The 144,179-nt window shown below is 41.6% G+C and overlaps 3 protein-coding genes across 4 annotated transcripts; all 3 read left to right on the top strand.

Moving 5' to 3' along the window:
- Nucleotides 1-12,831: 12,831 nt before the first annotated feature.
- On the top strand, nt 12,832-59,118 carry LOC143718624 (uncharacterized). Of its 2 annotated transcripts, XM_077209646.1 has the most exons (4): nt 12,832-12,899; nt 13,398-13,630; nt 35,300-35,452; nt 57,942-59,118. In XM_077209646.1, the coding sequence occupies exons 2-4, from the start codon at nt 13,459-13,461 to the stop codon at nt 58,613-58,615; spliced, it is 999 nt and encodes a 332-aa protein (XP_077065761.1). In that variant the 5' UTR covers nt 12,832-12,899; nt 13,398-13,458; the 3' UTR covers nt 58,616-59,118. The 2 variants fall into 2 exon arrangements, with proteins under 2 accessions (XP_077065761.1, XP_077065762.1); XM_077209647.1 differs by lacking the exons at nt 12,832-12,899; nt 35,300-35,452 and having other exon boundaries at nt 13,402-13,630.
- Nucleotides 59,119-83,517: 24,399 nt separating this feature from the next.
- Nucleotides 83,518-84,686, top strand: LOC143718639 (G2/M phase-specific E3 ubiquitin-protein ligase-like). The gene is made up of 5 exons (XM_077209668.1): nt 83,518-83,736; nt 83,822-83,921; nt 84,010-84,172; nt 84,282-84,388; nt 84,481-84,686. Exons 2-5 carry the CDS (start codon nt 83,824-83,826, stop codon nt 84,647-84,649), a joined length of 537 nt encoding a protein of 178 aa, XP_077065783.1. The 5' UTR covers nt 83,518-83,736; nt 83,822-83,823; the 3' UTR covers nt 84,650-84,686.
- A 37,957-nt stretch (nt 84,687-122,643) lies between these two features.
- On the top strand, nt 122,644-136,166 carry LOC143718618 (uncharacterized). Its single transcript, XM_077209640.1, has 8 exons — nt 122,644-122,878; nt 131,105-131,307; nt 131,466-131,562; nt 132,382-132,517; nt 133,054-133,359; nt 134,028-134,187; nt 135,462-135,615; nt 136,067-136,166. The coding sequence occupies exons 2-8, from the start codon at nt 131,109-131,111 to the stop codon at nt 136,101-136,103; spliced, it is 1,089 nt and encodes a 362-aa protein (XP_077065755.1). The 5' UTR covers nt 122,644-122,878; nt 131,105-131,108; the 3' UTR covers nt 136,104-136,166.
- Nucleotides 136,167-144,179: the final 8,013 nt, after the last annotated feature.

The raw sequence follows: 144,179 nt of genomic DNA on the forward strand, positions 1-144,179 counted from the left end.
CTACAGCACAGTTATTCTTTGTGAAAATTTCACTAACTAACTTTGAAATATACTGAGATGACGATGTACAAATAAAATGAAGCTGTTCCACCAAGTCATCAACACATTTGCCAGATACGTTATAGACGCTTTCCAATTTTAACAAGAAAGAACCAATATTTCTCTCTATTTCATTTATAGTAGCTTGCCCAACACGGTCCCTTTTACAATCTAACTCTAAAGTGGTGTCTATGTCAACATGACCATGTGATTCCAACACTGGAAAGCAGATTTCATTGTTAGTCAAATCTTGGTGTTTTGCAATCACATTGGTCTTAAAAGCTTTCCATGAATAGGACTTGTGCTTTCTACTTCTGTGTGTCGCATAAGTACCATATATGTTTGTCTTGAAATCACATCCATCAAAAGCACAATCTATGGTTTCATGTCTTTTCAAGTGGGAATTAATATGTTGGAAATAGTCTTGTGTATTAGGATAAAGTGAGTCACAAATTGTACATCTGAAAGATTGCTCAACTTCACGCTCTTCAGTTTCTTGCAAATTGTGGGATCTATACAAGTGTGTACGCAGGCCACCCCATGTCTTAAAGGAGCATGGACAGTCTAAATGAAGACACGGTATTGTATACCCATGAGCAAAGGTACCATGTTTCAGTCGATAGTGCTTCAGAAGTGTCCCTTTTGATGAGTCCACAAATGTGCAGAGCTTACATTGCCATCCAATAAGGTGCCACCTAAAAAAGGGATGATAAATAGTGTTAACTTAGGGTGCTAACAGAGTGATTTAATGCTACTTACTTTCATGTAAATACTTTTTGGACTGATATATTTTATCATAAAGATCAGTAAAAAATAACCACAACTTACTTATTGATGTCAGTAATGACATCTACTTCAAACTATAGTTCTAATAGTTACAATCATATGTATTTATTCTATCATGTGGAACTACCTCCTGCCATTATTTATTTGATCAAATATACAATATAATCTCTGTGTGCATTCCATTTTGGTGTAACACACACACACACTGAACATACTTTTATTTAGTAAAAGTATGTGGCCGTCGGTGGCTATTCCACCAGTGTATATATGTGTGTAAATGTTAGTTTCTGTTTGAGCACTTAGGCTCAGTGTATGAATGGTGAATGTGATGTAGTATAAAAGCGCTTTGAGTGGTCGAAAAGATAAATACGGAGCATTTACATTTATTTTCTATTTATTTTTATCTGTCGGTACCCAATCCATACATCCTGCCTGATCGACTGAACATGTGCAACTATCAACAGAGATGGCTCACTTGTTAGCTACTTCCATCAGCTCAGGAAAAAAAACAATGATTGTAATTCAGAATATTACTGATTAAAACTTTAGTTTTAATGTCTTCTGGACGCAGTCTAATGAGGTATATAATATGACGTATATGTATTTCACATCTATAATCATGTGTATACTGAATTATTTACAATATTTTGTACTACTAGGCTAGAACTGATAGGAAGGGGCCTACAAAGCAAAGCAGTTGGGGGGGGAAACCATAGATATGATAAAATATGTAAACTACATATTATATATTGTGTAGTGAATATGTAAATGAGACAAATCTGATATTATTTTAATCTCCAATCTGTTGTTTAACAGTTGATATAGTTCTTTAATGCTTCGTTAACTAGCTGAAGACAGAAGCAGGTTTTAAACCCCAGTTGTGCAGTTGGGGATGTTGTAACACTACGTTACAATGTGCCCCTATTAGAAATATGCTATTAGAATTCATAAAAGTCTAGAATATATTGAGAAAACATGAGAAACATGTAAATAAAGACTGAGAGTCAATGTTCAGAAATTATTATTTTGGTTTGAACTATGCTGTATAGATGTGTTTTTCGGTGTGTTTGTTGTCAAACTCAAAAATTAGTTTATTTTTAATTATTAAAAAATCCTATTATTTTATATGAAAAAGTTAATAATTGTATTTTATTAAGAAAATATTTTGGTTTGACTTGTATATTTTTTTGATTAGATCAGATAGCATTTTAAGCTGTCATATGGTGATGTTACAATGTACCCCACCAATGGGGCATGTTGTCACATTTCACTTCCATTCTTTCGGGGTAAATCAAGAAAAAAGTATACACTGTATTAAAAAACAAAACCACATAATTGTACTAGACATGTGGGAAATTAATGTGGGAAAAAATAAATACTCTAAACCCTAAGTAGATTTACACAAACTGAGAAAGTCAAAAATCGTTACGTTGTGCCCTGCTCTCCCCTAAACCAAATGAATGTGTTGGGATTCTCGATTTAATGCTTCACATTAATTCTCCTGGAACTGTACCTGTCGTTCTGTGATTCAGCTTCTTCAATTGTGTTGGTGCTGTAAAACAAATTAAATATGATCAATAAATTCAACTTCTTGAACTCTAGCCATCATTATCTGTTCCTCAATGTTTTACAATCACGATGCCTGCTTTAAAGTTTGAAGACTGTGTGGCAGGAGACACACTGGCTGCGTGGCGTGAGAGTGGCGTTTCTGTTGTGTTGCGGCTGCGTCGCGTTTTCTGTGTCTTTGCACACCAGAAACGTGTCTGACGCGGCGCTGCTGCTGCTAGGTGATGTACAGGGAGGACGTATTGTGGAAGCCCTATACTTCATGTTAAGCATAAATATAAAGCCTACTGATAAAGACAATTGACAGAAAAATAGACTACAGAATATTTCGTTCTGTATTGACAGGTGCAATATTTGAAAATTGATCATTATTTATTTTTAAATTATATTTATATCTGAATTTGTCAAAACCTAGACGTTCAACCATCAAAATGTAATTTATTAATATGTATTCGTGTACAAAATAACATAAACATATTTCCCTATTCTATTTTGCCTGGAAACGCTTCCAACACTTGCATGTCGCGTGAAAAATAGGCGTCAGTTCTATTTCTAGCATGCACGCGTTTTCCGGTCGGCTCGGGCCGCGCCTGAGAAGTGCGTGTCACCAAGGCAGTCTGCAACCTGTTAACATGGGAGCCGAAATAAAAACGGACACGCCACGCAGCCAGTGTGTCTCCGCTCTCCGTGAGAGTGCGCGCGCGCGACCGGCTCTCTTTCTCTCTATGCTCGTGCCCTGTCACGAGCGCAGGAGTCAATCATCGATCAAATAAGGCTTTGTCGGTGGCCCAAAAAAAAAAAATCAATGGAGGAAAAGCCTCATTTCATCTTCTCTCTTATTCAGCCTTTTCGCGCGGTAGTCAGCTCCCTGTCACGTGACAACGTAGGGCGAAAGTGAGTGGGAGTGATTGACAGCTAATATTAACCGATCTAAAATCTTCTTTAGAGTTAAGAACGTAAGGATTAAAAACAGGTCGCACTAGAACCATTATTTGCACTCGCACAAACGCTCCCAAATATATTGTTAGGTCGCACAAATTTCAGAGGCGAGCAAAATGGTCGCAATTTCGAGCCTTACTGTGGATAAAGCAAATGGAAATAACGTTACACTTCCAACTGGAGTAAAACATCTTTTCACTTGCTGTGAAAAAAGTCGAGATAGTTTTCACAGCGCCTTATCCAATATAAAACATATATGGTTAACGTTAGTTAGTTGGTTAGTATTTTTAAAGTTAACGTAGACTAACCATGTTCCGTACACTTTTCGCCTATCATCGCACGTCAGCGACCACTCCTCCGTTTCTGAGAGCAAGACTAGCATGTTTGTGTGATCATTCTCCGGGGGAATACCCATTGATTGGTCCACACTTTGATTGATGTCTTTTGGACCAATCGTTTTTGGGAAAAGTACCTCCTCCGCCTGTGTACGGAAGATGATAAGCGTTAACGATGTTCCGTACAGGCTTATAATGGTGTTCCGTACAGAGCGCATCATTTAATTTCAACCGCGAAAATGGACATTTAACTGATCAAGAAAACATCATCTAAATTAATAAGAAAGGTGAGTACATTTTCATTTGATTAAAATGTTAGTTAATTGCTGCTTTAATAAGCTAGAGGACCATGCAAGTTTAGGCATGATTGTGTCGTGATATTAATTATGGCATGCTCAACCAAGTTAAGCATGAATCCACGATTTCAACCTAGAAAATGGACATTTTAACTGATCAACTGATCAAGAAAACATCATTTAAATGAATAAGAAAGGTGACTACCTTTTCATTTGATTAAAATGTTAGTTAATTGCTGCTTTAATAAGCTAGAGGACCATGCAAGTTTAGGCATGATTGTGTCGGGATATTAATTACGGCATGCTCAACCAAGTTAAGCATGAATCCACGTGAAGCGTTAGTGAATAACCTCTTTCTGAAGACAAAGGACAACAATTTGTATTGATTTTAAAAAACAAATTATGATTAACTTATCCAATAAAAAAACAAATGATTGTGTGTGTTAAACGTTAGAACTATTTACATTTAACAAACTGATTAAAACAAATACCAGAACTAAACATTAAACATTTTCTGTGTGCACTATTTGGGGGGGGTGTATAACGTGTGTGTTTTTTTTTATGTTGACAGACAACATTTATGGCAAACCCAGTCAGTGTCTGGCACTTCCTCCACCCCTGCGCACTCCAAGTGGAACCACAAATGGCGCAAATCACACTGGACCCATTCATCTATTGTGTCATCTCCTGAGCCAGGTGGAACCACTCCTCTGCAGAGAGCGCAGTGTTCTCCGTCCTCTACAGTCCGAGGAGTGACCTTTTTTAGCCTCTTGGCCTCCTGGGCTCGACTTTTTTCCTCCCTCTTCTTTGCCATCTCTTCATTACGTTTTCTTTTCTTGTCTTCCTTTTCTTTCTCCACAGCTTCTTTTTCTACCAGCAGGTCGAAATACTGGTCGCTGGTGATTACACGGGCTGGCAGCGGAATGAGTCGCCTCACTTTGGCCTTCCTCTCCAGGGCGGGGCTCATGAGGACGTTGGCCAGACTTTCAGGGATTACACCTGCTGCCACCAGGTAATTTTTAGGGGTCACTCTTTTGCAGGTGGGGCAAGGTGTTTGAGTGGCTGAAGGAGTGTCGTGAGTGCTTGATGGTGTGGCTGAAGGAGTGGCGTGAGTGCTGGATGGTGTGGCTGAAGGAGTGGCGTGAGTGCTTGATGGTGTGGCTGAAGGAGTGGCTTGAGTGCTTGATGGTGTGGCTGAAGGAGTGGCGTGAGTTCTGGATGGTGTGGCTGAAGGAATGGCGTGAGTGCTTGATGGTGTGGCTGAAGGAGTGGCATGAGTGCTTGATGGTGTGGCTGAAGGAGTGGCGTGAGTGCTGGATGGTGTGGCTGAAGGAGTGTCGTGAGTGCTTGATGGTGTGGCTGAAGGAGTGGCGTGAGTGCTTGATGGTGTGGCTGAAGGAGTGGCCTGAGTGCTTGATGGTGTGGCTGAAGGAGTGGCGTGAGTGCTGGATGGTGTGGCTGAAGGAGTGGCGTGAGTGCTGGATGGTGTGGCTGAAGGAGTGGCGTGAGTGCTGGATGGGAGCAGTCTCACCACCTAAGAAAGTAAAGCATTTGTAAGACTCATTAGCAAACTTAAAAAAGAAAAGCATGGGTGAATTACCATTGTATTCATGTTAAAATTACCTGGGTTGTGTCCACAGCACCCCTGGACAAAGGAAATATTCCAGCTTTGCGGAACCCAGCCTTGATGGTTTGGGCTGTCACAACAGTGGGGTAAACGCTCTTGAGGAGAGAAGAGAACTGCTTCTTCCCTACCACAAGATCCCCTCTTACCAGACCCAGCCTGGAAGCCATGGTAGAGAAGGCCGTCTTCAGCGGGTTGAAGACCGCGATATCCAAGGGCTGAAGGATATGTGTTGTGTGGGCTGCTGGTAGGCAAATAATTTCGACCTTATTCTCCCTACAGTACATGATAACATTTTTTGAAATGTGTGTCTCATGTTGATCCAAGATTAATATTAGTGGTCTCTCCTCAGGTGCGTATTGGATAAAATGGTGTAGCCATTTTAAGAATAGCTCAGAATCCATATATCCTTTATCCTGGATTCCATAGAGAGCGTTGGGGGGCCCATCCAGCCTATATGCATAGCTTGGAAGGCAGCCAGGGTAAATTATGAAGGGTGGAATGCTGTCCCCGGCTGCATTCACTCAGCAGTGGACTGTGATGTGCTCCCGGGTTGTGTTCTGCTGCTGTTATATGTGTTTCCTCCCAGTCTGACACAGGACCTTTTCCCGGGAACGTGGCTTGTCCCCAAAGCCCGTTTCGTCACAGCTGTAGATGAGGTGTGGCTTTTCATCCAATCCATGCATCAGATAGAGGGCCTCATATATTTGAAAAAAAACCTCAATGGCCTCTGGTGTAGCACCATGGACTCTGGCTCTGTCCAGGGAGTCTGCCGTCTGTGAGGTCAGTTCCAGATTGCGGGCCTTAAACCTGGACCACCAGACATCACTTGGCCCCTTCTCTAAGTTGACAGTGGTGCTGTCTGTTCTGCCACTCTCCTTGATGATCCCAGTTGCAAGAATTTTTACCAGGGATCTCGTCACTGGGAAGCCATGATCAGCCATCCAAAAAATAAAAGAAATTAGGGCCTCTTCCTCTGCGGGTGTCAGGGCCGAATTAGGATGAGGGTTGTGTAAATATTTTTTTTGTTTGTAGTCTTGTAGAGTGGTGTGGGGAATGCCATATTTTTTTGCAGTGGCCCTCAAGCTGGCTCCTGCTCTCACTTCCTCTACTGCCTGTACTAAGAGCTCCTTCGCATACATCGTTTTCTTTCCTGACATCTTGGGTTTCACTTTTTTGTTTAACTTTCCTTTTAGAATGATTATATGTTAACATTTTTTATAACTTAAAATTATATATTACAAATTATATATTACAACTGTGTAAATAAAAAAATGTATAAACAATCATTTGATGTTTGAAATCTTTTTAAATATGTGTGAATATCCTATTATTGTGTTAACATTAAGTTAACTTAATGTTAAATAACATGTCAGATTTTATGAAAAGTTGGCTATGAAATAACATCACAGTCGATTGGGTTAATGTTTAATTTGTTAAATTCGGTTCCTTGCCACTGTTGCCTTTGGCTTGCTCAGTTGGGGATATTCAAATTAAATGACCCATCATACCACGGATCAGCTCTACCAAACTTGGATGTCTTTTTCCAGTAATAAACAAACACTGTTAAGTTGTTTTGATTGATACTGTGAAGCAGCTTTGATACAATCTGTATTGTGAAAACTAAGCTAATAGCCAAACTTGGAGACCTGGGCATCAACACCTCCATGTGCAACTGGATTTTGGACTTTTTGACCAACAGACCCCAGAATGTTCGATCTGGCTCCACCTGCTCCACGTCCATTACACTCAACACTGGTGTACCACAGGGCTGTGTGCTAAGCCCGTTTCTCTACTCCCTCTTCACCTCCGACTGCAAGCCTGTGTACGGATCTAATTCCATCGTCAAGTTTGCGGACGACACTACGGTGATTGGTCTCATCAGCAACAACGATGAGACTGCCTATAGGGAGGAGATCAAGCACCTGGCCACATGGTGCACTGAAAATAACCAGCTCCTCAACACCACCAAAACGAAGGAGCTCATCGTGGACTTCAGAAAAGAGTCAAGAGGCACACATGACACCATCCACATCAATGGAATGGCTGTTGAGCGTGTCTCCAGTTTCAAGTTCTTGGGAATCCACATCTCGGCGGACATGTCCTGGACAACCAACACCTCCTGCCTGGTCAGGAAGGCTCACCAGCGCCTTTTCTTCCTGAGGACACTGAGGAAGTATCAGCTTTCCTCGACTTTCCTGGTGAACTTCTATCGCTGTGCAATAGAAAGCATCCTGACCAACTGTGCTACAGTGTGGTATGGGAGCTGTTCTGTTGCAGAGCGCAAGGCACTGCAGCGGATGGTGAAAACCGCCCAGCACATCACTGGGACTCAACTACCTGCCATCGAGCACATCCAGAGGAAACGCTGTCTGCACCGAGCTCAGGACTCCTCTCACCCAGCCCACAGACTGTTTTCTCTACTGCCCTCCGGCAGGCGTTTCAGTTGCCTCCGGACCAGGACCAGCAGACTAAAGAACAGCTTTTTCCCCAGAGCTGTCTCTTTACTGAACTCTAACCCTCACTGATCCCACTCCCCTCTTATACTGATAATCTCTCCTCTCCCTCCTCACACCTAACTCCATTTTGTTATTGGTTATTTGTTATTTGCAATGCTATAATGTTAATTTGCACTGCTGACTATTATCATAGTAACAACTGTTTACAAATGCATCTTGCACTACTCACCTGACTAGAATATCAATTTGCACTGCCGACTGTTTATTTACAGTACCAATTGTTTACATATACATTGCAATACCGTACTTTAACTGTAATATGCAATTACTTTCCATTGCACTTTTACTCGGATAGCTTCTGTCCAACTTAATTTGCACTACTTTAAATCCATTGTTATAATGCTCATTTAGCCTTACTTATTACATATATCTATCTGAAAATCCTGTTTATAGTAATAACCATCTGTTTATTATGCTCACATTCTGTATATTATCACATTCTATATATATCACATTAGTATACTAAGCTTACATTCTGTTTATAGTAATAGCCATCTGTATATATATTCATAGGACACATTCACCTGTAAACTCTGTTTATAGTAATAATCATCTGTATATTATGTTCATTGTAAATATCTGTAAAAATTCTGTTTATAGTTATAGCCATCTGTACATTATATTCAGTACATATCTAGCTATATTTATTCAGTACATATCCATGTACTGCACTTACGGAACCATTGTATATCCTGCACTTGCTGCTATTGCACTTCTGGTTAGACCCAAACTGCATTTCGTTGCCTTGTACCTGTACTTGTGTAATGACAATAAAGTTGAATCTAATCTAATCTAATCTAATCTAAAAGCGCTAACGTTATATAAATATATTTGACTTGACTTGACTTAAATAATGTTAAAATATTCAATTCATGTAACAAGTTATGTTAACATTAACTTAATTGACCCTTTATGAATATAAACATCACTGCACGCAGGATGATGGGCAAACAGCGTCTGTGCTGACAGACGTGCTGCCTTTCTGCTGTCTCAGAGTGGCGCCAAACAGTCATCGCCCGCAATCGGTTAAAAATTACCATTTCAAAGCACTTAGTCAACAAAAAGGTCATATATTGAACAATTTCTGGTAACATTATATTCATTTCATAAAGACTAATACTTTGAAAATCATAAATTAAATCGAAGTGTACATTTTCGCTGCTCTAGTTGTCTCCCCACCCAAGCAACTGTCTGAAGTGTTAGCTTGCCCACCGGCCATTTTTAAATGCAGTGGGCGCACCTTGCAAACTTACTGAAAAATCACAGGAACAAACGGCTGGGGTGTCTCTATCTTGATTGGAGATGAAAGAGAAATAAACGAAGACGACACAGATATATATAATGTGTATGACCTGGAAGTATTTATTCAGTGATTGGCAGTAAAAGTTCATCTGTACAGAACATCGTTGCTGTACGGAACATGGTTAGTCTACGTTAGTTGGTCGTGACTCGTGCTACTGTTATCGTAATCCTCTCGACGACTAACGGTAACAGTAACCAAATACGAAAGCATGGCTACGACAGTACTCACAAAATTGCTCCATAAAGTGTTAATGCACAAGACAGGATTAATATTTCATTAACTCTTACTAGCTGGACACTTACCACGGTTTGTAGTCTCCCAGCCAGGTGCTGCTTATATCAGTGTTTCTCCTTCTTACTGCAGGCTGCCACTTGTTGCCAAGGCATAGAGGCAGATTTCCCATGAGGCTGCACGATTAGTGTCAATTTGGCGCGTAACTTACTCAACTTCTTAAGTAGTTGATTAAGTTGAAATAATATTAAGTTGGAATGAGTAATAATTGTAGTTCTTGAAACTAATCAGCAGAATTAATCCATTCTCAAATATTTTGATTGAAATTTACCAAACATATTAACAATACCTAAAAAATGTAATTTGTTAGGAAAATACTAATTTTATTTTGTGAAATAAACCTAAATGATAATTGTAAATTGAACACAAAATTAACTGTTGAATTTCTAGGCATTTATTTTGATATGCACAACTCAAACAATCACTTAAGTGATATTCAGAGATTTTATTAAATTAGTAGCTATTTATTACTATGATATTTACTAAGCCTGTGAATCATTTTTTAGAGTGTTCACACCTATTGTAAGTCATGGAAATCGGTCATCTTGTGAGATGGATTTGACTATGGAAGAGTTGGATATAATTATCCAGAAAGCCCCCCTCAATAAAAGCCCTGGTCCAGATGGACTGCCTTTTGAATTTTATAGGACCTTTTGGCTAGACATAAATAAGCTTGTTTTGGAAGTTTTCAAAGACTGTGTTAAAAAAGGTGAATTAACTGAGTCCATGAAGCAGGGCTTGATCACTTTAATCCCGAAGCCTAACAAAGATTCTTCATATTTAGATAATTGGCGCCCAATTACCTTACTTAATTCGGATTATAAATGGTTAGCTTCCCTTTATGCAAATAGATTGAAACCATGCTTAGAAGAAATTGTCTCTGTTTCCCAATCTGGCTTTACGAAAGGTAGGCATATAGCAAATAACGGCTTGTTTTAGATATTTTAGATTATAATGAATTGATCAACGATAGTGCAACCATTTTGTTTTTAGATTTTTATAAGGTCTTTGATACGGTCGAGCATGAGTTCATCTTTGAATCTTTGCGCAAATTTGGTTTTGGCCCTTCCTTTATTAGAATAGTTCAGACTTTTTACAAAACTATTAACAGCAATGTGTCTTTTGTGAATGGTGTTTCTCCCCGGTTTACGATTAGCAGGGGCATCAGACAAGGGTGTCCTTTTTCACCATTTTTGTTTTTATTAGTCACAGAGTTTCTTAATATTTTTATTACTCGCTGTGTAGATGTTCAGGGTATTGTTGTAGCTGAACATACTTTTCTAATTAGTCAACTGGCGGATGACACCTGTCTGTTTTCAGAAGATGAGAAACAGGTGCTTGTTATTTTGGAAGCTTTAAAATCATTTTCTAATGCTTCTGGTCTCACTGTTAATCGAAATAAAAGTGAAATTATACCTATTCACAGTATTGAAAAATGTCATATAGAAGGTATTGAGGTTGGATATTTAGGCATTTTAATAAGTAAATCACCCAAAAATAGAATTTTAGATAATTTTTCACAACGGACAAAAAAATTAAAGAATATCTTCCATTGCTGGGTACAAAGAAACTTAACTATCTATGGTCGTGTCTTGATATCTAAAGCTGAAGGCATTTCTAGGATTGTTTACCAAGCTTTGTCCCTATATGTCAATCCGAAAACTTGCTCATCTATCGACTCTATACTATTTAAATTCTGGTGGAAAAATAAAACTGAATATGTTGAAAGGAAGACTCTGATAAGAAATACTTTGGAGGGAGGTGTGAATGCTTTGGACTTCAGTTCTCTCAATCAGGTTTTCAAGATCGGCTGGATTAAACGCTGCCTGAATGCTGATTCTAGTTTGTTATGGTTTCACATACCTAAATTTATCTTTGAAAAATGTGGGGGGTGAAATTTTTTATTGTCTTGCGATTTTAAATGTAACAAACTTCCGTTCAAGCTTGCTAATTTTCATAAGCAAGCCTTGGAGGCCTGTAAGCTTGCTTTTTGCAACAATTTTTCCCCCTCATAGGTGTATTATATGGATTAATGAGAATGTGCTGCTTGGAAAAAAATCTATCTTTATTAAGGATTGGGTTGACAAAGGTGTTATTTTTGTTTTGGATTTGTTTAAGAAGGATGGCAGCTTTTATTCCTTTAATGAATTTATCAACCTTTTTGGAGTGAATTCCTCACCTAAAGTTTATAACTGGATTATTAATTCTATTTCTCCTAAACTTTTGCATTTGATTAGGTCATACTGTAGCTACAGAGCATCCATTTGTGAAATGCCCCAGTTATCTATTGGGGGTTTGGAGCTTTCCAATGGCAAATGTAACAATTTTTGGATTAGAAGATTTCTTATTAGGAAGTTCAGCTGTCATCCCAAAGCTTTTTTCAAATGGAAATTAAATTATCCTTCTCTTTCTACCATTAATATATGGACTGGCATTAATAGGTTTCTGTTACCTAACAAGTGGAAAGAGCTTCACTTTAAAATTCTACATAATTACTATCCCTGTAACTCTCTTCTTTCTAAATTTAAGTTGGACGTCTCTTCACACTGCATATTCTGTAATTCTAATGTTGTAACAATACCACATTTGTTTTTTGAATGTGATTATGCAAAGAGTTCTGGAAAAAAGTAGCCTGGCTTATTTTTCCAGCTTATTACAAACTCTTTACTTTTGAGGTTGTGAATGTGTTGTTTTTGATTTGGGACTCGGCGTCAAAGGAGATGGATGATAGATTAAAACTGCTTACTTTATGAGGTGAATTTCATCTTCATAAATGTAAAGTAACTGATTCCAAGCCCAACTTTAGACTTTTTTGTGCTGATTTAAAATTATTGTATGACTTTCTTTGTTTATCAGCTAATAAGAAAGCTGCTATAACTACTTTGTTGCTCAAAGAAATTATGCTTTCATTGAAAATTGGCTCCTGATTTTCTGAAGATTATTATTTATTTATGTATTTCCAATGTTATTTATTTCTAATTACTTGTATTCATTCTGTGTATTTGCCTTGCTTACTTTGAGTATACTGTTATTTTTATTTATTTATTGATGTATCCCCTGTGCTTTTTGTTCAATAAAAAAAAAAGCACTTTTGTGTTTTTAGACAGCAGCGTGTGAACAGGACTTTTAATTTGGTCTCCAACTGTGACGTAATAAGGCTGCGCCGCGCTCCTGCATCTGTTGTGATTCGGCTGAAGAAAGGTTTGTGTTTTAAGATGTTTAACGCGATAGAAAGCGTTTAATCGTCTTCAAAGGGTTACAAGCGACGCCCGATGAACTAGGCATCATTAAATTTAACATTGCATTGCTTTATCTAACATTTATTAATGTCGTGTGAGTAAAGTAACAATGAAAACTCACTCAATTCGGTCGCTGCCGAGCAGTGAATTAAATACTTTTTCCAAATGATTCAGTGATTCGAAGCGTTATATTTCTATTTATCTCTAAGTTATATCTATTTCTACAAATCATTAAATACTTAAACTGCCTAATATATTAAGTGTCTTTATAATTTGCATTCTTTTATTATTTTGTAGTGCTAATTTCGCGTGATTTTGTTGTTGTCTGATTTAAGTACATTAACTCTGACTGACTCCCTTACTAGTTTGTTGAACTACTGAACTAGAGCTGATTGAGATGCACACAGAGATTTAGTTTGGATTTATTTTTCTTTCTGTTAATTATTCTCATTTTAAACAGGACAAATACACAGAAAAACTTCTGGTGAAGTGACAGGTCCACGTGACTTACTATTATAAAGATGGCGTTTATTAAAGAGGAGAGTGAAGACGTGAAGATTGAAGAAACATTTAGCATGAAACAAGAAGATACTAATGAACAAACAATGATGCCGTTTATTAAAGAGGAGAGTGAAGACATGAAGATTGAAGAAACATTCAGAGTAAAACAAGAAGAAACTGAGGAACAAACAGGTTAGTTTCATTCTCAAAGCTGAACTCAACTGATCCCTATTAAAATGTCCAGCTCTACAGAAATAAATTATATTTCTAAGGGGTGCGCCAATCCGATACTCGGTATCATTTTTTGCCAGATAGGTTATCGGTCAGACGAGACTGATCCAGATCCGATTTTTTATAGGGTTTCCCAGCAAGGTGCTCTCCTTGAAGTTTATTTCACATGTCAGTTTTTATACATTTTTTATTTGTATATTCAAACATTCAAAACCTCAATCTCAATATTATTACCCAAGTCCTGCCTCTGTATAGTATTGTTATATTTTGCATTGACGATTAATCAATTAAATATTTATCATCTTATATTCTGGATTATTGGATGTTTTTAAATGAACATCTACTGTATTTCCCCGGCGTTGAAATCAGGCTCATGATTGTCAGGAAACATGAATCCTGGCTCCATTTCAATATCTATTGACCACTGGATCTTTTGTAAATTGTAGGGAACACTATATTGAGTCCAACCTTTAGTTTAGACTGGTAATCGTAAAATCTCGTCTTGTTAACCGAATGACAAAATTCATGACTGGAAAAATAGTCTGCAGGTGCATTTTGAAATGTTGTAACTAATCATCTTGTAATGAATGTATTTCAGTTCTATTTTATAAGTATGAATGTGTCTCTTCAGACCTTACTGTACATGATTTATGAGCTTTCAGAACTTCTGATTGAGGCTGTGTGTGAACTCCTAATTTAACTCTATCCACAAATTGAACAGAAATAAAAAAAGACTAAGCAAAAACTGTTATTTAATTTTTTTGTATTTATACTTAAGTGCAAACAGTAACAGCAACCGTCATCAAAGTAATCTCTTGATATTTAAAGTGCAAACAGAGACCAGAGCCACAACTACACAGTCCAGAGATAGGTTTGATATTGGGAGGCAGACTATTATATGTAGCCTAATTTGCGTGCATCAGGGAGCTCATGTTTTACTTTCAGGTTCGTGATCGTGGGTACTCCATGTATAGGGAGCAGCGGTGCTGAGCGCACATTCTACAAGATAAAACATTTATAAGACGATTGGGCTTTGTTGGGTAATGAATCCTCCGCCATCTTCACGCGATCAGTGAACTGATTCCTGCTGCACTGTGTGCGACTCCAACTCGTGCTGGATGAGCAGAGCAGGCATTTACAATGGTTTTTGTTTTTATAAAAACCACAAAACGACAGTGGAGGCAGGTGATTTGAACGTAGCGGTGGAATATTTTATGCTAATTTCACCCTCACGCACCGTCATGGCATTATCATGAGACAGCTTTTCACTCGACGAGAATTCTCGTCACACCGCTACTGAATAGGGAATGAAACTGCATAGCAATGACGGGTGGCGCTGATTGTCTTAAAGGTTGTATCAGTGATTTCAGGCCCAAAAATAAATGTCTAATCTTTCCTAACGATCCGCTAGCTGCTCGCCCCATAAGCATGCCGTCCAAAAACCGCGTCTCTGTAGGCAGCGTAGGCTCTGAGATCTGCACACAAAAACAAATGTGTACAACCACCACTCAAAACCAAAATAAAGTGTTCCAACCAATCACTGACAGGGGCGGGTGTTGTGAGGTTTTGCGCTCGTGCACGGCTGGATGCGAAATCGGAGCAACACCCGCCCCTGTCAGTGATTGGTTGGAACACTGTTTATTTTGGTTTTGAGTGGTGGTTGTACCCATTTGTTTTTGTGTGCAGATCTCAGAGCCTACGCTGCCTACAGAGACGCGGTTTTTGGACGGCATGCTTATGTGGCGAGCAGCTAGCGGATCGTTAGGAAAGATTAGACATTTATTTTTGGGCCAGAAATCACTGATACAACCTTTAAGCTTTATAGAATCACGGTAATTAATCTGCTGATGGGGCGGGCACCACCTCAGCGGGGCTACATAACTTACTCTTAATCTAGTAAACGGGCCCTCTCCTCTTCAGATTTTCTACTGAAGAAGCCCCCTTCCGGCAACGAACGCAGCGTCTTGTTCCCTATTCAGAGAACATGGGTTACGCAAGTAACCGGAGATGTTCTTTCATAGTTTCACTCAATGATGCAGGCCACTCGATGCTGAGCTCTTCTTTGTAGCACACGCTAGCACATCCACTAGAGTAGGCCACAGAAGGCCGCTAGGTGGGAGAGCGTAGTCCTAAAATCCTTTGAATCGGACAACGTTGTGAATAATACATCTTCCATTCCAAAGGAAACAGTGTCGTATGCACTCAAAAAAATAAGCTGTTGAACCAACTTAATTAAATTAAGGAAAACATTTTCCACAAAATTGAATTACATTTTTCCAACAAAATCTAATTTGTTTGAAATGATTTGTTATAATCTTGCTGTATGAACTTAAATTAATTTAGTCAAGACTACTTAAATAATTGTCATTCCTACTAGATAAAGTTTTGTCAAGTTAACTAGATTTAATTTTTGTCCTGCCTAAATTCGCCAACATTATAATTTTAGCTAATTTGACTCTACAGTTACCTGGGTTCCCACGGGTCATGGGATTTCCAGACATTGAAAGTCAGGGAATTTTATAAATATTTTTGTCCAAGTCATGGAATATGAGGGAATTTAGTTTGTTGCTTTAAATTTTAGTTTCCATTTATCAAAATGTAATTTTTCTATACCGATTTTTTTTTTTTATCGCGCTGTTTCACACATCTTTCTGTATTGTTGTACTTAGGCTATTTTGAGCGCCCTATTTATTCCCTTCCCGCTCAATTGGAAATCACTTAGTTAACAGGTACGGGTGACAGCATTCGACTAAGGCAAACATGCCAGGAAAATGTAAATTTCAAGAGCTTTGGCTACAAAATGAACAATTTAAAGACTGGGTGTTAAAAGTAGACGACAGAAAAGCTAAATGTAAAGTTTGTAAAACTACTATTGAGCTATCAAATATGGGTGAGGGTGCACTTCGCAGCCACGCAAACAGCAAGAAGCACGCTACTCGTATGAAGCCGACAGGAGCATCATCTTCGGCCCAAGTGACCATCAGTGCTCTACTGCAGCCTCCCCATATAGCTCCAAGAGAACCGCAATCAGCTAATGAAGCCCCAGCAGTGATGGCAGTGTGAGACACAGTGGAGCACGTCTCGGCTTAACACCACCAAAGACCCTGGAGGCTGAAATCTTGTGGTGCCTTAAACTTACTGAGTCCCACTGGTCATACAAGTCATCAGAACAAAGTGGTATGTAGCTATAATGTTAGCTAGCTAACTGTTAATTATAATTAAAGATTATTTTTGTGTAACGTGTATTTTTGTGTAAGTGTAACGTTTAGCCTAGGTTAGGCAGCATAAGTGATCGCTGACAAAATTGAAAATGTTGCTAATTAGTTTGCAAGCTAATTACTGTTAACTCTTGACAAATTCTTAGCCTATGCAACCGGTATTTAGCCATGTATGTAAACTCATATATTTGTGTAAATGAATCGTTATTTAATGTTTTAATCAATGTTGTATTAATGATACAACAGGCCTTTGAAATTAAATGAGGCAATTCAATCTAGCTTCCAGTCCAGCTTTGTTTGGGAATTTAGCACCGTGTCCTAAACAGATGCGACGTGACAACACGCGATAAAATACATTTTACATGTTAATCATTTGACCTAACCTGCCGCGACATGACAAAAGATTCTCTTTTTTTAAAATGGTTTCTATATTTCTGGGATTTTGCAGCTGATAGTTCAGCCCATACAGAGGGAACAAGGACATTAAGCAACAAATACTTGTCATTGTGCATTTTAGTTTGAACGTTCTTGTTTCCTTTAATTTCTTTTCAAAATCTGAAGTAAATTGTCCATTGTTGCTCTCATAGTGGCAATCAAAGTCTCACAAAATGATATTCAAGCTCAGACCATTTTAAGCTCAAACAAGTGCATTTCATTACAAAGATTGTATCAGTCATTGATTATGTGTTTTGAATAATGTTTAATGGTTTATTTTTGTTTAATTCCGTTTGGTTTTCGTGTTTAGCTGCGAACAGAGACCACACACGGTTATGATTGGCTGTGATTTATGATTGATTTTGTCGTCTTGTAGCTTTGTCACGTCTGGTTAGGACAAGGTAAGCTAAAAACTAATAATAATAATTATAAAAGGGTCACGGTAAGTGGCAGTAGTACATAATTTTAAAGTTGATCATGCGCAGCCCTTACCTTCATTAATTTACCATGGTAGAATTAATAAATCAATATATGCACATTAGATAATCTACCAACATTACTTCTGAAGGACAAATATTATGGGTTTTCCAGGACTTAAATAATTAATATTTATCAAATAATTATTTCAGACCTACACTACCAGTCAAAAGTTTTCGGACAGTAAGATTTTTAAGAGTTCTTGTCTTAGGACAACTTTGATGCACTTTTTTGATCCACTTCAAATGTTGAATACTGTATATTCAAACAGAAACAGTTATTTTAAATAGTAAAAATATTTCAAAATTGTACTGTTTTTGCTGTACTTTGGATCAAATAAATGCAGGCTTAGGGAGTGTCTTTTTAAAAAACATAAAAAGATCTTACTGTCCAAAACTTTTGACTTTGTAGTTTAAATAATCATCATAACCATTTTACAGAAATAGCCTAGAAAGAACAACATTTTAATGAAAACATCAGTTTTTTCAACTTTACACTCATAGCTTTGATCTTAATACATCACATCCAGTCGGTTGGTTGCATTTGGTGTAGTCATTCAAGTTCAAATATTAATGTATCCACGGCTCAAATCAGATCTGAAAATTCCACATCTGCAGATGGTTGGTACCTCACGCAGCCCCCTTGTGACTCTCCATAGGAAATGAATGACTTCTGATCTATCGGACATCGTTTGTCATGTGAAAAGGCAGCTTAGTTTGCGGTATTCTAGTCGTGGTGTAGTATAATACTGTGTATTAAGCCGCACTAACTTTAGACCTAGTATACAATTAGGATTATAATGGTTCAATATTACATTTGAATTTATTCATTGGGTTGTGGTTTTAAATTCATATTATGAGTAGGCTATATTTGGGGCATATATGGTAAATTACAGTGTTGCAGTTTTTTTTCTTTTTCTTTTATAGGGTCTTTGTTCAAAAGAATGTTCCCGGATAGTGACATTGCCAGCAGCTTTCAATGTGGAGAGACTAAATCATCTTATTTGACTGTTTTTGGCATAGCACCATATTGCACGTCACTTCTGATGGACAGAATAAGGTCTCTTAAGGATGGATATGCTTTTCTTTTTGATGAAAGCTTGAATCGGAAGACCCAAACAAAGCAGATGGACATTAATTTAAGATTTTGGGACAATAATGCTGTAGTTACACGCTACTTCACTTCTGAATTCATGGGCCATGCCACAGCAGAGGATATGGTGGAGGTCTTCCACAAGTCGACAGAGGGTTTGAATTACAAAGGTCTTGTACAGCTTTCAATGGATGGACCTAATGTCAATTTTAAATTCCAAGACCTTATACAAACTGAACTTGAACGAGATGTCAATACCGTGTTACTAAAATGGGTAGCTGTGGCCTACAAATTTTGCACGGGGCATTTAAAAAAGGTGCAGATGCCTCAAATTGGAATGTAGACCAGTTCTTAAGTAATGCTTATTGGCTACTGAAAGATTCCCCTGCCCGAAGAGAGGATTATGTTAAAGCTGTTGGACAAATATCTCCTCTTATGCCACTCAAATTCTGTAAAACAAGATGGGTAGAGAATGTCCCAGTTACAGAGAGAATGATCAACATATTGACAGATTTGAAGAAACATGTGAATACAAATTCCACCACTCTGGAACTAAATCCTATACCACTGTAAAAGAAGGTTGCAGAGACCCACTGTTGCCTGCAAAGTTGGCCTTTCACTTGTCATTTTCAAAAGAGGTTGCACCTTTCTTGAATCTATATCAAACAGACATACCTATGATTCCTTTTCTGGCTGCTGATCTTTCTTATGTTATCAGGTCAGTTATGGATTGTTTTACCAAGCATGATGTGATGGCTAATGCAAACACAGTATCAAAACTGATGTCAGTAGTTGTCACAGACAAAACCAATCTCATTCATGCAAATAAAGTTGATGTGGGGTTCTCTGCAGACAAAATGCTGAAGGAACTGGTGTCTTCACAGAAGATTAGTGAGAAGAGAGAGTTGGAGTTCAGGATGGATTGCAGAAAGTGCTTAATGACGCTTGCAGGGAAATTACAAGAAAAATCTCCACTAAAGTACACTCTTGTGCGCAACATGGATTGCCTAGATCCAAGGAGGATGGCAAGCAATAAAGATTCATCATGCAGCAACAAGTTTAAAAGCATCCTTAAACTGCTCACTGAGACCAAACGAGTAGATGAAAATGGTTGCGATGATATTCTCAAACGGTACAGGAAGTTCATCAATGAGACTGTGCCCAAGAGAATGGCAGATTTCAGACTTCAATCCTGTCACAGGTCGGGTAGATACACTACTCTATGAAACAATGGCAGGAGAAAAACTGTACGAAAAACTATGGAATGTTGTGGCACTCCTCCTAATGCTCTCACATGGAAATGCAACAGTGGAGCGAGGTTTTTCGGTCAATAGACAAAACGAGGTTGAAAACATGAAGGAAAGCACTTACAGTGCACAGCATCTTGTGTGTGATCATTTGAGGTCAGTGGGGGGAATTGATAACTTTATGGTAAATAAGGCCTTACTTCAGTCTGCATCCTCAGCAAGACAGCGATACATCTTTCATCTTGAGGAACAGAAAAAACTTAAAGGAGCAAAAAAACTAAACATGAAAAGGAAAACTCTCTGATGAGATTGATGAGCTGAAGAAAAAGAGAGCACGCCTCCAGAACGATGCCTCAGCCATGGAGCAATCTGCTGATGGCCTTGCATTAAAGGCAGAAAGTGTAGGCAATCTTACATTCATTGCTCAGTCAAACAGTCTAAGACAGTCTGCAAAAACTAAATGTGAAGAAATAAAAAGACTGAATGATGAACTCGATGACAAACAGAAAATCCTTCAGAGCATTTAACCCATGAAAGAGTAGAAACCATAAATGTATTTCTTTAGAAATTGTACAGAAAAATATCAATGCATTTAACGTGTAAAAAAAAAGAAGAAAAAAGAAAAGTTATGTTTGTGTGTTTAACTTGTAAGAATTATACTAAAAAACATCTGTGAACAAGTAAATAAAGTTTGAAATTGGTTGGATTTAAAACACTGTCTGTAGCTGTTTTTTGTCTGCTCGGTGCTCCGCAAAACAGCGGCCTGTTTTGCCGTTCATTATAGGTCATGGAAATTCATCTTTTTAGTCAGTGAAAGTCAGGGAAAAGTTAGGGAATTTGACGTTTGGTTTAGAGTGGGAACCCTGCAGTTACTTCCAATGATAGAAGCTGCTAGCACTCAATTTAATTAAATCAACTTTTTACATATTAATATTAGATATGAGTTATGCAGGTGTAGTGTATACTGAGTGTCCACAGCCTAAACACAGTCATCACTCTTCTGCATAATGGTAACCACAAAATTCAAAAACATTAAAGAAAGTCTTCTAAGTGTCTAACATAACTGAACATTAAACACTAACATTACCTAACAACATCTTTCCATTTACTGAAAAACACATAAAATAACACTTTAATCCCTAAATTTACCCTCCTAATGCAGTCCCTTGCAAAGCATGCTGGGAACTACAGATCCACTGCCCAGTTAGTTGTCAACAAAAATGATTCATGTAGTTTTCACACAAATTAAGTAAAATTCAGTTTAAAATATTAGGTTGATTGAACACAATTAAATTAAGTTGTGACAAGCAAAAGTAACACGATTGTTTAATATTTTATTTTAATTAAATTTAACAAGAGGCAAAAATTATTTTTTTGAGTGTGCCTCTGGACTGGGGCTTAAATAATCGTAGAGAAAATTCCACCTGCAAATTAGCGTGGCACAAGTGTTCAGACGAGAGAGCTCGACATCCGATCACGATTTATGACAGCGCCATAAATAGTCTAGCGTGCATGTGACAGGCCGAGGCATTTGACACCCTTAATGTGTTGGTTGTCGTTTGCTATGTCAATTAAGCGAGAGTATGGCGGTTGGCAGTGATGAAGATCCATTGCGTTTCACCTAGGGGAGAACGAAGCAAGTTCGACTAAATGCGGTCGCTGAAGCACAACAATGAAAATATCCAAATAAATAGCTTAACTAGCATGGGCCAGATAAACCGCTTCTGAAGAAGAACATCTGAGGTGTGATTCTATGGGTGATTCTCACGAAAGCTTGGTTTTAAAAATTTCAAACATGAAAATTAAAAAATGCTTGAATTAACAAAAAAAATTCAGACATTAGAAACAAAGTCTGGAGAATTTGTGAACATTAATTCAAAAACATTTACTTCCAATTTAAGACCTTTTTGAGCATAATTTCCAAAACAAGTCCTAAAAAATCGAATTACCGTAACAGTCTGAAAACATCAACACTATTTATTTAATAAAATAAATTTCACATTTTTAAAAATGGATTATTAACAGTCATGCACTACTTAGAAATCTGAAATATTTATTTTTAAATTAACATTATTTACATTTTTTGTTTAATTTCTCTCATTACCGCAACACCTTCCACAATTTACAACCTTTTTGTATATATATTTTAATGAAACCTGACTCATTTTCAAAATGTGACAAACCTGAAAGAACATAATGTGTAGATACTGTACATGCATTTAAAAGCAAACTACACATTTTATATTAATTAAATTAACATTTAATGATCATCTGTTGCGTTAATGAAACAGGTTTTGGAATTGAGGTTGATTATTTCTGTAAAATCTATCTAGATTTGGTTCACAGGAGTTTGAGCATCACCATGGTACATTGATAAGAATGAAGAAGGGACAAAGGATTCCGTTTAAGCCATTTATTGCCACTGTTCACACATGAGGAGCAACGTGAGATGATGAGGCTTGACGGTTATGTTTTTTTTATCACGCACAACCATGGATAGTATCTGAATCACAGAGACTGAGGGTCCTCACATGTGGTTTGTGTTGCTGCCAGGCAGAACAAAGGAATGGGTGGGGCTTATAAAGTGAACCATTGATTAGGAGGAAGTGAGATCAGGTGAGATTGGGTGGGTCCTTGCCATGGAAACAAGCAGAGGGCTACTGAATAGTATGACTCTATTCTACAGCCGCCCCCAAATCCCATAGGGATTTGCTCTCCCAAGAGTCATACTAAGAGGAGTGATCTGGAGGATCATCGGGGATGGCAGGGAGTTTAATCAGTCGAGAAACTGGGCGGACATAAGATCTGTTCCCTACCATTACTTCCGCCGTCCTGACCTGACCATCCTTACTTGGAAAAACCTTTGTCATGCAACCAACAGTCCAAAGGGCCCTAGGCAATTGTGGGTCCATGATCATAACCACTGTATTAAGCTGCAAATTCTCTTTGTGTGTTTGCCACTTTTGTCTGCATTGAAGATGGGGGAGGTAGCGCTTAATAAAATGGGCCCAAAAGTGATCTGCCAACACCTGGCTATGACGCCACTGCCGGCGACTAAGGAGGTCAGAGCTCGGATAGGAGACCAAAGGCAGGGAGGAATCTCGCCGCCCCATCAGAAGAAGATTTGGGGTAACTGGGTCAGGATCGGCAATGTCCGAGGATGCGTAGCCAAGAGGCTTAGAGTTAAGGATGTTTTCAACTTCTATCAACAAAGTGTGCAGGACTTCTACTGTCACCAACTGGGCGCCTAGGGAGCTCTGCAGGGCCTGTTTGACAGAACGAATCTCTCTTTCCCATATTCCTCCAAAATGAGGGGCATAGGGAGGGTTGAAATGGAATTGAATCCTTTGTTGATGGAGTTGGACTTGCAGGGATGGACTGAGTGCTATGAAGGCCTCCCTAAGTTCCCTCTCTCCTCCCTTAAAGTTAGTACCCTGGTCCGACCAGATTTCGAAGGGAGTGCCCCTACGGGCTGTAAAACGGCGTAGGGCCAGGAGGAAAGAATCTGTATCGAGACTACAGAGGAGGTCCAAGTGCACACAGCGAGTCGTTAGACACTTAAATATAATGCCCCACCGCTTCTCGGTCCGACGTCCAAGCTTGACATTATAAGGTCCAAAACAATCCATCCCCGTTGAGTAGAAGGCGGGCTTGTACAACTGGAGACGAGCTATAGGAAGGTCTGCCATCCTGGGGACAACGGGCCTTGCACGCCACCGTTGGCACTGGGCACAACCACGTTGATATTTCCGTATTGCCTCTCTCCCTCTCAAAATCCAGAACCGCCTGCGGAGCTCTGCAAATACTCTCTCTGGGCCAGGATGTTTCAGTCTTTCATCATATTCCTGGATGAGCAGCTTAGACACTGGATGCTTGGGATCGAGGACAATGGGATGAATGGCGTTAGGTTCCTGTTCAACCTGCCGTAACCTGCCTCCGACCCGAATAAGACCTGTGTCCGTACAAACTTCGGGTGCAAGGGTGAGTAGGCGACTAGTTGACAATAGGGGTTTTTTGGCCTTGATATAGGTGAGGTCTTCTCCAAAGCTATCCATCTGTGCCTGTCTCAGAATTTCTGTCTCTACCTGAAGATAATCTGCTGGAGTTGAGGTTACCTGAGCGTTTGGGGGGTGCTTCAACTGGACAGAAGCATCAAGGAGGGCTTGATAAGTTCCATAAAGGCTGAAGTCTGAGACCGACCTGATAGTGCCAACTGCTCCACAAAAGGAAGGTTTAATTTCAAGGTGATGTTGATCTCCATTGTTGGAGCCATCAGGGGGTTGAGGCCAGGTACCAGGGGGTTGAGAAAGGAAATGAGGGCCTTGGCTCCACCGGTTGGGCCGTTGGAGCTCTCCAAGGGCTTTACCCCTCGTAAGGTCATCAGCTGGATTATCGGCTGTATTGACGTACCTCCAGTCTTGGCAGTTAGTAAGTTCTTGTATCTCAGACACTCTAGTACCAACGAAGACCTTAAAGCGGCATGAATCGGTCCGCAACCAAGTAAGTACAGTGGTTGAATCTGACCAAAGGATGGTACGTCTGATAGGGAGAGCCAGTTCTGTTCTGAGAAAGTCACAAAGACGGGAACCAACTAATGCAGCACAGAGCTCTAATCTAGGAATGGACTGCTGTTTCTTTGGTGCCACACGAGATTTAGCAAGCAAGAAGGCTACTTGAACTTGGTTCCCACCCTCCGACCGAAGGTATGCCACTGCACCATAAGCAGATTCCGATGCATCACAAAATATGTGAAGATCTTGTGTAGAGGGCAGTGGGGCACTGATAGACGTATAACATCGAGGCATGGTTACTGTCGGGAGAATTGACAGTTCATCACTCCAGGAGTTCCAAGCAGAAAGTAGGTCACAGGGTAATAAGGGATCATCCCAATCCCGTCGCTTGTCCCACAGCCGCTGGACTAGGACCTTTGCCCTGGTCGTATAAGGGATAAGGTACCCTAAGGGGTCATAGAGGCTGGCAAGGACATGGTAAATGTACCGCATTGTTATGGTGGATGATTCTGTTGCCTGGCCTCTGTAACCGAGACGATCTGTCTGGCAATTCCACAGCAGCCCAAGAGTACATTCCGTTGAGGGCATAGTATCTCTAGAGAGCCAGAACTCACTATTTTTAGATCTTGCTTCTGGTGGTAAGTGACTGATGACCATCGGGTCATTACTGGCCCACTGTCGAATGTTAAAGCCTCCAGTATACAAAATTGACCTCAACTGATCGAGAGTCTGACGGGCCATAGCAACTGTGGGGTAGCTTTGAAGGCAGTTATCAACGTAGAATCCCCTCTCTACTGAATGGCGCACCGAGTCATTCGGCTGAGTATGATTTTCGATGTGCCTTTGAAGGGCAAAGATAGCACAACAGGGGCTACAAGTAGTCCCAAAGGGAAGGACTTGCCATTCGTAGATGGTTGGAGGGGCATCCTTCCTCTTGTCCCGCCAAAGAAAACGAAGGAGGGGCTTGTCTTTGGTCAAAAGCTGGACTTGATGAAACATGCCCTGTATGTCGCCACTAATGGCGACAGCATGTTCTCGAAAACGGAGTAAGACTCCAAGGAGGGAAGGCCCCAGTGTAGGTCCAGGTAGTAAGATCTTGTTCAAGTTTTGGCCTCTGTAGTCAAACGAACAGTCAAAAACAAGGCGATTCTTATCATTATGTGTCACCATGTGATGGGGTATATACCAGGCCTCAGCTGAGCCTTCAGCTTCCTCTGTGGTAATCATTTTAACATGACCTGCCTGTTCAAGTTTGGAGACCTCAGTGTTATAGGCTGCTGCTTTCTTAGGATCCTTCGCCAACTTGGATTCAATGGCACGCAGTCGGGCCATGGTGGCCTGTGGAGGGGCCTTTAAGGGGGGCGCATCTGGGATCCTCAAGAGGGGTGTCGCATAGCGATAGACTCCATCCACTAGAACTCTCTTTGTGGCTACCTCAAGCAAATTCACTGCCTGATTGTCCAGCTTGGACCGAGTGGCTGCCTTTTCATTTCGACTGGGAATTGTGTCCAATTGCCAGAGCCTTTCCACATTTTGATACAACTCATCACATCGAGAGGCAATGGAGGTATGGAAGCATGTAGCAACAGAAGGGAGAGATTCAATCTCCCCCGTTGGACCTTGCAATGTCCAGCCCAGACGAGTCTTAACAGCTGCTGGTGCTCCTGATGGACCGAATCGAACTGGGGCAATAGGTGAAATCAAGTGGTTATGGTCTGAACCAATTAAAAGTAGTGGGGTGACCTTATGCATTGGTGTCAATGGCAGTCCATATAAGTGTCTATATTTCCGTTGAAGGGAAAGAACAGGGTGTGTGTGCTCCGACAAGGCAAGTCGATCAGCAGTAAAGGCATGGTTAATATCGAGTTCACCAGAACTTGAAGCAGAGCTCACCTTGAAGGAAACGGTAGCCCCCTGGAGGATCTCCACTCCTTGTCTCACAGTTCTGAGCGCTAAATCCTCTGGTTCTCCATCAAGCTGTAGGCTGTGAGCTGCTGATTGCAAAAGGATAGTTCTTTCTGAACCATCATCCAGGAGGGCGAACGTCTCCATAGTGCGTCTGCCATTTCGCAAGATGACTTTAACCAGCTTCAAAAGGACTTGACCAGTATGACTTGGGCGATCTAGGTACAGGGTGTGAGCTGTGGAATTAACAAGGTAGGAATTTGTATCAGGTTTCTTGTTAATTTCGCAGAGTATTTGTAGATGTCTCCGCTTACATATATTACAGTCTCTGTTTAGTGTGCACTTAGCTGCAACATGTGGTCGGGCACAGCGCCAACACCTCCTATTTTCCTTGATCCATCCTATAACTTGTTGTTTGCTGAGGGCCTTAAAATCAGCACAGTGACTTATGTGATGACTTGAAGAGCTACAGTAGGCACACGAAGACCTTAAAGGCATTTGGGGATCCCCACGCTCACTGATGCCGTTTGCTCCGTGGAGTATAGTTGTAGTTGCTTGAGTAGAAGCAAATGGTCGGTGTACTCGAGAGGGATTTGGACCTGTGTAATCCCGCCTGGGTTGACAACGGGACTCTACTTGCAGCCATTCAGAGAGGTCGATGAGGGCATAGTTGGCATCTACTTGGTTCCTGTGCATATGGCGTTTAAAGCGGCTAACCTGTTCGTTCGGGAGTTTCTCCAATAGCCTGTCTACATGTGAGCCACAGAGGAGTTCAGCAGTGCCTTGGCTAGCCATAGTTCTTAACAGCCCAACTAGTGCTTGGACTCGCAGGGCAAAGACATCTAGGGCATGGCCATCTCCGGGGCGTACAGGAGGAAGGGCCATGATGTTCCTCAGTTCTTTAAGTACCAACTGGCGTGGTTGGCCATAGCGTTCATCTAGTGCCCTTAAGGCTTCGGTGAATGGCTGGGGCGCATATGAATAGGCTAAAGCCAAACGTCTGGCCTGGTCCACCTTCAGATGGTCGAGAAGAATGTGATACTTAAATTCCTCAGTTTCATGTGGATCCAGTAGGTTGGTCAGTGCCATTCGCAACATTCTATATTGCACCTCATCCTCTCTGGTAAGGTCAGGAAACTTAGGAGGTTCAACTGGTCTGTAACGCCTATGCCTGTCAGCAGGGGGTGCTGCAGCTCCTCCGAGAGAATACATGGGTCTGGACTGTAGAGGAACAGGAGGTAGAGGAGGTGCCAGCTGATGCCGGGCTAGTTGATGCAAGAGGTCTGATTGATGGACTGAAGGAGAAGGGCGATTTTGTGAGTAAAGGGGGCGTGAAACTACCTGAGTAAGCCCTGATACTTCATTTCCTCTTCGAGGGTTTCTGGGCGGAGCCATAGCTAAGGCTGTAGGTTCATGGCAAAGAGCTGGCGGTGGTGGGGGTGACCCCACTGTCATCTGATTTCGTTCATGTGAGTGATCGTCTTGTTGACTGGTTGCAGAGGAATAGCTGCCTTCTGGGCTTGAAGCTTCATGTCTCTCCATGAGACGCTGCAACATCCTTCCTTGCTGCTTCACCATTGTCACGGTTTCAAGTAACTGTTTAACTATGTCAGCTTGGCTCAGTTCTGGAGTGCCGTCTTGCTGTCTGGTGGCAAATGTAGATGGAAATGGTCTGGTGACGGGGGTAGGAGGTGGTGGAGTCTCACTAGGATTAATATAGCGTATTCTGTTTTCAGAGTGCTCAGGATTCTCTTCCTCATCATCTACTTGAAGTTCTTCCTGTTGACCCTCATGTGGAACATGTGTGCAATCTGGGTTGGTAACTCTATTCTCATAGCCAACTTCATAGTCCTCCAGGCGCTTGGGTGGACGAATCTTGCGTCGAGGATTAAGTGCTCCATGGGTTAGAGGTGAGTTCCCTTCAGCCATGACAATGCTCAGGCTCCGGCTCGAAGGACCACTTGTAAAATCTATCTAGATTTGGTTCACAGGAGTTTGAGCATCACCATGGTACATTGATAAGAATGAAGAAGGGACAAAGGATTCCGTTTAAGCCATTTATTGCCACTGTTCACACATGAGGAGCAACGTGAGATGATGAGGCTTGACGGTTATGTTTTTTTTATCACGCACAACCATGGATAGTATCTGAATCACAGAGACTGAGGGTCCTCACATGTGGTTTGTGTTGCTGCCAGGCAGAACAAAGGAATGGGTGGGGCTTATAAAGTGAACCATTGATTAGGAGGAAGTGAGATCAGGTGAGATTGGGTGGGTCCTTGCCATGGAAACAAGCAGAGGGCTACTGAATAGTATGACTCTATTCTACAATTTCTGTAATGATAATAAGTTTACTATGTCTAGATTTAATGTAGAAAAATGTGTAATATCTGCAAAGTCATGGATTCAATTTCAAATCGTTTTTATTTTGTAGTGCCTCAATACATAACATTAGCAACAACAACAAAAAATACAAAAATAAATAACTTTAATATTCGTAAACAATAACTTATAACTTTAATATTTGTCAAAGTGTTTCAGAGAGGGAAAAACCTCTTCATTCTTCAACCTCTTCATAACTAGTAGTGATGGAAAGTCCGGTTCTTTTCCGTGAACCGGTTCTTTCGGACAGTTCGTTTCAATGAACCGGTTCAAAAAAGGTTCACCAGTTCTTTTTCGTCCTCACGTAATGGCGTCAATTCTATCATCCCGGCGGATACAAAATATAAGGTTCTTACTTTTACGTTTTGCAAACGAACCCTGTAGCCTACAGGCGATGTGCAAACGCAGATGTTTTACATGTCTTAAAGATATAAAGTGCATAAATGGTCTTCATCATTTTATTTGTTACTAAATAAACTTACATTTCGCCGAATTCGGCCCCTCATTTAAGTCCTCGTTTCACTCATCAGCACATCTTCAGTTGGCCGAAAGAAAGTTGTGTTTAGAGACGGTGCTATCAAGCATGCGCAGTATCTCCAGCTCATCGGTTCTCCGTATCAAATGTGTGCGAAAGAAACAGTTCTCGGTTCTGCACTGGTGATTCAAGAACTGCAACAACCAGATCTTGACTCGAGAACCGTAGCATAGGCCTGTGTGTGCTGAGCAGAGAAATGCTGAAACCTGAATATACAGTGCGACAAAACAAAAAAATCGATGCATGTCTCCAGTATGTTTAATACGTTATGTTTTAACGCATTATAAACATTTGCTAAGCAGTGCACCATTAAAACCTTGGCAAGAGTTTACATCAAAGTTTTATATCAAGTTACTTAGAAATTAAATGAGCTGTTCCTGAAAATATTATGTTAGTATAATAATAAATGAAAATAGTTTAAATTTATAATAGTACAGTAATAATTAAGTAATTATGTGATCAACATGTTTCCAACATGTTTTATTTTGTTACCCTTAGCCTACTGATGTTCAATTAAATACTTAAGAAACGTACATTTCGTCCCTCAGAAAAATTGCACGCATGCTCAGCTCATCAACTCATCAGTTCTCATTATGTCGAACGTGTCCGAAAGAAACAGTTCTCGGTTTTGTCAAGTCAAGTCAAGTCATCCTCATTTATATAGCGCTTTTAACAATGTAGATTGTTTCAAAGCAGCTTTACAGAGATAAACATATACTTTAAGGTAACAGAGATTGGTTTGGTTTTATAGTGGCTCTTGAAAAATGTTTTTTCCAGCTAAAGTTAGTTTTGATTGTACTGGTGATCCAAGAACCGCTGTATACCCGTGCGTTCGGTAGTATGCGCATGCGCAGGATCAGCTGCTCATGCTGCTCATCACTTCTCTCAGCACAACATGTCTCCGTTCGGTGAACTGTTAGAGTTACTGGGGTAAAATATACTCTGGGATATTGGTTTATTTCGAGTCGGAGGGACTGTCAGGCATGTCTGAAAGTGAGTAACTTTAGTAACTTGTGGATCAGCCCTGACGCAAGACGCGAACTGTTCCGAACGATTCGGTCCGATTTAATGTACTGGTTCGACCGGTTCACTAAAACGAACCGGTTCAAAAGAACGATTCGTTCACGGCCATCGCTAATAACTAGGTAAATGCCTACTGTTGGAAACATTTGTCAATGTATACATCTGGCTGCACAGAATAGATGATTAGGTGATATATGAGAGGAAAGTATTGCCAAAAAAGAAGAGGAGAAAGTATTTACAACATAAAGTTAGTTTTTACTGAATCTTTCTTTTTAACGAATGTAGAGGGAATAGTACAGCTGCTCTTAAATATGGAGAAACATGAAATAACATACAAGCATCCACTACATTACATGAGCTTGGCATTTACAATCACTTATTTTGGTTTGGATAAATGGTCTAATTCTTAGGATAAGGAGAAAAAGAAAAGCAAATTCATTGCACAAATGTAATTGTGCCATGTGTTGATACTCTGTTTGACCTCAAGGATTAGACAGGAACTCATAGAAGCAAAATAAGTGTGTTATGCCGTGCATAAATGCATAAAGTCAGATTCTCTCTAAGAGTGGATTGGTGTGTCAACAGTTCAATTGCCACAGCTCAATAATAAAAAAATTGTAACAAAAACATTAAAACAGGAATAAACGTGCCTATATCTCTCAGGCAACACACAGAAGTGTCGAGCTGAGGATGTTGCAGGGTGAGGCTCTGGAGTAATGACTTTTATGCCATCAAAGTAGAACCAGACTTTATCTCCATCATATTTTATGGACTGAATGTAGAATTTATTTGGTCCAGCACAACTCATTGTGTCCACCTCATATTGGCCATCTACAATCTAGAAGGTAAAAAATAAATAAAAATGTAAGGATTTTTCATCAACAAAACCACATCAATAGCACCAAATATTTCTTTATACCTGTGTGATTATGCCAGGGAACAGTTATCCATCATACTGTACAAGGACCCACTTTCCTACATCCAGAACTGACTCTGCATTCTCCCTTTCTGGCTCCACATTGTTTCGGAAGTCAAACTCTTTTGGACTGAAACAGCCACAGGCAAAATCACAAAAGCAGGACACTTCTCTGGTGTTGATGAGGCCTGGTTTTGTTGATGTTAGCTTTAGGAGAAAAGAGTAATTTTAGATGGATTAAAACTCATATATTAAATACAGACGTACTAATATCAAATGACAGAATGTGTATGTTTAACATATCTTTTAAACTTAAACCTCTCTCTTTTAGAGTTTGCAGGAGATTACCTCAATGAACCCAAATAACTGTTTCTTTTTAGTTGCATCCATACTCAGAGCATGTACAGTAATTAACTACATTTCAGTACTCCGTTTACTTTAGTTCTCCTATTTACAGTTTAAAGGATAATTCATCCAGCAACCGAACATACAAATATTTGTGTCTCTTTTTAGGAATAGTTACGTTAGCCTGTTTGCATTTTGTTTGAAAATGTTGTTCAATATGTTTACTCACCTGATGAATTCTCATTGTCCCAGGTACTGTCTTCAGATCTGGTGGTACTAACTTTTTTTCACTACTTCCTCTGTTATCTTAAAGAGCCTTACAGATGAATTCAGATTTAGCTGCTCAATAAGAGTATCAGCATCTGGTATGCTGGTACCATAGGACACAATTCAGCCAGGTTTTTCAAGGCACCACCCAGTTCATCAGAAGCACCCTTTCCATGGGACGCCTCTGTGAAATTCCATGTTACATGATTAAATCCTCGCATAAATGGCACTGTCGAAGCTAGATAAAAGTTTTTGTTCCGGTACTGAGATGTGGGCCCATCTGAAGTGAAGTGGATGTTTCTTGCATTTGGATGTTCCTCTCGTATGCTCCTCAGTACCGGCTCAAGGTGAGCCCATGTGGCTATGGCATTGTGCTGAAGACAGCCTGAAAGCGATGCAAAGGACTGCACCTTCTCCCCACTGAGATTAATAACTCCAGTATGGAGGGTTACCTGCTGGTTGCCATCTCCAAAGTGAGTTTCTTTTATTTCTCTGGTAGATTTACAAGCGTAGTTCTCACTGTAGTCAACATGAACTACTACTTCATTCTGGCTAAGGGACTCTCTCTATTTTCTCATTCTTTCATACTGATGCTTGATATTGTAAATGTGTCTTGAGAAGTTTGAGAGGTGGTCCTGTGTAAGTTCTACAAGCTTTTCGATGGAGGTATGTCTCTTCTCAAGAAAAACATTCCTCACTTCCTTCCCTTCAGTGGACCCATCTGTAATCCACTCCTCCCATTATATGATGTTTCCTTTCAGTGAAGGATTCAGTGTTGTGGGAAATGTCTTATTCTTGCAATTGCTGCATGTCCTGTACATGCAGGACATTTCATTGTCACACACATACTGGCCTTCAGACAATCAGCACCGCCTCGAGGGGCGTTCCCGCTGCGTAATCGCTACACAGCACTGAGTTTCGCATTTCAAACTCGCACTTTCGCACCTATGAAAGAGAATGCAATTAATCTTGGTCATCGTTGCAAAGTTATCATCCATGCTGTTTTCAAGATTAACTTTTATAGAAAAGTTAATTTAATTTGTCAAAGAAAGACCTACACTAGAGCTTAATTTAGAGCAGAAAGCCAAATCTTTTGAAACCATTTTAACCCCAGCAATTGCAAGCGATATGACAGCATCAATCAAGGTGCTAAAGCTTTACTGCTGGAAATGTTTGCTGTTTGGGTAAGTTATTTCAAATCTAATAGGTAAAGTGTCAATTGATTTTATTCTGACAGCACTGTTTTATATATTAAGCTTTATTTGAGAAAACCTCATTTCGCAGGATTACTGATCAATCTGTAAAATTAATTAACTCAGCGGCCACAAATTGTGTGATGCAATTATTTGTAATGAGAATTTGCATTTTGTTTTATTTTGGTGAGAACTCTTATGTTGCATTTCTCATCAAAGGTAACTTATACGGTACTAAAAAAGGGGACACATTAAGCTAGGCTGATATTAGGCTGAGTTTACTTTTCCCTGACGAGGGAATGGGGTGAGAGGGCCAAGGTTCAAGAGTCACGGTTCGCTACTGGATTCTCACCTGGGAAGACAACCCTCATATAATAAGCAAAATATAAGTAATGAAGGTCTAAGGCACATTGAGCACACTGATCTGAACATAGAGACTTAAACAGTCACACACTTTTGTGCCATTTCTGCAAACAGATCCTGTACAACTCAACAATCAACCATACCTAAACATTGTAGCATGATGAATGTTACAATTTAAGAAGATTCAGACCAGTGTAAACTTTAATATCATATTATCTTATTAAACATAATTCACTCACTCATTTTGTACGACATTTGGGTGTATTGAAAAGCCTGAATTGCCTGTGAATATACTGTATCATATTCAACTTTTCACTTGATTTCACATTTTTTAGTTTGGCAATATAATTTTTGTGATGTGTTCATGTTTTGTTGTTATTGTGAACGTACACAAATAAAAGTAGATCCTTTACAGTATCAAATTTAAAAATATTACTCATATCCAATTTTTTTGTTTTTTACCGCTCTTAAAAAATTTGATTTCCCTCCAACTCTTCTGCTGAAGGTTTTTGAGATGTGTCCTAAAGAAGGAGAAGATTTTTTAACAATATTGAGAAGTTCTGAGATTATGCAACACTACTTCAAGTAGCTTAGTAACAGGCTTGTGCAAAATTCAGAATTTCAGAATTGGCCTTCATTCAAATCATGAATTGGAATTTGAATTGAATTGACTCCGCCCCACAGGAAATTGAATTTGAATTTGAATTGGAATGACAGGAAGTGGAATTAAATTCATGGCAATTCAAAGAAATTCTACACAGTCACACATAGGGTGACCACCATCAAACAAACCAAATGTGGGACGATGTGGGACATGTTACCAACACTAAAACATAACCTGAAACTGTTATATAATGTCCATTTAACTTAATAAAAACATTTGTATTCTGCATTTCAGCTGATAAAAATACTTTATTATTTAGTCCCTTCCAGACAACACAATTACATCACCAATGTAACATAACATGTCTTTATTTTACTTGCCATTTAAATTCAACATCACTGAGCAAGGCAGCAGGCATCATGCAGATCACTGTTTCTGACACAGTTCTGACTAAGTCCAACTAAAATCCAAGAAAATAAATAATGAGCAAATAAAATATAAAACGACATGAAATTAGTTTATTGACAGCCTTATATATTAAGAATATATTACACCAAACACTTTCATATTTTTAGAAAGGATGTGAATTAAAACAACTACAGCAGGCAATAAATTAATAAATTCTGTTAAATTAAAATTTTAATTAACCGAATTATCCATTTGTTTTCTGACAGGGAACACAAGGAACGAATCACCGCTCAACATTTTGTCCTGCAAAGTTTAGTTCCAACCCCGCTCTGACAAAATAAATAAGGGTCTTTCACACCGGAGGAACATTTTCATAGTTCCTGTAACTATTGGTGGAAAGTACCTGCTTCATGGTGTGTTGTCACTGCAGAAACTGGGAACAATTTTAGCTATATGAACGTGTTTAGGGGAGACTAAATTAGCTCATATTTCAGAGTAGAGTGTAACCCAACACAATAGGAACTACCAGTGACGCAAATGTACGCTGATTGGCTGAACGTGTGCAAAACACTGGCACTCGCCATTTTTAAATAACCATGTAAACAGTTGATTGCGTATAGGAGTTTTGATGTTTACGTGTCTAAATGTTTCGATGTCTGTTGCTTCGTGGCATTAAACTGGGATTAATTTATGTATTTTTTCACCTTAGACCTGATGTCGTTGAAAGAGGAGAGTCAAGATCTGAATGAAATGGAAGAGAAAGATCATTACAAGACACATCAGGATTCCAAAAATCCGACTGAAAAAAAAATTATTTGGTCACAGACGGAAAAAACTACCTCACGAAAAAATTCAACAAACAGTAAGTTGAAACGTTCAGGAAATAAATACAAAAAAGCAATAGGACATTGAATAAATTAAATGTAAAAAAAAAACATTGCATAGTCTTCACTGTATGAACTAAATATACATTGATTCTTATTAAAGTTAATGTTATTCAGTGAAGAGCCGTGAATGATTATCTTGTTTTCTCTTGTCTTATTTACATAGTGACAGCAGTCTAGTACCTGCTGCTCTCTGTTATTTAAAGACCAAATGCACAGACCTGATACACTTACAAGCAATCCTCCTGTTCACCAAAGACATAACTGAATGTGTTTAAAGGGAAAGTTCACCCAAAAATTAATTATGATTTACTCACCCATGATTTACTAGGTGTATATACATGTCTAGGTGTATATGACATTCTTCTTTCAGACGAATACAATCGGAGTTATTTAAAAAAATCTCCTGCCTCTTCCAAGCTTTATAATGGCATTTTCCATTTTGAAGTCCATAAAAGTGCATCTATCCATGATAAAAGGGCTCCACACGGCTCCGGGGGGTTAATAAAGGCCTTTAATACTAAATTCTGTGAAGGCCTTTAAGTGAAAAGTGAAGCGACGCATTCGTGTAAGAAAAATATCCATATTTTCAACTTTACAAGCTGTAATCTCTAACTTCTGCTAACTGTCGCACACTCACGAGAGACGAGGCGCTCTAGCGTATATAGGACGCTCCGGTGAGAATATGCTAGTTCTTGCAAGAACTAAGTTTGTTGACAATGAAGGAAATCCATGTGAAGAATTGAATTTTGAGCTACACTCTTTCTTTTATTAGTCTGAAAATTGTTTTCGTGTTTATATCCGGGTTGCTTCAACAAAGCAAAAGTCTTATGATTATATGCTTCGACATCAAAGGGAGGTGCCTCATTAACATTTCACTAGTTCCCTGTAGATGTTTGTGCGACTGTTGCAGCATCAATCTTTCGTGAGAGAAAACCATAGACTAAAAAAATGGATGTAGTGTCTGTGACGTCACCCGTAGGTTTCTGAAGAGCATTTTTGAAGCTTAATGTGGGCGAAGCCGGCCGTCGCAATCTTGGCAGCATGTCACCGCGCATCACTCCCGGATAATGGGCAAAAAGGCGGGACGTGGGTGGAGCTGAGGTGCCTGGTTGCTGAAACCACGCCCACTTAGCTTGACGTGATCGAGTTAGCTCGGGCTTAGAAGTTAATGCTATATGCTACTGGCAGTAGCAAGTCTGCGACTACATAGGGCCTTGCGTTAAAGTGACAGTTGGTGATGTAAAGCCAATATATACTAAATATTATAATAGTTAAAAGAGATAGCTAAAAGTGAGACTGTGTATTGTGAATCTGTACTATTCTGCTAGTTGAACGATGCATTATGCACTAACTTACAATATTACTCTGAGCGTTTGTCACAGTGATTTGTCAGTCACTCTTTTTTTTATAGTCTATGGTCAGTCAGCATGGCATCGCTCGTCAAGTTCGTAGAGAGCTTTATTCAGTCCATTTTAAATTCTGATTTTGGCCGCCTTTCAACTGGGTCAGATCATAGATATTACCTATAAAGTTCAAGTAAATGCCAGGGTTCCTGCGGATCCTTAAAATCTTAAATTAGATTTTTTAAATTTAAGGCCATAAGTCTTAGTCTTATTTTTACTAATGAAAGGTCTTACATATTCGATGGCAATTTGACTTAGACATATCTAAATGTTTTCCAAATTAAACCTATCTAATTAGCGTACTTTTTTTATTTATTATTCGTTCTTTGTAGATTTGCTTGTTCACGTGACATTTCGTGTCACATTCGCGCCACGTGAAACAGCAGGAGAGAAGAAAGTTGATTAATTTCAGTTCAACTGTAAGCTCATTCTTTATGTGCGTAGTGGTGTGCGATGTGTATTATCTATTATGATATTGTAATCATTGGCACAGCGAGCTGACATCGCTTTTGTCTCTCATGCTTGCTTTCACTGCGTGATGTGTCAGTGCAGTTATAGGTATGTCCCTAAATTAGTTTTTGTCTTATATTTATATCATATTATGTTGTTATTTTACAATATCACATCAGCAAGAGGGCCGTTTTCCCATGCACAGCAAATGTGATATTTATTTTATTTAACAGTTTTATATAACGTCGTAAAATACATAATAGGTCTAAGGCATTTGAGTGCCTTAAGGGACAAAAATGTCTGCTCTAAACACTTTCACAGAGTTAAATATTTTAACCAACATCAGTCCTGAAAATAACTACCAAATATTTATTTAATTTTCAGAATTTTAACCCCTTAAGTGCCATTTGTTTACATGATGCCACTGTTTTTATTGATGGAAAAAACATAAAAAAATGAAAAACAATTGTGTACTACATGAAAGGTGGAGTTCTTGGGAGGGAATTCTCACAGCCTGGTATATGTCCCTGATTAGCAACAACACTGATTTTTATGCAGTTTTATTTTTCGTGTTATGTTAGATTTTTTTTAAAAAATCACACTTAGTGTGTTAAGGACCAAAAATGATCACATATTAAACACTGCCTAAAATATTATATATTATTATTATTTTCCACTTTTACTGAGTTAAATATTTTAACCAGCATCACTACCAAATATTTATTTAATTTCAGGATTTTAACCCTTTAAATTCCAGTTTTTGTCAGATTTTTAAAAAAAATCTCACAGCGCTTTAAGAACCAATTTAATCATATTTAAACCCATTAAAATATACATTTTTGAACCCACTGTCATATCATAAAATCATAATTTCTATTTTTACTTTTTTTCACCAGTTGGTACCATTTTTCATATAATTCACATACAGCAAACAGTATGTGTCAGTCTACTAGGTGACTATAACCTGTGCCTGTCTCCATACACATCAAAATTTGCTCTAGAAAGAAAGCAAAACTACAAGATCACCATGAACATGAATTTTAATTTTTCTAAATTCTATAAACATATCAATAACTTCAAAACAAAACGGGGTCATTGTTCAGCTCATTTGCAGGAGCTGCAGAATTGCAATGCATGCTCCTTACAGATTTAAATGCCACATTTTGAGCAGGTGGTGGAGATTTTTCTTTTTTTGTCAGTGCAGAAACTGCTCCCCCTTCTCCTCTTGTCATGGGCGTCTGCAGCCCCACTTGCCTCTGAATTTTCTGTTCTCCGCTGTGATTGCACCATGGCTGCTGCGGCTGGTGTGCGAAGGCACTCTCTCCTCTCCATCTGGGGATACACCAGCATCCTCCCCAGCTACTCCAGGAACATCCTCCTTTTGAAGGTTTTGTCCTGGTTCCAGGAAGGGTCAACAGCCACCTACAGTGTGTTTGGTGCACAGCAAAAGGACATTTCCCCCCCATTTTGGCACATACGACCCGCTGTGGTCTTCCTGAACGCGAACTCGGAGGATCTGGGTGCTCGCACTCTGGTTTGGGGGAGGTGTGGAGGAAGCTCTGGTTTGTTCCTCCGGATCGTTCCAACCAGAGCAATTTTTTTCTTCAGCCTATCTGCCAACGCATAAGAGGTGAAGAAATTGTCTGTGGTAACAGTGTGTCCCTCCAGCCTGTCAGTCATGTCCCTACATCCCTCTGTCCCTGGTTTACCTCAGGACCGCATCCTGCGGATTTTCCGGCATAAATCTGCATTTTCCATGCATAAGACGTGGAAACATTACTCGTGACCCAGATCTTGATTCCAGATTTTGCTGGTTTGCTTGGCATACTGCCGGAATCTGCAGCGGCCTGAAGCCGACCAGCTGCTCGTCTACACAGACGTCCACCCCGGGGTTAAAGAGAATGGGGTGCAACCACTTATCCCAGATCGGCCTGAGCGCCTCCAGCTTGTCATCCCGGTAATGTCCAGGTCGGGTCAGCCTGTCGTCAAATCTTACATTTGAACTGAACTTCTGGAAATTGCGGTGGGGCATGGTGGCCCTGAAGATGGGCCGGCCTGTGTGATCATCCCACAGGCTCCGGGTGGACTCATTTCTGGACTTGTAGACTCCAGCCAGAATCTGTCTGGGACCGTCTCCCCTGGAGATTTGTTCTGTCCTCAGTTAATCTTACCATCTCCTCCGTGAACAGTAGCTGGCATGCGACCTGGGGTCCACGATGCAACCTGTTGTGGTAGAAAAGTGTACATATTGACAGATGAATAAGCTACGCTCAGTTTATTAAATAGCCTATGTCTCAGTTTATTAAATACGCTCAGTTTATTAAATAGCCTACGTCTCAGTTTATTAAATACGCTCAGTTTATTAAATGTCTCTTGCAAACTATGAAGGGACAATGAATTCAATACACTGACATGGCAATGCTAGACTGATACTTTGTTTGCACAGTCCTACCGTAATTTTGTGAATATATAATAAACTTGAGAACAGTTGTGAAAAACAAATAATTGCTGATACTTTACCTCACAGTGTTATTCGGCTATCCAATGCCGAGCTTCCAGAGACGCGTAAGATGAAACTTCACGAGACCGGCGAGATGCCTCCACAGGGTGGGAGATACGCGGCGTTATTGACAGCTTTGACACCAAATGGATATACGTGAAAATCAGATGACATGATTTCACAACTTTTCATTGGTCTTTAGATAATGTGACGCATCCTGAACACGGAAATGAACCTGGACATTCTATCCGTCGAAAAATCTCAAAATCGGCAAAATGGACATACGCGGTTTTCATCGGACAGCGACGATATATATATATATATATATATATATATATATATATATTTTACAATTAGAAATTGTAACCAATTACTGATACTGATAACTGATAACCACTGATAATCCGCTGGTGAATAGGGCCGAACCGACTATCTCTCGCCTCGGCCTCATCCTCCCGTCGCGCCGACATCATCGGCAGTGTGTGACCACCGTGCGAGCATCCATTCCGGCTGTAGCGGTGACAGTTGAGTGTAGCAACGGCAGCTTTCCCACGAGTGGGCGTGGTTTCAGCGCAGCCAGCGGACACGCCCCCAGCGTTTGAGAGCAGAGACTACTGCTAATTTTTTCAAGATTTTGATAGCTTATTTTATGTACTTGCCGGCTTTTTTATCATTCAAATTTGGCTGGGTGGCTAATAACACATTTTTTCTGTGGTGTGACAAACTTAGAACACATACTTAATTTGACTTTACAGGGACATTAAAAAGCCTTAAATTTGACTTTTAAAAAGTGTGCAGATTAAAAAGTGTGCACCCTGAATGCGCTAGAAATACGTGCTCATTCAAACATATGCATTTATTGCATGGACGGAGAAAGCACCGACACTAGCAGGATTTCATCTGACGGTACATAAGCATATATAGTCTATATGTTCCGTGAGAGCAACAGTACCGCAAAACAAGTATAGCCTCTAAAAAACAACTAATATATACAGGTGCTGGTCATATAATTAGAATATCATCAAAAAGTGAAATTTGGATATTATATTCATTCATCACACACAGACTGATATATTTTAAGTGTTCATTCCTTTTAATTTTGATGAATATAACTGACAACTAATGAAAAACCCAAAATCAGTATCTTAGAAATTTGAATGTTGTGAAAAGGTTCAATATTGAAGACACCTGGTGCCACACTCTAATCAGCTAATTAACTCAAAACACCTGCAAAGGCCTTTAAATGGTCTCTGTCTAGTTCTGTAGGCTACAGAATCATGGGGAAGACTTCTGACTTGACAGCTGTCCAAAAGACGACGATTGACATCTTGCACAAGGATGGCAAGACACAAAAGGTCATTGCAAAAGAGGCTGGTTGTTCACATAGCTCTGTGTCCAAGCACATTAATAGAGAGGCAAAGGGAAGGAAAATGTGGTAGAAAAGTGTACAAGCAATAGGGATAACCGCACCCTGGAGAGGATTGTGAAACAAAACCCATACAAAAATGTGGGGGAGATTCACAAAGAGTGGACTGCAGCTGGAGTCAGTGCTTCAAGAACCACCACGCACAGACGTATGCTAGACATGGGTTTCAGCTGTCGCATTCCTTGTCAAGCCACTCTTGAACAAGACACAGCGTCAGAAGCGTCTCGCCTGGGCTAAAGACAAAAAGGACTGGACTGCTGCTGAGTAGTCCAAAGTTATGTTCTCTGATGAAAGTCAATTTTGAATTTCCTTTGGAAATTAAGGTCCCAGAGTCTAGAGGAAGAGAGGAGAGGCACAGAATCCACGTTGCTTGAAGTCCAGTGTAAAGTTTCCAGTCAGTAATGGTTTGGGGTGCCATGTCATCTGCTGGTGTTGGTCTACTGTGTTTTCTGAGGTCCAAGGTCAATACAGCTGTCTACCAGGAAGTTTTAGAGCACTTCATGCTGCTGACCAACTTTATGGAGATGCAGATTTAATTTTTCAACAGGACTTGGCGCCTGCACACAGTGCCAAAGGTACCAAAAGGTACCTGTTCTTAATTGGCCAGCAAACTGGCCTGACCTTAACCCTATAGAGAATCTATGGGGTATTTTGAAGAGGAAGATGCGATACGCCAGACCCAACAATGCAGAAGAGCTGAAGGCCACTATCAGAACAACCTGGGCTCTCATAACACCTATGCAGTGCCACAGACTGATCGACTCCATGCCATGCCGCATTGCTGCAGTAATTCAGGCAAAAGGAGCCCCAACTAAGTATTGAGTGCTGTACATGCTCATACTTTTCATGTTCATACTTTTCAGTTGGCCAACATTTCTAAAAATCCTTTTTTTGTATTGGTCTTAAGTAATATTCTAATTTTCGGAGATACTGAATTTGGGATTTTCATTAGTTGTCAGTTTTAATCATCACAATTAAATGAAATAAACATTTGAAATATATCAGTCTGTGTGTAATGAATGAATATAATATCCAAATTTAACTTTTTGAATGGAATTACTGAAATCATATTTTTGATGATATTCTAATTATATGACCAGCACCTGTGTGCGTATGGGTGTGTGTATGTATGTGTGTATGTCGTTTTTTAAATCAGAAAACTCCAAAAAAACATGAAATTGTCAGACATCCATTAGTGCATGTTCACAGAGAAATCCAACTGAAATACAGCGCTGGTTGTTCTCTCGAACAATACTCGACAACGACTGAATCCAAAGGCGTGGGCGAAGTAATGGGTGTATTAAATTGTATGAATAAATCCAGAAAAAAAGCACAAACACAGCAGAGATGGCAAGTTCAGCAGCTGGAATTAGCTGAGGTGAAGTGACGGCTAACAGCAGATAAACAGCTAGTAGTGATAAAAGTGGCAATCCACCTGTCACTCAAGTGGCCACACCCTTAATTATGCTGAACTTTAAGGCTTAATATAATTTAAACGGATGAGTTATAATAAAATGCACCCCCCTCACAGTTTTCATGAAGGGCAAATTTAGGTTGTAAACATATTTTTTTCTGCTTTAAAGTTGGGCATTTTAACATGGGGCATATATGGAATTGACTCCCTTTTGGAGCTGGTCTCTAGCGGCTAGTCGATAAATTGCAGTTAAATTCACTTCAAAAGAGTGACGGGGAGGTTGCCGCTTGGAGAAAACTACCAATGAGCTACAAATTAAGTGTGTTGTAATATAGTTTATTTTAAAATAACCCAGTTGTTTTTTGGTCCACTTACACTTTTCGATAACATCTCTCAGACAAGTTCAACATGATTACGCAATGTGTGGCGCATCACTAGTGCAGATAAGACCCGTATTCTTCGGATGGTATTGTGTAAAGCCTTTGAAGCTACATTGAAACTGAAATTTGGACCTTCAAACCATTGTACCCTGGTTGTACCCCAAAGACCGGAAGAGGACTAAAAAAAGAACCAGGTTCTTTCACAAGTGTTTTGACATATAGTTCACTTAAAGTGAACCAGAAAGGGAACCAGCCGAATGTGACCTCAGTCCTTTTGGTGATTACAATTTAGTGGACCCAGAAGAGAACCCGTTTTTTTTTTTTTTTTTGTCCTCTTCAGCATTGAATATCATACCCTTTGTTGTTCACACCACAACTCCTTCCAATGCTTGTTTTACATTTCCTAATTAAAACTTATTTTCATTAAGATATTTCTTCTACTCTTTGGTTAACCATGGCTTATAATCTAGATAAAGATTGGTTCAGAGATGGCAGGGCTTGAGACCCACCAAGATGGAGCCTGATGGCCCTGGGGGAAGAAGCTGCTCCTAAGGCTCTCAGTTATGGCCATCAGAATACGGAAGCACCTACCAGATGGCAACAGGATGAAAAGAGTTACCAGAGTGGTTGGAGTCCTTGATGAGTTTAGCAGCTCTGCTTTTGCAGCGTTTGAGGTATATCTCCTGCAGAGACAGGAGAGCAGACCCTGAGATGCGCTCTGTTAATCGCAGAACTCTCTGCAGGGCTTGAGTGGAGCTGTTTCCATACCACACAGCAATGCACTGAGTTAGTACACTTTCTATGGCCCTTGAATAGAAAGTTTTCAGGATTGCTGGTGAAACCCTTAATTTTCTTAGCTGTTGCAGATGTTACAGTATTTGCCTGGCTTTATTCACCTGAGTTTGAATGTGTGAATTCCAAGTCGGGTACTCAGAGATGTTTACTCCAAGGTACATGTACCTGCTCACCCTTTCCACATAGGTCCCACTGATCATGAGAGGGGTGCAAGTCCGCTGCGGTCTCTTCCTGAAGTCCACAATCAGCTCTTTGGTTTTGATTACATTCAGAGAGAGACGGCTGTCCTGGCACCATGATGTTAGTTTTTCCACCTCGTCCAAGTATGCAGTCTCATTATTGTTGAAAATGAGGCCCAGAACCACAGTCTCAGCAAATTTGATTTATAGAAGTGAAGCTGTGAGTGGACACAATGTGTGTAGAGAGAGTTTAGCACGGGACTCAGGACACAGCCCTGTGGAGCTCTGACAAATACTCAAAAATCTCTCAAATACCTTCATGACTATTGATGTGAGAGCAACTGGACGATAGTCATTTAGGCAAGAGGGTTTATTGTTCTTAGGCACAGGGATAATATTAGATTTTTTAAAGGAGCTGGGAACCACAGAGCTAGCAAGGGACTCATTGAAAATGGAAGTGAACAAACTGGCTAGCAGATCAGCGCAGCCAGGACCTCAGAACGCAACCTGAGATACCATCCGGCCCAGCTGCTTTCCTGACGTTCACACACTTTAAGGTCCCTCGAGACAGTGATTGCATGATCATCACTGCTCTGTCTGATTCTTTCTGACGCACTGATCGGCATAGTCGTGCTGCCGTGATTGCATTCAAAGCAGGCGTAGAAAGAGTTTAACTGGTCAGCCAGCAACAGATCTGCTCTCACCTCTACAGAGGATTTAATTCCAAAGGCAAAGATGGTCCTCAGTCCCTGCCACATGGGTCGGGAATTAACTCATTTAGTTGAAAATGAGACTCTACACATTCTCAGAGTTTGGGAGCTCTTACGGCGCTTTGGAGAGCATAGAACGATGCTTTGCAATCGCTCATGTTCCCCACAAGTTGTATGTGGCAGTGCGTTTGTTCACCACAGCACGGATTGTTCTCTCCACCCACAGTTTCTGATTTGAGAAAGACCTTATTGTTATTGTTTCTGTAGCTTTCTCGGTTAACGTGTTTACAAAGCTTAATTCTACATCCGTGAACTCGCTGACGTCAGATGAACTCGACGGAACATGTCCCAGTCGATGTCATCAAGGGCCGGCTGTTGCAAGGTTTCTGAATGGGAGGACCAGCGTGTCACTACTTCGCAAGGGAGGTTCTTGAATGAGCCTCTGTTTATATTCTGGTGTGACCTGCCTGAGGTTGGCTTTGTTAAAGTCCCCCGTGATGATAAAAGCAGTATTCAATGTATGTTTATGTAGCAGCTGAGTACATCATGAAGCTTAGACAAAGCCAAACCGGTGTCTGCCTGTGGTGCTATGTAAATAGCATTAATGATAATCGATGAAAACTCCCGGGGCAGATAGAATGGGCGGCAAATAAATGGATAAATGTTCCAGATGAGGCGAGCAGAAGCACGGCAGAATGGAGATGTTCCTGGGATCACACCATTTCTTGTTAATCATGAAACACACTCCTTTACCGGCCTCTTCTGTTCTATCCCTCCGTAAAACAGAGAAGTTATCAGACGTCTCAATTTTCTTTCTCTTACTTAGAACTGAGACTCACAACGGAAAAGAAACTAAGTTAAGTTTTGCTGTAAAGTTTGTCAATGATTCGACTGCAAAGCCGCTTCCAACCTCAAAGACTTTTCATCCAACCGCCAACACACCACGTGATTGGCCCCACCAGACATACAATACAATATTTATTTATAAGGCACATTTAAAAACAACCAAGGCTGACCAAAGTGCCGTAGAGAACAGAATAAAAATAATAATAATAAGACCACCAATAAAGGAACACACATCAATAGATAAACAATAATCGTACCAAAATCAGGCAGTATTAAAAGCCAAAGAAAATAAATATGTCTTTAAAGAAGATTTGAAGGAGGAAACAGAAGGAGCTAATCTAATGTGGAGAGGTAGACTGTTCCAAAGTTTTGGGCCCGCTGTTGCAAAAGCGCGATCACCTCGTGTTTTTAAGTCTAGATCTAGGCACGATGAGTAGACAGTGATCGCTAGATCTCAGACTTCTAGAGAGAATGTACAGGCGAAGTAGATCAGTCAGGTACTGAGGGGCCAATTTGTTGAATGCCTTATAAACAAATAATAACAATTATTTCTAAATAATTGATTAATTTAAAATCAATTCTAAATTTGACAGGTAACCAGTGCAGTGTGGATAAATAGGGGTGATCGACTCATACTTACGGGTCCCAGTGAGGAGTCTAGTAGTTGCGTTTTGCACTTGCTGTAGACGGGAGAGCGAAGACTGAGACATTAATAAAAATTGAGTTACAATAGTCTAATCGCGATATAACAAAAGCATGGATCACTGTTTGGAAGTTACTCTGGGTTAAATACTGTTTCACTTTAGAGAGTTGGTGAAGATGAAAGAAGCATGATCTTACAACAGTACTAATCTGTTTATCAAATTTTAGGTTATGATCAAACAGAAAGCCCAGATTTCTAGAGCATTGAGTTTCATATGGGGCAAGATGACCACGGTCAACATCAAGCACATAGTTTTCCCTGGGCCCAAATAGAATTTTGGTTTTATTTCGATTTAAATTTAGGAAATTACTTTACAGCCAAAGCTTAAGTTCATTTAAACAGGCCATTGTTTGAACAGGGTTGTAAATCATTTTTATCGTTATGTTTTAAAGGAAAGTAGTATCATCAGCGTATAGATGAAAGGATACTCCGTATTTATTAAAAATGAAAGCCAGAGGTAACACTTACAGGTTAAACAATACTGGGCCGAGGATTGATCCCTGTGGGACTACACAATTTAGAGGTAGATTAGAGGAGGACTGATGACCTATACGAACACTAAAACATCTGTTGGTCAGATAATCCAGTTATCCAGTAAACTAATGAAGACATCAAACCAGGCATGACGAGACCGCCAGCCAAACAACAAACCTGAACACCAAAAAAAGTAAAACTCCTTATCGAGCAAAGGAAGCCTCCTGACTCTTAGCCGAACATGTGTATTGTTATATTTAATAACCCTGCCTAAGAAATGACAGAATGGTTAAATTGATTGATGGTTCGTCATGTCTTTTAAGTGCATATATTGCTGGAACTTGGGATTTCATCATCCCACTTAAAACTCATTCTTTCCTCACTTTCTTTCCTTCTGCAACTTGTATGAATGTGTGTGTGGGTGTGTTTGTGTTAGATATTAGTTTTATGTGTTAGAATAATCAAAGTCTTGTTTGTATTAAGAGAAGTGTTCTTGTGTAATGTGCTTATGATTTTAATGTCTTAAACTCCTGATCTCCTGAAGTTATTTTGCTAATAAATAGTTTTTTCATAGGTTTGGATATTTATATCCGCTGCAGAGCTGATAGTTACGGCCCGTTCAAATAAACGCGAATCCCTTATAAATTAATAATTCCCTTTTGAGCTAAATTGACCTGTTTGACCCTTACACTTTATTTTACCTTTCTGTTGTGTCACTTTCATTTGTCCCTCCTTTTATATGGATAGAACATGTCCGTCTAGCATTGTAGGTGTTACCAAGGAGTGCCAATGCTCTTCTAGTGACAATAAAAATTACTGAGAGTAAATCCTCACATTTTCCTGTTATCTCTGTAAAGCTGCTTTGAAACAATCTGTATTGTAAAAAGCGCTATATAAATAAATGTGATTTGACTATAAAGTATTAAGATAGGACTGTTAAACAAGTAAGCTAAGGAAGACGGACAGTAGTGGTGAGTGCTCAGGCTCTGGCATTTTCAGCACTGTCAATATAAAAGTCCAACCAGAGAGGCAGGACTTTTGTGAAGGCCTACATTACTTCCAAGTTCATATTGTTGGTGCAAATGCAACCTGGAAACCCTTCGAGAACTGAGTTTAGCACCCCTGGGGCCTATACCATGAAGCCGGTTTAGGTGGCTAGCAAGGTATGTTTCAGTTTAGTTTGCGCCAACCCTGGGTTTTAGGCAAGTCAAGCCACCTTCATTTATATAACGCTTTTAACAATATGTACTATTTCAAAGCATCTTTACAGTGATAATAGGAAATTAAAGTAACAGATTGATTTGGCTTTAAAGCAGCTCTAGAATAAGCTCTAGAATAAAGTTATTGTCCAGCTAAAGTTAGTTTTGATTGATTCATTTCCGTCACAACGATCATTAGTTATTAACTTAGGGGCAGCTAACACAACACCGTTCTAGCAGAAAACCTTTAATGCGATCTGGCCACTCATTTGCATAAAACAGTGTCTGGTGGGTCTGAGAATTTTTTTTATCGCTTCCGCGTAGCAACGTGAATCGGAATTATCCCGACAACATTTTGTCAGTACAGAGGTAAAGGGAAGGAGGCCTTCACAGGAGAGGGACTGGTTGACACTTCAGGACTGCGTTGTCGTCGTGTCCAGGTGCAGGTCCTTCATCAGATCCGGATATGGCCTGGATCTGGCAGACTGCGGTAAACTTTGGGATAAACAGGGAGACTAATATTAGCGTAGACGCCATCCTTCTTATGATGTACAAAGTACATCCGGATTTATGGGAAATGTTCCCGGTTCCGGCTGAAATAAACTATGTAGCCTAACAATGAATTATAGAAGTCTATAATGTTATGTGTATGCTAATCCAAAGAGATGTGTTTTTCAGTCTAGATTTGAATGGAAATGGAAATTGTTTTATTTGAAACAGGGACAATGCATAAATAAACATTAAACTTGTTAAACGAAAGAATATGTATTGGGCCAGGTTGTAGCAACAATTGCAAATTGTTCCACCTGTAGTCCCTGGGCAGGTATGACAAATTTAATAACGATTTTAAAATAGTAATTTCACAGGATTATGAATAGAGTGATGTCCATCATAATTACAAACATACAGGTTAGCAAAACAAACGGGGAGGCCATCAGCCCATTTACTCTTTCACCCCACCCCAACAAACACATAAACAATTTAGCAGCATCTTAAAGCGGCACTATGCAGAATTTCCGTTTTTGTCAAACAGCGACCCCTAGAGTCGCTGTAGAGTACTTGTGTTTAACGTTACTGTCGTAACAACTCACAGAGAGCGTGACAGTCTATGATCTACACTCACGGCCTCTGCACTTTATAATAATAAAGTAGCCTACCGGAGCCTAAATGGCAGATGACATCAATAAAGTTACATCATGTACGTCGCAGTATTTTATAACAATGTCCGTTATTATGATGTTGTTAGACATGATTATTGCAATTTATCATAATAGTTTGCAAATTCCGCTCATTTACACTATTTACAACTTGTAGGCTTATTTATGTCCTGATAATTATGTGAGATATTGACAACTGTTCTCATGATTCAATTCAATTCAATTCAAATTTATTTGTATAGCGCTTTTCACAATACACATTGTCTCAAAGCAGCTTTACAGAAATTGCATTTCGGAAATGTACATAGAAAAATACAGTTAGTTAATCAAGTATTAATTTATGGCATAACATATCGCCGGCGTCGAGTCGTCTCTTCACAGGCGTCGAGTCGTCTCTTCACAGGCGTTGGGGGATCTGAAGTCTCCGTGAGAGGCTGGATACAAACTGGAGCTGACGAACGCTATTTACCTCGGGACTAGCGTCCCGAGATAACAGCAGAAAGGCAGATGGGAAATAATTAGCATAGCTGATGTTCATAATGTTAATGCATTCGAACTGATTCAGCAGTAGTATCAAAGGTTAAGCATTAAGTGAATGCTTGGTTAAAGAGATGCGTCTTTAATCTAGTTTTAAACAGGGACAGCGAGTCTGAGTCTCGTACAATATCAGGAAGGCTATTCCAGAGTTTAGGAGCTAAATGCGAGAACGCCCTCCCTCCTTTAGTGGACTTAGATATCCTAGGAATGACCAGAAGCCTCGAATTTAGTGATCTTAAAGAGCGCGATGGATTGTATGGCGATAGAAGGTCTGTTAAATACACAGGAGCTAAACCATTTAGGGCTTTATAGGTCAGTAGGAATACTTTGTAATTGATACGGAACTTGATAGGTAACCAGTGTAGAGATGATAAAATAGGTGTTATATGATCATATTTCCTTGATCTAGTAAGAACTCTAGCAGCTGCATTTTGCACTAACTGTAGCTTGTTGATTGAGGAGGCAGGACAGCCAGCTAATAAAGCATTACAGTAATCTAGTCTCGAGGTCATGAATGCATGAACTAACTTTTCTGCATCAGAAACAGATAGCATTTTGCGTAGCTTAGCAATGTTTCTAAGGTGGAAAAAGGCTGTTCTTGTAATATATGAAATATGATTTTCGAAGGTCAAGTTGCGGTCTAGTATAACACCCAGGTCTTTTACTGTAGTGGATAAAGTAACAGGACATCCTTCTAAATTAAAGTTGTATTGTAAGGGATTTTGTGGGTAGTTTTTTGGACCAATAAGTAATACCTCCGTTTTATCTGAATTTAATAGCAGGAAATTACACGTCATCCAGCATTTTATATCATTTAGACACTCTGTCAATTTAGATAAGTTAGTGTTTTCATCTGGTCGTGATGAGATATATAATTGAGTGTCATCAGCATAACAGTGGAAATTAATTCCATGTTTTCTTATAATATTACCAAGTGGCAGCATATATATTGAGAATAGCAGAGGGCCTAACACCGATCCTTGCGGCACTCCATAGTCTACTGACGTTATCTTTGATTTTTCCCCATTTAAACAGACAAAATGGTAACGGTCTGATAAGTACGATCTAAACAAGCTTAATGCCTGTCCCTGAACACCAGTGTAGTTTTGTAGTCGATCCAAGAGTATTTTATGATCGATAGTATCGAACGCAGCACTAAGATCGAGTAGAACTAGTATTGAGATACAGCCTTGGTCAGAAGCTAAAAGTAAATCATTTGTAATTTTAACTAGCGCAGTTTCTGTGCTATGATGCGGTCTGAATCCCGACTGGAATTTTTCATAGATATCATTTTCTTGTAAGAAAGAGCACAATTGAGCGGACACAATTTTTTCTAGTATTTTAGACATAAATGGAAGATTTGAGATGGGTCTGTAATTTGCTAAGTTATTTGGATCTAATTGCGGTTTCTTAATGAGAGGTTTTATTACTGCCAGCTTGAATATTTTTGGAACATGACCTAAAAATAAAGACGAGTTAATAATATTAAGAAGAGGCTCTTCGACCACAGGTAACACTTCTTTCAGTAGTTTAGTGGGTATTGGATCTAATAAACATGTTGTTGGTTTAGATGCAATGATAAGTTTATTTAGCTCTTCCTGTCCTATAGTTGTAAAACGGTGTAGTTGTTCTAGAGGGGCCATAATTGAGGCTGAATCATAAGACATCATAGAGGATTGTATATTTACAATTGTGTTTCGGATGCTTTCTATTTTCTCATTGAAGTAATTCATAAAATCATTACTACTATATTGTAATGGAATATTTTGCTCTGGTGATGTTTGTTTATTTGTTAGTCTAGCCACGGTGTTGAATAAAAACCTTGGATTATTTTGGTTATTTTCTATTAGTTTGCGGAGATGCTCAGCCCTGGCTGCTTTTAGAGCCTTTTTATAACGTGACATACTGTCTTTCCACGCGATTCTAAAGACCTCTAAATTAGTTTGTTTCCATTTACGCTCTAAGTTACGAGTTTCTCTCTTGATTGCATGCGTAGCACTGTTGTACCATGGTGCTTTAGTTTTCTCTCTAACCTTTTTTAATCTAATTGGTGCAACAATATCTAGTGTACTAGAGAACATGTTGCTCAAACTGCTAGTCATTTCCTCTAGTTCATCTGTTTGTTTGGGTGCACTGCGCAGCTGAGATAGATCAGGTAAGCTATTTGAGAATCTATCTATAGTGGTTGGAAGGATTGTTCTGCCTGGTCTATAACGTGGCGCAACATGACAAATTTCAGCAGTACGTATTATACAAGTTACCATGTAATGATCAGTGAGATCATCACTTTGCGGTATAATATTTATATCAGTTGGATTGGTTCCATATGATATAATTAAATCTAGTGTATGATTTAGACGATGAGTGGGACCACTGACGTTTTGCGTGACCCCAAAGGAGTTTAATAAATCTGTAAACGCAGTCCCTAACGCATCATTTGTATTATCTACGTGTATGTTAAAGTCTCCAACAATTATTGCTTTATCGACATTGACCAATAGATCTGAGAGAAAGTATGCAAACTCTTTTAGGAAGTCAGCATAGGGCCCTGGAGGTCTATATAGGGTAGCCAAGGCTAGAGATAATATGGATTTGTTTCTTGCATCTAAGAGCGTAACATTTAGCACAAGTACTTCAAACGAATTAAACCTGTGACCTGTTTTCTGAGTAACATTAAGAATATCTCTATAGATTGTTGCAACACCGCCACCACGACCGATCAGACGGGGCTCATGCTTATAACAGTATCCTGGCGGAGTAGACTCATTTAGACCGAAATAATCATTTGGTTTAAGCCAGGTTTCAGTAAGGCAAAGTACATCGAAACTATTATCTGTGACCATTTCATTTACAATAACCGCCTTAGGTGTGAGCGATCTAATGTTTAGAAGACCTAGCTTTAGAAATTGTTTTTGTTCACTGATATTTAGATTTTCTGGTTTAATTACAATAAGATTTTTGCTAGATCCTACACTAGATTTATTGTTTGGCCTCACTAAGCGAGGAATAGACACAGTTTCTATATAATGTTCTACACTACTTATATCAATTAAGTTGGGACAGCAAAGACTGTGATTTGGACTTTGACTTACTAGTCATATGGTGTGTAACGTCTTGGAGATGTTGTCCGACAGAACAGCCGCTCCGATTCTGCTGGGGTGCAGGCCATCAGCGCGGTAGAGCCTAGGTCGCTCCCAGAACAGATTCCAATTATTTACAAAGAGCAGTTTCTGTTCATTACACCATGACATTAACCATTCATTTAGAGCAAATAATCTACTGAACCTTTCTTGTCCTAGTCGGTACGTGGGAAGCGGTCCAGACACGATGATCGTTGCTTCAGGCGATGTGCTGCGAACCGTCTCGATCAGGCTTCTGTAGTCCTTCTTCAGAACCTCCGTCTGCCGCAGCCTGATGTCGTTCGTCCCCGCGTGTAGGACCACAGCTCCGACGCGCTCGTCACCGTTCAGGATCTCGGGAATCTGTGCAGCGACATCAAGAACACGAGCACCAGGAAAGCAGTGAGTGCGCACCTTACGCTTACCTGAGGTAGCACGGACATGACGGACCATGGAAGTGCCGATGATCACGGCGGTGTCACGTTCCGGCTCGCGAAGAGGGGAGAAGCGGTTCCGGGTGGAGATCTCGAAGACCGGGAGGGGCGGGGAAGTCCTTGGTCTGGTCCTGGCTCGTGTCTTCCGCTGTGGGATCACCCAGGGTCCATGGTGTTGCCTCGGTGCCGGAGTGAATGAAGGCAGAGATGATCGCGTCCTTCTGGGCAGAGAAACGCACGGAGTAGACGAAGTCGGAGTCAAAAAGTTACTAACCACTGACTTGTGAGCATCGGCGCGTGATGTTTCAAGCGTTGATCGCCGATCTCGCAGCTCGGCTTGCTTCACCAGCAGAACGCGGATCTGTTTCTCCACCGACTCCAGCTCCAATCGTACCGAAACCAGCTCGAATGTGTCCTCACCTGCACTCAGAGGTAACGTTAGACACACATCCGATATGTTCGCCATTATAACAGATGAACAGTAAATTAGTAGTGATACTACCAATATCACTACTAATTTAGGACTGAAATGATGGATATAACCCGTATCCTTTCAGTCAAACGGGTGTAAAATGAGAGGGTCGATAGGCGCGAGGCCACGCGTGAAATGCTAGCGGGCTAAAGGCTAGTAGCCGAGATTCGGAAAGTTGGATCTAAGTAGCGATATCAAAGCAATCCGATTGTTTTTTTATAAGGAATAGTGTCGAGGATAAGTTCACATGATATAAAAATAGAAAGTGCTTGTTTATAAATGAGTGGTAAAGAAGAAAATCAGGGATTAATGAATCAATTCGACGGAGCTCCAAACACAAACACAGATCGCACGCGCATGATAACCGCAGGAATCAACTTTAACAGTGAAAGCCTGAGCGAGTGGCACTCTTGTCCGGTTCCTCGCACTGTCAGATTCTCGTTACCTTTTTCTAGACTCTTCCGACCGCACTTTCTTCATTTTGTTCTCCATTCTGAAAATGCAGGTCCGATATTTACTCGTGTCGGACTCCTCGCTCGGTCAGTCTGCCGTTTCCACTTTCTCTGTTCCTCTGACAATGCTTTCCTAGCTTTCTGCTTCTTATATGCCGGTTTAGCCATGACGATAGTTGTTCTTATAGCTAGCCGGATCCTGGATGGGGGTGTGTAATGTGTGCAGTGCCGTAAAGCAATTCGTTACATCACGAGAGCTGAAATCACGCGATACTTCCTGCCGGTCCGCCGGCCCAAAGTTGCAAGTGCGGTTTTTCCACTCACAGGCACCAGAGGGGGGCGAGACGACCACCATTCAACCCGAAAAGAGTCATATAACCATTCCAATAACTCTGAAGCTGTTCAGTTAAGCTAAAAAAAACTGCATAGTGCTGCTTTAAGCATATTAGAGCACAATCTAACTCTAGACACTCATTCAAACACAACACACACAGATACATTATCTTAACGATGTGTGCAAACTTGCTTACTTAGCAACCAACTCTTTAAGCATGAAAAAGTGTGCAAATATGTACTGTGGGAAAGGTATTCCACTGTCTCATGGCCATACATGAGCTTCCAAATTCCCAAATTTACGTTGTGGGAGGCTACACTCCCGCCTGTGACACTTCTAGTTGTTCGCACTGTTTTTTCGTAGTAAATGGAGTTCGAAGTTTCAAAATTTTTGTTACAAACTTTTTCAGAGACAACTGACAGACTGTGTCTGCTTCCCGGACAATGTTAAGAAGATTGTTCCAAAGTTTTGGTGCTAAATAGGAAAAGGATCTACCGCCAGCAGTCGATTTTGATATTCTAGGTATTATCAACTGGCCAGAATTTTGAGATCGCAATAGACGTGAAGGACTATAATGCGTTAAGAGCTCGCTCAAGTACAGGGGAGCTAAACCATTTAGTGCTTTGTTAGTAATCAGCAATATTTTAAAATGTATAAAATGTTTAATAGGGAGCCAATGCAGTGTTGATAGAACCGGGCTAATATGGTCATACTTCCTGGTTCTGGTAAGAACTCTAGTGGCTGCATTTTGGACCAGCTGTAGTTTATGTAGGCACCATGAAAGTGGTTTGGCTTTTAGCAGTGTTCATCGCCAAGGTAACTTGCGCTCCACGGCTAACCTGGTCGGCAGGTTAATTACATACATACACAATTTTAGTTTATCAATTATTATTACACAGTTTAAATGAATAAATATATAAAGGTAATAAAATACGCTTTAGAATTCATAGATAAAGCTATAAAATGACTACATGTGAGCTTAAATGTCCAATTCTTTCTATGCCTCAACTGTACGCTAATTTCACAACTTGTACTTGCACTGATATAGCAAGACTTTTTCTTTTAGTTGTCCTATTTCATAGACAGCTATTTTCTTCGTGCTGTGTAAATTCAGAATATTTTTCAATCTTGTAATATTCTGCAGAAGAGAGAAGTGAATCGCGCTGCTCCTCTGGCGAGAAATGAATCGCAGTTTCACTCTTTCTCAGCATGTGATTGACTGTTCGCTACTGATGGCACAGCCAAACACCTAAACTCAGGATTGACCACCTGAGTTGACGTAGAAAGTTGATGATCAGCATCATGGTACCAACAAAGCCTGGTTGGATTGGTTTGGTTTTGTCAACTTGAAACTAATCCTGTAACCCTGAGTTTTTTTCAACTACCATCATGGTACAGGCCCCTGGTGTATACGATCTAACATACATGTTATTAGTTTTAATCGGTCCCTCCAGGATTTCACGATGTTGCGATCACAACAATTAACGCAACTTCAACAAATCCCCGTGAATTCAGAGCGACTTGCAATTTTGACCAATTACCGCAACTTTCAAGCAACTTTGACCAATCATTGTGGTCTCCTGCAAAGCGTCGTCCACTTTCCTCACACTGCAGCTCACTCTCCTCACACAACGGGCGACTCACTCTCCTCACACAACGGGCGACACACTCTTTTTTACAAAATAGGTAAAAGTAAAACACATTTCAAAGTTACATGCAACATTGTTTTGCAGCTAGGCTCGCATTATAACGTGTGTTACCAAGTGAGCACATTTGTCTCTGAAGTAAAGGCTGGACTACAATAGAGCAGATGGTGAACAGTGTTTTCTCTGGGACATGGTAAGTCCCTTTCGGGTGGACTTTGGGCTTTTTCACTTTATAAACCTATAACATGCACAAAAAAGATATATAACAATAAAAAGAAAATTCCCGCTCCTCCGTGAGAGTTACGAGACCGGTGCTTCTCACACGTGTCGCTCATCAGTAATCACTTGCGTCGTTCTCCCGCGGACCTCAGTTTCGTCCTGCTCGCCACAGTAAACATAATGAATGGCGACTGTAGAACGAAAAAGCCGAATCCCGGATATTTTTGGCGATCTCGAAATCCCGGACAAACTTGTCACGGAGACTCACTAGTAGATAGTCTTGTTGTTTAACTGCGCTCTCTTACCGGTAGGGCGTAGCTTGGGAATGGCAAATTCAAAAATAATTTCACATTTCTACTACATACAGTTTTTTTTACAATTGCTATGAATTTTTTTTCAAGACGTTTAACAAATTTCCTAAACTCTTAACGCACCGACACACCTACAACACACAATTGGCTAAACAGTTAATTTCATGCTCAAAATCACACATTGTAAGCTAAACTCCAACACTAATTTTCAAAATACAATAATACACTAGCAACAATACACTATGTCTACCATAACACTGCAAACATGTCTCAAAATCAAATAAGTTTTCAAAACACTGGCATATGTTCTCATCCAACAGGAAGATTTAGTCAATCATAGCACAATGTCATAAAAACACGAACATCAGATGGAATTACAGAAACTGCATTATTGTATATGTGTCAGGTCTGCCCTTATACAACAGACAGTATATTGTGTTGATCATAGATTGTGTTTTGCACTGCAGTTTCTTTTGAAGCCTCTCTACAGTTTTGTTGGGTTTAGGTCTTTTGCTGCAGAAATTCAATAAAAAAAGACCCATCTCAGAGTGCTTTATAGAATGTACAGTTACTGTAATGAAAAAACGAAGACAGAGACAGAATTGCTGCAATGAATAAAATAAATAAAAATAAATTTATATATTTGCATAATTCAATCAGCTGTTTCTCAGTAACAATAGAATAAAATACAGGGGATACATTTGTGTATAAACAGCTGTTTACCTTGACTTAAGCCTGGGTTAGGTTTAGAACATGGTGTTATCTGTTCTGACATACAGTGTTAAAGCATTGGTAAATTTGCCAGTAAAAATCCATTGTTTTGGTCTCGTTTGAGCTTGTGTGTAAAAGTTCAAGCATTTTAAATTTGTGTTAATTGTATGCATTTTGTGTTAAAGCAACAAGAAATGTTTTACTAGTATAGCTTACACAGACTGATGTAGTGCTAACTGTGTTAAGAGTTTAGGAAATTTGGTAAAAGTATTGAAAAAATTGTCATAGCGATTGTAAAAAACTGTAAATGACCCATTTTAAATACACATTCATCTTTACAGAGGTGAAGTATCCCTAAAAATCTATCTACCTTTGCCGTTTTAACCTATAAAAACAAATGCCAAAGAACAGCACAACTTTCATCGTAACTTTTTAGAAAAGTGGCCGCAACATCAGGCATTTTAGGCCGCAACAATCACAAAAAAGGCCCGCGAAATCCTGGAGGGACTGTTTAATGTTTTACCTGTCTAAATTTTTGTGCTTTGTGGCATTAAACTGGGATTATTTTTTCTGTCTTTTTTTTTTTGCCTCAGACCTGATGCTGTTGAAAGAGGAGGGTCAAAATCTGAATGCAATGAAAGAGAAGGATCAGTACAAGACACATCATGATTTCTTAACTGAAGAAAAGTCGTTGAATTGCTCACAGGCTGAAACAACTTCCTCACGAAAAACGGCTCAAAAGACAGGGACTATAGGTAATTTCACCTGCCACCTGTGTGGACTAAGTTTCAAAAAGCAGGGAAATCTTGACGTCCACATGAGAGTTCACAATAGAATTCCGAAGCTTTACCCCTGCCAACAGTGTGGAGTAATTTTCAATCAACAAGGAAACCTTAAAGTCCATATGAGAATTCACACTGGAGAGAAGCCTTACACCTGCTCTCAGTGTGGAAAGAGTTTCAGGCAAAAAGGAAACCTTAACAACCACATGAGACTTCACACTGCAGAGAGCCCTTACAGCTGCCAACAGTGTGGAAAGAGTTTCAGGCAAAAAGGAACCCTTAAAAACCACATGAAAGTTCACAGTGGAGCGAAGCCTTACACCTGCCAACAGTGTGGAATGAGTTTTACTCGGAAAGGAAACCTTTCAAAACACACGATCATTCACAAAGAAAAGAGTCCTTTGACATGCCACCGGTGTGGAAATACTTTTAAACAACATGGAAACCTTAAAGTCCACATGAAAATTCATTCTGGGGAAAAGTAGAATAAAGTAAACATTTGTACGTTAGTGTTTATACAAATGCAAGTATGCCACACCAACACTTTACGTACTGTTATGCTCATGAGATTTATAACATTATTTGTAACAGCAAGATCTATAAATGATATGAAACATGTTTATGTGTGATGAATAGTTTAGGCTTGAGATTAGGGGATGCAGAAAGCTTTGTTCAATGATTTATTCATGTGTTTACTGCAGTGTAAGTGCTGATTGTTGAAGGGTACAGACAGTTGTCTTCTCGGACACACATGGACTATTTAACTGCTATGCACCTGATGTGAGCTTCAGTGGAAGGTAAAACCGGTTCACATTATAAACCACTGCAATCCTCTGACTGAAAGTCATTAATAAATGTTTATTCGCTTGAAAACAAATAAATTACTCTTCTTTAAAACCCTGTTTTAACATACTTGCATGTTTGTGCTTTTGAACACAGACCTGCTTAAAACTTTGATGCATCAATAAATTATATACTGATGATTTACCATTGGTTTGATAATTTTTTGTTCATTATTAACCGTTGATTGAGATAATGCTAAAACAAGTTTGACATACATATCAAGTGATTAATAATATATCAATTAGGCCTAATAACTTAACCATCTACTAATGATCTACTAATGACCAACCTGAACGCATTTTGCGTAGCGGATACGCATTTTGAACTCAAAGTACGGTGGTACGATTTGTCACTCTAAACTACGCAAAAACCTGGTGACGCTTCAGTGCACGCAAAGTCCTCAAATCAAGCAAAAGCAAAAGAAGCGGAGTTCGACCAATCATAGCGCTGGGGTCATTTCCCAAATGGCTAGCGGGGATGATTGACAGATGCGTAAGGCCTATCATTAAAAAGAGACTGAAAATCGACAGCAATAAAGAATCCCACTCGATCCTCTTACGCTCCCGCGGCCTGACGTCTGACTGAGTTCATAAGTGAGGACAGGACAGTAGTCACAGCACTTCTGACTCCTGAAGGTAAACGGGCTGGGGTGGATGTGGAAAGTTGAAATATTGTTTTTAGTTAACTTAATCTGGATTCGATGATCACACGGGAGTGATCGCATGGATTATTTTAAAATACTCCGTCATTCATGGTCACTCAGATAAGAGGAAAACATTCAGCCATGCAAATTATAAAATGCTTAAGTATTGATGAACAATAAATAATAAAATTAAAATCGCTATGGCTTAGTGATTATGAAAGTTCTGTAATTTGTGGATTACTGATAAGCGTGAGTCTGGAAAAACGGCGTTTATGTATTCATTCTCAGTGTTGAGAAACGTAGCCTGCGTCTGTTTATTGTGTTACTGTTACTTTATTGTGTTAATAATAACTAAAGTACCTACTTATGTTACATAATTATTTTGTATGAACACTAGCGCATTAGTTACTTATGGATTAAAAAGTACCGTTCTATCAGTTGCTGTGTGAGCTCCCAATACCCATGTAGAAATAAATTAATTCTGATTTAGTTTGCAATAGGTTAATTAAAAAATCATATTAAAAATAGCTATTTTAAAGTAACACATTACCATCCACTTTGTATTTAAGGCAAGCATAATCTCCCAAATCGCCATTATCATTAACAAAAGGTGTCGCTGACACCAGATGACAGGAACGTTAATAAAATGACATCAATTTATAGCAGTGTTTTCTCAACCCTGCTCCTGAAAGACCCCAAGACACATAAGGTAATGAAAAAGTACTTTAATTTGAAAAATCAAACAAATGCTTCAGTTAAATGTGCTGTGCAACAACAATAGAATAAAACATGTGTAAACAAGTGCAAACAAAAAGTAAACGAATGCAAACAAAGAGTAAACGAGTGTAAAGTGCTGTGTTAAAAGCACTAGTGGCTGGATCATGGCACAGGGTCGCGGCGACTACTCAACAACGCCTGCACCAGCTGACTGAGTGTGCCGAGGAAGGCCAGATTGAAGCTAGCAGACTGCTCCATGTGTCGCCGAGTTATTTCAGCCTCATGCCGCCTTGCCTCGCAGGCATCCTCCAGCATAATTTCGAAGCGCTGGTCACGACGGTCCTCCATCCTCTCCAGCCACTCCTGCTGCCTCTCATCAGCTGCCTGCATCTCAACCAGGGCCGCAACAACATCCTGTTGCCCCCTTTTCCTCTTGCCTGGAATGCAAAAGAGACAGGAATGTTGGTTGTTTAGCGAGGCATTTTTATCCTTGTGATTTGAGCCAACCAATATAAGGGGGACACATCTACAGTACTACAATACAATGTCCAGATTATACTGTATATGATCTGTATAACAATGGTAATAATATATATGTTCAGTGTGTAACTTTTCACTCTGGTGTTCATGTCTTACCGATGGTTATACGCTGAGGTTCACTCGAAGTTGATGGAGCAGATTCTGGTGGTGGTGTCGGTGTTGATGTCCTGGCAGGCGAACTTGGGCTTTCAAGAGTGGACATCTCGTCAAGTCCCTCTATTTCCTCCTGACAGCTAGGATCCTCAACTGAAAAGTTACACAAGTCACGCTAATTACACAAACTGCAACAATACGGTTCGAGATAAATACAGAATATACAACGTAGTAGGACTGAGTGGGAAGTCAATTATAGCAGTAAACAGTAACAAAACATTTTTACTTCGTCAATGTACATAGCTACATTTTTCAAGTATCTATAATTTTATCAGAGTAGCTTTTACTGCACTACATTCCAAAGCATAATATTGTACTTTTTACCCCACAACAATGCTGTACTGTTTAAGGCTTAAACAGTACAGCAATGTTGCGGTGTAAAAAGTACAATATTTTTAAACTTTAAGCCCATTGAAATGTGGACATTTTTTCACATCTCACTCTGATATTTCATAATTTTCAGACTGAGCTCTTACCTTAAGCTCTATCATTAGACCCATCTTTCTTTAATATCTATTTAGTAGAACATGTTTAGTAGTATAGTAAATAGTAGTTAAATGGTTATATTTGATTAGGGTATCTGTACAAGTAACGTTACTGGACACGCACGTAAGTTACTCCGCTCACCACTGGCTAATAAACTAGCGTTTTGCTAGCTTGCAAATTATTTGTTGATACCACACTGGCTGGCAAACAAACAAACAACAGGTTTGCTCAAAAGTTGTGCATTGAAAGTAAGCTTTCCCGCTTTCGTTGTATACTTTATTTCACAACTAAAAGTTATAAGAACTTACCGGCAGGCTCCATCATCAACTCCAGCAACGAGGTGGCCGTATCGATGCCTCCTTCTCTTCCCAAACTCGCCAGTCTGTGTCCGTAGATTGCGTCCATCATTTCTAACCACTTCCAATTTTTTCTGTGAACACCACTCCGGCTGTTGTGGTCTTTCACCTTACGGTAGTCACTCCGCAGTTTCTTGCTTTTAATTCGGCACTGCTCGGACGTCCGGTGGAAACCCTCGGCAGCCATTCTCTCAGAAACATGCTGAAAAACCTTTTCGTTTCTCACCATGCCATCGAGTTCCCTTTGCACCCTTTCTTCACCAATGATACCCAGGAAGGTCTGCACCTCCTGGGTCGACCACGGTAATGTTAAGCTGTGCGGCGACATTATTTTGCAACTGTGTTTGTGTTTTAAAAATGGCGCCTCTTGCCTTGTCGACGTTCCCCTTGTAGCACGCGCAAGTGACGATTCTCTGTCAACCAATTAACGTTCTGTAGTGAGTCTAGCTCCACGCTTTAGTACCGTACCACTGTGCTAGGTACCCCAACGAAAGGGTACCCAAAGAAGTGGTACGGTACGGTTCGGCTTTTTGGTACCATTCACAACTTTTGACAGTGGAAACGCAAATAATTGCGTACCGTACCGAACTGTACCGTACCGGTCCGCTCAGTGGAAACGAGCCATTAGACTAGTTGACCAGCACACATTTTATGCAATGCAATACTAATCATGAATAAAAAATGGTTTTGAGCAGTATTGAAATTTTGGACTTTCACTGCAATAGCTAAATTACTAGCAAAATTTTAAAACTTTAGAAGTCAAAACTATAATTATGCAGATAGGCATGTGTTTGTGTGTGATGTCTCAAAAAATATAACAGTTGTTTGTAACTTCTTGAAACATAAAAAAATAATTTGATAACCTTTTATATATTCTTTCTAATGGTCATCATCTCAAGCATGAATAATTACAAAATAAATCAATAACTTGCATTACTTTTTCTGGGTTCTATTTTAATTATTTTTTTTCATAATTTGTAAGGTTTTCTGTCAAATGAGACCATGCACTTAAAAAAATATTGCAGAACAATGAGCCCTAAGTATACTCAAGAGATTTAGGAAGTATGAAGAATTCCTATCAGATTACAGAGACTTTATTAGTGACATCCTAAAGACATGCAGAGAAGTACCAGAATTGGAGCTCGACATGAAAAGAAAATCAGAGTGGTATTTGATTGTGCCGCCTCATTTCAATGTACTTTACTGAATTCAGAATTGTTGCGGGATCAAGATCTCATGAATACCCTCTTAGGTGTAATCCTCCAGTTTTAAATCTAAATCCTCCAGTTTTTACCCTACAGAGCCCATAGCTGTGATGGCAGATATTGAGGGTATGTTTCGCCAAGACAAGTTTCCAAAAAATTTTTAATCTGAGATTCTTGTGCTGGCCTAATGGTCATATCTAATGAAGATTTATCCAAATTTCGTAATAACTTTTACGTGGATGATTGCCTTAAGTCAATCTCGGATAAAAGATAAGCTGTCATGTTGGTGAAAGAGCTTAGTGCAGTATGTGCTACTGGTGGATTTAGGCTCACCAAATTAGTGAGCAACTGCCGCACTGCATTAACCTCAATCCCTGAGGAGGAGGAATGATCTAAAGAAGTGAGACATCTTGATAAGCTGATCAAGATAAGCACCAACTAAGACGTAGCTTTACAGTAACCTATGCTTTTCCATCCATTTATGCTTCTTTCCAAATGGTGATGTGAATCTCCTTCCGTCTGGTGTTAATAGCTGCAGTGTATTTGCACACACTGCTTCAGTGGCCAGCTGAGCATACCGCAGTTTCTTCCTCTCATATGCCTCATCTACAGCATCCTCCCATGGCACTGTTAACTCTATCAGTTGAACAATGTGTGCTGATCCAGACCACAAAACAATATCTGGTCGGAGGTTGGTGGTGGCAATCTCAGGTGGAAAAATAAGCCGTTGATCAAGATCAGCCAGCATTTTCCAGTCCCTAGCAAATTCCAGTTGTCCTGAGCGAGAATTGGTTTTAACACCTTTTCTTGGTGGTTGCTCGCCTGGGCGGAGGAATATTGTCTTCTGTGTGTAATGTTTTGCTAGAACATGTGGCAACTTGTTGGTCATGTTAGGCTTGTCTTCCAATGCCAAAGCCAAACATCGGAGTACTTGGTCATGGCGCCAAGTAAACCGACCTTGGCTAAGAGCCACCTTACATCCTGTCAAAATGTGCCAGGTTAATGTGGCAGGTGATGAACACAAAGGACAAGAGGGATCCTCTCCTACCCAGAGGTTTAGGTTCTGTGGTGATGGGAGAACATCATATGTTGACCTGATAAGGAAACTGATCCTACTCTCTTCCATTGACCAAAGGTCTTGCCAGCCCATCTTGTGTTGTTCCACACTCTCCCATCTCATCCACTCTCCCTGCTTGGCCCGGGAAATGGCCTTTATACACCTCATCCTCTCCTCCTGCTTTCGCACCTCGTTTACTACGAGCTCGGGAGTTCCACGAGGCAGCGTGGAACTCCCAACCATTTCCTGATATATGAACTTATTAACGCTTCCAGCTTATCCACTGTTGTCAAAGAAACCTCGTACACAGTCAGTGGCCACAGCAACCTCGGCAGTAGACCAAACTGAAAGCAACAGAGTTTTAGTTTCCCTGGTAGAGCGCAGCTGTTTATGCTCTTCAACCCTTCCACTGCTTGTTGTCTAACTTCTCCCACTCGAACTGTGTCCTTTAGATCCCCATCGTACCATCTCCCAAGACTCTTCACTGGCTTCTCAGAAACTGTTGGTATTGCCTCACCATTAATGAAGAATGTTTTATCTACCACCTTGCCTTTAATTATCGAGATGCTCCTTGATTTAGAGGGCTTAAATTGCATTCGTGCCCATTCAATATAATTGGTTAACTTGCCCCTATAACCGATTAGTGCAGGCTACTGTTGTAGTCATGGTTGTCATGTCATCCATGTATGCTCTGATTGGCGGTAGTCGCATCCCAGAAGCCAAGCGCTCTCCTCCTACTACCCATTTTGATGCCCTAATGATTACTTCCATTGCCATGGTAAAAGCCAGTGGAGAAATTGTGCATCCTGCCATTATTCCAACCTCTAAGCATTGCCATGTAGTGCTAAATTCTAGAGTTGAGAAACTAAATTACAAATCTCCAAAATAGGCTTTCACTGTCAAGGACACGTTCAGGAAAAAGGACCCAAATGCAATCTGCGAGACAACAGTTCTTTTAATGAAAATAATGCAAGCTACGTAGAGTAGCAAAAACAGAAAGTCTCTCGTAGCAGATAATCAGAAGAACAGAAAGTCTCTTGTAGTCGAATCAAACTGAGGAGTGATCCCACAATGATACTCAGCGTCCCGCAGCAGAAACACAAATCAGGGCTCGTGGTCCGTCTGTCGCCCTCAGATACAGAGAAGCTGGGTAGAGAAAGACTTCAGTAATTTCCAGCACTGGCAGGGCACAGGTTGCAAACATACGTCACCAGGACATGACAAGACAAGACAAGATGCGAACAGGTAAGCTCTGAAACACGCGTTAACATAGTCAATAATCTGGCAGAGAGAAGGGGAAAAAGAGAACTAGAAGTAGGAAAGCTAATTAGGAAGAAAGTGATAACAGGTGGAAATGGAGAAAGAGTAATGGAAAGGCTGATGGCAATCAGCTGGTGGAGAATGAATGAGCGTGATAGTAAGTGAGTGTGTCTAAGCGAGGTGTGTGTGTATGAAGGGAGCGCGTGTGAGAATGGATACAGAAAACAAAAAGAACACAAGAGGGAGACAGAGACAGAAGAGAACACCGGGATCATGACAGTACCCCCTCCTCAACGAGCGCCCCCTGGCGCTCCCGAGGGTAGAGGCTGGCGAGTGCGGTAGAAGTCCTCGATAAGCGAGCGGTCCAAGACATTCCGTGAAGGAATCCAGCTTCTCTCCTCCGGCCCGTATCCCTCCCAGTCGACAAGGTACTGGTGACCACGACCTCGCGGACGGACATCAAGTAATTTACGTACGCGATATACAGGACCTTCCTCCACCTGAGCAGGAGGGGAAGCCTGGCGAGGTGGGGGGCGGACGACGGGCTTGACGCACGAAACATGAAACACTGGATGGACGCGCCGGAGGTTAGGAGGCAATCTAAGTCTAACCGCGACAGGACTGATTATCTTAGAGATAGAATATGGCCCAATAAATTTAGGGGCCAACTTGCGGGACGCGAATCGTAAAGGAAGATTGCGAGAGGAAAGCCAAACCCTTTGACCGCAGATGTATCTCGGACTCTTAATACGATGACGATTAGCGGCACGGCGAGTAAGAGAACGAGTATGGCATAGAGCAGACCTCACCCCTCTCCAGGTTCTTTTACAACTCCGAATAAATGCCGCGACAGACGGAACATTAGTCTCCGCCTCCTGAGAAGGAAACAGAGGTGGCTGGTACCCAAGACAACCGTGAAACGGAGATAAGCCGGTGGCGGAGGGCGGAGAAGAATTATAGGCATATTCGGCCCACGGAAGTTGATGAACCCACGAGGAAGGATTACGAAATGCGAGACTGCGGAGAATACGACCAACAATCTGATTAGTTCGTTCGGCCTGACCGTTGGTCTGTGGGTGAAAACCAGAAGATAGACTGGGTGACGCACCGATCTGACGGCAAAACTCCTTCCAAAATAACGACGCAAACTGAGGTCCGCGATCAGACACGACATCCGAGGGAAGTCCGTGAAGCTTGAAAACATGACTAACGACGGCTTGAGCGGTCTCCTTAGCGGATGGGAGTTTGGGAAGAGGAATGAAGTGAGCGGCTTTAGAAAAGCGATCAACTACAGTGAGGATTACAGTGTTGCCTTTGGACTCCGGTAGTCCGGTAATGAAGTCGAGCGCGATATGTGACCACGGGCGAGATGGAATAGACAGGGGTCTAAGCAGACCAGCCGGTGGCAAATTACTAGACTCAGTCTGGGCACAGATAGAACAGGCGGCCACAAATCGACGGATATCGCGCTCGCGGGTAGGCCACCAGAATCTCTGACGGATGACAGCAATGGTTCCCCTAACTCCAGGATGGGCGAACAACTTGGAGGAGTGACCCCATTGCATGACAGCCAAGCGAGTGGGGACAGGAACAAAGAGTAGGTCTCGCGGACATTGGCGAGGAGTGACGACCCGAGATAAAGCCCGTTTAACCAAGCGTTCGATTCCCCAGATGCAAGAACCAACGATGCAGCCTTGAGGAAGAATCTCCTTTCTCACAGGAGTTCCCACGGGGGAATCGAACTGACGCGAGAGAGCGTCGGGCTTAAGGTTCTTGGAACCAGGGCGATACGAAATAGAAAAATCAAAGCGATCAAAAAACAGGGACCAACGAGCCTGGCGAGCGTTAAGTCGTTTAGCAGACCGTATGTACTCGAGGTTTTTATGATCGGTCCAGACCACGAATGGGACAGGAGAGCCCTCGAGCCAATGACACCACTCCCCCAAGGCTAAACGAATGGCCAGAAGTTCTCGATTACCGACGTCATAATTTCGCTCGGGAAGAGAAAGACGGTGAGAGTAGAAAGCGCTCGGGTGAACCTTATCATCAGAAGATGACCGTTGCAACAGAATGGCCCCAACGCCCACCTCTGACGCGTCGACCTCCACGATGAATTGTCTGGAGGGATCGGGAGTAACTAGAATAGGAGCAGACGTAAACAAGGTCTTTAAACGATCGAAAGCGGACTGGGCTGAGTGCGACCATTCAAAACGGGACTTGACAGACGTGAGAGCGGTGAGAGGAGCGGCGACCTGACTAAAGTTGCGGATAAACCTCCGATAAAAATTCGCAAAACCCAAAAAGCGCTGTAAAGCGACTCGTGAGTCGGGAACCGGCCAATCGGTGACAGCCTGAACCTTAGCGAGGTCCATGCTGACTCCGTCAGCAGAAATGACGGACCCTAAAAACGTGACCGACTTGGCATGAAAGGTACATTTCTCGGCCTTAACGAAAAGGCGATTCTCCAACAAACGTTGGAGTACACGACGTACGTGTTGAACGTGAACCTGGAGAGATGGGGAGAAAATTAATATGTCATCTAGATAGACAAAAACAAAGACATTCAACATGTCTCTCAAAACATCATTTACTAGGGCTTGAAAGACTGAAGGGGCATTGACGAGGCCGAACGGTAAAACCTTATATTCAGAGTGCCCGAGGGGGGTGTTAAACGCGGTTTTCCATTCATCTCCCTCTCGTATACGCACCAAATGATACGCGTTCCGCAGATCCAGTTTAGTGAAAATCTTTGCCCCCTGAAGGATCTCGAAAGCTGATGACATAAGGGGAAGAGGGTAGCGGTTCTTGACCGTTATGTCATTTAGCCCACGATAATCTATACAAGGGCGCAAAGAGCCGTCTTTCTTCTGTACAAAAAAGAAACCTGCGCCCGCAGGAGAGGACGACGAAACAATTGTACCTGCAACGAGGGACTCTGAGAGATATTTCTCCATGGCTTCGCGCTCGGGCGCTGACAATGAATACAGCCTGCCCCGCGGCGGAGTCGTGCCAGGTTGGAGGTCGATACAACAGTCGTACGGGCGATGGGGAGGAAGGGAAGCGGCACGTGATCGACTAAAAACCGCCCGCAAATCGAGATACTCCTCCGGAACACCCGACAGATCACCAGGATCCTCCTGAAACACAGAAACAGAAGAGACAGGGGGAACAGCAGACACTAAACACTTAACATTACAATCTCCACGAGAGAATGGACCCCTTGCCCCAATCAATATGTGGACTGTGTTCAACGAGCCAGGGATGGCCCAAAACAATGGGAGTGTAGGGCGAATGAAAAATAAAAAAGGTAATAGTCTCCCTGTGATTGCCAGAAAGCGTGAGACTCACCGGAATGGTAGTACGGCTGACTCTTTCAAGCTCGCTACCATCAAGGGCAAAAACAGGAGTACTGTCATTCAAATCAACTAAAGGAATTCCCTGTTCAAGAGCCCAAGTCTCGTCTAAAAAACTGGCCTCCGCTCCCGAGTCGATAAGGGCCTGACAGGTTACAGAAGAGCCGGACCATTGGGAAAGAAGTGCGTGAACTTGGCGGAGGGACACAAGCAGTAGCGCTCGCCAGAAGCCCTCTCCTTACTGACGAGCGTTGGCTTTTACTTTGCATGTGGTAGCGAAGTGACCGGCAGATCCACAGTAAAGGCAAAGTCGGTTTAAGATGCGTCGCTCACGTTCAGCAGTAGTGATCCGAATTCCCCCCAACTGCATTGGCTCGGGAACCGGATTAATAGGAGGGGTATAAGAAACGGGAGGTGAGGAGAGCAGAGCCCTCTCCATGCCGCGTGCTCGGCGCCGAAGCTCGAAAGGTCTGTCTATGCGGATAGCTTGGTCAATAAGAGAGTCAAGATGGGTCGGCACCTCCCGGGACAGAATCTCGTCCTTAATGTCTGTGTTGAGACTCTCAATAAATCGAGCAACAAGCGCTGGCTCATTCCATCCACATGTTGTAGCGAGCGTGCGGAATCCAATTGAAAAGTCCGGGACTGACCGTTTACCCTGACGGAGAGATGAGAGCAAACGAGAAGCCTCGACACCATGTGAAGACCGGTCAAACACTCGAGTCATCTCCTCCTTAAATGTAGAGTAACAGCTGGTGCAATCAGAGTCGGCATTCCAGACGGCGTTCCCCACTCTCGCGCCCTCCCGGTGAGAAGAGAAACAACGTAGGCGATACGAGTGCGGTCCAGCGAGTAGGTGAGTGGCTGTAAAGTGAAAACCACCTCGCATTGAGTAAGGAACGAGCGGCACTCTGAAGGGTCGCCAGAGTAGCAGGGTGGATTATTAATTCTGGGTTCTTGGGTACCAGAGAGGCGCGGAGGAGGTTCCGAGCGTAGATGGTGCATCTGCTCTGAGAGATCCGACAGTTGACTCGCCAAGGATTCGACTGCTCGACGGGTAGTGGTCAGCTCGTCCTGTTGGCGGCCCAGCATGGCTTCCTGAAATTCCACCGCAGACTGAACGGAATGGTCAGTTAATGGGTCCATCCTTTGGCCAGATTATTCTGTCAAGGACACGTTCAGGAAAAAGGACCCACATGCAATCTGCGAGACAACAGTTCTTATAATGAAAATAATGCAAGCTACGTAGGGTAGCAAAAACAGAAAGTCTCTCGTAGCAGATAATCAGAAGAACAGAAAGTCTCTTGTAGTCGAATCAAACTGAGGAGTGATCCCACAATGATACTCAGCGTCCCGCAGCAGAAACACAAATCAGGGCTCGTGGTCCGTCTGTCGCCCTCAGATACAGAGAAGCTGGGTAGAGAAAGACTTCAGTAATTTCCAGCACTGGCAGGGCACAGGTTGCAAACATACGTCACCAGGACAGGACAAGACAAGACAAGATGCGAACAGCTAAGCTCTGAAACACGCGTTAACATAGTCAATAATCTGGCAGAGAGAAGGGGAAAAAGAGAACTAGAAGTAGGAAAGCTAATTAGGAAGAAAGTGATAACAGGTGGAAATGGAGAAAGAGTAATGGAAAGGCTGATGGCAATCAGCTGGTGGAGAATGAATGAGCGTGATAGTAAGTGGGTGTGTCTAAGCGAGGTGTGTGTGTATGAAGGGAGCGCGTGTGAGAATGGATACAGAAAACAAAAAGAACACAAGAGGGAGACAGAGACAGAAGAGAACACCGGGATCATGACATTCACTAAATTTTTTATCGACATCGGTACCCTGAAAAAATCAAATGCTGCCCAAAGAAGCTCATGTGGCACTGAACCATATGCATAAGCCAAATCCAGGAATGTCACATGAAGCTTCTTCATCCCCTTTTTAGCTGATTGAAATTGTCTTGACTCTTGTCTAAAAATAATTGGACAAGAGTTGCAGATGGGATGAAGAAATTCATACCGCCTTTGCACAAAAATGGGAAGAGTGGCTGGAGGAACTCAAGCTACTTTCGAATCTGAGCTTTAGCAGATGCTAGACAGTGCTCAATTACACCACTTCAGCGATGCTGGCTAAATCGGCTATGGTACAGCAAGCTACCTACATCTCACAGACACTAGAGGTTCTGTCCATGTTGTTTTTGTGATGGTAAGGCAAGAGTAGACCCACTAAAGGTCATGACTATCCCTAGACTGGAATTGGCAGCCACAGTTCTTGCCAGAGCTAACTCTGGACGATTCAGGATTTTGGACGGACAGTACATCAGTCCTCAAATACATCCTGAATGATACCAGCAGATTCCAACACAGTTTTGAGTATCAGAGATCTGTCACAGAAGTTTCAGTGGCGTTATGTGAATTCATTTATTTTCCAGATTAAATGACTTCGTTGAATAAAGTTCATGCTGTGAAAACCAGTAGCTGGAAGTTGGATGCGATCCTTGACAATGACATCTTGAGAGTCGGCGGAAGATTGAGCAGGATAGCAATGTCAGAAGAGTTCAAACATGCAGATATTGTACTCAATGATAGTCATCTATGAAGACTATTAATGGACCATATTCACAATATGTCATGTCACTGTGGTAAAACTCCATAAAAGATACTGGATTACCAGAGATAATGCTACTCCCAGTAAAGTAGTCTCTTCTGTAGACGTTATCTTGGATATGAAATTGAACAAAATATGGCAAACTTACCCCTGAATCTAATCACACCTGCTTTACCACCTTTCAGTCATGTTAGAATCAATTACTGTGGTCTCATTGAGGTGAAGAGGGGTAGAACTCATATCAAAAGATATAGTATGATATTGACCTGATTTAACAGTAGAGCTGTTCCTATTGAAATGGCCTGTTCTCTGGACACAGATTCCTGTATTTGTGCCCTCAGAAGTTTTATTTGTAGGTCATTTATTTGTGGTCAAGTTAAAGAGATGATTTCGGATAATGGAACCAACTTCATCGGGGCAGAGTGAGAGTTGAAAGAGGCTCTTGCTAACATCAATCAAGACAAAATACAGAAGGCACTACTGAGAGAGAGTGTGAAGTGGACTTTTAATCTTCCTTTATGTTCTCATCATGGAGATGTACGGGAACAAATCATTCGAATCCTCAAAGAGATCCTATGTTTCGTACTGAGACAGCAGACGCTTGATGATGAAGGCCTACAGACTGATCTATGTGAAGTGGAAGCAATACTCTACCATTGTCCAATTACTACACTTGCTGAGGATGATCAAGATCCAGAAGCCTTAACGCCTAATCATTTGTTTCAGATGAAAGGAGTTCCTATTTTTTTTCTCTAGCTTTTTCAAAAGGATGACATCTATTCCAGAAGAAGATGGAAACAAGTACCTTACATCTGTGATCTTTTCTGGAAACAATGGATTAGAGAGTACCTTCCGTTGAAATTGCCTCAGGCAGAAAGAGATCCGATAGCTCAGAAATGGAAAGCTCCTTTATGTAAAATGGATGTAGACAATGGAGGACATAATGTGCTCAAGTGTGTACGAGGTGAGAAGCGGTGAGAAGGTCACTAGGTGTGCAAGAATCATGAGAGGGTCGGGTACACACCAAATTCCAATTCCTGAGGCCGTCAAAGAATACAACAAGCACATGGGAGGTGTGGACCTTTCTGTTGCCCTTATCAGGTACTACAATGACTTGTATAAGACAAAAAATGGTACAAGGCCCTTTTTTTTTTCTTTTTTTCTTTTACTTTTTTATGGATATTGCCATGGTTGATAGTTTTTGCAAGACCGGTTTCACCCAAAAGGCATTCAGAGAGGCACTAGAATGGGGTGAGAATTGTTCCATTATTCCAAATAAATAGATTATGATCCACAAATAAATTAGGGCTGGTCCGAATACCATTTTTTGAGCTTCTAAGCTTCGGTAGAAATGAACATCGAATATTTGAAGCTTCGGAATCTCTATATGTCTCAGGCATCCCAAGTCTACCGGAAGTTCCGGGAGTCTCCCGCATATTGATAGCGGCTCCCTGATGCCCGCAAATTATTTCAAAAATTTCCCGGAATCTAGAGCTTACGAGCTCCAAACCATGTAGCGCGCGCACGACAGAGAGGGAGAGAGCGAGAGACCTTGCGTGTGTGTGCAAATGTGCGTGTGTGCCTCTTGAAGCGCATAAACGCTTATAGCGTCGACGTGCAGACAAATCCACAAATAAATGGACTCCACCCACCGTTTACCTAAGACAATCAGATAATGGCCACATTGAGATGACCAATCATAGCACGTTCTCAAAATACAAGTAGATGTGAAGAACTTTTTAGGAAGCATCCAACAAATGTGGAGGAGTTCAATGAAAAATTGGTCTCCATAATTATACCGACAGCAGAGGAAACAATTCCAAAAACTAAAGAGGGTAAGGGGAAAAAAGTGTTCGCTGGTGGGATGGAAACTGTAGGAAAGCTTTCAAAAATAGAAATAAAGCATTTAGACAATTAAAGAAACATCATTTATTATATACGTTAATACAATATAAAAGCACAAGCAATAGTTCAGAAAAATATAAGAACAGCAAAACGTGAATATTGGAGGAATTATTGCAATAGTATAGGAAGAGAAACTCAATTATCAAATGTTTGGGGAATGATTGGCATAAAAAGAAAATATGAAATACCAGTATTATGTCAAAATAGTAAAATGGCAATTAGTAATATAGATAAGGCAGAGATGATAGTGCAAGTGCTAGTGAAGATTCAAAGCTCTGAAAATGTATCAGGCAAAGCTAAACAAGAAAGGAATAATATACTTGAACTAAATCCACATGTAGCAATCAAAAGAGTTATGTTAGGGGATAATACAGATTTACATTTTAATATGTTTGAATTAAAGAAAGCCTTTTTAAATGAACGGCAAACATCTCCAGGAAAAGACCATGTTTGCTATACAATGTTAGCTCATATGGAAGACAGCTCACTTGCTGAAGTTCTAAGATTATTTAACAGAATATGGGAAACAGGCAAAATCCCATCAGTATGGAAGCAATCAGTTATTGTAAATTCTAAAACATGGGAAAGATTTCGCCTTAACCTCACATTTAGGGAAAACAATGGAAAGGATGGTAACTGAGACTTGCATACGTTTTAGAAAGTAAAGGTTTGCTTTCACCATATCAAAGTGGATTCCGCAAAGGAAGAAATGGATTCAATAGTATGTCTAGAATCAGAGATTAGGAAAGCCCAGACAAATAAAGAAATGGTAGTAGCTGTCTTTTTTGATATCGAACAGGCATATGATATATTGTGGAAAGAAGGATTCCTTATAAAACTAAATAATTTGGGTATAGGGGGTAGACTATACAATTTGGGATTAGACTTCTTGGTTGGTAGAACAATAGAAATAAAGGTAGGTAAGGAGTATTCTAGTATGCACTTTGTAGAAAATGGAACACCGCAAGGTAGTGAATGCAGTCCATGATATTTTTGAACAAGTTGAACATGGTATAGGGACAAGCTCTCTCAGCTGACCGTGCCTGACTCCACCTGTAGGTGGATCACTGACTTCCTGACGGACAGGAAGCAGCACGTGAAGCTGGGGAAACACATCTCTGATTCCAGGACCATCAGCACCGGATCCTCTCAAGGCTGCGTTCTTTCCCCACTTCTCTTCTCCCTGTACACCAACAGCTGCACCTCCAGTCATCAGTCCATCAAGCTCCTGAAGTTTGCGGACGACACCTCTCACATTGGGCTCATCTCTGGTGGAGATGAGTCCGCCAGGATAGTCTGTAAAGATGGCGCCGCGGATGGCTGCCTCGGTGTGGGGCTCTCCAGCTTTTGTGTTGTTTTTGTTCGTTTGTTCTGCGTTTAGTCATTCTTTTCCTATCAGTTTCACCAAAGACAAACTACTGGACATTAGGAAACACACACCAGAAACCTTTTCTACAGTTTTTGATTATTCAGACGTTTTGCTGGACATTCTCGTCGGAGGGGCAGCGTTGTTGCTCAAACGCGCGGTCAGACACAAACGTGGGAAGCGCGCCGGTGCGCTGGTTAAACTCCGTGAGCGTGGCCTGCGCACTGCACTCCCCAGTATTCATCTTGCGAATCTCCGATCCCTTCCTAACAAAACGGATGAACTTCTTCTCCTCACCCACACTAACAAGGATTTTTTAAACTCTGCTGCTCTGTGCTTCACTGAAACCTGGCTGAGTGAAGCCATACCGGACAATGCAATACATCTGCCGGGCTTCCAGCTGTTCCGAGCGGATCGCATCGCGGAGCTAATGGGGAAAACGAGAGGTGGTGGATTGTGTTTCTACATTAACGAAAGTTGGTGTTCAGATGTAACATCACTGAAGAAGATGTGCTCTCCTAATTTAGAGGCACATTTCATAAACCGTAAACCCTTCTACTCGCCTCGGGAGTTTTCCTCTTTCATTCTCGTGAATGTATACAACCCTCCAGACGCGTGCGTGAACGCGGCGCTACAACAGCTGGCAGAAAAAAAATGGCTGAAACAGAAAAAAGGTACCCAGACTCTCTTTTAATCATTCTTGGGGATTTTAATAAAGTAAATCTTTCCCGTGAACTACCAAAATACAGACAGCACGTTACATGTCCCACAAGAGACAGTAACATACTGGACCACTGTTACACCACAATAAAAAATGCGTATCACTCCGTCCCACGGGCAGCTTTGGGGCTATCTGATCACTGTTTGGTTCATCTCATACCGACCTACAGGCAAAAAACGGAAATCAGCTAAACCTGTAATAAGGACTGTAAAAAGATGGACTAATGAAGCAGAGCACAATCTACAGGCCTGCTTTGATTGCACTGATTGGACTGTTTTTGAAGCTGCTACCAACGATCTGGATGAGCTCACAGATACTGTAACATCATATATAAGTTTCTGTGAGGATACATGCATTCCTACCAGGACATTCTTATCATTTACTAATGATAAACCATGGTTTACTGGGAAACTCAAACATCTTCGTCATGCCAAAGAGGACGCCTACAGAAGTGGGGATAAAATCTTGTATTACCAGGCCAGAAACAGACTGACAAAGGAGATCAGAGTTGCTAAAAGAAGCTACTCTGAAAAACTGAAGAACTAGTTTTCAGCCAACGACCCATCATCAGTCTGGAATGGCCTGAGGAACATCACCAACTACAAGTCACCATCCCCCCCAATCTGTTGGACATTCAACACCTGGCTGATGATTTAAACTCATTTTATTGCAGATTTGAAAAGCCCTCATACACACCACACACCCGGTCTGATCTGCACTTCACACATTCACCATCACCTTCTGCACTCCCACTCCCCCCTCCTGCCATCCAATCTGAGCTTAAGGTCTGTGTGGAGGACGTGAGCAGAGTCTTCAAAAAACAGAAGACTAGGAAAGCCTCAGGCCCAGACGGCATCTCATCTGCTTTTTTAAAAGCCTGCGCTGACCAACTGGCCCCGGTCTTCACGCAGATCTTCAACAGATCATTGGAGCAGTGTGAAGTTCCCTGCTGCTTCAAGCACTCCACTATCATTCCGGTCCCCAAAAAACCCAAAATCACTGGACTTAATGACTACAGATCTGTCTCTCTCACGTCTGTGGTCATGAAGTCGTTTGAAAGACTGGTGTTGGCCCACCCGAAGGACATCACTGGACCACTGCTGGATCCCTTTCAGCTTGCTTACAGAGCAAACAGCTCTGTGGATGATGCAGTCAACATGGGACTGCATTGTATCATGCAACATCTTTACAGACCAGGGACTTATGCAAGGATCCTCTTTGTGGACTTCAGTTCGGCCTTCAATACCATCATGCCTGATCTTCTCACAGCCAAACTGACCCAGCTCTCCATACCATCCTCGATCTGTCAGTGGATCTCCAGCTTCCTGACTGACCGGCAGCAGCGGGTGAGACTGGGGAAACACACATCCAGGACTCTCACCACCAGCACTGGCGCCCCCCAAGGGTGCGTTTTCTCCCCACTGCTCCTCTCCCTGCACACTAATGACTGCACTTCTAAAGACCCCACTGTCAAGCTCCTGAAATTTGCAGACGACACCACTGTCATTGGTCTCATCCAAAATGGTGACGAGTCTGCTTACAGACTGGAGGTTGAACAGCTGGCTGTCTGCTGCAGTTATATCAACCTTGAGCTGAACAAGCTCAAAACAGTGGAGATGATCGTGGACTGCAGGAGGGACAGCCCAGCACTCCCCCCACTCACCATCATGAACAGCACTGTGGAAGCGGTGGAGTCATTCAGGTTCCTGGGCACTATCATCTCTCAGGACCTGAAGTGGGATAATCACATTGACTCCGTTGTGAAAAAAGCCCAGCAGAGACTGTACTTCCTTCGCCAGCTGAGGAAGTTCAACTTGCCACAGGAGCTGCTGATTCAGTTCTACTCAGCCGTCATTGAGTCTGTCTTATGCACTTCCATCACTGTCTGGTTTGGTTCAGCTACCAAATCAGACATCAGGAGACTACAACGGACAGTCCGGACTGTGGAGAGGATTATTGGTGCCCCCCTGCCAAACCTCCAGGACCTGTACTCTTCCAGAGTGAGGAAGAGAGCAGGTACAATCATCACAGACTCCACTCACCCTGGTCACCACCTATTTGAACTGTTACTGTCAAGACGGCGACTCAGATCACTGGCCACTAGAACATCTAGGCACAGGAACAGTTTCTTCCCACAGGCTATTTCCCTCCTGAACAGTTAACATATCTCCCAAGGCATATGCTTTAAGTGCAATACTCCCACTGTTTAGTGCAATACCCTACAACTCAGGCCATACTTATTACACACACACACACACAATTGGCGCTTTTCCACGGCATGGTACGGTACGGTTCGGTTCGGTACGCCACGCTTTGGCGCTTATTCCACTACATGGTACGGTACGGTTCGGTTCGGTACGGCTCACTTGTGGTGCTTTTCCACTGCATGGTACGGTACGGTTCGGTTCTGTACGGCTCACTTGTGGTGCTTTTCCACTGCATGGTACGGTTCGGTACGGCTCACTTGTGGTGCTTTTCCACTGCATGGTACGGTACGGTTCGGTTCGGTACGGCTCACTTGTGGTGCTTTTCCACTGCATGGTACGGTACGGTTCGGTTCGGTACGGCTCCCTTGTGGTGCTTTTCCACTGCATGGTACGGTACGGTTCGCTTCGGCTCGCTTTAAATGGTACCTGGTCTGTTGAGGTTCCAAGCGTACCGTACCGGTACTAAAATGTGACGTAAAAACACTGCAGATCACTGATTGGTCAGACAGAATCGTCACTACCAGTGTCATTGGATTTGCGACACGAGACACTAAACCCGCTAGATTAAAATAACCAGTAGACAACAGCCAACGCGGTAGCATCTGTTTTTTACTTTCTTGGAAAAAAAGAGATCAAAACTTTAAAAAAGAAATGGCTGAATCGTGGTCAGTGGACGAGGTGCAGACGTTTCTCTCGTTGGTTGCAGAGGAGCGGATCCAGCGAGAGCTGGATGGGGCAAAACGGAATGAAAAAGTGTTCCAAGAAGTAGCTCAGCTCTTAGCCGCACACGGCTATTACCGGACCTACAAACAGTGTAGGGACAAATTAAAAAAACTTAAGAGTGACTATAGAACCATAAAGGATCACAACGGCCATAGTGGTGCGAACAGGAGAACGTGGAAGTGGTTCGACCAAATGGACGCTATCTACGGAAGACGACCTGCGAGCAATGGGAGAGAGGGTGCCCTGGACTTGGCCACCTCGTTGTTAGACAACACATTCGATGATGGTATGTTGTGTTATGTTAACAATATATTAAGTTTGAAAGCTTCACTTTATTGACCATCTACTGTAAAGCTTTATTTTGATTTTTTTCTATACATCTATGACTATTTAATTATTTAAATGTTCTGGATTTGTTATTGTTGCTAGTTTGATTTGTGTTGCAATAATTTGTGTAACTTTTTGTTTCAGATGCATTGTCTACGATTGACTCGTTAGCACTTTCTACGTGCAGTGATGCCTCAACGTCCCAAATGGTGATAGCAGCTTCGCCACCAGCACGACCGCCTAAACCAGCAACCTCCAGCACCAGCAGGACACCAGAGCTTGTGGTACCAGGTATGAAATATGACTAAAACACTTTCTGTTACAAATCATATATCTAGACTAAGCTTACCTAATCCTTTTCTTATGTCGATTTGAATGCCTGCAATAAAATTGGATTTATCATGAAATCCTGTTGCTCACCATAAATACATTATTGCTAGCTACTGTAACTTTGTGATTAGTTCACACTGTAGATCATGTAAGGGTTGTTAATGAACAGTTATTTCATAAATTAATTGATATGTGAATCTGTTAGCTTTATTTTAACTGTTCTTTTTTTTTTTACCTTTAGAAAAAAATTAACAATTATAACTGTACTTCCTTTGTATATAGGCAAGAGGAAAAGGAGCATGCACCATCAGGAGCATCTAGCTGTTTTAAGAGAGATGCAGGTGGCTGATATTCAACAGCAGGAACTGAAGCGGGCACAGAGGGAGCTCCATTTGCAGATGGCGATCGATGAAGCCCAGGAAGCGGCCTTGAGGACGGAGGAAAATGCACAAACGGCTGCATTCAATCAAGCCTTCCTCAACGTCATGGGGATGCTTGTACAGGCGATGAGTGGCTGGCAACAACAGACCTCTCTGCCCGATTAAAACCTCTCTAGTCCATACTTCATAGAAATAGTTCTTTTTTTAACTTGTTTTCTCTGAATTTTTTTGTATAATACGTTTGTGCACAACGTTTCAAGTTTGCTTAGTGTACATTTTTTTTCTTTTAAATTTGTGTTTATATATGTCGTCTTTATATTTTATATATATATATTTATTTTTTTGCACTACATACATTTGCACAAAATGTCAAGTTCGCTTGGTGTACATTTTTTACTTTTAAATTTATGTTTATATACGTCTTCATATATTTTATTTTTGCAGTAAATATATTTGCACTTTGTTTGAAGTTTGATCTGTTTACATTTTTCTTCAAAAAATTTACTTGTTAAACGTGTACTTTCCTTTTTGATGCTTTAATATTTCATGAGCATGTAATATAGCTAATTATACCTTTGAAATTCAGAATAGACTATATTCAAGTGGGGCATACATGACACCCAAAATAAAAAGGGGTTGCTGTGACTTATGAGCAGCAACCTTTTTATTCTGGGTGTCATGTATGCCCCACTTGAATATAGTCTATTCTGAATGGAGACATAACAAACCTATATTAAGAAAGCCAAGTCTAGAAGTAAGAGTTAACAGTTCAAGACTCAGAATTAATCAGACTGTTATTAATATTGAGATATATAAGCTCAAGAAAGCATGGAGCAGGAAGTGGGTTCCTGCTCCATTTTAAATCTGAAGATATCTTTAAAATGATCCATGCTGTGGAGTATATATGGGGAGTTTTTTTAAGAGAAGGCTGATTAGATTCTTATCAAATATTTTATTGCTCTGTAGACACCCATTTACAGTCTATTGACTAATGTCGGGTGAGGAGAACTGTCCCATTCATGCTTTATTGTAGTCAATAGACATACCTTTCACACCTCTGCCGGTATGAGACTTAATCTTCATTATTCTTTTATCGTTATTCTTTTGTTTGAATTCACCCATTATAGCCTTTATTCTGGCATTATGCTCAGCCATCGACACCCAAGTCATCCTACTTACATGCAAAATCCACCTATTATTTTAAGTCTTGTTAAAAAACAAAATATGTACATATTTTTGGGACCTTATACATATTTTTGGGACCTTATGTGAATTCTTTTAACAAATTGAATTATGTAATAGAATAGCTTTTCCAGCAGGTGGATTAAAGCAACAGGTATCAGCAAGCTACATTTACACAATATAAAATATTAATAATACACTTTTACTTAAAACTCCCTTTAAACCACCATTGAGTATTTGTATCAGATTCCGGTCACGGTTTAAAATAGTGTTATGACATAAAATTAATAGAAATATTATTCTGTATGATAAAATATTTAAAAAACATGTGATAATTATTTCTCCAGATGCTGTATATTGCATGTAAGTGAACACAAATAAACTTGAGAAAACATGATTGACTGCATTATGAGTGATGATTCCTATTCAAAATATCAAATGTTACAAATTAATAATTTTGCACTCCTGGAATAAATTAAGAATTTAATGTCACTGCAAAGCAGATTTATCATAAAACTGGTCAAATATCAAAGCTGGAGTCTTAAATCTTTATAATGAGGGAATGTTTTTCCAGATCAAGTAAAGAGTGTGATGTTTTAACGAGTGGTGAAATGTTTTACTAAAATAATCTGTGATCTTTTCCGTGAAAGGGGTTAAGAAATATGCAAGGGAAACATTTTCAAATACTGCACAAAAGTTTATTGACCACACACTTTACAGAACAGACATAGTCAACTGTTCAAGTAACGCATCAGAGCCTCACGGACATCCCTGCCCTCCTCCTCTACAGGCTGTGGCAGTGCCAGCACAGGTTCTGCTGCTGAAGGTGGATCCCATGCACTCTCATAGGCCTCTCCATGACTCTCACAAAGGTTATGTAGAGCACAGCATGTCAGCACCATAGATTTCACAAGGTCAACCGAACAGTCATTTCTTTTCATAAGGCAACGCCATCTTCCTTTTAATCTTCCAAAAAAAATTTTTTGTGGTGCTATTATGGGTATGTGTGATCCATCAATAGCACCAATACACTGTGGGAGTCCCCATCTGTTCTCAACGTAGGCAGCCATTTCTTTAAACCTCTCCTGATCTGGAAAACGAATTTGTTCAGGTACCAACAACGTCTCTGCTGCAGCACAGAACTCCTGAACACACCGACACGCAGTTGAAATGCTTGCTCCAAAAAGATGTCCAACACTTCTGTACTCAGAGCCGGTTGCAAGCTTCCACAGTGCAATGGCTACTCTCATCTTTAGAGGTACACACACGCGGAAGTTTGTGTCCCGTCGCTCCATCGCAGGACGCAGTTTGTTGCACAAATGGATAAATGTTTCTTCCGACATTCTAAAGTTCTCCAACCACTGCGTGTTTGTAAAACCAGGAACAATCACATCCCACCACTCAGAAGCTCTGTTAAACGTCCAAACAGATGGTCTGTGGCGGCGACTTTGCGAAATATGATACATCTGAAATACACAGATTACACTTCTTAATACATAATATTGCCAGCTAAATTCATTATATGCTTTGTGACGATATAGCGATTGAGACCCTAAACAAGATTAGCTTATCCTAGTGCGCCGTCGGGCAAACCGAGTGATGTCGTCATCTGCACTTCGTTGTAAGAGTTCCCAGACTCTTTTGTTTTTTTAGCAGTATTTTGTTTTGCTGCCATCAGCCTCATTTTAAACACATTTCTCCGTCTTGCAGTTAAAAGCATCCACATGCCGAGAATCAGGAACACCATCCCCTCGATAGGCTCCATTGTTCCTGTGTTGTGCGTTTTGAAATGTGGCGTGTTTACGATGATGTCATGGCAGTAGAGGCGGCGCAAATAACGATCAGTCCCACCCACTTTGAAGAGGTACTAACTGCGGTGGAAAAGCAACCGAGCTAAAGCGAACCGAACCGTGCCATACAGAGTCGAGCCGTACCATGCAGTGGAAAAGCGAAGCGAGCCGAACCATTCCGCGCCGAGTCGAACCGTACAGAGCCGAACCGAGCCGTACCATGCAGTGGAAAAGCGCCAAATGTTCAAGTGTTCAATTTTATTATGGCCAATACTAACACTGGCAGTAACAAACATGCTTACAAACAAACAATGTTTGTGTTCAAGTTCAATTTATAACGGTCAATTACTATGACTGAGAGTGACAAACACTCTGAGACTAATGGCGCTTTTCCACTGCATGGTACGGCTCGGTTCGGCTCTGTAACATCATTCGTAGAACGATTTGTTGATCTTATGCCTTATTGATTCTTGAAGTGGTAATCTACGAATGATTTGTAACACATTTACAAGTGATGAATAGTTTACACTTTAGATTAGGGGATGCAGAAAGTCTTGTAAATGATTTATTCATGAGTTTACACATCATTTTGTTGAACACTGTTACTTACCTGTTACAAATGATCTGTACGTGTATTCAAAGCATTTACAACACTTTCTGCACCCTCTAATTGTTACATACATTAAAACAACCAATTTATTAAACATTTATGAAACGCATAGTCATGTTTTGTACATGATTAGTTCATCATTAACTAATCAAATGTAAATTTTGCGTTAGATCAAACTGAGAAAGGTATAGCACTTACATTTTGTTGTCCTATTGTTAGTTTCACTGCTTCTATTGTTCTCATTTGTAAGTCGCTTTGGATAAAAGCGTCTGCTAAATGAATAAATGTAAATGTAAATGACTTACAACTGAATATACAAAACATACATACAATAATGAACATATCACTTATTAATCACTTATGAACGCATAGTCATGTTTTGTAAATAATTAGTTAATAATTTACTAATCACTTGTAAATGACTTGTAACGGAATTTACAACACATACATAAAATGTTAGTATATCACTTGCTAATCATTTATGAATGTTTTGTAAATGATTAGTTAATCATTAACTAACCACTTATACATGCCTTACAACTGAACGTTATTATAAAGTGTTACCAAACTATGAAATGGCAATAATGTATACACATTGTTTTTGATAATTTGGGACTATTTTATATGTTCTCTGTCCTCTTTAAGTACGGAAGATATATTGGACTTCCTTGAACATCAAGTTGACACAACACAAGAATTTAAGTTGTGTGTGGACAGAGAAGCCCTTCCAGACTGGTGCATTCTGCAGTGGAAAAGACAGAAAGCTGCATCTCCTGCCAGTACTCTGAAGGTGGTGTATATAGGAGAGACAGGTATTGATACAGGAGCCCTTAGGAAAGAGTTTTTAACTGGTAAGTTGGTCATTTAATTGTTGTGTTCTAATATGAAACAAAACCAATCAATCAGCTAAAACTGGGTATTGCTGTTTTGTCTAAGATATGGTTTCAGGTATTGAAAACAGATTATTTGAAGGAGCTGGAAACCAAGGTATAAATCCCAAGCACTCCTTGACAGACCTTGATAACGAGAACTTCAGGTTTGTACATACTTTTTTTTTTTTCACATTACTGCATGTACTGGATGTAAGGATTTTATAACTGAGATGTTTTCTAGCTTGCACACAGAACTATTGGTGAAATAATGGCAGTCAGCCTGGCACAAGGTGGCCCACCTCCTGCTTTTTTGAGAGGGTGGTGCTACAGCTTCCTCTGCACAGGAGAAGTGGACTTAAATTCTCTGTCTAAGGAAGATGTGGCCAATCTAGAATCCTGTCAACTCATCAGCAGGGTGAGCACTCTGTTTAAGAGTTTTCTGATATAAATTAGATAAAGATTAGTTTTAAAATTTATTTTATTCGCTGCTTTATTTAAAAAATACTCATTTTCTTTTTTCTCAGGTTGAAGATTCTGCAGATGCTCTGTGTCTGATGTTGAACACTGATGAAATTATAAGCTGTGGATACACGAGCCAGATCAACCTAGACAGCAAAGAAAGCATAATTCGGCAAGAGTTTTAAATGAATATTACATGTCAAAATATTTTTCATTTAAAATTGTAAACATTTCAAATCATGTGTTTTTTTTTTTTCTCCAAAGAGCAATTGTCCTACATTCAACTACAAGATTAATTCCAATGCTGCAGCAAATTCGAAAGGGCTTGGAACTGTATGGCCTGGTGGACCAGATGGCTACAAACCCTGAAGCTTGCCGCTCCCTGTTTGTTCCTGGGAACATTATTAAAGTGTCAATTTTAACTGCCACTTAATCCTTTCTTACATTTGCCTAGTAATATATTTAAATTTTCATTTAATAACCTTTATAACCTTTACAAGCCTATATTTCAACCAAATATGCATTCATTATATTCAACCAAATATGCATTCACTATTCCTTTATAGCCTGATGCTCTTTTCATAATGACGTGCGTCCAGCCCAATTTCAGTGAAAAGGGGACTTCTAAGGAGAGAACTGAGAGGAAGATAATCAACTTTCTGCAAGATTTCTTGCAGGAGGTTGAAATTTCAGGTACTATATACTTTATAGCATGCATACACAATTACACATAACAATTTGAATGTACTGAGCAAATTCTTGAATAATTTATTTTTTCTGTAAATTTGAATAGCTTCTCATGTTATTTGAAATATACATCAATCACAGATGGGGAGACAGAGAGTGCAGCTGGTGACGCAGAGCCTGTTGCAGTGCCACACGTGCTCCAGTGGATGACAGGGCAGTCCCACATCCCTATACTCCCTAATGAAAAGAGACATTTCAAAATAACATGCAACTTTGACCACAACTGCATGGAACGACTAGGAGATCACTCAGTTTGCTACCCAATTGTGAGTGCATGCACTCAGACTGTGACTTTTCCAGTACAGCATCTTAGCACTTACATTGACTTTAGAAGAATCATGAGTGAAGCAGTAAAATATGGTGGTGGATTCCACAGAGTTTAACACAACGAGATCTACTCAAATCAAAGCAATAACTAAGCAATCATTGTTTACTGATTTTGATTAGAATATTGTACATACAGAGATGGGAAAAGTAAAAAGTACTCTTCTGGGTGCTGCTGAGTTACACATTTTGGGAAGTTTCTAATTCAGACAAAAGACTGGTAAAAATAGTTCATAAAAAAAATTCAGTGATCTATTGGCGCTTTTCCACTGCATGGTACGGCTCGGTACGGTTCGGCTCGCTTCGCTTTTTTTTCACTGCGTGGTACGACTTGGCGCTGCATGGCTCGGTTCGCTTTAGCTCGTTTGCTTTTCCACTGCAGTTAGTACCGCTTCAAAGTGGGTGGGATTATGACTGATCGTTATAGTTTATCCGCTCCTCGGCAACCAACAAGAGAAACGTCTGCACTTCTCGTCCACTGACCACGATTCAGCCATTTCTTTTTTGGAAGTTTTTTTTATTCAAGCAAGTCAAGCAAGGAGTTTTAAAACAGGTGCTACAGCAGTGGCTGTTACTGGCGATTTAAATCTAGCAGGTTTGATGTCTCGCAAATACAATGAAGCTGGAAGTGACGATTCTGTCTGTCTGACCAATCAGTGATCTGCAGTGTTTTCAGGTCACATTTTAGTATCGGTACGGTACGCTTGGAACCTCAACAGAGGTGGTACCATTTAAAGCGAGCCGTACCGTACCGTACCATGCAGTGGAAAAGCACCACAAGTGAGCCGTACCGAGCCGAGCCGTACCGTACCATGCAGTGGAATAAGCGCCAAAGCGTGCCGTACCAAACCGAACCGTACCGTACCATGCAGTGGAAAAGCGCCATTAGAAATCAATACAAATTGTAAACCAATTATTGTGGTAAATATATAGAAGTAAACTACCATTACCTGTTAATTTGGGTTTTATTTTGGGACTTCCCAAAATGAATGAACTCAGCACTTTTACTTTTGCCACCTCTAATTGTATAACATCTTTAGTTTTTCTTTTTTTAGAGCTAGACAGAACTCATAACAGTTTGATGCTACTGTTAGTTATACATCCCAAAGGGTGCCACTCCTTAAGTGCATTTTTTTTGCTGGTTCATTAATAAAAATAATGGGATGTTTTTGCCAATTGCAATATTGGAACCAGCTAAGAAGTTCAGGTTTAAATGTCATTGTTGGTTGGATACTAGTTGCAAGTATCGTGTGTACAAGTCACAACCATGTGACTGAGAATGTTCCATAGGATCAAAAGTTCTCTGAAGTTCTTTCAGGGCTTCATCACCCAGTGGGCACACAATTTCGGGAACCACAACTGTACCGTTGGTGTCTCCTTGCAGCATTGCACTGTCCCATTCAATGGATCTTGAAGTTCCTACAAAGCCAGAAAACAATTCAAATAAATTAAGACTTTGAACCTTTTTCTGATGTTTTCTGTCTATTCAAAATAATTTAATATTTTGGGGGAAAAAATTACAAAAAAGGTCCAAATCTTCTTTGAAAACATTAAATTTAGAAATAAAAACTGCTGGTAATTGAACAGATGGCTGTTGCCAAGGATTTTTTATATTTCTCAGTGTATTTAAAGACATTTGTAGATAAACTATATTTAACCGCAGCATTTACACAAAAATTACGGTCATTTTTTGGCAAATATACTCTAAAGTCCAATTGAAATTTTTGTCATGCAACAAGACATATCTGTCTGCCAAATTTTTGCAACTTAACTTTTTATATATATATACAGTATATACATACATTTGTGAACCGTCCTTTTTATATTTGTGTACCTCAAGACTCTCCCCTTCGTCTAGATCTTGTTGATGTCCCATATACCACAGCTGTTCAGGAGTGAGACCTCCCTCTGTCCGTAGAGGATGATTATTCCATCCTCCAGTGAAGGTATCAAGGTCTGCTCGGAGTCGAGGGACAAAGATGTAGTGGACACCAAAGAGAGAAACCTCATCAGAGATATCAAGCAGACCATCTTCCTCCAGAGAGTGAAGAACATTGTAGTATTCGCTAGTGACCGCAACCCAGACATCCCACCAAAGTCGCTCTATTCTAGAATGACATTTTAATTGGTTGACTTGGATTTATAAAGCAATTTGTACTTTATTTAAACAATTAAAATGCAAGGCGTATTTATGCAGTCAAAAATATCAAGACTGAAAATACAACTTACCTCTGATTGTGGACACTCTTTCCCGAGATAAAGCTGGCTCTTCCTGTTCCCCGTGTGGTGAACATAAAGTGTGCGATGTCCACGTTCTCAACACCCTGATCCCCCCTTACTCTAAGATAAAAAACTAATTTAAATGACATTCAGCAAGGTTTCCTTTTACTTTAGAATATTAAGTTATAATTTCTGGTATACAATTATAAGTTAATAAAAAAATCTGAAATATAAAAAACTGCCACTTCTCCAGATGTGTGTTTTGTCATGGCAAAAATACCTTGATGGTAAGCCATGAAGCTGGGTTGATCTCAGGAAGAATGAGAATACAGTTGATGCTTTGTTATTTGTTGCAGCATCCAAGTACAAGATCTAATAAATCTTCTTGCAGCTATAAAGTTACATCCTAATAGCTGGCCTTGAGCTTTTAGTTTTGTTTAGTGAACATTCTACGGGTTTTGGTACCTAAATTATTATGTGTTCATATATTTAAAAAATAACTTGGTTACCTTGCATCTTAGAATACTACATATATTCAGTGTTGGGAGTAACGCGTTACAAAAGTAATGCATTACAGTAACATATTACATTTTGCTGTAACGCAGTATTGTAAGGCATTTCTAATCAATGTTCAGTAATATTTTACTCGGTACATGTTCGGTAAGACTTGCGTTACAACAGACTTTTAGTTTTAATTGTAAAACAAACAAACAAACGAACAAACAAAAAACAGCAAGACCGCGAGACATTAACGAATGAAAAATGCAAGTAGGCTGAATTACCTGTTCGTGGTCAGTCAATAGCCGCGTGTGGTGTCCAAGTCTGTAATTAAAGACTAAATGGCAGCATCTGATATATTTGTATGGCGATTTATTTTTTACAGGAGTGCCGTGAGGTATGATTTCGGCCTCTGTGCTCACGCTGGCCAGAGGAAAAGCGGCTAATGGTGAAGATGGCATGAAGAAGACTATACATTCGCGAGATGGACGTATGCGCATTAGGCTATTCGTTCTGTGTTTTCTTTCTAAACAGTTAGGCTATGTTTATGTGGTATTTTTCATGTTTTCATCACGCAATCATGTTTTTGATGCGGTGGAGACGCGTTCATGTAAGGGCGGCGGCGCTGCCGATAAAGCACCTAAAAGCTGTCACAAAGAACCGGCAAAAGCAATGATTATGAATATGTCAAATATAGCAAGGAGACATGTTGATTGTTTATTAATAAAGTCAAGATGAAGTTGACGAAGCTGACGCGCGATCTTCGCAGTAGGCTAGTGAATGCACCAGAGAGAAATGCACATTTCAGTTCATAAGCAGAGAGCAGTCTGTTTTCTTTCGTTTTGAATTGTTCTGTTTACAAGTAGACATTTTAATATAGATATATTTTTCAGGTCCGTGAATAGGCTACCTTATACGCTGAGTTTCGGTGCATTTATGAGACGAGCTCCAGTTTACGCGCCGGCGCATCCGTGTCGTGATCTATTATTGTCTGCTATATTTAGCCTACTTCTTATTTATGAAATCAAGGCAATTGGTTGATGAAACATTGATTAAAATTAAGATACAATTAATACAAAACGAAATTCACTTTAAAGAAAGGCTTCGTGTCTTCTGTGTAAGGTGTCTGTGAAAGTTTTAAAGCAGTCTTTTAGTGCCGCTTCAGAGTGGTCGCGTCCATAACGGAGAACTGTCAAGTCTGTAACATTGTTTTTTCCTCATAAATGCGAACACGAAAAATAAAATAAAATGAATATTTTATGTTCTGTGGAGAGCCAACCCTTCTTCATTAGATTTGCGCAGTGTAATTCACAGAATTACAACAAAATAATCATTGCCTCCTAAAAGTTAAAGATTTTTTTTGTCACACATGACTGTCTATTTCCCTAATATTAAATATAAAACGCATGTGTAGACTGATATTTTTCTAATGTCTGGACTCCTTTCTGGGAGGTGCCTATGGATAAACAGACGTTTCAATATTTTGGTATTAATGCATTTTCTGAGAATTTATATTTGAAGTTTTTACTGCAAGTCTGCAAACGGTGGAATTCCCAAATTTTAAATAATTTATCCTCAACTAGTTTTGTGGTGTTGGTCTACATATTTTATAATGTCAAGTTAACTTCAAATAATACTAATAGTAATTTAAAGATGTGGTAGCATTGGATCTGGACAGTATGTATAACGCTGGGAGTTGGAAGGGGTGTGTCGCGATTCTGCAGGTTCGTGGATCTGAGTGTCGCGATTTCGGTTTCATATCGCATATCGTTACAGCCCTAGTCATTTTAGAATGTTAAGTTCTACTTCTGTATAGTTATTTTGGTGAAAGTAACTCAAAAGTAATACAGGAGTAATGTAACGCATTACAATTCTGAGACAGTAATATTGTAAGGTAATGAATTACTTTTAAATAACAGTAACAAGTAATATATAATGTATTACAGTTTGGAAGTAACTAGCACAACACTGCATATATTGCACATGTACTTTTGCAACTTACTCTTGCATGTCTATCAATTTTGGTTGAAGTATTCAAACAGACTCACTCATACTGTACATATGTTGATTAGAAATACATAGTATTCTATAAATCGAGCTTCATTTTAATGTTAGCCTTGGTAAGAAAGGAAAGCAGAAGAAAATGACTACAGGTGCTGGTCATATAATTAGAATATCATCAAAAAGTTGATGTATTTCAGAAATTCCATTCAAAAAGTGAAATTTGGATATTATTTTCATTCATTGCACACAGACTGATATATTTCAAATGTTTATTTCATTTAATTGTGATGATTAACACTGACAATTAATGAAAATCCCAAATTCAGTATCTCCGAAAATTAGAATATTACTTAAGACCCATACAAAAAAAGGATTTTTAGAAATGTTGGCCAAAACTGAAAAGTATGAGCATGTACAGCACTCAATACTTAGTTAGGGCTAGTATTGTAGTCAAGACCACCTAACCCGAGACCAAGACAAGACCAAGACTAGAGTGTATCGAGACCGAGACAAGACCAAGACTATTAGGGGCCGAGACCAAGACAAGACCAAGATCGAGGGAGGGCGAGGCCGAGTCAAGACAAAGACCAACGCCCCACACTACATGACACAATAAAATGTGAAACATGATCAAAAGAGCTTCTCAAAAATGATCTGAAAGATCCACATTCCCATAAAAACACAGATATTTAACATTCAAAGCTGAAATAAACTTAACCATCTTTATTCAATACTCCTGGGTGACATCCATTATTTAGTAGAGAATGTAAAACAAGTCTTCACTTTTCTCCGCCTTTTATTAACAATACATAAAGTTATGTTGTTTTTAAACCAACAACAATCTTTTTTTTTTTTTCAAAACCACATAGCTAAATGTGTAAAAAAAAATGCATGTGATTTATAAAAGTACAAAATTGATTTAATTGTGAGCAATTTCATCATATGCCAAACCTTAACAAACTGAAGTGGCAAACACTCTTCATAAATTCAAGCTCACTGCAGTGGATAAACACATAGACAGTGGCGTAACTTTGCTTTGAAAAGTGGTGGGGACACCGCACAACTCGTTTTGCTATTTGTTTATTTAATAACCGAATTTACTTGGGGACTGAGTTCAGAGTTGGAAATACACTTAATTTTCACTTTGATGTAGGCCTACACACATGCATGTATCACATTCACAAATATGTCTATAAGCATCCGAATAAGTAAAACGTAACATTCACAACTTGGGGACTGTTCGTTTTTTTATTTAAGGGGCTACCGGAGGAGTTTTGAAAAAGACTTGACCCTCCCTTCGCCTGTTCGCCAGTAGGCTAATAAATTTTTCTATGACCCTCCAAAATGATTGTGAGAAAAGGCGACCCTCCCTGATAATTTATTGATTACGTTTGCGCTTGGCAAAGATGTTCAGCCATTGTTTTTTTTTTTTACAACCATGACAAACGACTAAACTCCTGCTTTCTCATCTTAGTAGGGCTGTAAGGATAGACCAAACCTACAATTCGGTTCATATCACGATTTTTGATTTGAAAAAAAAAAAAAAAAACATGTTTTCGGTGCTGAAGCAGTGGTGACGCCTGACACGTTCATGTAACATGGCGCTGCCAATAAAATATCTAAAAGCTGCCACAAAGAACCAGCAAAAGTAATAATTATGAATATGTCAAATATAGCAAGGAGACATTTTAATTGTTTATTAATAAACAAGTGTTTTCTGTGTAAGTGTGTCGGCTACAAAGATGAAGTTGACCATGTAGTGAACGCGCCAGAGAGAAATGCACATTTCATGGATTAAATAAGCATAGAACAGTCTGTTTTCGTTCGTTTTGAATTGTTCTGTTTACACGTAGGCCTAGACATTTCAAGTTTTCTATATATTTCTCAGGTCTGTGAGAGGCAAGTACATTATACGCTGAGTTTCGGTTCATTTATGAGACGAGAGTCCAGTTCACGCGCCGGCGCCTCCGTGATATTTTATTTAACCAGGAGAGTCCCATTGAGATTAAGAACCTCTTTTGCAAGGGTGACCTGGCCAAGACAGGCAGCAGTACAAACACATAGGTACAGACAACGCAGAAGCGCTAACATTTCATATAAACATTTAAAATAATGTTTACAGTCTAAGAGCATTTAGCCTACGGCATCTCTAAATCTTTCATTTTGGATTTAAAAGCATTTAGCGAGATTAACTCAATAAGTTTCAAGTCCTTTTGCAAAGTAGGCATGAAGGTGCAGAATACAGAAATGCCTTCTTTCCCGTTTCCGTACGGGCCTTGATGATCTATTTTCTACTATAGGCCTATTTACTTCTTGTTTATTAAATCCAGGAAATATGTTGATGAAACATTGATTAAAATTAAGATACAATTAATAAAAAACGAAATTCACTTTAAAGAAAGGCTTGCTTTCTGTTTGAGGTCTCTGTGAATGTTTTAAAGTCGCTTTCAGAGCGGTCATGTCCGTAACGGAGAACTATCACGTCCGTAACATTTTTTTCCTCATTAATGCCAACACGAAAAATAAAATAAAAATAATATTTTATGTTCTATGGAGGCCGACCATTCTTCATTCGGTTAGTATTAGGCTACTTTTATTTTGCGTAGTGTAATTCATAGAATTACTAAAAAATATTTGCCACCTAAAAGTTAAAGATTTTTTGTGTCATGTCTCGTGTATTTCCCTCATATTAAATATAAAACGCATGTGTAGACTGATTTTTTTCTAATGTCTGGACTCCTTTATTAAGGGAGTATGGATATATAAACAGACGTTTCAGTATTAAACGCATTTTCTTAGAATTTATATTTCAAGTTTTGACTGCAAATGTCACGTCCATAACGCTGGAACTGCCCAATTTTAAAGAATTTATTTTCAACTAGTTTTTTTTGGTGTAGGTCTTATTATGTTAACTTCAAATAATACTAATGGTAATTTATAAATAGCTCTACGTCTTACACATCACACTCCACTGTTATGGTGGCAATTTCAGTAGATTTACTCACTAACATTGTTGTGGAAACACAATAAGAAACTAAAATATGGTAGTCGCGCTACAGCGCACATTCTATCAGCTGCAGTTCTGGCGCCTCAGTCCCAATACTGTAAAACCCGACGTACATTCACATCACATGTTAATGCAGTGGTAGTTACACGCAGGAAACTGTTATTCGCAATCACAACAGATATTCATCATTGAGAGGACGTTGAAAAGCTTCTGACCGCCGGAAAAAAATTGTTAAATTAATTAATTCGATTATGAAGGATGCCGATTTGTAGATTGTGCGTTTCCTTTAATATATACCTTCCGCAACCGGAGTAAAGATAGTTTGCGGTTTGATCTTCAGGTTTCGTTTCGCTGTGGTCCCGCAGTGCGGTGTCGTAGACATGCTAATAATATCTCATGTCGTTATTTATGATTTGTGAATTCGTGTAACGGTGTTACTCCGTTCCGAAATCCGTTTTTTTTTCTTCTGAATTTTAATTTTAAATTGGGTATAGCTCCAAAAGTCGGTCACTTAGAAGTCTGAACCCAGTGTCATCTTGCCATGCTAGATTTGTGAATTTTTTCACAGCAAAGCTCTTGTCTGTAAACCGTTCCCTCAGTCCGGTTAGACAGGAATGTGGAAAATAGGCGTTTTTAATGTTTAACAATGTATAATAACAATTTATAATAAACACAAACACCGCTGGTTTACAAAAACACTTGTTTTAGATTGAGCCTGATTTGTGAAAACTTTCACAGATCAGTTTGGGTCAATTAACCCTTCCCTGAGTGGTTAACTAGGTCATTCTGATTTGTGAAAACTTTCACAGGTAAGTTTGGGTCAGTTAACCCTTCCCTGAGTGGTTAACTATGTCAATCTGATTTGTGAAAACTTTCACTGATCAGTTTGGGTCAGTTAACCCTTCCCTGAGTGTTTAACTAGGTCAATCTGATTTGTGAAAACTACCTTAGGTCAGTTTGGGTCAGTTAACCCTTCCCTGAGTGTTTAACTTGGTCATTCTGATTTGTGAAACCTTCCAGAGGTCAGTTTGGGTCAGTTAACCCTTCCCTGAGTGGTTAACTATGTCAATCTGATTTGTGAAAACTTTCACTGATCAGTTTGGGTCAGTTAACCCTTCCCTGAGTGGTTAACTTGGTCATTCTGGTTTGTGAAAACTTTCACAGATCAGTTTGGGTCAGTTAACCCTTCCCTGAGTGGTTAACTAGGTCATTCTGATTTGTGAAAACTTTCACAGATCAGTTTGGGTCAGTTAACCCTTCCCTGAGTCGTTAACTTGGTCATTCTGATTTGTGAAAACTACCGTTGGTCAGTTTGGGTCAGTTAACCCTTCCCTGAGTGGTTAACTATGTCAAACTGATTTGTGAAAACTTTCACTGATCAGTTTGGGTCAGTTAACCGTTCCCTGAGTGGTTAACTAGGTCAAACTGATTTGTGAAAACTTTCACTGATCAGTTTGGGTCAGTTAACCCTTCCCTGAGTGGTTAACTAGGTCATTCTGATTTGTGAAAACTTTCACAGATCAGTTTGGGTCAGTTAATCCTTCCCGGAGTGGTTCACTAGGTCAAACTGATTTGTAAAAACTTTCACTGATCAGTTTGGGTCAGTTAACCCTTCCCTGATAGGTTAACTAGGTCAAACTGATTTGTGAAAACTTTCACTGATCAGTTTGGGTCAGTTAACCCCTCCCTGAGTGTTTAACTAGGTCAATCTGATTTGTGAACACTACCTTAGGGCAGTTTGGGTCAGTTAACCCTTCCCTGAGAGGTTAACTAGGTCAAACTGATTTGTGAAAACTTTCACTGATCAGTTTGGGTCAGTTAACCCTTCCCTGAGTGGTTAACTAGGTCATTCTGATTTGTAAAAACTTTCACAGATCAGTTTGGGTCAGTTAACCCTTCCCTGAGTGGTTAACTAGGTCAAACTGATTTGTGAAAACTTTCACAGATCAGTTTGGGTCAGTTAACCCTTCCCTGAGTGGTTAACTATGTTAATCTGATTTGTGAAAACTTTCACTGATCAGTTTGGGTCAGTTAACCCTTCCCTGAGTTTTTAACTAGGTCAATCTGATTTGTGAAAACTACCTTAGGGCAGTTTGGGTCAGTTAACCCTTCCCTGAGTGTTTAACTTGGTCATTCTGATTTATGAAAACTTTCACAGATCAGTTTGGGTCAGTTAACCCTTCCCTGAGTGGTTAACTTGGTCATTCTGATTTGTGAAAACTACTGTTGGTCAGTTTGGGTCAGTTAACCCTTCCCTGAGTGGTTAACTAGGTCAAACTGATTTGTGAAAACTTTCACTGATCAGTTTGGGTCAGTTAACCCTTCCCTGAGTGGTTAACTAGGCCAAACTGATTTGTGAAAACTTTCACAGATCAGTTTGGGTCAGTTAACCCTTCCCTGAGTGGTTAACTATGTTAATCTGATTTGTGAAAACTTTCACTGATCAGTTTGGGTCAGTTAACCCTTCCCTGAGTTTTTAACTAGGTCAATCTGATTTGTGAAAACTACCTTAGGGCAGTTTGGGTCAGTTAACCCTTCCCTGAGTGTTTAACTTGGTCATTCTGATTTATGAAAACTTTCACAGATCAGTTTGGGTCAGTTAACCCTTCCCTGAGTGGTTAACTTGGTCATTCTGATTTGTGAAAACTACTGTTGGTCAGTTTGGGTCAGTTAACCCTTCCCTGAGTGGTTAACTAGGTCAAACTGATTTGTGAAAACTTTCACTGATCAGTTTGGGTCAGTTAACCCTTCCCTGAGTGGTTAACTAGGCCAAACTGATTTGTGAAAACTTTCACAGATCAGTTTGGGTCAGTTAACCCTTCCCTGAGTGGTTAACTAGGTCAAACTGATTTGTGAAAACTTTCACAGATCAGTTTGGGTCAGTTAACCCTTCCCTGAGTGGTTAACTAGGTCATTCTGATTTGTGAAAACTTTCACAGATCAGTTTGGGCCAGTTAACCCTTCCCTGAGTCGTTAACTTGGTCATTCTGATTTGTGAAAACTATGTTAATCTGATTTGTGAAAACTTTCACTGATCAGTTTGGGTCAGTTAACCCTTCCCTGAGTGGTTAACTAGGTCAAACTGATTTGTGAAAACTTTCACTGATCAGTTTGGGTCAGTTAACCCTTCCCTGAGTGGTTAACTAGGTCATTCTGATTTGTGAAAACTTTCACAGATCAGTTTGGGTCAGTTAACCCTTCCCTGAGTGGTTAACTAGGTCAAACTGATTTGTGAAAACTTTCACTGATCAGTTTGGGTCAGTTAACCCTTCCCTGAGTGGTTAACTAGGTCAAACTGATTTGTGAAAACTTTCACAGATGAGTTTGGGTCAGTTAACCCTTCCCTGAGTGGTTAACTATGTTAATCTGATTTGTGAAAACTTTCACTGATCAGTTTGGGTCAGTTAACCCTTCCCTGAGTGTTTAACTAGGTCAATCTGATTTGTGAAAACTACCTTAGGGCAGTTTGGGTCAGTTAACCCTTCCCTGAGTGTTTAACTTGGTCATTCTGATTTGTGAAAACGTCTCAGGTTACGTATGTAACCCTGGTTCCCTTATAGGGAACGAGACGCTGCGTTTGAGACGCGGTGGGAACGCTCTGCGTGATTACGTCGTGAAGCAAGTGTAAAATCAGTCCAATGGAAGCCCGCTACAACATAGGTGACGTCATAGACCAGGAAACTATAAAGCAACCCTGAAATCAGACCGCGATAGCTTCTGAAAAACCTGAAGCAAGTCGATCAGGGCATGCAGGAAGTATGGCAGGCAAACGCAGCGTCTCGTTCCCTATCAGGGAACCAGGGTTACATATGTAACCTGAGACGTTCCCTTTCAAGGGAACTCGAGCTGCGTTTGAGACGCGGTGGGAACCCTATACCCACTACGCCATAGTGACAAATGCCCGTTCTGTGTGAGGTCCTGCGCACACTAAGAAGCAAGCAACCTCGCCCCAGGAGTGGAGAGGTCAAGGTCATAAAACCTGACAAATGTATGCGGAGAGGACCATCCTGCCGCATTACACACGTCAAGAAGGGAAACTCCCGAAATTAAGGCCATAGAGGCCGCCATACTCCGAGTAGAATGGGCCCGCACAGCCATAGGTGAAGGCTGTCCGGCCGCTTCATAAGCCAATGAAATAGGCTCGACTATCCATTTACTCATAACCTGCTTAGATGCAGGGCATCCTCTCTTGAGTGACCCAAAACAAACAAATAGTTGCTCAGATTTACGCCACAGGGCAGCTCTGTGAACGTAGGCATCTAAAGCCCGGACTGGACATAACAGGTTAAGCTGTTCCTGGTCAGGGGTATTAAAGGGTGGAGGATAGAAGGCCTGCAGCACTATTGGGCCCCCAACATTCAGTGGGACCTTAGGAATATAACCCGGCCTGGGGTAGAGAAATGCCTTCACCATACCAGGTGTAAATTCCAGACATGAAGGAGCAACCGACAAAGCATGTAAATCACCAATTCTCTTGATAGATGAGATAGCAAGGAGAAATAAAGTCTTTAGAGTGAGGAACTTTTCAGAAACCTCCTCGATGGGCTCGAAGGGAGCTAAAGCCAGACCCTCGAGTACAATGGCCAAGTCCCAAGCCGGTGCACTAGCGTGCAGTGCAGGTCTCAACCTCAATGTACCACGGAGAAAGCGAGTAATTAGAGGGTTTCTCCCAATAGAAGTACCCCCCAGAGGGGTGTGGTAGGCAGATATAGCCGCCACGTAAACCTTTAGGGTGGAAGGAGATAACCTTGCCGAGAAACGGTCTTGCAGAAAATCAAGAACTGAACCAACAGGGCAGTTAACAGGATCTAACTGACGTTCAACACAGCACGTGGTGAAAAGTTTCCATTTTAGCGCATACAGCCTTCTCGTGGAAGGAGCTCTGGATTGAAGAATGGTTTCTACAACATCGGTCGAAAGACCGGTCTCCCTGAGCCTGGCCCCCTCAGAGGCCAGGCCCACAGTTTCCACAACTCCGGCCGAGGGTGAAATATCGTGCCCCCGGCCTGAGACAGGAGGTCCACCCTGATTGGGATCTCCAAGGGGGAGCCGTCCAGAAGAGACACCAAGTCCGAGAACCAAACTCGGGTCGGCCAATAAGGGGCTACTAGAAGCAGACGAGCCCCTTCTCGGCGAACCCTCTCCAGAACCCCCGGAAGCAAAGATATCGGGGGAAAGGCGTACAGGTGCAGCCTCGGCCACACCTGCACCATAGCATCCAGACCGAGAGGAGCTGGGTGCGTTAGAGAGAACCACATGGGACAATGGGTTGAATCTGATGATGCGAAAAGGTCTACCTGAGCACGACCGAACCTTTCCCACAGGAACTCCACCACTTCTGGGTGAAGTCTCCACTCCCCGGGCCTCAGCCCCTGTCTCGACAGAATATCTGCTCCCACATTCTGACGCCCCGGAATATATACCGCCTTGAGCGACAGTAACTTCCCCTGGGCCCATAGGAGGATCTGATGGGCCAATTTGCAAAGGTGACGTGACCTCAGACCCCCCTGATGGTTGATATAGGAGACCACCGAAGTGTTGTCTGTGCGGACCAACACGTGATGGCCTCTCAGGTCTGGCAGGAAATATTTGAGTGCTAGAAATACCGCCATGAACTCTAAACGATTTATGTGCCAGGAACATTGATGGTCCTGCCACAGACCTTGCGCCGAGCGGCCACTCATGACCGCCCCCCATCCCGTGAGGGAAGCATCCGTCGAAAGCGTGACGCGTCGACAAGGAGCCCCCAACACTGGGCCCTGGGCGAGGAACCAAGGTTTCTTCCACAAGGCCAAGGCACGAAGGCATAGTCGCGTGACCTTGATCTTGCGGAATGGATTTCCCCTCGGAGAAAACCCCTTGGTCCTGAGCCACCACTGCAGGGGTCTCATGTACAGAAGGCCAAAAGTAATAACGTTGGACGCAGCTGCCATGAGACCCAACAGTCTCTGAAACTGTTTCACAGTGAGTGACTGGCCTAGTTTCACATTCTTTGCGGCTGTGAGAATCGCAGAAATAAGAGCAGGAGACAGGCGTGCCTGCATTGTGGTCGAATCCCAAATTACACCTAGAAAAGTGGTCCTCTGAGCAGGGAGGAGCACACTCTTTTTGGTGTTTAGCCGCAACCCCAAAATCTTTATGTGGGACAGAACAACATCTCGATGCTAAACTGCCACCTGCTCTGACTGAGCTAAAATCAACCAATCGTCGATGTAATTTAATACGCGGATGCCCTGGAGTCTCAACGGAGCCAGAGATGCATCCACGCATTTTGTAAAAGTGCGGGGAGATAAACCTAGGCCAAATGGAAGAACCCGATATTGGTATGGTTCGCCCCCGAAAGCGAACCTCAGGAACCTCCTGTGATGAGGATGGATGGATACATGGAAGTACGCGTCCTCCAAGTCTATTGTGACAAACCAGTCCTCGGACTGAATCTGTGATACAATCTGTTTGAGTGTAAGCATTCTGAACTTGAGTTTCTGAACCCTGCTGTTTAACTGGCGCAGGTCTAGAATAGGACGCAGCCCTCCATCCTTCTTTGGAACAACGAAGTAACGGCTGTAAAACCCTGACTCTCTGCTGGGAGGAGAAACCCTTTCTATAGCTCCCTTTCGAAGAAGTGTCAGTACTTCTTGCTCCATTCCCAGAGCCTGCTGTGAGTCCACCACCGTGGGGAGGACTCCTTGAAATCTGGGCGGACGAGAACCGAGCTGAATTCTGTAACCCTTTTCTATTATGTGCAGGACCCATAGAGAAATATTTGGCAGAAGTTTCCACGCTGCCAGAAATTCCGATAAGGGAACCAGTCTCTCGAGACTGGCCTCTGGATTTGATTGAACAACCATTTCGGTGCCCTGAAGCGGCGAACCGGCAGGGAACAACCGAACTGACCATTCTACAACCCTCCTCAGAGGATTGCACGGGGACGCTGACACCTCGGCGCCCTAAAGCGGCGAACCGGCAGGGAACAACCGAACTGGCAGCGCTGCGACCCTCCTCAGAGAGTCGCACCCCAGAGGGCGCCGTTAGGAGAAACGATTTCTCAAAACCGTCCCTCTTTTTTTTTTTTTTTTTATTCGACAGGACTTCTTGTCTAAGCTTTATTAGAGATGACGACAGTCCTCAGATCTTGCCTACCTCTAACTAGCTTAGTTCCTACGACCCTCCTCGGAGGATCCTAGGAAAAAACAGGCACCTCGGCACCCTGAAACGGCAAACCGCCAGGGAGACCGAACTGACTGCTCTACGACCCTCCTCGGAGGATCGTATGGGGACGTTGACACCTCGGTGCCCTGAACGGCGAACCGGCAGGGAACAACCGAACTGGCAGCGCTGCGACCCTCCTCAGAGAGTCGCACCCCAGAGGGCGCCGAGGAGAAATGATTTCTCAAAACCGTCCCTACCCCGGAGGGGACCACCCTTTGAAGCCTGATAGCCTCGGCATCAGGTCTTCTTCTTTGTACTCTATGCCAGTTTCAGGAACATAGATTGGTGAGGAAGAAACCTCTGGAACGCCGCTGAAAGGTTTAGTTTTCTTGAAAGCGGAGCGTCCAGAAGAACAGACATTTTTATCTTTCTTTTTCTTTATTTTTATATCAGAAAAACGTATACATATAAACACATATATATATATATATATATATATATTCTCCAATAGAGTCAATGCTGACATCCTCACATTCATCTATGTCCTTAAATACTTTACCCACCAGTACTGCCTAATAAAATTTATTTATTATTAAAGATGGCTGGTGGGTAACGTCGGGGTTAAAAATTATGACGCCGACTCGGGAGAGAGAAAGCTCGCAAGCGTCTCTATAATCCAAGGCACTGTTTACCCCAGTATACTTAATACCCATAACATTACTCTAGTTAGACGTTTGGGTATTAAACACATAAAATAGAAACCGGTTTATTCCACGATCTCGACACCTCAGTGTGGAGATAGGGAAAAACCAGTAGTCCCCGACGAGGAGGCTGAGATACAGAGTTTTCCTGTATTTTTAGATATATTTCATCTAATAAACTCTTTTTATTTTCATTCTCATAATGTTCAGCTGTCCAGTAAATATTTAACTAGCAACAGCATTAGAAAAGCCTCCTTTTAAAAGCTCCTCTTTATTCAACAGAGTTATGAGCTGCCTATTTATTGAAAAATCAAACATCTGCCTTTTTCTTAATATTTTTATTTGTTTTGTTCACATTTTCTAACAAAACACTAACGATACCAATTCCTCCGAACTGGAAATCGCAGCACACTGGATCTGCAGGTGAAAGCTGAGATAGGGCGGGGCCCGTCCCAACCCACGCTGTCAGATCCGATTACAAACCCCAAAATGTGAGTCGCCGCCGTGTCTAGGCAACAGCGGGACCCGTGCGGGGAGCGCAAACCGTACCGTCCTCCTCAAAGAACGAACGATGAGAGCGGAGCGTCTTCATAGATAGACTCATACAATGCTCACAATCAGCCCCCTCGAGGACTGACTGAGCATGCTCCACTCCCAAACAAGCAACACAAAGCTGATGTGTGTGTCCCCACCCGTATATAACGAGGGCAGGGAACAACACACCGTCTATAATCTTGCTTGCTCGCCATAATAATGATAGATATATTGGGCTTGACAGACAACAATAAATAGACAAGGACAGATATACAGAGAGCGCTTGCTGAAGGTACAGAAGCTGTCGCGGTCTGATTTCAGGGCTGCTTTATAGTTTCCTGGTCTATGACGTCACCTATGTCGTAGCGGGCTTCCATTGGACTGATTTTACACGTGCTTCACGACGTAATCACGCAGAGCGTTCCCACCGCGTCTCAAACGCAGCTCGAGTTCCCTTGAAAGGGAACTACCTTAGGTCAGTTTGGGTCAGTTAACCCTTCCCTGAGTGGTTAACTTGGTCATTCTGATTTGTGAAACCTTCCAGAGGTCAGTTTGGGCCAGTTAACCCTTCCCTGAGTGTTTAACTTGGTCATTCTGATTTGTGAAAACTTTCACAGATCAGTTTGTGTCAGTTAACCCTTCCCTGAGTGGTTAACTTGGTCATTCTGATTTGTGAAACCTTCCAGAGGTCATTTTGGGCCAGTTAACCCTTGCCTGAGTGGTTAACTATGTTAATCTGATTTGTGAAAACTTTCACTGATCAGTTTGGGTCAGTTAAGCCCTCCCTGAGTGTTTAACTAGGTCAATCTGATTTGTGAAAACTACCCTAGGTCAGTTTGGGTCAGTTAACCCTTCCCTGAGTGTTTAACTTGGTCATTCTGATTTGTGAAACCTTCCAGAGGTCAGTTTGGGTCAGTTAACCCTTCCCTGAGTGGTTAACTATGTCAATCTGATTTGTGAAAACTTTCACTGATCAGTTTGGGTCAGTTAACCCTTCCCTGAGTGGTTAACTTGGTCATTCTGATTTGTGAAAACTACCGTAGGTCAGTTTGGGTCAGTTAACCCTTCCCTGAGAGTTTAACTTCACTACTCTGGTGTGTTACCTCTTTCTTGATTTGTTAACTGTCAGTTTTGAGACAAAATCCAGACAGGAACCAAAACAGTGGTGAGTACTACAGTAATCCAACACAGAATACTCACAGAACTTGAAAAGGCTAAGGCACATGGAACATGAGTAGCACAAAACTAAACTGACGTTAAAATGGACCAGAATACAGAGAATATAAAAAAGTGATAATAAAAGGAGAGTAGACAGCCACATAAAAGGAATGTAAATAAAAACAAAGTTTGTAGCGAAGAGACAGATTAGTCCTGATAGAGTCCTGACACTGACAAACCATTATTATATATCACATGGGGATTGGTGGAAAACGAGAGCACCCTAAAATATTCTACTTAATTTTTTTTTTAAATTTATGTCCGCAAATACAAAAGTTGTATTTTTTTATGTCTTGTAAATTAAGATTAAATGGTTTTGCTACTTTACCTGCTGATGTGTAGTTTTTTAAAGTTTCATTGTGTCTTTGTATTCATGTATTATATAATGTCTTGTTTGTTATGTACTACATTTGCTATGTTTTGTGTATATGAAATGAGTATTAGAATTTAATTTGTTGTTGTTGTTGTTGGTAGTAGTAGTAGTAATAATATGAGAAAGATGATAAATTACCAGTGCTGTGATTTTTTTTTTCAGTATTAGTTTTATAAACAATTTCATTAAAAAATATCAGAACCTGATTCCTTGTGCAAATGTATACATTGTGCACATAAATTATAAGCTTTGAGAGAAAATATATGCAGAACTTTTTTCAGTATTAATTTTATTAGCACTCATTAATCAATTAATCCCTTGTTAATGTGAAGGACCCAAGTAGAGGATGTATGCACAGTTACTTTCAACACAGGGACTGACACCATACTGAACGTGCTACACATAAGTAGACCTACTTCGTTTTTGGTTAAAATAATAATTGAATCATGTTAAATTATAATTCCCTTTTCATTATTACTCATTTAATTTTAAAGTTAAAATAAACAGAATTAGAATTAGAGTCTTAGAATAACAGACTTGCGTTGTTTAGGCAATTACGCAATGATATACCCTTACAGCACCACCTAGTGTCCATCCGCTACACTGCTATAACCTGTTTAAACGAGAGAACCGTAACTGCACTGGGGTGAAAAACTATGATATGGCAAGTCTAAGACATGTGTCATTTCACCACTAAGCCTACTGTTGCTATCTCGGTGTCTAAAACAAGAATGAAAGGCATTGTGTTTAATTTTTAATATATTTTATATATATATATAGATATATTTTTTTTTTGCTGTATTAATTTTATTAAATGTTTCATTCGGCATTTTGCTGTCTTGTTCTACTTTTCTTAAGTTACTGATGGCCTATGCTTTGCCACAGCATTAAAACCGTTTTGCAATAAATACAAGTGTATCCTGATAAACTTTTTTAATTTTTTAATTTGAAACAGTAACATAGAAGATTGAAATATTTATTTTAAAGTAGCCTAAATTAAAATAAATGTTATAACAATATTATATTTCAACGAAGACGGCAATATTTCAGCACTTAATGGCCACGCACGTGGTTCATTCCGACATCAATCAGTACAGCGTATTTCTCGGAAATTCCGCGGTAATCGACACGGAGATCCATCACAAATGTAAAATATAGTAATATTATACATTGTTTCAGACATTTTTTCCATATTTTATTCATATTTTTTACCACAGCCAAATCAAAGACCACGTTAAAGGTAAATCCAGCACATTATATCTGAAAAAATCATGCAAGATTAACCCGTGGATTAGACCAGCATGGCCAATCCACACAAAAAAAGAGGTATAAAGCATGGTGCTTCAGACCTTTGGAGTGAATGTAGAGGGGTTGAAAGAGTTGTTGAACAGTTTTTAAAAGCGGAGGTGACTCTAGAGAAAAGGATACCATGGAATTCCATCATATGGAGTGAGGTATCCCAAAATATTTTTGGAAGTGACACACTTAAATACAGAAAGTGGCTCTCAGTTATATGGCACAGTAACCGAAAAAATGTGCAGTCAGCAGTTTTTAAACATTTACGAAAAACAGTGAAGCAAACTGACCACCTGGATAATAATGAGGAAGACAATACAGATATGGTATCAGATCAGGATTTTCTGTGCAATGACATGGCTGAGGAAAGCAATGAGCTTAATTATTGCTTTGAAGGCATTCCTTCACCTGAAGAAGTTGTAGAGCCTGAGGATAACATCAATAGTGGACCAGAAAATACAGGACAAAATGAAAAAAAAACAATGGAGACAAACAACATCAGGAAAAAAGAAATTCAAAATTCACATATGTAATAAAGAATGGAAAAAAATGGCACCTAAAGAAGGACAACTAAAACTGAGAAGACCTTGGACTCAAATAGTTTACAAAGAGTTCAGGAAAAAAAATCCATCATGTCCAATTGCATTTAAGTACCAGAGAGTAAGATGTCCTCACAGTCAAAAACATGGAACATATATGAAGTTAAAGGCAGTGTGCACATTCTCGGACTGCAAGGCCAAATATGTGTTCACCTGTAATGAGCCAGGACAACAGAACAGAAAAATCACAATCTCCGTCACCCAATTTGGCCGTATTAGACATGCAAAAGCGGAACAAAAATTTTGTAGGGCAAGTTACACTCGCAGAGGCAAAATTGCAAAAGCAATAAAAGAAGGATTTTCAAATTTCTACTACAGAAAACGTCTCGGTTACGTATGTAACCCTCGTTCCCTGAGTAGGGAACGGAGACGTTACGTCGGATGACGACGAATGGGGTTTCGCTTAGAACACCTATCGACTTCGAGTATTACAAAACGAGCCAATGGCAAAGAAATGCCATGGGCATGCGGAATTTGCATGGCGTAACTCCGCCCCACCTCGTCGGTATAAAAGGAGGAAGCCGGCAACAAGCAGATATGTTTCTTCGCTGAGGAGCCAAGACTGAGCTCAGGCGATCCCCGTGGTACAGCGGAAAGTGGCAGGCAGACGTAACGTCTCCGTTCCCTACTCAGGGAACGAGGGTTACATACGTAACCGAGACGTTCCCTTTCGTTGTCACTCCGAGTTACGTCGGATGACGACGAATGGGGTTACCAGTCTAATCACGCCACCTTCTCGGCTGTCTTCCAGTGCCCTGCGTAAATCTGAGATCCTTGTCGTGAGACTGGCACGGATGAAGGACTCCTATTTAGCACAGGAATACCAAGGTACACTGGGGAGCATATCCCATAGCTTAGAGGAAATATGCAATTATTGCCAACCCAGAGGGGGGGGACTTAGAGAATACACATGTGACCCGAAGGAGACATGGAGAACACTGGGGTGTCCAGCCGCAGGTGGAAACTTTCAACCCCAGGGGTGGCAAGGTGGCTTGCCAAGGGAAAGACACATGCTCAAGAGGCTTACAGTGGAAATACACATGTGGGGGTCGCTCAGGGGAGGGACCATGCACACGGGAGGCACCTAGCCGACGCACAGGCAATAGACACTGGCGCCAACGTCAGGAGTGCTGGAGGAACTCAGGGCTTTCGGGGAAGCTCACCTGAGGAGAATATCGCACGTATCCAGTCCATGGAGTGGAATGGCGAGCAAGCGAAGACACCTGAGCGGGTCCAGTACTAGCTGGTTGAAGCGAGTACATGAGAGGACACTGGCTCCACTCGGAGATTGTAGAATCTGGCGAATGTGTTAGGTGTCGCCCAGACTGCAGCTCTGCAGATGTCTGTTAGCGAGGCGCCATGCGCTAGAGCCCAAGAGGATGCCACACTCCGGGTGGAGTGGGCAGTCACACCAAGGGGGCACGGTCGACCCTGCTGCTGGTATGCCAAAGCAATGGCGTCCACTATCCAGTGAGACAACCTTTGCTTGGAGAGAGCCTTTCCCTTCAGCTTCCCACCATAACAGACAAAGAGCTGGTCAAAGGTCCTGAAACACTGCGTCCTGTCTACAAAGGCGCGGAGGGCGCGTACTGGACAGAGCAGTGCCAAGGCTGGGTCTGCCTCCTCCGGGGGCAGCGCTTGCAGGTTCACCACCTGGTCCTGGAAGGGAGTGGTAGGAACCTTGGGCACATATCCAGGCCGGGGTCTCAGGATCACGTGAGAGTAAGCCGGCCCAAATTCCAGGCACGCTTCGTCAACGGAGAATGCGTGCAGGTCCCCCACCCTCTTGATGGAGGCCAATGCAACCAGGAGCGCTGTCTTCATAGACAGGAACTTAAGCTCCACTGATTGCAACGGCTCAAAGGGAGCACTCCGCAGGGCAGTTAGAACCACTGAGAGGTCCCAAGAGGGAACGAGAGGAGGGCGAGGAGGATTCAGTCTCCTCGCTCCTCTCAGGAACCTGATGATCAGGTCGTGCCTTCCAACAGACTTACCTTCGACCAGGTCATGGTGTGCGGCAAAGCGGCAACATAGACTTTCAGGGTGGAGGGAGACAGCCTTCGCTCCAGCCTATCTTGAAGGAAGGAAAGCACGACACTAATCGAACATCTCCGGGGGTCTTCTCGGTGAGAAGAGCACCAGTTGACGAAGAGGTTCCACTTCAACACATAGACGTGTCTCTTGTGTACGACGCTCTAGCGGAAGTGATGGTAGCCGCCACCGCTGGTGGTAGGGTACTCAAACCTGCCTCGTCCCGTCCAGGAGCCACACGTGGAGGTTCCAGAGATCGGGACGAGGGTGCCATAGGGTGCCCCGTCCCTGAGAAAGGAGGTCCTTCCTCAGGGGAATCGGCCAAGGAGGTGCTGTCGCGAGGAGTACTATTTCGGAGAACCAGGTCCGGGCGGGCCAGTATGGCGCGACCAGAATGACCTGCTCCTCGTCCTCCCTGACCTTGCGCAGGGTCTGCGCAAGAAGGCTCACTGGGGGAAACGCATATTTGCGGCCCCGCGGCCAGCTGTGCGCCAGTGCATCCGTGCCGAGCGTGCCCTCGGTCAGGGAATAATACAGGTCGCAATGGGTCGGGTCGTGAGAGGCAAACAGATCTAACTGTGCGTCCCCGAACTGGTCCCAAATCAGCTGAACCGACTGGGGATGGAGTCGCCAATCTCCCGGGAGGGGCTGAAGCCGTGAGAGCTCGTCTGCTGCACAGTTCAGGGCTCCGGGGATATAAATGGCATGAAGCGACCTCAGATGCTTCTGACTCCATATGAAGAGCTGGCGGGCGAGTTGCGACATACGGCGGGAGCGTAGACCACCTTGATGGTTGATGTACGCTACAGTGGCGGTATTGTCTGAACGGACTAGTACGTGTTGGTTCTTGAGCACGGCCCGGAAGCGGCGCAAAGCAAGATGTACGGCCAGCAACCCGAGGCAATTGACGTCCCAGAGGCGTCGGGGTCCTGTCCAGGAGCCCGCGGCAGCACGTCCATTGCACATGGCACCCCAGCCCGTGGAGGAGGCATCTGTCGTTACAACAACATGCCGCAAAGCTCGTTCCAGGGGCACTCCGGCCCGTAGAAAACTGAGGTCCGACCACGGGGTGAAGGTCTGACGGCAGGTCGGAGTAACTGGTACTCGGAGGGTGCCGTGTTGCCATGCCCACCTCGGGACTCGGTCGCGAAGCCAAAGCTGAAGCGCATATGAAGCAATCTGAGCGGCGAACCGCGGCTGCAGATGCCATATGCCCCAGGAGCCTCTGAAGAAACTTCAGTGGAACCGCACTCTTGCGCTTGATAGTCTCAGGCAAGTCAGCAATGGCTGAGTGGAGAAGGCGACCAAGTCCAAACCGAGAAAAGAGCTCCTCTGCACGGGGCAAAGTTTACTCCTTCCCCAGTTGACCCGAAGGCCCAGACGAGCTAGGTGCCGGAGCACTGGGTCCCTGTATTCGCAAACCTGGTCTCAGGAGTGAGCTTAAGACAGCCAGTCACCGAGATAGTTCAGGATGCGAACCCCGTGTTCCCATGGGGGAACAAAGGCAGCCTCAACAACCTTGTGAAGGCGCGAAGAGACAGGGCTAGCCCGAATGGGAAAACAGCGTACTGATATGCGCGTGCCCTGACAGCAAACCGTAGGTATGGTCTGAGTCGAAGGAGAACGGAGACATAAAAGTAGGCGTCCTTCAGGTCGATCGCTGCAAACCAATCCTGTGGCCGCACACATCCAGAAATGCGTTTGGCCAGGAGCATCTTGAACGGCAGCCTGTGAAGGGAGCGGTTCGGACCAGGATTGGCCGTAACCCACCAGACTTCTCCGGGACAATGAGGTAGGGGCTGTACACCCGGACCTCCTTTCGGCTGGAGGGACAGTCTCAATCGCACCCTTCGCCAGTAGGGTAGCAACCTCCGCTCTCATGATAGGGCATAGCCATCGACCAAAGTGGAGCGGACTCCCCTGAAGTGGGGAGGAGACCGTGCGAACTGAATCGCATAGCCGAGCCGATGGTTCGCGCGACCCAGCGGAACAGATAGGGAAGCTCTAGGCAGGCTCCCAACTGTGCCAGTGGCGTCGAGAACCACAGACGTCCCCCCGGTGGTGCAGCGAAGCGGAATGACCGGCCCAGACGTGGACGGCATAGCGGCCCGGTGTGGGGGCAAGGTCAAACCGCACCCTGACAGAGGAGGCCAGGGAAGGACCAGCGTTCCACGGGGGCCTGCTCTGTCAAGGGTCTGGCGACAGAGGGGGACAGGGGCGAAGCGGTCGTGGACGGCACGCCGTGTCAACCACCTCCGGGACAGAGGGGGACGAGGGGAGCACGGCATGTGGGCGGCGCTCTGTGACGTCCGAACTCTCTGTGCTCAGAGACGGGAGAGTCAGTTCTTAAGAGAATAAGGATTCTTCCCCGGCCCTCACCCGGGGAAAGGAGTGGTCCTGCTACCAGCTCCTGGAAAGAACTGAGTCCCATCTCTGAGGAGCCCATCCCAAGAGCGCCGCTTAACCCGGCGTGTAGCGGGGGGCGGGGCTGGAGAGGACTGTTTTGGCGTCCGACCGCGGCCTCCAGAGCCGGCCCGGCTGAGCGGGCGGGGTGGGAGCCGCGGGGGGGCGCCCTCGGCGGTGGGCAGACCGAGGGATCTGAGCGGACGGCGGGGCCGTCGGGACAGAGTCAACATCAGCCTGCTCCATCCCCGAGGAGCCCGTCTCAGTAGCGCCGCTTAACCCGGCGTGTAGCGGGGGGCGGGGCTGGAGAGGGGCTGTGGCGTCCGCCCGCGGCCCCCAGAGCCGGCCCGAGTGAACGGGCGGGGTGGGAGCCGTGGGAGGGCGCCTTCGGCGGTGGGGAGACCGAGGGATCTGGGCGGACGGCGGGGCCGTCGGGACAGAATCAACGTCAGTCTGCTCATGAGCGGCTGAGAGCTGTTGGCTAAGCCCTTAACCGCACCGCCGGAGAGGCCGACCTGGGATATGGGAATGTCGGACAGACGGGTCCGCGCGACATCCAGCACATCAGACAGGTTCAGCCACAGAATGGTGAGCATCACCTGACCCAGGGAGCGTACGGCCACTTTCGTCGCTCGGAGAGCAAGGTCAGTGACGGCGCGCAGCTCAGTGAAGAGCCCTGGGTCAGTCCCGCCCTCGTGCAGGTCCATGAGTATCTGGGAACATTTCGAAATGCCTTACAATGAATGTTCTCAAAACTATATCCTCCGAGTTCAAAAGGAGTCAGAGGTTTCATGACAACGTTGTTATGGAACTGATGATAACTCAAAAAATACTCAGAGTGTGACACAGGATTTTTCAACAGCTCTGGGTATATGCAGCATTTGCAAGTTGATCCTTTTGCAGTGCAAATGTACACAGAACAGGGAATGGGAATCCTTGTGTTCCACCTCCGGAAAAACCATAATACATCCCTCTATCTTGATGCAACTGGAGGAATAGTGAGCAAGATACCCAATCAGGATAAGAGAGTACTATACTACGTTCTTGTTCTCCCAGGAGATGGTGTAAACAAACCTCCGCTTCCAGTTTCTGAGCTGTTGACAAATGAACACAATGTGCCAAATATTTCAAGTTGGCTTCTGAAATTTGTGCACAGTGTGTGCAAGTTGGCTTCAGTCAAAGTACATCACATCGAGACAGATTTTAGCTGGGCTTTGATCCAAAGTGTTCTGTTATCATTCAACAAAGAAAATGTTGACACTTACTTACACAGGGCACACAAAATCTGTCATTACAGATTCCAGAAGAAGGACCTAATGAGATTCACAGTGGTGCATATCTGTGCTGCACACATGGTGAAAACCATCTCAAATGCAGTCAGCAAAGTGACAAAAGACAAAGGGTTGCACAACTTTGCTGTTTTCTGCTTTGCACTTTTGCAAAACAGCACCAGTCTTGAGCAAGCTAAAGCAGTCTTTCTGCAGATGTGCTTTGTCTTTTTGGCTGAAAAAAACACACCAACTGTAGAAGCGGGAGTTGACAAACTCAAAACTCAAAGCAAATGGCTTTGGATGTTGAGGATGACATTTCCTTCAAGGCATGCATCCCTGCGGAAGATGACATTCCAATAATTGGACGCTCACAGTTTACCTCTGAGTTTGGTAAAGTAATGGAAGAGGCTATGGAGCTAATGGAGAAAGAAGACACAATTAGCAGTGCGGAAGACAACCTCTACAAGTGTGAAGAGATTGTCACTCTCCTGACAGGGCACTACTTGGGCCTCTTCCCACTATGGAGTGGCATTTTCCTTGGAAACTGTTGTGAACTTTTTTCTTCTCATGTGTAGAAAAGATAGAGTTGCAGACCAGGAGATTGTTGAGGTATAAGTTCTTTATTTCGTCGCTGTAGTCAACTCAATCAAGTCTAAATTAACCTGTTAACCTTCAAGGCCACTTTTGAAAAATCCCCAGAAATGGCATACCCAAACTTAAACAGATACAGTTCATGAACCCTTTGCACTAAAAGCACAAGTATGATCTCATTTGAAAGCTGACACCTAGTAGTTTATTGTAAATGTTGAAATAATTATTGTCATAATGAAAAAAAAATGTTTAAATAGCTTCAAAGTTTTGTAAAGTTATTAGAAATTTACTTTTATGAAACATCTTCATAAAAATAAAATTGAAGTTGGCCCTGGAGCAATCTAGAAATGCACTGCAGCTAAAGCCATATGTGTGACCATTTTATATTTAAAATCTGAAAATGATAAGTCTAAAACTCTGTATTTAGTTAAATGTTTTTCAAGATCATGTCAAATTACTTTATTTTGATTAGACTCTAAAATGCAAACTGATGTTTAGTCATCTTCTGAGTCATCTAATCAGTCTATTGTCTCTATTATTTTGTGGTGCAAACGAGCCCCATTCAGAGTCAGTCTCTCCCTGCACACATTTACACCTCTCCAGACTGGTTATGGCTCTAAATATGCATTTCTTTTGTCTGCATTATAGCTACTAACGACTGGCTATTTACAGGCTATTCATAGGGTTTCAAACCCTAATTTCTTTTATCAAAGTTCTCACTAAATATTTGAAACTGGTATCAAATGCACTGAAACATTTCAGTAAGCATTCCTATTTAGAAAAAAATCATAAAACAATAACTGCTGGTGGCAGGTGCACCTGGGCTAGCTAGCATGTTAGCTTAGCACACCATCAATACACGACCATTTATGAGATTGAAACCATGTTTGTGCTCCAAACTTACTTTATAACGCAAGTCGAGTGTTTTAAATAATCTTCTGTGATCTAATTTGGCTTCAGATAAAAAAAAATCCGACAGAAAATTTATTATTTATAGTGTTCTGCACGATGATGAAATCTATATCGATTAGCATTGCATTATAAATATAATCTATTATTATGAAATACCTGGCATGGCTTGAAGAACACAGGTAACTCAAATATCATTGCAATCATGTTTATTGTCTTCAAAACATCTTTATCTGCATGTTACAGCGATCTCTGTCAGCTACTTTCTGTATCAGTGACGTCCTGGAATGTCACATGACTATGGGTCTTCTTCGTGATCCATATATGGACTGTTATTGTGCATATAGCGCCCTCAGGCTATTGGTATGAATTGAAAACACAGCACATCTCAGTAAGAAGCGATCATAATGATTACATCGACGCATTTGGGTATAAATTCAACAAATATTATTCCTGTCTATAGAAATATGATGTGAATCTATGAGAATATATCAATATTTCTCCAAGTCTGCACATTTTTTAGCTAAAGCCCTGAGGGACGATGTTTTGCGAATCGCTGTCATAACGACACACGGAGTGTTTTTTATGAATGGACCAGCTGACGCTCATAATTCATATTAAAGGTATCGACTCATTTTTCCATTTCATAACTCCTGACACAAATTAAGACATAACTGTCACTATAAGTTTCTCAGAATACAATAGTGGTCAAATACTGAATCTTGAGTATTATATCTTTTTAATGATGTATAGTTTGTCAAGGTATAACATTAAATCTGATAGTAAATTTGAACTAAATAAAAAAAAACCGCTTCAGTGCGCCGACGCTCTGGAAACGGTTAACAGGTTAAAGTATCTTTACATGGTATATTATAGGCATTTTAAGAGGAGGGACTTCTGGGGGTGGAGACAAATTCAAACAAAGCATGCAAATGTAGTACGAACACACCCTACTCTGAGGGCATTACCAATCCAATGGAATCAGCATAACTATTCAAATGCTGATAGTGGCCAGGAACTCTGGTTCCAAGAGCCATCCCAGAGCCATTAAAGAAAGTCTCAGTGATCAGACTCATTTAACTTACAATGGAGAAAACAGGATTTGCCAGATTCTCTTGCTGGAAACTGTTTCACCGCTGATATCATTTACCATCCTAACATGAAATGCTAACTTCAACAAACAGAACGTTCTCAGTTTATATATGATAGTATTAGAAACTTAAATAAAACATTTAATAAATTTGTAATCCTTCAGTCCCCTCTTTGGGAGTTCTTAATAACTCCCACACTATATACAAATTTAAACAATTAAAAATTCATTCTTGCAACTTGTGATAGTTACAGGCACATAAGGCATGTTCTGTGTTTGTTTTTCTGTAATTGCATGTTGACACAGAAACAAAACATGCAATTAGGGTCCGTGAGTCTTTTCTGGTTGGAACTGTGATTTTCTCGTGATCAATCAAGTTTCTGAACCATGAAGAATTATCTTCAGTCATCTTGGTGTAATTTTGCTGAAAGATCAAGAATGTCTTGTTGGACCAACATGTTTGTGCACAAGTGAGTCCTGGAATGCAGTCGTCTTCGGATGTGACATGCACACTTTCTTTCCAGCAAACAAGGCATTTGTGACATATTCATCAGCTCTAAGAATATGTTGTTTCTGGAGTCTGGACTTTGTGCGATCTTCATGATGTGTAGTAGTAGGACAATCTTGATCATGTCGATGGATGACTGAAGGTTTCGTAGTCTCTGCGTTGTGTATTTTTTTCTTTTTCTTTTCTTTATCCTTTTGTGATAGTTGGCTCGGAAACAACTGCGCGACACCTTCAACAGGCGAAAAGCCGATCCTGTGGACCGGGCACCTGAGAGTTTCATCCACCACAGAAACGGTCTCATGTGGAGCAACCCTAAGGGGAGCACGGGGGATGCTGCGGCCATGAGACCCAGCAGCCTGGGACAATTGCCCACAGAAACATGATGGCCGAGCGTGAAGTGGGCCAAACATGTTAGAAGACTGGAAATCCGGGCAGGAGCCAAACGGGCCTGCATCAGAACGGAATCCAGGCGCACCCCTAAGAAGACTGTGCATAGAGCTGGGGCAAGAACACTCTTCTCTGTGTTCAACCTCAGGCCGAGAGACTGAATGTGACGAAGGACAATGTCCCTGTGGTGAGTCACTAATTCCCTGGAGTTGGCCAAGAGGAGCCAATCGTCCAGGTAATTGAGTATACGGATGCCCTGGAGCCGCAACGGGGCCAGAGCAGCATCCATACACTTTGTAAATGTTCTCGGTGCTAGAGCGAGACCAAACGGGAGGACCCTGTACTGGTATGCTTTTTCTCCAAAGGCGAACCTGAGGAACTTCCTGTGTCGCCGTACGACCTGAATATGAAAATATGCATCCTTCAGGTCTACTGTCACGAACCAGTCCCCTGCCCGAATCAGAGATATGATAGCTTTTAGCGTCAACATCTTGAATTTCTCTTTGTAAAGAGAGAAATTCAGCCGGCGCAGGTCTAGTATCGGTCGCAGACCTCCGCCCTTTTTCGGGACCAAGAAGTAGCGGCTGAAGAAGCCTTGCTCGACTTCCTTCAGAGGAACCTCTTCTATAGCTCCCTTGAGGAGAAGGGACGAAATCTCCCGCTGTAGAACAGAAGCCTCTGAGGTGCTGTTGACTACAGTAGGACAGACCCCGTTGAAGCAAGGGGGCGGGCGACAGAACTGAAGTGTGTAGCCGAGCCGAACCGTGCGGAGGGTCCAGGGCGATACCCCTGGCAGACGCCTCCATTCTGGAAAGAAGTGAGATAGAGGAGGTGGAGTGATGCAATGCGGCGGACATACCTGAGTTCGCTGTCTCCCGTGGTGTGGCGCGGTCCAGCGTGAAGGAAAGCACTTGTCGTCCTGACAAGTAGTGGGAGGCACCACTGCCTGTTTGACCAAGGCCAAAGGGTCTGTCTCCTCCTGAGAGAAAACGAAAGTGTCTCCGATTCGAGCGGCTGGTATCAAACGCGTCGGGTGCGAGGGGAGAAAGCTGAATGCGTCTCCTTCCTCCTGCGCCAGACGGCTTGAACAAAGTTGAGGGGTAACTGCACTTCGAAACACGCTGGGTGGCGAAGGTGACAGGTTTAGAGAAGGAGAGCAAGTGAGAGGTGGGCAGAAACGCTTGCGCGGTCTGTCCCAACCTCGTAGATCGAGGGAGGCTCTCCTTTTTCTGACCTGCGGGTCAGGAACGATTCGAGAAGGCTGGGGTGAAGGTTTTGCTAGACCGCTTCAGCTCCAGATGCTTATGGGGCCGCTGGCGGGGGAACGGGTGACCGCGGGCTCCCCAGACCGTAGCGGGCGGGGGATGAGCCGAGTCACTTCTCCTAGAGGCAAAATCCGGCCTATGAGAAGGACGTTCTCTGGGCTGGGATTGGGAGGAGTTGGAGGATTTTCCCTAGCTCTCCTGGGCATAAATTGCCTGAGGGCAGCTGACTGGGATTTTAAGGCCTGAAATTTTTCAACCACAGTGTTGACCGCCTCCCCAAACAGACCAGATTGAGACACTGGGGCATCTAAGAGGAAAACCTACTCTTTATCAAGGATTTCCGTGAGATTGAGCCATAGGTGGCGCTCTGCCGCAATCGCCCCCGCCATAGAACGCCCTATAGTGCGCGCAGTGTGCTTGGTGGCCCTTAAGGCCAGATCCGTGGCCTTGCGAAGCTCCTTGACAGCTTCCGGTGTGATCCCCGTTCCCTCATCCATTTCTTTTAAAACATCCACCTGGTAGGCTTGGAGGATGGCCATAGTGTGTAGGGCCATGCCTGCCTGACCAGCTGCCATGTATGACTTTCCGATAAGGGCGGAAGTAGTCCTGCACGGTTTAGAGGGAAGGAAGGGCCGAGATTTCCACGACGGAGCAGAGAACGGGGAAAGGTGTGTAGCTAGCGTGTCCTCGACCGCTGGAATAGAGGAATAGCCCTGCTCCACAAAACCAACGAGGTTGGTGAAGTCAGCGGCTGCCGCGTTCGTTAGGCGCGCGGAGAAAGGCTGCTTCCAGGATCTGGTGATCTCGTGATGCAGATCGGTGAAAAAGGGCAGCTTTCTCCGCTCAGGCCTAGAATTAGGGCCACTTAAAAATCTTTCGTCGAGTTTAGAGGATTGTGACTCGCGGGGCTCATCGGGCCAGTCGATGGAAAGCTTTTCAGTAGCGCGCGAAAGCACGTCGATAAGCTCCGTGTAGGCCGCAGTAGGCCGCGCCTCCTGGCCGCTAGGCGGGAGAGCGTCAGAAGCTAAAACAGGCCCGAAATCCTCGGAGTCGGACGCTGTAGTGTAAATAATATCTTCCAGCCCGAAAGAAACCGACTCGCGTGCTCTCGGGCTGGGGCATAAATAATCATGAGAAAACTCGACTGGCCTAACACCGCGTGCGTGCTCGGGAGAGGGAGGGAGAGAAAGGGCCTGGCCCGTCTGCTCGTACTCTATATCCTCTAGCTCTACATCCGAGCCCCAGGTCGCGGATTCCAACGAGGCCTCGGGAGCGCGACGGGGGGGAACGAATGACTCCTTCTCAAAAACCGCGAGCCGAGAGCGGAGGGTTTTTAGAAGGAGGTAGTCACAGAATTTACATTTAGACGAGCCTAAAACAGCCTCGCGCGCATGTGAAAAACCCAAACACTTGACACACTTACTGTGCGGGTCGTCGTTCGCAATAAAGCGAACGCATGGCGGCGGGCAACGACGAAACTCCATGGCACTTCACCGCAAGGAGAACAGAGTTCAACTAATCGCAGTCGCTGAAGTGCAGATGAAGAAGCAGATGAAGAAGCTGGTGATAATCCGAATATACGGGCTCAGAAAAACCGAAATCGTAGGGCTAAGATGGCCGCTTCGTGAAGGCAGAGAAATCTGAGGAGGAGATGGCGCGCACGCTAATATAATATGATGACGCAGGAGCGTCATGGCGGCGCCCGCGCCATCAGCCAATGAATTGGCGTGATTCTATAAGGGCTTCAGACAATCGGCACACCCGGAGGGCGTTCCCACTGCGTCTAAGCTACGCAGCGTTGAGTGAACCTATGAAAGAGAACACTTGTGTAGTCTTTATGGAAGCGCTTGACCAAATAACGTCGCTCGGGCTTTTAGCTCGTGCAGTTTTTGACAAATATTGATAGATTTTCATAGGTTTACATCAGATTTCTATAGAGAGGAATAATATTTATTGAATTTATACCCAAAATGGGCCGATGCAATTATTATGAGCATTGGATACTCTGATATACTGTGTTTTCAATCCATACTGGCGGCCTGAGGGTGGCCTGTGCACATTTAGTCCATATATGGAATACATGAAGAAGAACCATATGTGACATTCCAGGAAGTCCCTGACATAAACAAAGCTTTCAGATATCGCTGTAACATGCATAGGGTAACATGCAGATAAATACCCATGTAACGAGTCAGCTCAGAGGGGAAATATTAATAATCAATAATAACTAATTATGATTAATTATGAATATTGGGGTCAGTTAATGGTATTAACTTGATGTAGCTAACTTAATATTACAATCAATTAATCAGTTCGTCCAATGAACTCTTTTGATTATTCATTTATTCTAAGAAAAGGGGTATCTTCCATGGCCATGGAAGAATAATTATTTCTTAGCATGTAGAGCGCTTTGAGCATGTAACAAGATCAAAAATCGTATAAGGGACTCTGTTTTGCAAGCAGTGAAGTCGAACCAAATACATATTGTGCACAAGTTTTATTAACTAAATCACGAACTTAACTAAACTAAACAAACATACATACATGTATACATAAATAATTGAGTGATTGTCACGGAAACACACAGGGGACAGAAGATCCAATTGCAGTATGTTTATTAATAGGGTAATCCAAACTCGTAGACATTCAGGCAGGGGTCCAAATCCAATAAGGCAATCCACAACAAAAGACAAAAACAAGAAACGGGCAGATACTGAACTAGGAAGTGTGGTGACATCAAACAACGACTCCGTACACATACTGACACAGACAGGGAATATATACACAGATCTAACAAGACTAACAATGAACAGCTGGGAACAATGATTAAGGGGAACAGCTGATTGGAATGAACAGATGAGTGACAGTGACAGACAGAAGCTGGGAAATTAAGTCAAATTTGACGGACACCGTGAGAACGAGGACCTCTAGTGACAAACAAGGGAAACACAACCAGACACTGTGACAGTGATAGGATGAAATTGGAAACCGGAAATGGAACTATGGAGAAGATCCATGTAACTATGAAAAGAACCATCAGCTTATCATTTTCAAAGTACCTCATTAAATGTATATACTTGCATGGCATTTGCAGCGGACACATCTCTTGAAGACCGTGGAAAAAAGATGAAGATGTTTCCTTTGAGTGTCATACATTGAAGTTGCAATCGTATTCTTCTCCGTTGGATGAAGATAAGATGAACTTGCATGGGTAGTTCGACTCTGTTCTGGATGATAGTTTTCTCTCTCTCCATGAGCACATGGCTTGTTGAGTCAAGGCCTGGCAGGCTGTGGTCATAGCCTGCGGGGGCCATGAGCCGTTTGGGGGAGGGGTCTCAGACACCCACCCGAAGTAAGCAGCCCGGAGGTCCAGCAAAACAAGAGTTAATCGTTGCCCGTTCAGTGATGGTAAGGTTGCAGTTTTCTGGATTGAAGAAAAAGGCAGTCTGACTCCCTCTGGGAGCGTGAAAGCATGGCCGACGGTGCTCACGGCCTGCTGGGTATCAGCAGAAGCAGTGTTGCGGCCGGATGAGAAAAACTAAGAGAGCGAGGTCATTGTGGACTGTCTCTAATGGCTCGTTTCCACTGAGCAGTACGGTACGGTACAGTACGGTTCGGGTCGGGTCGGGTCAGTAAACCATGATCCGGCTAGCGTTTCCACCGCCAACAGTACCCTACTTGATAGGCGTGGTGTTTGCAGGAAAGAAGCGATCAACGTCATTTTCGCGCGAAGAAGAAAGCGACAAAGTAACACTAATGGATGGCATACAGCAGATCTTGTCCTTGCTTCTCGGCATGTTTGTCACAAGAAGACAAGCGCCGACATTAGGCATTTCTCAATAACAAGTACGCAAAGTTCTCAGCAGAATGACTCCCGAGGACGCGAGTCCGGTAATTCTCCAAATGGAACAGCGCGTTCTTGAAAGCGTCACTCAGCTCGCTCTGCATGTACATTTTAGGCAACAATAAAACGAAATATATTATAAAACACCACTCTGTCCCTTTTCGTTTTCATTTAAATACATTTTAAACATTATAGGCACACAAATGTGGTTCAGGCAATGTATAGACCTGATTATATTATTTACTGCATGTTTAACGTTAGCCTATTTATAACAAAACGAAATATAAAACACAACCCTGCATCTTTTCGTTTAAATTGTAAAAATATTAAACATATTCCTGGCAATATTTGCATTTGTACAAATGTTGCAATAAACAACATTACAGTGATAATCTTGTAATAAAAAAAAAATGACAAAACTCAACCCAGTTAAATTTCAGTTTTAGCAATAATAGCCATTATAAAAGTATAAGTAAAAGGTAACGTTACAAGAAGCTATACAATAAGAGATAAAGCAAAAAATTCAGTCAAATATACAAATTCAGCGCTGGTCTCACATTAACGTTACAACGGAAAAGTTAAATAGCCTAAATATATGAAACTTCACTTAACCCTCAGCCAAAACGATTGGCCAGGGAACGAATTATCGATTCACGAGACCAAAGATCACCCGTTAAATTTACACAAGACGAATTACCACTACAGAGTCAGCGGCAAACGTCAGAACGACTAGCCGAGGAAAGGCTGTTCCAGGCGGGGAACATGAGCGCCGAGCGCCCGGTGATCGCCTGGAATGGATCAAATTATCATAAAACATTATAAATAAACCACAGATTTGAGCTTTAAACAACTACATTCTCGTCTGAAAAACTCTTAAAACTACATTTCGTGAAAGAATAACCATACTATTATATTCCAACTGTATATTAAAAAAATGGCGCTGCTTTTGTTGTCATTCCCCTTGTAGCTCGCGCAAGTGACGATACTCTGTCAACCAATCAGCGTTCTGCAGTGAGTCTAGCTCCTCCCTTTAGTACCGTTCCACTGTGCTAGGTACCCCAACGGAAGGGTACCCAAAAAGTGGTACGGTACGGTTCGGCTTTTTGGTACCATTCACAACTTTTGACAGTGGAAACGCAAATAATTGCGTACCGTACCGAACTGTACCGTACCGTACCGCTCAGTGGAAACGAGCCATAATAAAGCCTGAGGATAAAGTCCCACCTCCGAGTTTGCTTTACCAATGAGAAGGGTGTACTTTCTGGCGGGAGTTTCCTCTGTGGGCAAGATTTATGAGTCTTTGTCCTAAGTGTGGTTAGACCTCTGCCTTACACTTTTTCTGTTCATTAATGTTCAGATAGATATAACAAATCCACACTGTATTCTAAGAGAAGGTGATGTACATCAAAGTGTGAGTCATTAAATGAAGATTAATTAGATAGGAGACATGATACAGGTGAGGTTACATTGACCGTTGGTTGGTTGTATAATAAAATACATACCATAGTATATACATAATAGTACACAAGACAGTGAATCATTCACACAGTTGCTGGGATTCATGTTCATTTATAGATAAGTTAGTCTATGATTAATGCAGCAAAGTCTGTATTAAAGATTGTTTCTGTCTTCCTATTGTCTCTCTCTTGCGCATGTGGCCACATTCCTTTGACAGCAATAAAAGCAACTTATCTGATCGTATCCATGGTAACCCAAAGGCCCCTCTTGCACCCGCTAGGGGGATGGGGCCACAGGTCCCACAGTGAGCTTTAACGATTATCTGTTAACCATAACAAATAATTGTGTCTGATTGGTATCAGTTGCTACACCCAATAAGCTGTGGAGAAAAAAAGGCACAAGCAGGGAAGAGAAATGTGAGATGCTTTACTACATAATAAAATACTTGTACTTTTACTTTGTCACGGACCTACTGGGCTCCTCCTCCTTTTTGTTTTTTTCCTCTTTATTGCGTCTCCCCTACAGCTGGGTGAAGCACAGGTGGGGCGTGGTGCGTGTGTGATTTGTTTCCTGGATCTTGGGCTTTAAAAAGATCTTTCCAGACCTGTGCTGCGTTCCAGTCCACTTTTAGACATGCACTTGCGAACTTCCCTAAGCACTTCCCCTCGGGGGAATCCCTGCCGCCATTTTGAAGTGCGTTCCACTTCGTGAAGTGGACGAGGGAAGTTTATATGGACAGGTCCTTGTTCCCTCGATTTTGACCGAGGGAGCGAGTCTACTTCATATGTACACTTAAGACAGTTCCATATACCACAATGCAACACGATTGTGACGTCACCGCCGATCTCGTCTAATCACCACCACCACAAACAATATTAATTAGATTTTTTTTTTTATATAAAACAACCCAAACACACCTATATACATTTGGATGCAGCATTAAACAAATTCTTAAAGGGAAAAAAATTGTAAATAATAAATCAACTCCATAGCTGATTCCAAGTGATCAAGGGCTTAGGACGTTCCAGTTCAGCCCATTGCAGTTTCCGCCAGAAGTGGACACTCGTGCAACGTAAGCAATGACGCACATCCGAGTGAACGAGACGGAGGGAAGTTAGCGAGTGAAGGGCATGTCAATTTTGGACTGGAACGCAGCCCTGGACGAGATGGGCGACGCTTCTCCTTCTCTCCCGCACCTTTTTGGCATTTTTGTTTCTTTATACACGACACCTCATCTCTCTTGTTGCATACACTTTTATTTTACAAACTAAAATTTATACTGACTTTATTTAACCTATGTTGTTAATTCTTTATCTTTTATCTTTTTATCTTATGTAATCTGTATGAAAAGAGAGAGATGTCAGTCTTTTTCTTTTCAGCTCATTATACCTCATGTGCCACTCCCACGGAGAGCGCGCGCTATTCAAACGCAAATGATCTGAAGCAAGCCATGCAAACAAGCCTACGCTCACATCAGCTGGATATAAACACATCAAGTTTATTAAGAACCATGTACTTTACCTCATTTTGCTGCACTGTGAGGAATAATAGCCTACTATCGTAATAATCCTGGAACATTACCTCAGAAGTGCTGGTAGTTTCATTTCGAGGAGCACGGATTCAGCTGATGTAGTAACCCAGCCAACATGTCCATGTGGGCCCCACATGGGTTTTCTCTGGGTTATATGGGTGTCATGTGGGCATGGGCTCAGAGTGGGCACTTTGATGGGGTTATTATGGGCCCCAGTTTGGTTTAGGTTGTGGGCTCCAGCTAGGCTGCCCATTATTGTTTATTTGCGGGTCTTGTTTGGGCCCCAATTGGGCTATATTAGACTAAATTTTTATTACTAAATTTTGTTTATATTTGTTTAAAAAGTACCTGCCATAATTGTGTATTGAAAATGAAAAACATTTTAAAATATTTGACTGACTAAGTTTGTATTTTATTTGAGATAATACAAAATGCACATCATGTTTGTCAAATAATATTATTTTGTGTAAATTTCATGTCCTTATAAAACACTTATTTTGTAATGTATATGTGCAGAAAATGTGCAAACTATATTTTCTAAAAGAGTATAAGCACTTGCATACTGTCCCCTCCCCCACAAGCTATAATGATTGCCTCCTCCCGCCGGCGCCTTCATTCAAACAAAAAAAAAACAACGGTCTCCTTCTCTCCTGACAAGTTTCTAGACCATCACCGTCAAATATCTCCTGTTTAACACTACCAAGGTAAGATATGTATACGTTTTATTTTGTATTAACTTAGTTTTACTTAAGATTTTATTAAACTAGATATTTCAAAATCATAGAGCTAACATTTAAGGTTAGCCAGCCTCACATTAGCCAGTTTGAACCGTGCCCGAGTGCGTTTGACCACCAAAGCGCGGTTCGTTTGACTAGTGTGAGTCCTCCGAACCGTGCCCAGGCGCGGCTCGATTAGCCGGCCCTGGCCCGCTTGGAAGAGGTGGGCCAGAGCACGGTTCAGTTGGACTCGGGCGCGGTTTACATGCAGTGTGAGCGTTAACAGTGCTGGAGCACGGAACAGGACGCGTGATGTACGGGAACTGTAGTCCGTAATCAAAGCTGCAAAGTCCTTGCTGCATTTCAGCTGGTACCTTGCAAACCTCCTCATACGAGCAGCACGATTACGTGAAAATTTTCGCGCCACTAAGGCGACACATCTGTTTAACAAAAGGCTGTGAGAGGGCTGTGGACCACCGTGGACCAAACGACACAAAATTAACCACAAAGAAAACAGAGCGATGGACTCCATTGTGTTCAAAGAGCGCCGCTCTTCTTGTTTATCCCGAAACCGTCGCACCATAATGACTAAGCGTGCTCCAGCACGAATGCTGAAACCCTATGTGAGTGCAGGCCAGAGGGGGAGTGGGGAGGGGGGACAATCGTAATCGGGCCCGGTTCATGGCAACCGTGCCTTGTGTGAGTACACCCTAAGTAAGGCCTTTCCGTGCTTCACAGCCGGTGTAAACTCGGCTTAAAGTCCCATAAAATAATGCATACTACCCGTACACTCAGTTTAAGTATTCATTAAAGTTTTATTTGAGGGACAGATCGAAATTGTTCGTCGTAGTTCAAGAAACATTAATCATTTGTGCCCAACTGCCCATTCATGAACGACTCGTTTTTTGAATCGGTTCTTTTTAGTGAACCTGTTGAATAAAATGACAAAACTGTCAGAATGACTCATTTGAAGTCAATCAGTTGACTCGCTGATTAAGTGATCCGGTCAAGCAGTTCCTAATGTGATGTCTCCACATACAGAATGGATTGATAGATGTATGTTATATTAATTATGTTATCTCAATTAATCAGTAGCCTATGTCGCTATTGATAGTTTAAAAATTATCCTAAACTAATGTCATAGTTCTGCCTTTAGGTTAATCAGGTAAAAAGAGATGAGAAGTAATTTATTGTAATCTTTTCATTTGTGTACATTATTAACAATGGTCATGCATGAAGAAACATTATGCTGATGTCCATTTGCACTAATCACAGGACTTTTTAATCATTTGTTAATTATTTTAAATTTGCTTTTTAATCTTCTGCTGTTAAATTTCAGATTCCTTTTGTTTTTGTTTTTTTGAGAAAATGGAGAATGACTGCTCGCAGCGGACAAAAAGGCGAAGAATACAGTCTAAAGTGGCAGAGCACATAGAGCTAGTCAAAGATTATGCTTCGTCTTGTACTAACAGAGCTGTGTCTCCTACACTAATAGATGAGTTAGACAGTGAAACATACTATGATTCTTTTGAGACCCTTGATGGGCTTTTGCATCCTTCTGACAGAAGCTCTAACGTTACTGCCCCGGCTTCACTTGAGGACACTGATAATTCATTTGATTACAGTGATGATGATGATGATGACGATAATAGCCCCTCGGTTCAGATTTGTACTGAAAATAACAACATGGATCGTATTGAGTGCCCGTCTCTGAATAATGACAGCGATGACAAAGAAACCAGTGACTCTGACCCTTCTGATGATATTAAAGGTTTTGCAGAATGGGCAACACGGTTTAATATTTCTCACTCTGCATTGTCAGCTTTGCAGAAAATACTGAGGAGCAAAGGTCTAAACATTCCAATGGATCCAAGGACTTTGCTTTCCACAGATCACGAATGTCAAGTGAAATACATTGCAGGTGGATGCTACTACCATTTTGGAGTTGCAAATGCATTAATGGCAGAGTTGAATTCAACATGTGACTTAAATGAACTGATTGATTCCCTTACACTTCATGTAAATATAGATGGGTTGCCCCTGTTTAGAAGTTCTGCAGTGAACCTGTGGCCCATTCTTGGTCGGATTAAAGAACTTAAGAATTCTAGTGTATTTTTAATTGGATTGTATTCAGGTTCTGGCAAACCGTCTTCAGTGCATGACTATCTAAAGGAATTTGTTGATGATTTGAAAGTTGTCATTCAAGAAGGATTACATTTTAATGGCAAACATTACAAAATTGCACCACCTGAGGCTTTTATCTGTGATGCACAGGCAAGGGCTTTCAATTCAATTCAATTCAATTCAATTCAAATTTATTTGTATAGCGCTTTTCACAATACACATTGTCTCAAAGCAGCTTTACAGAAATTGCATTTCGGAAATGTACATAGAAAAATACAGTTAGTTAATCAAGTATTAATTTATGGCATAACATATCGCCGGCTTTGAGTCGTCTCTTCACAGGCGTCGAGTCGTCTCTTCACAGGCGTTGGGGCATCTGAAGTCTCCGTGAGAGGCTGGATACAAACTGGAGCTGACGAACGCTATTTACCTCGGGACTAGCGTCCCGAGATAACAGCAGAAAGGCAGATGGGAAATAATTAGCATAGCTGATGTTCATAATGTTAATGCATTCGAACTGATTCAGCAGTAGTATCAAAGGTTAAGCATTAAGTGAATGCTTGGTTAAAGAGATGCGTCTTTAATCTAGTTTTAAACTGGGACAGCGAGTCTGAGGCTCGTACAATATCAGGAAGGCTATTCCAGAGTTTAGGAGCTAAATGCGAGAACGCCCTCCCTCCTTTAGTGGACTTAGATATCCTAGGAATGACCAGAAGCCTCGAATTTAGTGATCTTAAAGAGCGCGATGGATTGTATGGCGATAGAAGGTCTGTTAAATACACAGGAGCTAAACCATTTAGGGCTTTATAGGTCAGTAGGAATACTTTGTAATTGATACGTAACTTAATAGGTAACCAGTGTAGAGATGATAAAATAGGTGTTATATGATCATATTTTCTTGATCTAGTAAGAACTCTAGCAGCTGCATTTTGCACTAACTGTAGCTTGTTAATTGAGGATGTAGGACAGCCAGCTAATAAAGCATTACAGTAATCTAGTCTCGAGGTCATGAAAGTATGAACTAACTTTTCTGCATCAGAAACAGATAGCATGTTGCGTAGCTTAGCAATGTTTCTAAGGTGGAAAAAGGCTGTTCTTGTAATATATGAAATATGATTTTCGAAAGTCAAGTTGCGGTCTAGTATAACACCCAGGTCTTTTACTGTAGTGGACAAAGTAACAGGACATCCTTCTAAATTAAAGTTGTATTGTAAGGGATTTTGTGGGTAGTTTTTTGGACCAATAAGTAGTACCTCCGTTTTATCTGAATTTAATAGCAGGAAATTACACGTCATCCAGCATTTTATATCATTTAGACACTCTGTCAATTTAGATAAGTTAGTGTTTTCATCTGGTCGTGATGAGATATATAATTGAGTGTCATCAGCATAACAGTGGAAATTAATTCCATGTTTTCTTATAATATTACCAAGTGGCAGCATATATATTGAGAATAGCAGAGGGCCTAACACCGATCCTTGCGGCACTCCATAGTCTACTGACGTTATCTTTGATTTTTCCCCATTTAGACAGACAAAATGGTAACGGTCTGATAAGTAAGATCTAAACCAGCTTAATGCCTGTCCCTGAACACCAGTGTAGTTTTGTAGTCGATCCAGGAGTATTTTATGATCGATAGTGTCGAACGCAGCGCTTAGATCGAGTAGAACTAGTATTGAGATACAGCCTTGGTCAGAAGCTAAAAGTAAATCATTTGTAATTTTAACTAGCGCAGTTTCTGTGCTATGATGCGGTCTGAATCCCGACTGGAATTTTTCATAGATATCATTTTCTTGTAAGAAAGAGCACAATTGAGCGGACACAATTTTTTCTAGTATTTTAGACATAAATGGAAGATTTGAGATGGGTCTGTAATTTGCTAAGTTATTTGGATCTAATTGCGGTTTCTTAATGAGAGGTTTTATTACTGCCAGCTTGAATATTTTTGGAACATGACCTAAAAATAAAGACGAGTTAATAATATTAAGAAGAGGCTCTTCGACTACAGGTAACACTTCTTTCAGTAGTTTAGTGGGTATTGGATCTAATAAACATGTTGTTGGTTTCGATGCAATGATAAGTTTATTTAGCTCTTCCTGTCCTATAGTTGTAAATCGGTGTAGTTGTTCTAGAGGGGCCATAATTGAGGCTGAATCATAAGACATCATAGAGGATTGTATATTTACAATTGTGTTTCGGATGCTTTCTATTTTCTCATTGAAGTAATTCATAAAATCATTACTACTATATTGTAATGGAATATTTTGCTCTGGTGATGTTTGTTTATTTGTTAGTCTAGCCACGGTGTTGAATAAAAACCTTGGATTATTTTGGTTATTTTCTATTAGTTTGCGGAGATGCTCAGCCCTTGCTGCTTTTAGAGCCTTTTTATAACGTGACATACTGTCTTTCCACGCGATTCTAAAGACCTCTAAATTAGTTTGTTTCCATTTACGCTCTAAGTTACGAGTTTCTCTCTTGATTGCATGCGTAGCACTGTTGTACCATGGTGCTTTAGTTTTCTCTCTTACCTTTTTTAATCTAATTGGTGCAACAATATCTAGTGTACTAGAGAACATGGTGCTCAAACTGCTAGTCATTTCCTCTAGTTCATCTGTTTGTTTGGGTGCACTGCGCAGCTGAGATAGATCAGGTAAGCTATTTGAGAATCTATCTATAGTGGTTGGAAGGATTGTTCTGCCTGGTCGATAACGTTGCGCAACGTGACAAATTTCAGCAGTACGTATTATACAAGTTACCATGTAATGATCAGTGAGATCATCACTTTGCGGTATAATATTTATATCAGTTGGATTGGTTCCATATGATATAATTAAATCTAGTGTATGATTTAGACGATGAGTGGGACCGCTGACGTTTTGCGTGACCCCAAAGGAGTTTAATAAATCTGTAAACGCAGTCCCTAACGCATCATTTGTATTATCTACGTGTATGTTAAAGTCTCCAACAATTATTGCTTTATCGACATTGACCAATAGATCTGAGAGAAAGTATGCAAACTCTTTTAGGAAGTCAGTATAGGGCCCTGGAGGTCTATATAGGGTAGCCAAGGCTAGAGATAATATGGATTTGTTTCTTGCATCTAAGAGCGTAACATTTAGCACAAGTACTTCAAACGAATTAAACCTGTGACCTGTTTTCTGAGTAACATTAAGAATATCTCTATAGATTGTTGCAACCCCGCCGCCACGACCGATCAGACGGGGCTCATGCTTATAACAGTATCCTGGTGGAGTGGACTCATTTAGACCGAAATAATCATTTGGTTTAAGCCAGGTTTCAGTAAGGCAAAGTACATCGAAACTATTATCTGTGACCATTTCATTTACAATAACCGCCTTAGGTGTGAGCGATCTAATGTTTAGAAGACCTAGCTTTAGAAATTGTTTTTGTTCACTGATATTTAGATTTTCTGGTTTAATTACAATAAGATTTTTGCTAGATCCTACACTAGATTTATTGTTTGGCCTCACTAAGCGAGGAATAGACACAGTTTCTATATAATGTTCTACACTACTTATATCAATTAAGTTGGGACAGCAAAGACTGTGATTTGGACTTTGACTTACTAGTCATATGGTGTGTAACGTCTTGGAGATGTTGTCGGACAGAACAGCCGCTCCGATTCTGCTGGGGTGCAGGCCATCAGCACGGTAGAGCCTAGGTCGCTCCCAGAACAGATTCCAATTATTTACAAAGAGCAGTTTCTGTTCATTACACCATGACATTAACCATTCATTTAGAGCAAATAATCTACTGAACCTTTCTTGTCCTAGTCGGTACGTGGGAAGCGGTCCAGACACGATGATAGTTGCTTCAGGCGATGTGCTGCGAACCGTCTCGATCAGGCTTCTGTAGTCCTTCTTCAGAACCTCCGTCTGCCGCAGCCTGATGTCGTTCGTCCCGGCGTGTAGGACCACAGCTCCGACGCGCTCGTCACCGTTCAGGATCTCGGGAATCTGTGCGGCGACATCAAGAACACGAGCACCAGGAAAACAGTGAGTGCGCACCTTACGCTTACCTGAGGTAGCACGGACATGACGGACCATGGAAGTGCCGATGATCACGGCGGCGTCACGTTCCGGCTCGCGAAGAGGGGAGAAGCGGTTCCGGGTGGAGATCTCGAAGACCGGGAGGGGGGGGGAAGTCCTTGGTCTGGTCCTGGCTCGTGTCTTCCGCTGTGGGATCACCCAGGGTCCGTGGTGTTGCCTCGGTGCCGGAGTGAATGAAGGCAGAGATGATCGCGTCCTCCTGGGCAGAGAAACGCACGGAGTAGACGAAGTCGGAGTCAAAAAGTTACTAACCACTGACTTGTGAGCATCGGCGCGTGATGTTTCGAGCGTTGATCGCCGATCTCGCAGCTCGGCTTGCTTCACCAGCAGAACGCGGATCTGTTTCTCCACCGACTCCAGCTCCAATCGTACCGAAACCAGCTCGAATGTGTCCTCACCTGCACTCAGAGGTAACGTTAGACACACATCCGATATGTTCGCCATTATAACAGATGAACAGTAAATTAGTAGTGATACTACCAATATCACTACTAATTTAGGACTGAAATGATGGATATAACACGTATCCTTTCAGTCAAACGGGTGTAAAATGAGAGGGTCGATAGGCGCGAGGCCACGCGTGAAATGCTAGCGGGCTAAAGGCTAGTAGCCGAGATTCGGAAAGTTGGATCTAAGTAGCGATATCAAAGCAATCCGATTGTTTTTTATAAGGAATAGTGTCGAGGATAAGTTCACATGATATAAAAATAGAAAGTGCTTGTTTATAAATGAGTGGTAAAGAAGAAAATCAGCGATTAATGAATCAATTCGACGGAGCTCCAAACACTTGAGCTTTCCTCAAGTGTGTTAAAGGTCACTCAGGGTACAACGCCTGTGAACGTTGTAAACAGACAGGTGTGTATATGAAAGGTAGAATGACATATCCAGACAGGACTGCAGAGCTTAGAAGTGACTATGAGTTTGAAGAAATGATTGATGAAGATCACCACACTGGAGTCTCTCCACTAAAAGGTTTAGGTGTTGGTCTAGTTACAAGCTTTGTGTTAGACTACATGCATCTTGTGTGTTTAGGTGTTGTATGAAAGCTTATTTATTTGTGGATTAAGGGCCCTTTAAAGTGTAGAGTCTCAGCAAATATTCTTTCTGTAATTTCACAACACATGACCTCAGTTAGGCTGCACATACCAAAGACCTTCTCCAGAAAACCCAGATCTTTGTTTGAAGTGGCCATGTGGAAAGCCACAGAATTCAGATTATTTCTACTATATACTGGACCAGTTGTGTTGCGTAATAATTTACCACAGAATTTATACCAACATTTCATGCTCCTCTATGTAGCAATGAGAATTCTCAGTCCGGAATTATGTTCAGAATTTTCTGAATATGCAAATCAGTTACTTCAAGATTTTGTTGACATTTTTCTAAAATATATGGTCCTGAGTTTATTGTGTATAATGTACATAACTTAATTCATCTAGCGGAGGATGCAAGGAAACATGGACCTCTTGATCCAATTTCGTGTTTTCCATTTGAGAACTTTTTAGGTAAAGTTAAAAAGATGGTACGGAGGCCACAGCATCCGGTGCAGCAAGTTTTAAAACGTGTACATGAAAAACAAAAAGTGAAGGCAAATATAAAAGTAGATAGTTTACTAAGTCAACATAAAAAACTCCATCTCTCTGGACCATTACCTCAAGGATTTGAAGCGTGCAAGCAGTTCAAGCAGTACTATGGAGAAATGTTTTTTATTTCATGTGGAATAGGTGACAATTGTTTTGTTTTAAATGGACAAGTTTGCCTTGTAAGCAATATATTGTACAGTTTGTCTGGGGACACATATGTAGTGTGTGATTCTTTTTCAAATGTGGACATTTTTATGATTACCCTATTGACTCTTCAGCTCTGGGAATCAAACTTGTACATGGATTACGTGGAAACTGCAAGTTTTTCCTGTAGCTGAGTGCACAAAAAAATGTTTCCTTTTACCATATAATGGAGCATTTGTAGCCTTGCCTCTGCTACATGACTGCTAATATTGTGGATTAAATTTGTTTAGTAAAATGCTGCCCTTTGTGGTTGTGGAATTTCTGGATTCACGGACTGTGGCTATTATACCAAGAAACTGGTTTACCGGGCCAGAGGAAGAGGAGTGTTACTGGCCACCTTCCTCCACTGTCAATGTTGACCAATATGTTCGAGAGGGAAAAGAACCACAAGAAGATTGGGCGAAATTCCAAGTGCAAGTTTTGGGAAAAGCTGGTAAGTGGTAATGTTATAATTTTAGATTATTCATTTTTATTAAATAGAAGCAAAGAGTTTGTAATACCCATGTTATAGTAACTTAAAATGTGTGTGGAAAATGTTTACGTGAATGGAAAAGCTTAAATGTTCAGTTAATCTTTTTCACATTTCCTTAGTTGACTACACAGCTGCCAGAGCAAAGCTGCGTAAAGCTGAAGTGACTTCAGATCTTCAGACGGATCCAGAACCAGAAAGAGCCAAGCGTAAAAGAAAGTAAGATTAATTATGTTATATAATCATGATTATTCAGATGTGTTGCTTTACACTAGGAATACAGATACTGAATGATTATGCACACTTAAATGGAATTTTCACCCCAAAGCTATGGGTGTGTCTCAAGCAGTATGTAGTTTGGTAGTCAGGGCACTGATCAAAGAGTCTGCCTTTTTAGAGGCCATCGGTAACACTTTACAATACGGATGCACTAATATGCATTAATTCATGCTTAACTACTGCACAGATAATCATGTTTAATAGTGATGATTGACTATTAATAGACATGTGCATCAACAAATAATGTCATAACATAATGATAAATTTGCAAATCATTTAGCTAATTATTAATTACAGCAGACAACTGGAAGTTTAATTGCTTTGACCCATTGTGGTAATTAACGCATTAATTTACACTATTAGTTAATAAAATGTGTTATTAAGGAATTAATACATTATGACACATTTAATTATTAACAATTAAAATATTACCTAATCTATTAATCATATAGAATTTTTATTAGCTGCTGATGCAGTAATTAATTAATGGTTTCGTTCTTCATGAGTCACACACTAACACATGATTATCTGTGCATGAAAGCATGAACTAATGCATTTTAGTGCACCTGTATTGTAAAGTGTTACCAGGCCATTTTAATTGTCAATAATCAAAATCCTTCTAATGCACTGAAATGACCGGTCCCGAAATTCACTTCAAAACCAGGTTCTTGTATAAAAATTGCTCTTTTGATATTATGTCTACCCTTATGCTGCTTAGTCCATATGTAGTGACGGTAAAACATTTTCCCTGTGTTTTAGACTCAAATTTATTGATCCCGACTCAGACAGTGAAGAATGTCCAGAAATGGCTGCTCCACCACCCCCAAGAAGGCTTCTAATAAAAGGACTTGGGAATCAGCGAACCGCTACACCACCTCCACCTCATCTTTTAAAAGTCAAGTCACCTTCATTCATATAGTGCTTTTACAAAACAGATAGTTTAAAAGCAGCTTTACAGTGATAATAGGAAATTAATAGAACTGAGACTGTTTTGGCTGTACAGTAGTTCTAGAAGAAAAAGTTATTGTTCAGCTAAATTAAGTTTTTGATTGATTAATTTCCATTTTAAAAATGATTAACTTAGGAGCTTACACAACACCGTTTTCAACTGAACCCCTGGTACCCCGATAAATAAACTTTTAATTCGTCCTTGCCGTTTATTTACATGATAATGATGAATAGGTTACAAAGTGCAAGTTTTTAAAAACAATAGTTATAATCTCTGTGTAATCTTCAAAACGTTAATAGCTTAGGGTCTAACATGCATGTTGTTGATTTAGATGATTTAACAAGTTTTGACAATTCTTCCTCTCCTATAGCAGTGAATGAATGGAATTTTTCCTCAGGGAGACTACAATGCATGCGATGCTGTAGTAGATGGATGCGTAATTATAATTTTCTCTCTTGTCTTATTTTCTTTCTCTCTTACAGGAAGCACAAACGCCAGGTCGCAGCACCCCAGCACAGACAGGTTCTTCTAGTACTCCCTGCAGACCACTTCAGCCCAGTGGAATCGCAGTGAGGGATGGAATGTTTGTTCGTGTACTGACAATACTGGAAGAAATTAAAGATTGCCAAAAGGTACAGGGTAGCATGATACGGTGTCTTCTGCAGCAGAGAGAACAAAACTGTGTGGTTCCTGTCTTGCCTGAGGGAGTCCCCTTTCCATTGAAGAGTTTTACTGAAGTGGATGATCTGGAGTTGAAGCTCTGTGAGTCTGACTTCCAGAAAAATTTGGTAAGTGTTCCTAGGGTTGTGCAATATAACTAAATTAAATCGTTAACAATTAAAATGCCTCCATGATCTCTCTACAGAAAGTGTTGTGTTGTGATGCAGTGCACATTCTATCAGTTGTAGTTTTATACTAGTCTAGATGGTCTCCCACGGACTAATCACTCCTGAGTTTTTTCAGAGTGGTCTTAGAGCAGTGTAAAACCAACTAAATCGCGTCAGCATCATGGTCCTTAGTACCGTCGGGTCCTAACAATAGGCAAGTGACTTACTGCCTGACTAAATAACAACAGGGAATTATTACACGTATGCAAAGAACTATATGAATATATTAATGACTGTAAACATATTAATAACTGGCCCTCATTTTAGTATAATTATAACAAGCTCACTCTTCACTTGTTCCAATTAAATGGGGAATTTTTTTAGCTGAACTCCTCTGTAAATTGCAAAATAGTCTTAACCACCATTTTAAAAAAAAATTGTGGATCGTGATCCTGCCTGAAAAAAAAATCGTGATACATTTTTGCCCACGAAACCAAAGACTTGTAGATGCAGATGGTGGTTCTGTGTACACACTAGGTTAAGTTAACCCACTCTGTTTCCCTTAATGAACTGTTATCACTACATTTGTAATTTTGTTTCTTCTATATTTCTTTTCATCTCCACTTCAGGTCTCAGTCCTTGGGGACATCGGAGGGAGGAGCCTTGATGAGTGTGTCTGTAGAACTATGGCATTTTTGATGACAAATGACCTTGCCCGTCAATTGAACCTCACAGGGCGCCATGGAAAACGCTCATTCAGGAGCCTACGTCTGTTTGATACTTTGCATGGTATATGCATTTCAACATCCTTCATTTACATTGATTAGTAAAAACACAAACGGTTTGGGGTCATTTTGTGTCGAATAAACCAGAAGTTCAATGTTGATTTTGATCATTTTGTTTTCTGGTGGTAAAAATGATTACTTAAAGGGAACCCGGAAGATTTGTATGGCTTTTTAGATTACATCTGCGAATGTAAATTAGATATACAAAAACACTTTAGGGGCCCTATCTTGCACCCAGCGCAACTGACTTTGTACACCGACTCCTGTATCATTCCTATTTTGCTTTTCCCTCCACAGACGCATGATGTTAAATTAGGGAATGAACTTGCGCTCCCGGGGGTGGTTCAGCAAAAAAAGGAGGCGTGTTCTGGTGCAAACGTTCCCAGATGCTATTTTGCAGTTTCAGAAAACAATTTGTGTTATTCATATGCTATTTTAAGGGTGCATGCTTGGCCATAATGTAGTGTGTGCACAACGCACATATACTTAGCTTCTCTCATCTACACAGATGGAGCAGTTTCTATTTTTGCAAATCATACATTATTACAAGATAAAATATTAAAACACGAGGGAAATCATTGTTGTGTCCCTGACGATGTGAAAAAATAGGTGTTAATCTAGCTTACACATTTACCCAAATTATTATACGCCTGTTTAACCGAAGCTTATTTGGGTGGGTTTCTCCATCCCCATACAATGTCACTTCTCTGTGTTTTACAGCCCTGACGAGAACGTCGGTCTCCTCGGCTGTGAACCGCTCCTGGCGTGCGCCTGGCATATCCGCCGTTATAATAGAAATAACGGAACAAGTGCTCCTGCTCTTAAAAGATTTGGGGTTGGGGAACACTGCTTTAAATGAAATGTGAGATGTCACTCTGATTGGTTTATTTCACGTTACGCCCATGAGTAATATAGCTACTTCAGACCAACCCCTTTTAGATTTGCGCCAGGCACAAGAGTCATTTATTCCGCCGGTATAATAGCAACAGCGCCCGAGATCCGCCCACAAAGTTACTTGCGTTTCACGCTTGATACATACGTTTCAGATCGTTAAAATGGGGCCCTAGACTTCAGGTTTATTTTTATAAAAAAAGTTTTTTGATGTTTGAATGCACAATATAAAACACATGTTTATGTAAATCAATAAAAACTGAGTTTTATCTATCTTGAACTTTTCATATATTAGCTGTATTGCTCTCAATATAGTGGTGTATAGCTGCAGTAGCACCCTTTAATTTATTTCATTTTTATTCATTAATTCATTATTTTGGTTCACAGGTAGCCTGAAACAGAACACTATCTTGAGAACTGTCAGCAAGAAAGAGGTGGAGACAGCCCTCGGTAAATGGTTCACAAATGCTAGGGATAGAGATGGCAACCGTGCCTTGAGAGCCCAGCCAAACCTTGTGCGGAGAGCAGCACAGTCAGAGGTGTAAGTTACATAATTTATAACAAATAAAGGGAAAGCTAAATTGTTTGTTTTCCATTCAATTAGTAGTAATTTCTAACATCTGTTAAGTTAACCAATCAGAATCAAATATTCAACAGCACTGATTTCTAGGGGTCAAACTGCAAAGGAAGACCCTTATTGTATTTGTTAGGGTCCAATCATTGAGGGTGCATGGGCACCTATTAATTTTGGTAATGATCTTATTGTTATTAATGATCTTTATTATATTCCAGTTTTCTTATTAGGGGTTCAAGCACCAAAATCTAGAATATGTATTTGCTCAGATTATTTTGGGGGGTATGAGCGTGAAGCATGATTATAATTTAGATTATACTCATGCATTTCTTTAATAAATGTTCATGTAAAACTGATTTTTTTAGTTCTGCTAGGATTTTTAAAGTATGTATTTGTCTTTTCTTTCTTTACTCTTTAGGTTTGAAGCTGAGGATTCTGTACAGGCACAGGACTGATAACTTTTATTTGAGGTTTTATCTTGAAGACATTAACTTCAATAAAAGAAACCTTGATTTACACATTCTGAATTGAAGTCATTTTTTCCCCTGCAATTCAAATATTTTGTAATTTCTTAGATATTAAAATGTTAAAGTAACACAAATGTATGCATTTTTGGGTTGGGCAGGTACTGGATAACAAAACAGTAACAAAGTTGGAGTGATTTGAAAGTTAATTTTGTGGTATAGCACATTTACTTGAACCACGGGAATCACGTTTACTTAATAAATGGGGCCCACTGTGGTCCAGTAAGATCACCCATAAGGGCCCTATAAGGGTGATGTATGGGATCCACTTTCGGCACATTCATTTTATATAATGTGGGACCCAAGTGGGCCCATTAAATGAACTCCTACATGGGCCCAACTTGGAGCCCACTGTGTACCCATCATTAACCCATATGGGCTAACACATATGGGGCCCATGTGGAGCCGATGGACAAATTTATCTGGGCCCCATTTGGGTGGCCCATCCAGGGCCCAAGTTACAGCCCATCAAAAGCCCACATGGGGCCCACATGGACATGTTGGCTGGGAAGTTATTTATTCTTAAGTGCTTTGTTCTAATCGCGATATTGAATAGTGTCTGTAAACCGCAAAAAGACTGTTTAAATATGAATTGCGTGTCTGTGTGTGAATGATGAATCATGAATGGCAGAAGCGCGCGCGCGCTGTTGTTTACTACAGTTATACAGCGCGTGTCTGTGTCATTCATTCACTCTTGCACCTACATTAGTAAACATGTTATTTTTACATGAACACACATCCAAACTATATTGCTATAGCCTACTGAGATGAGTAAAAATAGACTGAAATATGTTGAAATAAAATGTCTGTATAAGCAACAAACTGCAAATTAATATTTATATGCTAATATATCATTAACATAATATGTTATAGACTAAATACGAATGTTTAGACAAGATTTCGTTGATTAGTTTTGGATAGATTATAAAGTTTTTAGGCTACTGTAAAAAAAGACTACTGCCACATTAAATATTAATTTAAAAATGCACAATTTCTGCTCATATGTTAAATATATAGTATGGGATGTTTTGTCAAAAATAAAGTAGGTATATTGTATTATCAACCAAGATGTTGTTATAGAGTTTGTTCCAATATTCAAACTAATAAATCCTTACCTTTGAAATATGTATGAAAAAATGTATACTTTTTACAAAGAAAGAATACACTTGAAATATTGTTAAAATTGTAATTGGTGTTGTAATTGTAACCTATTTGTAATTGGTTAAAATTTTACTATATATATATATATATATATTGTGGCGGACTACTGTCATCCCGACATCAGTCGCCGCTGGCAACACACACAGAGCACCTGGCCAGCAATCAACACACACACCTGACAGCTATCTCTCTTCATCCCGACATCAGTCGCCGCTGGCAACACATACACAGCAGCTGGCCATCAATCAACACACACACCTGACGGCCATCGACCAATTCATCATTGGGGCTATATAAACACCAGTGAAGAAAGGCCAAGTGGGTTGTGTGATCTCCCAGACACTCACTAACGTCTGTTTATCCCTTTGTTTCTTACAGAAAGTGACTAATGAGAAGGAACCTGGAAGCCTTGACAAACTCTCTGCCATACAAGCCTACTCTCTGCTGTCTGGCTGAAGTTTGCCGTCTTCAATCCACTTTCTCCAGCACTCTCACCACAGGAGCACAAGAGCACCGATACTCCTACAGCCCTCACTATTGCACAACAAATAAAACACACCCTCTGGGTTTAACCACTTACGTGTTTTATTCTCCTTTTTCCCCAAGCGCCCGCTACACTGGTGGAGAATGCAGGCAGGAGATCAACGACACGAAGCCCCCCCAGAGGCAGCTTCCCTCCCCAGCACGGAAGACGTCATCCGCCACCTTGCTGAGGTCTCTGTGCGGCAGCAACAGCTGTCAGAACAGTTGGTTGCTGGCCAAAACCAGGTGGCTGGGGAGCTTTTGCGCCTACGAACAGAGACTGCCCGGCTTACACCACTGGAGCCAAGAGTTTCTGCACTGCAAATTCCCCCTGAAAATGACAGACCAGGATGATGTGGAAGCCTTTCTTCACACTTTTGAGGTTGTTGCGGATCGAGAAGAATGGAACCAGCGTGAGTGGGCACGTTTGCTGGCCCCATTGTTGACTGGTGAACCTCAGCGTGTGTATTATTCCCTCCCGCTTGAGGTCCTTGCCCGGCTAGGACTGTCTCCGGTGTGCGCAGCCCAGAAAGTGCATGAGTGGAACTTCGAACCCAGGGTCCCTGTACGTGTCCAGGCCGCCCAGCTTGCCCGACTGGTCAAACTTTGGCTTTTGCCGGGCCAAGCCTCTGCTGAGGAAGTGGTAGAGCCACTGTGGACCGGCTGTTACGTGCTTTGCCTCGCCCTCATCGCCGCACCGTCGGTCTCACCAACCCACGGACCCTGAATGATTTAGTGGAGGCCGCAGAGCTGTCAGAGGCGGCCCTCGCCAGAGACTCCGGGGAGAGAGTGGTTCCGTTTATCCGAAAGGGCACTGGCGAGCGTCGTGTTGTGGGTGGCAGTCCCAAGCCGGTGAGCCTAACGACTCCCCGGGGGAGTATGCCTGATGAACCGATGCCCACGGACCCAGGTCCACCAGTGGGAAAAGCCTGGATGGCGGGCTGCATTGTTCACCACAATGTCCCAGACGGTGCCCCCAAGCGAGAAGTTCAAATCAACGGACGCCGTGTTTGGGCCGTTCTTGACACAGGAAGCAGCGTGAGCTTGATCCAGCCTCAGCTCCTCGGACCAGAAAGGCCAGGCCGAGCACTTCTTCCCATTACCTGTGTCCATGGGGATACTAAGTATGTCCCTGCCTGCACTGTCTCTGTTTCAGCTGCCCCAGGTACCTGGTCGATTGAGGTGGGTGTCATCAGGCATCTTCCTGTTCCTCTGCTGTTGGGGAGAGACTGGCCGGGGCTTGACCAGTTACTAAGACGACCAGAGAAGCCTGTTCGCCGGAAAGGACCCCCAGGGCCCAGGAAGCCACGCGGTCACCAGGCTTACCTAGCCTCGGAAAGTGAGAGAGCGGGTGAGTCAACTAATAACCACCTGGATGTCTTTTCTGATCTATTCCAGCAGGTTGCAACGGGGGGCTCCCTGGCCAGAGAGCAGATGCTGAAGAGGGTGGTTTCTGAGGATGGGCGTGACTGGGACCGGATGCTGCCTTATGTGCTTTTTGGAATAAGGGAAGTCCCCCAGGCTTCCACTGGTTTCACCCCCTTTGAACTACTCTTTGGACGCCAGCCCAGGGGACTACTCGATGTCGCCAAAGAAGCCTGGGAGCAACAGCCCTCTCCCCATCGCTCCGTCATTGAGCATGTCCGTAACATGAGGGAGAGAATTGACAAGGTAATGCCTCTGGTAAAGGAACATCTGCTCGAGTCCCGGCGTGTCCAACAACGCCTGTATGACCGGCCTGCGCAACCCCGTGAGTTTCAACCTGGGGACAAGGTCCTTGTCTTGATTCCTGACACTACCTGCAAGTTCCTTGCCTCCTGGAAAGGTCCCTACACGGTCATAGAGCAGATCGGCCCTGTGAACTACCGTCTCCGCCAACATGGGAGACGAAGGCCAGAGCAGATCTATCATGTTAACCTCTTAAAAAAGTGGGTCACAGCCCCCACTGCCATGGCCCTGTTAGCAGAGAAGGACGAACACGTCGTGGAGCTCGGGAACCAGCTTTCGGCCAATCAGCGAAAGGAGCTTGAGTCCCTGGTTCACAGCTTCAAAGATGTCTTCTCGAATCTTCCAGGTCACACCACAGTGGTCTCCCATGAGATTCGGACCCCACCTGGTGTCATTGTCCGACAGCGGCCCTATAGGGTTCCGGCTGCCCGTCGACAAGCCATTGAGGACGAGGTCCAGAAGATGCTCCAGCTGGGGGTCATAGAACCTTCAAACAGCCCCTGGTCTAGCCCGATTGTGTTAGTCCCGAAACCTGATGGCACCTTCCGCTTCTGTAATGATTACAGGAAGCTGAATGACGTCTCCTTGTTCGACAGCTACCCCATGCCCCGAGTGGACGAACTGATTGAGCGACTAGGGAGGGCCCGATACATCTCCAACCTGGATCTCACAAAGGGATATTGGCAGGTACCCCTAAGCTCAGATTCCAAGCAGAAGACTGCTTTTAACACCTCCTCAGGGCACTGGCAATATCGGATCCTTCCTTTCGGCCTGCACGGGGCTCCCGCTACGTTCCAGAGATTGATGGATGTGTTTCTAAGGCCCCACAAACAATACGCTGCCGCCTATTTGGATGATGTGGTCATCTACTCGGAGAGCTGGGAGGACCATCTCACTCGGCTGAGGGAGGTGCTATCGGCACTGCGTCAAGCTGGACTCACCGCCAACCCCCGGAAATGTCACTTGGGCCTCTCTGAAGCACGTTACCTGGGGTACCGAATTGGCCGGGGCCTCATCCTACCACAGGAAGACAAGGTAAAGGCAATCCATGAATGCTCCCGGCCCATGTCCGAGAAACAGGTACGTGCATTTCTGGGGTTGGCAGGGTACTATCGCTGTTTCATACCGGGTTTTTCCTCTTTGGCCTCTCCGCTCACAGACCTAACAAAGAAAGGCCAACCCGACAAGGTGCAGTGGAGTCCCGCAGCAGAGGAGGCATTTCAAAACCTAAAAGCCGCTTTGTCTTCCTCTCCAGTGCTGCACACCCCAGACTTCTCTCATCCCTTCACTCTCCAAACCGATGCCTCTGATACTGGGCTAGGAGCAGTCTTATCCCAGACTATCAATGGAGAAGAACACCCTGTGACATACATCAGTCGAAAGCTCACCCCTCCAGAGACCCGGTATGCTGCCGTCGAAAAAGAAGCACTGGCTATAAAGTGGGCTGTGCTGGAGCTACGCTACTACCTCCTAGGGCGCTCTTTTACCCTAGTGACCGACCATGCACCGCTCCAATGGATGTCCAAAGCAAAGGATACCAACGCAAGGGTTACCAGGTGGTTCCTAGCACTCCAGGACTTCCACTTTAAGGTAAAACACCGGGCCGGAATATCTCACGGGAATGCTGATGGTCTGTCCAGGATGTTCTCGGGCTGGTCAGGTCTGTCAAGGGTCGTTCCCACCCCCCCTCCACTAACTTGTGCCCTTACTTACAGGAAGTCCGGCTCCACACAAAAGGGGGGGGGAATGTGGCGGACTACTGTCATCCCGACATCAGTCGCCGCTGGCAACACACACAGAGCAGCTGGCCAGCAATCAACACACACACCTGACAGCTATCTCTCTTCATCCCGACATCAGTCGCCGCTGGCAACACATACACAGCAGCTGGCCATCAATCAACACACACACCTGACGGCCATCGACCAATTCATCATTGGGGCTATATAAACACCAGTGAAGAAAGGCCAAGTGGGTTGTGTGATCTCCCAGACACTCACTAACGTCTGTTTATCCCTTTGTTTCTTACAGAAAGTGACTAATGAGAAGGAACCTGGAAGCCTTGACAAACTCTCTGCCATACAAGCCTACTCTCTGCTGTCTGGCTGAAGTTTGCCGTCTTCAATCCACTTTCTCCAGCACTCTCACCACAGGAGCACAAGAGCACCGATACTCCTACAGCCCTCACTATTGCACAACAAATAAAACACACCCTCTGGGTTTAACCACTTACGTGTTTTATTCTCCTTTTTCCCCAAGCGCCCGCTACAATATATATATATATATATATATATATATAATTTATTTTGTGTCCTTGCATTCTTTGGTACCCAGTGACACACCATGTGTGAAAGGCTCATTAATATGCGCTCATTATGCGGTACCTCAGCAAACATGCCAGTGCGGGCCCACTGTGGGGAAGTGTCGGTTTTCTGTGGGACAGTGTGGGCAAAGGCAAATCCCTTTGGGGCCTCATGTGGGCTTTCTGTGGGCAAGCCCACAGTGGGCTTGCCCAAATAAAACCCACACGGGCCCCCAGTGGGTTGGCCCATGCGGGGCCCATAGCAGTTTTGCCCATTTGGGCCCCCATTAGGATTTACTGTGGGCAACCCACTGTGGGTTTTCCCAAATAAAACCCACACAGGCCCCCAGTGGGTTAGCCCATGCGGGGCCCATTGCTGTTTTTCACTGTGGGGCCACCATGAGGGTTTACTGTGGGCAACCCTCCATTACAGTACATCATTGTTTTAAGATTAGAAGCTCAGGGTTAATCAACCTATTTTAACAATCCCGTTAAATGTCATAAATGCTATTTCATTCAACAGTCATCCCATACTTGCACACAGACAGTCAACAAGATAGCAAGACAAGTACTGTCTTTACCTGTTTGCTTGTAGCAGCTGTTCCCAGACAGACTGATAAAGTCAGACAGACCAGTACATTACAGTATAGTTTAAACACCATTAGACTATTAGACCTCAATAAATCACAACACTTATATATTAATACATTCATAAATAACATAAAAACATTATAGCAATGCAGGTTGCATCTTTATAAATACATTCATAGAACCATAAAACTGACTAATTAATACTTATAAATCAGTGTATAATGGATTATGAGCATGCGCATTGAAAGAGCAAATGAGTGACTTATAAGGAATTATAAAAATTAATATAAATTTAACTTTATCTTATAATGCAGGTCTCAGTGAGTCTTTATAAATATACTTATAGAATAGTAATATTGCTCCTAAAAAAGAATGTGGGGAGCTATAATTCATCATAAAAATGGTCTGCATAGAAAGTGTAACCATATTTATTAAATAAAATTACCTTATTTGTCACAATAAAACAATCCAAATTGGTTGACTGATTTGTTTTGGTATTCATCAGTGATGTATTTATTATTATAGAATTATATTTTTTTATACTAATAAATACATCGCTGATTAATTATATATTATATAATATTATATTTTGAAACTGCAAAAGAAAAAAGAAAAATTATGAGTAATACAGTAGATGGCGTCATCACGTGATTAATTCTAACCAATGAGACTCCTGGAAGTTTCCATCGCTAAGGTGCTGTCTTTCTGGATTTGACTGGTACAGCCCAGCTTTGCACCAAACAGTTAAGCTTTTTAAATTTCCATAGTAATTTGAGTTTTCTATTAAAATTAGTCAAAGGAGTCAAAATGGTAATGAATTAATTAATTGGTATTAAATTACACTTATTTTATTGTTATCTGATTATAGCTAACGTTACTCTGCTGCTGTTTAAATGAAACGGTTTTAACGGTCTAGCGTTACTAGCTGCTCAGACAGTCCGTTTTTTGGTGATCTCCGAGGTAATATATACTTTAAAACTAAATGAATTCAAGTTTGTGTAAGTTTACTGTAAGTTACATACCTTTTGGTGCTATTATAATTTGGTTTATTATTGTTTTACCGTTTACGCGATGAACTAGGGCCGAGCTAAACACAATGGCCCGGCTGAATCAGTGATGTCTTTGTTTTAAAGTTTTAAATAGCGATGTAAACGAGTATTTATGTAGTGTAAACACAATACATAAGCTACACACTCTAACTACATCTCGTTAAATATGATTATGACGTTCATAATTGATAGACACCTGTAAACACTGCGCATTGACAGACAGCAAATCATATAGGCTATTTACATAACGTCATAACTGTCATGTTAACGTGAGCTAAAAATAACATATTTTACAATTCTAACTTTAATTGATAACTGAAATGAAATCAACCATCTGTAATATTTAATTAACTTAATTATGAATAAATATAATGTAAGTAAAACATTTAGGCCATGAAATAATATTCATTCATTTAATAACATTAAATATGAATGTAATAATTTATTTTGAATGTAGAAATTTCATTAGAACGTTTATCCATACAGATACTGTAAATATTTCACTGAAATATTAATATTTGTTTCTTTTTCTCCCTTTTCCTTGTGTGTAATCAGATAATCAGTACTGCTCTGTGTAAGTATTCTGTTGGAATTACTGTCTGACACATTCTCAGTTTGTAGATTTGTCATAGACATTTACAAAAACTTTCTTTG

Source organism: Siphateles boraxobius, unplaced genomic scaffold, assembly GCF_051911475.1.
Source record: "Siphateles boraxobius isolate OS27281-9 unplaced genomic scaffold, OSU_SipBor_1 61, whole genome shotgun sequence".
NCBI lineage: Eukaryota > Metazoa > Chordata > Actinopteri > Cypriniformes > Leuciscidae > Siphateles > Siphateles boraxobius.

Bases quoted from the DNA above. Each gene is read 5' to 3' on its own strand.
- LOC143718624 (XM_077209646.1), top strand. From the start codon at position 13,459: ATGGCGTTTATTAAAGAGGAGAGTGAAGACGTGAAGATTGAAGAAACA. The intron at 13,631-35,299 runs GTTAGTTTCATT...TTTTCACCTTAG, and splicing joins AGAAACTGAGGAACAAACAG to ACCTGATGTCGTTGAAAGAG. The intron at 35,453-57,941 runs GTAAGTTGAAAC...TTTTTGCCTCAG, and splicing joins ACGAAAAAATTCAACAAACA to ACCTGATGCTGTTGAAAGAG.
- LOC143718639 (XM_077209668.1), top strand. From the start codon at position 83,824: ATGGTTTCAGGTATTGAAAACAGATTATTTGAAGGAGCTGGAAACCAA. The intron at 83,922-84,009 runs GTTTGTACATAC...GCTTGCACACAG, and splicing joins CTTGATAACGAGAACTTCAG to AACTATTGGTGAAATAATGG. The intron at 84,389-84,480 runs GCAAGAGTTTTA...TTTTCTCCAAAG, and splicing joins AGCAAAGAAAGCATAATTCG to AGCAATTGTCCTACATTCAA.
- LOC143718618 (XM_077209640.1), top strand. From the start codon at position 131,109: ATGCTGCCCTTTGTGGTTGTGGAATTTCTGGATTCACGGACTGTGGCT. The intron at 131,563-132,381 runs GTAAGATTAATT...CCTGTGTTTTAG, and splicing joins AGAGCCAAGCGTAAAAGAAA to ACTCAAATTTATTGATCCCG. The intron at 133,360-134,027 runs GTAAGTGTTCCT...TCTCCACTTCAG, and splicing joins CTGACTTCCAGAAAAATTTG to GTCTCAGTCCTTGGGGACAT.